A 121,863-nucleotide genomic window follows, 5' to 3' on the forward strand; every position below is an offset into this window, starting at 1 on the left:
ATGATAGTAATGCAGTTCTTGTTGAGCACATATCACATTATGTCCAAAGACTTGGATATTATTACCCTGGGTTTTCGAGGAATAAAGTCCTGCCAGGTACCCATTCATCTTTCTTGGATTGAGTGCTACGCAATGTGGATAACAATTTTTTTTTTTGCTGAAGGAGATTATGCCATGGCTGGGATACGAGCCCACGACCCTCTGTTACAAAGTTGGAAGACTAATCCACTGGGCCACAACGCTCCACATCATCTGTACGATATTCATTACTCTGCAAATGTCATTGGTTTGATCATGAAGTCCTCGATGTTTGGATCTAGAAGTCCTTTGTATGATATCAAAGTCGCTATGGACCTTGCAGCAATCCAACAACTATCAAAAGGGTTGAGCAAGTGCTGTGTAAAGAGGTTTCCATCCAAAATAACTATTTGAAAAGGATAGGAAAGACAATTCTAGATTTGTTGGGGATTCCACCAGAGAGGTTATATCTTATGATATGACAGGTCTGTTCTCAACCAGGGCCCTGTCTTACAAAGAGTTACGATTGATCCAATCAATGGTCCAATTAATCTATATTGAAATCCATCGGTGTCATCAATTTTTTTCTACAGGAAATTTGCATAATGTCATTTGTAAACAAGAGAACTCACTGAAATTTTAAGAAAACAATGAATGCATGAATATACATCATAATTAGAACACTCATGATTCTAGACTCCAGAGATGGTGTGGCAGTTTACAAATTGTTCCAACCTCTGCCTCTTTAAGTCAGATAGCAGATTTATTTCTTTTATTATTTGACGAAGGTTTATCACTTATCAGTCTCTTTTATAAGGGGTTACAGGTCGACCATAGCAGCTATTCATTCAGGCTTCTATAATAGGGAGACTACCTCAATTCAGCTGTCCTTACCAGACTAACAAGATCCTTCTTCTTAACAGATTCCTCCCAGGGGAAGACTCTTCCCCAATTGGAACCTGCCACGAGTCCTTCGGTGCCCTAGCCAAATCCCCCTTTAAACCCATACATAATTGCTCCCTTCTTGATCTTTCCATTAAGACAGCCTTCTTGTTGACTGTAGCTTCAGGTCAAAGACGTAGTTTGCTTCATGCACTCACGGTGAGACCGGGTCATATTAGTTGGGAGGACAGAGTCCGCTTGATCCCTAGACCTGATTTCCTAGCTAAGAATAAGAAACACCTAAATCCTGTGATGTTGTTCTCCCAGCCATTAGGGGGATATCGTGGCTGAATGGATAACGCACTTGACTAGCGTCCTTGGAGTCCCAGGTTCAAGTCCTGGGGTGAACAATGTGATTTTACAATCTCTCGTCAGATTCCAAAGATAGGTTATGTTGTCCCGTACGTGCCTTAAAGTGGTACATTGATTAAAGTGCATTCGCACTTCCCACCAACTGTTCATTAGTTCAGTAGAACTTCACAGCCCTGTTATTCCAATTACAATTTCTCGATGGTTAGTGCAGGGGATCAGGTCGGATGGAGAAAATGCCATTTTATCAGGATCCTTTAGAATAGAGCCCACGATACACGGGGCATAGCAGCATCTTGGGCGCTTTTTCAGGGTACCTCTTTGGAGGAGATCCTCCAGGCATCCTATTGGACCTATTCAATACCTTTGTATCTTATTACTTATTTGATGTAATAGCCAAGACACAGGTTTTGCCTTGGCGGTTCTTGTCTTGTCCTAATTTTTCCTAGGCTATTTCCAGTTGATATATTTCATTAACATGGTTGATGATTCTTATCCCTTTATTCCAAGAGTAGCTTCTCCAGTTGGGAGACTACTCCATTTTATAGTAAATCAGTTTCTTTATCATTGTTATGCTAACTTGTCTGGAAAGGGTCTCGTTTCTGCCCCTCCTCCAGTTTTTTCCTTGCTATTCTAGCAATTTGATGAGATGGTATATAGGTAAGTGTAGCGCAGTGTAGTAAATCAGAATGCTCAGTAGTGAGCATATTATTTACTAACAAGCTATACTTACCTATAGCTCCCCAGCCGTCCTCCCCAGCAGACCTCGCCCCTCCTTGGCAACGAAAGAGGAGGCTTATATGTGGCGACGGGGTTTTATGGGTCTCGTCCTGTGACGAGTTTCCCAGGCTTACTGATTGCAGTTAGCCTCTTTCGGGGAGTTTTTTACCGGTGGCTATTCGAGTCAGGGTAACGAATAGCAATTTGATGAGATGGTATAGGTAAGTATAGCTTGTTAGTAAATAATATGCTCACTACTGAGCATTCTGGTCAGAAAATCCAGGTGTACAGTCAATGCAATATTAAATTACTATAGGAAAACATGTAGCTGCTATGACCCCCCCCCCCTCTTTTATGATTTTAAAAAGCCTTGCAGATAAGTCCCAAGAAAATTATGCCTTTGAAAATCATAGAGCACTGGTAATTGTTACCGACAACAGGGTTCCCACGGTCATGGAAAATCCTGGAAAAATTTGTGGTCCTGGAAAGTCAGGGAAAAGTCAGGGAATTTGGAAAATTTGTGAAAAGTCATGAAAAAGTCATGGAATTGCATTTACCTCATGGCTATGGCAGCTTTACGTTTTGTCGTGTCTCGAAAAGTTCTCTCATACTTATTATATCCACTGGTGATATATGATTTTGTGTCTAAACTGGTTTCAAGGGTCAAATTATATAAGGACAAGTTACAATGACACTCATTGGTCTAGTATGTTAAAAATTCCAAGATGGCTTCCAAAAATGGAGTACAAAATGTCTGATATTTGTTACTATTTTTTTTATAAAAGGACATAGTTCGTTCAATATCTGTTTGGGGAATATGAGTTTGGTGTCTAAACCATGGTTTAAAGGGTCAAGTAATACACAAGGGTTAGTTACAAGACCAGTTGTCTGTATGTTCAAAAATCTAAGATGGCTTAGTGTTAGGGCTAGCAAGGTTGAAATAACAAAGAAGGTTTTTGTGAATACATGTATAACACAGCCACAATCCACATTTCTCACTCAAAATACTCATGGCCATGAATAAATTGATTGCTCCTGACATTAAATTCAGACAACCAGACTACAGAAAATTTCATCTTATTTGCAATGATATAGGATGTTAAAAATAATCAGTCGAAGTATTTTTAATGTCACATTTTGTAACCAGTTTTGCGTTAAATTTCAAGTTTAGTACAATTTTACTCAACATTCATGGCAATTAGTTGACATATCAAGTCAACTGATCAAGCACTACCAGCATGGCTATCAGAACACAATACATTCATAAGGTTCTGAATCTCTTAGTTACACAAGATGTTTTAATTGCTATTTTAGCATCAAGTAATGTGTCCTCTCTGGAAAAGTTACTTGAAAATGAACTTTAATGAAATACCAAAATAGGCATCAAATGTCCAATTTTCAAGATATCCTCATTATTTTTGGAGCATATAGAGAAATACACTTGATAATTTAGCTGGTGTCCTCAAGTTGTATCACAAATGGCCTCATTTTTTGTAATGTATAGTGAAATGCAGCACTATGTTGAGAATTTTAGGATGAGGATGTTTTTGTTAGCCATTTTTTTTCATGTCACCTTAATGTAAAACTCATGTCACTTTTTTGTAATAATTGGCTCATGTGTGGCATATGTAAAGTGTTTCATCTTCATATAATTCAGGGTTACCCCAGAAATTTGAAAACAGAATTCCATGACTTTTATGTGGAAGTTTTGTAGTAAAGGTGAATTCAGGATCCTAATTTCAATATGCCTGGAAAATTTGACATTTACATGTGTTGTATAGTTCACTTTTGTGACAAGATCTGCATGCTATGCTCTGAAAATTTGGAAATAGTTCATGGAAATCTGTAAGTTCAAGAAATTACATGAGATTGTGTTCAAGACAATTTTGAATCTTGATGTTGGTGAAACGAAAATGGTACTGTACCCTGGTCAGAAACAGACCATATACCAATGATAATACATGTAGATGTACATGTCATGAGTAAGGTAGTGGGTGGAATGGATGGCTGTAAGGGGAGGTTATGGAGACCATCATAATGTGTCTGATTTTGGAAACGGTGCTAGAAAGCAAGTCATGGAAAGCAGCAATTTAGTCATGGAAAAGTCATGGAATTCAGTTTTCAAATTTCTGTGGGAACCCTGGACAAGTAATGATAAAAATGTTGAAATCAAAGAAAGGAATTAAGAAAAATAATTTTTTTTTTCATTGTAATGTTCCTTGAAACTCGGTTATACTTCTACATCAAGCTCACTTTCATATGAAGCCCTGCACAGAAGATACAATGCAATGATTCAACACATTTGACTTCCATGTGTTATCTCTGGCAAATTAAGTGTAATGTCAGTTACCAGCACGGTCATCAAAAAATTATCATAGCCCCCAAAAGACAAAAACAAATTGTTTAATATTTTGACACATCTTAACCTAGTAACGGAGGTATATTTACATATATTTAGATTATATTGCTCTATCTACACAGGGACATGAGATATTTCAATTTTACTGAACACCCTGAAATTGCATGTTCTTTGTCGTAATGTCAGTTACCGACACAATTTGCTTGCTGATGCGTAAAAAAATGTGGTTACATAGGAAAATTTAGTATCAGAGTATACAGCAAGGTTCACTTTATTAACTCTATCAATTTAAGCAAACTCCCATCATTTGTTGTTTCAGAGATACACACAATGAAAGGTGTGAAAACATTGACTGTGCCGTGTAATGTCATTTACCTTGAAAATGCCCATAAGAGTGTTTTCCTTCAATATGTATACATGAACTATGGTGGGTGACAATTGGGGTTAGGATCAAGTTTTTTTCCCATTAGAGTAGTTGTAACAGCAGATATGATTTGGTTCTAATCATGTAACATTTACCATATTTTTATATTCAACTGTAGCATCCTCATCAAAATGCCCAGTTCGCTACATCACAGAAGGTCTGATAAAGCAGACTACCGGGAAGGAAAGTCTGTCTGATGTGCTCTCTCTTCGCCTCTCAGTTAGGAAAGATGATGGCAAGAAAGTTAGGGTGAGAATTTTTTTTTCCCTACCGATTCGGATTATTCCACAAAATTTGTCACACATATTAAGATCTCAATCATTTAAATAATGTCTCGTCTGCATAACAGAGCAAGACCGGGGTTCCCAGCCCATCAGGCAAATCGGAAAATTATTTTACTTTTTTCCACTCAAGGGAAAAATAAAGGAATTTGATGAAAAATACTTCAAATCAGGGAAAAATTGCCGGAAATGAGGGAAAAATCAGGGAATTTTGATCGGCCCCAAAGTCGAAAGCACGGTAGTCAGTCAGACTCTGTTATGTATGAAAACAATCATGACAATATCATTGAATGACTGGTTATGGTGTTTTTTGTTAGTGTAGCTTATTTGACTGCAGTACAGTTTTTACTGAAAACAGATTTACATGTAATTCACTGCAACAACTGAGAAAACGTGCGAAACTGGGACTGGGTTTAAATAACTATCAGGGAATTTTTTAACTTCAGGGAAAAATCAGGGAATTTTGTTTCCTTGAAAAGCTGGGAACCCTAGAGACTATACAGTAAGTAGGCGGGTCCTCTAAAAGTAGCTTCTTTCATCCAAGTGATATTAATTATGAGAGACGTTTTGCATATATTTAAAAGAGCTTGATGCAGACCAAAACACCTCTTTTAATTTGGATATTGCTGCTCAAAATATAAATCATATTTGCATTGATGCCTACAGGTGACAATGCTCTGTTGTTGCGTATTTTCTTCTTCTTCTGTCTGAAAGAATGATTTTTCTTCCTTATAAAGATACCGAAATCATGAAATTTGGTCAATATTTATAGCAGCAATGGTCGAATAAGAAGAGGTGTTTTCGTCCGCACCAAGTTCATAAAATATGCAAAATCCTTCTCGACTTGAATATCACTTGAATGAAAAAAAATTTAGGACCTGCCGACTGACTGGATGGGAAAAGTGTGATCTTGACCCAATTAAAAGGTGCCACACATCAAGTATGACACTGAGAAAGTACAATTCATCTTTATGGTGATATAAGTATTATTGAGGCTAAATGTAAAAAGTTTTGCACAATTTACAATAAAAAAACAGAGGATGAAAATTCAATTTTAGACATTTTTTCAGTCCAGAAATTCACTTTTAATATATATATATTTAATACAAAATAATAATAATAATAATATTCCGCATTTATATAGCGCTTAATACATCGGAAAGACATCTAAGCGCTTTACAGACATATTATTACAGACATATAATTGAATGACCAATATGATAGAGAAACATTAATCAGTCCAATGGTGCAATGGTATTCAATTGAAAATAGAAATCTCTTGATTCACAAGATTTTGCAGCTGAGGAGGAGTCAGGATTTGGATGAATCTGGCTCATTAGCATATAGGGACCAGCAGTCTGACTGTATAGACACCACTTTTCTGATGGCGGCTTTGTCAATGTTGAAGTTTGAAATGTCATCATAGCTTAGAAAGCATATTGACCTACATGTAGTTCATGAAACTTGGGACGTAATCAGGTAATCAGGTATTACTGAACATCTTGCATTAGATTGGGATCACTGGACCAAGGTCAAAGGCCATTTTGGTGCACTGACCTTTAATAGACAATGTTATGGGAAGTCAACATCAATATCTTAACCAAGGTTAAGTTTTGAGATGTTATGATAACTTTGAAAGTGCATGTATATGGATCTAGTTCATGAAACATGGGCACAAGGGTAATGGAGTATCACTGAACATCTTGCCTGATTTTCAGGTCACATGATCAAGATCAAAAGTCATCTTAGACAGGGTTGGGCGGTAAGTACCGGTAGCGGTAATTACCGGTGGTAAATACCGGTAAATACTGTCCGGTAAATAAGATGGGCATCCGGTAAATATGTAAAAAACAGGAAATATGATTTATAATTCTTTTTTTTTCTCAATAATTTTAGTTGTTTTTAACCTCAACAAATGAAAATAGTGTTCTGAAATAATTAGAATCACAAAACTCATAGTAGAAACACACAAACAGATAAAATCCATACTGCATACATGTACATACCCAAACACACATAGGATCTACATGTAAGTCCACACATACGTACACAAACTCCAATTATGTTCCTGGAAATTGAATAATTATATTAAAACATAAACAAATATTTCTCCTGGGATTTAACTTTTAACATGCCAATGTATCTCATTACAATATGATTTTTCGGTTTTAAGTGTGAATACAGCTCTGTATTCTACTGTATGTACATGTAAGGAGTTTTAGTGTGTACTAGTGGTTTGCTTTTTTAAATTTTGATATCGCTTACAGAAAAAGATCTTTTTGTAGCCTAAAAAATACACAACTCATATTATGCCATGTTTAATGTTGGAATTCTTTTAATACAACTTTAATGAAGAACATCATATCTAAACTAGAACTGCAATTGTTTCAGAACGATGTGCATGCATCGACGCCTGTGATTTAATAGAGGGCAAGAAACAGAAGGAAATAGAAAACTATTATAATAGATGATATACATTTTCAAAATATTAGAAGGCGCTTTTTGTGAAAGGAATTGTCACTGATGCGTAAAACAAAGGTGGATTATGTGGAATGATACAATTGGCAAACCCTGGAAACATAAGACCAAAATAAATTAAAACAAGGAAGTTAAGACAATTTTACATTTTGAGACTTTTCAATAGAGGGCGCTATTTATTAAGGTAGCGATCACTGATGTGTAAAAACCATTTAAAATATGAGGGATGATACTAGAGGCAAACCGTGAAAATATGAGACCAAAATGATTGAAAACAAAGAAGTTATGGCCATTTTACTATTTTCGACTTTTTAATAGAGGGCGCTATTTCCAGGGGTAATGGTCACTGATGCATAACAAACCTGTGAATCATGAAGAATGTTACCATTAGCAAACCCTGAAAATATTAGACCAAAATGAATGAAAACAAGGAAATAATGACTATTTTGCACTTTTAAATAGAGGACGCTATTTCTTAAAGGTAATGGTCACTGATGCGTAAATAAAAAAATCTGGATTATGTGGAATGATACAATAAGCATACTCTGAAAAAATGAGACCGAAATGAATGAAAACAAGGAACTTATGACCATTTTCATATTTCTTCAGTTTGCAATAGAGGGCGCTATTTCTAAATGTACAGAGTTATCAATAGACAGAGTGGCGACACGCGCACTGAAAACAGGATACGCGCGGTCAAAGGTCAGTCATGGAGGGCTGAATAGTTCCCTCTGCACACATGCAATTATTTGGCAATCATCGCAATCTGTATTATTCCTGATTAATTCCTGATTAAACTAGCCTTGGTTTGGAATAAAAAATAATCGAGTCTAATTTGTACAGCAATTGTTGAGAATATTATATAATTTCTCCTCTTTGGTGTAGAGCTTGATTATGGATCCCCTTTAACATTTTGGTTTCTCTTGCATTATTATTTATCAAAGGTCAATTCCATTTTTTATTGAAAATTAATATAAAGAATTATAAAGGTTTGATTTACTCAATCTATAAATAAAAAATGAAATTATAGAAAAAAATAGGTAACTAAGAAATATGGGAACATAAATGAAAACATAATGAACTGGAAAACTCGGGGAGGGGCAGGGCAGTTTTCTACTTCTAAACACTACATTGAAATTTTGTAATGATGCCGGTATCGTACAAGGATAAGAAGCAAAGTAAAAGTGATCACAAAATAAATAGGAAAAGCATATATTTTGACGTTATATTTATTTTATTTTGATTTAAAGTTGCATGGAGCAGAGTTTGATATAGTCCCCTGAAAGATATTGGCTATATTAGGGGGTCGGGCCCAGGTGACAACTCCAAGCTACACTATTTTCACTTTCAATCAATTGGAAATAGGAGCATTGTACTCAGATCGAATTTCATATCTTAAAGTGATCTAGAATAATTTCAACAGTCTGAATACTAAAATTTAACTAACCTGTCAAAGGCTTTGTAATCGGGTGGGTCGGCAAACTTGCCCCTTTTTATGTCACCTTCAAATTAACCATTTATCTTTGTTTTGTATAACAAAAGGGGAATGATACTCTGTCTGTTAAGTTATTTGTTTCATTGTTGTCGTCATTACTATTACCATTGTTATGACAATCATCAATGTAGCTGTTGATTCTTATTATTGAAATCATTATTTTTATTATGATCATCATTGCCATCGTTATAATCATTATGAGGGCGGCGAACGTCACACTTTCTTTCTCTCTTCTTTTTTTAACTAAAAAAATTTGAGGTGGTTGTTGCCATCCCCCCCTCCTTTGCGATGCCCTTGATCAGCACTGTTATCTTTTCAATAGGGGGCAAAGGATCCAGGTGTTATATCAACTTTTTATCAAACAAAAATAAGGGGTATATTTTTTTAGAGTGACAATATACCCATACAATCGAAAACCGTACTAATTCCCTTCGATTTTCTCTTCTTTGTTCAGAACTATTTCAATGAAAAGTAGGGGGTGATCGCAGAGCTGCCAAGTAGTACGATTTTTCCGTATTTCATACGGAAATCAATTTAAAATACGGCAGTACGCTTTTTCATGATAAAATACGGAAAAAACAAATTAGAGAAGCAAAGGTATTGTTCGCCCTACTATAGCATCTGGGAGCTTTCGGGCGGAGATGAAAAAATGGCAGCCGTGCGTTGCTGCCCTCTACGTTCAATGAGTTATGCTTTCATCAAGGCTTTCCGATTAGAATTTTCGATATCCTGGCGAATCAATGCGGGTGACAAGTTCCGAGCGCACGCACGTAGCTAGTTTACAAGCGCAAAGCAGCGGCTCAAATCGCGATATTTTGCGACTGGTAAATACGTCTGTAAGGATGATGACGTCATCCAAGATGGCAACTTACGTTGACCGACGGAAGGATCGAAGATGACGATGTTTCGATCATAATTTGAAACGAATTAGCAGTAACTGCGGTCTAAGGTACGATATTTCTGAATTTCATACATTTTTCCGTAAATATGGATGCAATTTCTTTTTCATAATGTGACATTTTATGTGCAAAAAAAGATCGGAAAAAAATCAGATTTCCGTCGAATGTTCGATCTAACGTTACTGCTAATACGTTGTCTGTACGTACGGGCCTCCAAATTCTTCAGTCTATGCATTGGTGAGTGAGCCAACGCAGTTCAGCGGAACAACCAAAATCTAGAGTGAAGCTTTCGGTCTCGTGTGCGACGGTGTGGGGCGCAAAATAATGTAAGAAGTGATCGAATTTTGCCATTATGCATGCATATTTATCTCATGGTAAAAATACGGATTTTTTTGTCAAAATACTGATTTTTGGGGATAAGAATACTGAAAATGCAAAATACAACTTGGCAGCTCTGTGATCGCCTTTCAACCCGTGGCGCCCGATCATCGTGTAAATATCTGAAGAAATGTAATTTATAATCGTTTCTATCATAACTTTCATCACCGGCCTCCGTGTTTTTATTCTAAGTGAAACGATGTAGGCTCGTTCTGAAATTATCATCCATTTAAAGATAAATTCCAGTTTTGGTAACGATCTCAAAATGACTTTTTACAGAATCTAATATAATGACCACCCAAGTGTCTGTTTGTATGAATAAAAAATATGTGCCAAAGGATTCTGGGAAAAAATGTGTAATTGCTCAGAAAAAAGCAAAATAAGCGTGGATTCGGTCACTTCCGTCGGGTCTTTATTCTACCAATAATAACACACTGTCCCACGTGTGCCTTTCTGTGTTGGTGATCTTCAGTGTGAACGTTTTTCAGCGTAGATTTCAAGATTTCACAAAGTTCAGTTTATGTAACTGTACCAGATCTATATCCTCGATAACATTCTGACAATTAAGCCTGGTTTTAAAGACTTTCTCATGAAATCAGTGTTTACTGCAACTACTGGCATTTCTCTTTAAAAGCTGATTATTTTCCTCTTATTTTCGGCACTTTCTGATTTTCTTAGTTAAAACAATTTCACTTGATTATAAATTTGCGGTTTGACAGTAATTGTCACATTAAAAAAAATTACCTCCATTTTCTCTGATTGATTTGATCTGACAATTCTGGCAAATGGTGCAAGTTGTCAATCTTTTAGTTGTGAATGTACATGTTTATCAGTACCACCCCTCGATCCCTTTATCACTCTCTTTGCCTCTCTCATCTCCGGGTCTCTCTCCCCCTCTCTGTTTCATTATCCTATGTCTCTCTTTCTTTCCCTCATGTGTAAAAAAAAAAGAAGAAAAACAGAGACTCGAGAATCTTAGGTGCTTGTAATGCATGTTCAACTCTTTAAACGCCATTGGCAGCTATTTGTGACCATAGGCCACTCTTGCCGGTGGCAGCTATTTGTGCCCAAGTAACTTTTTTTTAAACCAATTTTACAGCCAGAAAATCAGCACCATATTCTGTGTATTTTATGTTGTTATACTGGCAAGGAATTCACAATTCATTTTATCATATAAAAAATAGTGGTTTACATAGACATTTTTTGAGTAAAATTGTATTTTTGCATCATTATTTTGAAGAGTTGATTTTGGATATTGCCGCGATCTGAATCAGGATTTCCCCTATAGAAACGTGTGATATAACGGTTGTGTGTAGCAATACACGTACTTCTATGGGCAGAGCAAAGGCGAGTGTGCGAAGGCATTCAGCTCGGAATTGACCAATGACAGAGCGGTACGATGTTCCTCACCCAGCACTACTCGCCCATTCGCTATTGTTACATGAATATTCATGAGCTATCGCTTTGGTCTTTTGCAGGCTGGTATGGTAGTATTCTTGTGTCAAGGCTTTTTTGTGCCTGCAAATGTGCACGGTTTGGGGGAGATTTTTTTTTTTTTTTTTTTGGGGGGGGGAGGTTTTATACTTTGTTTTTTGCATTCTCACAAAATTGTTCTCGTTATGAATATATGAGTAAAGAAGGCTGTCATTTCCCACTCTCGTCGCACTGCAATCACCACACTCATTGTTTATTTATTCATTTATTATTGTTATTATTATTATATAATATAATATAACCTTTGCGATATGAATTTTGTGTACACCTACAAAATATCTACACCTTGGTCGAACCGGATTTATGCAACTGGTCGACATGATCTGATGTCACCTAAAAAAAATATGTTTGTCAATTATGCCAGTGCATATTTATTTCAATGATGACATTTGTTTTATTGCTGGAAGAAGTATAATACTCAAGAAAGAAAGTATACGTTTTGTTTTTAACTGTCAGGTTCAGATCTGCAGAAGGGGAAAGAGTGTGATGGAGAGGCGCTATAGTGCCTACAAAAATGAAGCATGCACACTTGACAGTTTGTATCAACATGGGAGTTACATAATATAATTGCATACATTCTCATATTGAAATCTGAAAGCTTCTACGACAAAAAAAAAGATTATTCATGTTCCTCCTTTGCTCCTTTTCGTCGCATACAGGGTTATAAGCCGGTTTTTCTAAATCCAACAACACCCAATTACGTACAAAGTTCGGTGGAAAAAAAAACATCAAATTTGCAGCAGTTACGGAAAGAAACCTTAATATTATTTTGATCATCAGCAAAATATATGTTATCAATGCGGCAAGGGCGAAATAAAAAGTATGATGTGTGTGATCTTTTATTTACAAAATTCTGTGAATGTCATGCATTTTTCGCAATGCGTTTTTTTTTTTCATGCTTCCTAATTTGTTTATTAGCGAGAAATACTTCATATTAATCAATGTATCATTTCTTCCGATGATCCGTTTTCTTTTGATTCTCCCTTTTTGCCAGCCAAAAGATGATGGGTAAAAACCCCTACACGCTGAGCTCATATGTCAAATCTGATATCATATACTACTAAATGGAAAAAAAATGAATCAAGCAAATGTGATAACAACACCGAATTACGAACCAAGTTTGGTGGAAAAAATAAACATCAAATTTGCATCGGTTACGGAAAGAAACCTAAATATTATTTTGATCATCAACAAAATATATGTTGTCAATGCGGCAAGGGCGAAATAAAAAGTATGATGTGTGTGATCTTTTATTTACAAGATTCTGTGAATTTCATGCATTTTCCGCAATGCGTTTTTTTTTTCATTCTTCCTCATTTGTTTATTAGCGAGAAATAATTCATATTAATCAATGTATCATTTCTTCCGATGATCCGCTTTCTTTTGATTCTCCCTTTTTGCCAGCAAAAAGATGATGGGTAAATACCCCTACACGCTGAGCTCATATGTCAAATCTGATATCATATACTACTAAATGAAAAAAATGAATCAAGCAAATGTGATAACAACACCAAATAACGAGCCAAGTTTGGTGGAAAAAATAAACATCAAATTTGCATCGGTAACGGAAAGAAACCTAAATATTATTTTGATCATCAACAAAATATATGTTGTCAATGTGGCAAGGGCGAAATTAAAAATATGATGGGTGTAAGGAAGATAAAAAAAACAAAAGATAAATGTGAGTGAGCGAATCAAGCGAGTAAACGCACTTTTCATGATCTTTTATTTACAAAATTCTGTGAATGTCATGTATTTTCCGTAATGCGTTTTTTATTCTTCATCATTTGTTTTATTAGCAAGAAATAATTTATATCAATCAATGTATCATTTCTTCCGATAATACGCTTTCTTTTGTTTCTCTTTTTTGCAAGCAAAAAGATAATGGGTATATATCCCTACACGCTGAGCTCATATGGCAAATCTGGTAGCATAAACTGGATTACTACGAAATGAAAAAAATATATATATCAAGCAAATTGGATAATTGAAAATGTTAAATGTGCTAACATATCGAGTATGTTGATTGTGCATAAGTCCTACCGCATGAATAAAATATTGACAATGCACGTTATAAAGAAGTTTAGTGGTGTCACTTATATATAATTTGAACAGCAAATGATGTCCATTTCATTTTTTTTCAGGAAAGGGGAAGTAAAATTAATTTTTACTACATTGATAGTTTCAATGACGGGGTAATTATCGATATCACAAATAAGAGGTGTAGTAAATATAATCTCTGATATTGTCGAAAGCAATATCTTACTTTTCCGATAGATGATCCATTACAAACATCTTATTTGAATAAACAAAGGTTCAACAAATGATAAAGATCTAATTTTCTACAAATTGTTAGTAATTTCTTTTCCCTCTTTTATCTTTCAATTTTCTGTATGTTTGATTTGTCAAGGATTATAGCCTATACATTTCTTCAATCTTAAATTTCATCTTTATCCTTTATTTCTAAATATGCAAAATAGGCTTCAGCTACAAGTTGATTTAATTATTTTAAACTATTTTTCTTTGTGCTTTTGATAAGTGGAAGTAACGATGCCAGTGTTTGTGGTGGTCGTGGTGGTGGAGGTGTGCTGTTTCCCCCTTGATTTCTTGTTATCATTCTCGACATTATCCATGACATCTTTACCATCATCCCTATCATCATCATCATTTAGATTACAGGAAATTTGAAGCATATTGTTGATGCTAAATGTCTTAAAGTCGAAACAAATATTTGAATAAAAATTATGCATTTTAATGGCAATAAGTCAATGGAAGGTGTTGGGGAAAGCGACAGAGGAATTTTAATCTTGATCTCAACGGAGAGAAAAGCTATTGTTCGTATCGGAACCTTTGAAAGTATTCAATTGTCAAATCAAAAGACGCGCGCGTGGCCCAATTTCTATGAACATCCTGTGCTAAATTACTTTCCTCGATAATAGGTCAGGAGGGAGCGCGGATTAGACATTCCTCATAAAAGGGAGTCTGGGCATCTATTGTTCATGACTTGGTGGCATGAACAATAACGTGTAGTCGCTATCAGACAGGTGGCTACTTTGGTCGAACATTATTCTTTTTAATGCCGAAACAGATATAATGAATATTTCACCCCCATCATGAAATGTCCACAGAGTGAATTCTACATGTTATGTTTATCGTTCTTTCACTGTTCAGCTACGATTTTATATCAAATAGTGATCCCATAGGGCTTCAAATACAGAACAAATACAGAACAAATAGGCTTATACCCCTTTCATAAACCCAATTATGCGGCTAATAGCAGCATAATTTGGTCGTAAAATTGGAAGAGGACCAGAGTTATCCGCATTATTTTGATGCTGCTATTATCCGCATAATAGCAGCATCAGGACAAGATTTTGAGTTTGTGAACGCATTTCCAAATAATGCGGATAATCGCCATGGTACGGTCAGAAGGTCACCCTTTTCAAACGCAACCACATCGGAGGGGGTGTGTGCGGTTTCCATGACGATTATCCTCCTTTTTCAGGACGGGCACTCGTAAAAATAATGCGGATTATTTCCGGAGTTTATGAACGCAATTTTTATTGAATTATCCGCATAGGTTTATGAAAGGGGTATTAGTATTGAATCTGTCCGATCCCTCTTTATCTATATTTCAATATATCATCTTTAGTTTTCTATATTTTGTCTCCTTGTGACTGGCAATGCCTTTGTTACAGTATGAAAGCCCGTATGTACGACGAATAGACCCTGACAAAATATGACCAAACTTTACACTGATTCATGCTATAGAACGATAGTTGAGTGGGTCGCAAATGTTTGTTGCCGACACTGGATAAAAATCGCCTACATTATCCAAAACAGTATATAGTTGAGTGCATCGAACACCACAAATCGTATCCAGGTTACGATTTTTATAAAGCATGTTTTGCATTACGACAATATTGGCAAGAATAGAAATGACATAAAATTTACTCTGCACCAATAATTTTGTTGCGGAATACCGCGCATTCTAAATAAACAAGGGTCTTGTTTTGAAGACTACACGAATGTAAGGGTACGGTTGGCTGCACTGTGAAGATACATGGCTCTAATATATTATTGTGTGTGTTTGCGTGGGGATCGCAGCTGTGCTGTGATTGGTCACTTGATCGACGACAATGCCCTTTTTTGGAAAAGGATGGTTTCAATTGTGTGTGTATAAACCCTCTCGTATTTCAGAGGAAATAACTTGAATAGCAAAATAGTATTTCATTCAAAAGAGCATTATTTTTCACATTTTTGTTTGTTCAGTTACATCAATAGATACGTCATTTGAAAGGGTAAACATTGAACTTTCATATCATTTTCTTAATTTCTTGGTATCTCTACAATTCCTTGGGTTATTTACTCTTTGAAATGTTCATGAAATCATAATTTTCTAGGTTTTACTTATTGAAAAAAACGGTGTAAAATATTTCATCTTTTCTCAATTTTTCCAAACGCAAATTTGAAAGGTCATAACATGATCATAAAGTCCATGAACCATGCATCATTTCATGTGTAGAAGGTTTCGTTATACAACGTACGGGTAAAGAGTTATGACCGTTTTAAAATCAGACTTTGCTTACGTTTCGGTCAATTTAGGATTCCTCGAATATCCCTGGCACTAGAGGGGTATTGGACCTGGCACAGTAAGAGTTAATACAGAAAGCTTATGGCTATAGCAGGATTAAGGACCATGACGAATATTGAAAATGAGAGAGAAAATAACTAAACTGCATTACCCGGTCATAGGCGGATCTATTTGCGGAGCAAAAAAAAGAAAAAACAAGGAAAAGAATAAAAATAAATGGAAAAGGGAAATAGAGGGGGGGGGGGGGGGAGAGGAAGAAGACGAGTGAATAAAACAAAGTGAGGGGAAGAGTTGGAAAATACCAAAAAAGTATCTTCCATATCGCAATATATTGCATGTTTGATGTCTGAGATACATATCTTGCTCAATAGGCTGATACGGAGCTTGAATATCAAGTTTTGAAGTCAATATAATACAAATCATATTTGAGTTCGGACATGGAGCTTTCATTATTTTCTTTGATTTATAAATTGATTTCTGGGAAATATTATCTTTCATATTGGAAAAACAGTTTAAAAATTGTAGTCATCTCTTTGATACTTACTCCAAAAATGTATTCAAAGCATCAAGAGCTTAAATCATACTGTATAGTTTAATTGATTTACATAAAATTGCATAATTCGTTAAAAAAAATACAAACGATTTAAAACAATACAAAAAGTTTTATTTGTTTTTCATTATTAAAAAAATAACGTTTTTATTACAACCCTGATGTATTGTTAAGAAAATTTTATCTCATGCATTCTATTCATAATTACAAAAGTGCTAAACTAAAAATGTTAAGTTTTCAAGCCTTGATATCAACAAATTTTGTGCTCTCATTGGGCTTATTCAATAATAAATCTTTCAGGAATTTCTTTTTAGATTGGGCTTATTTTATAATAAAACTTTCATGAATTCTGATAATTTAATTATCCCTTTTTCATAATATCGACAAATTTCATTTGGTGGTTAGGAAGAGGAAAAGGAAGATTTCCATTTTCATATGATGACAAAATATTCTTAGAATGTCCCAGTCCTAGGTTACAATAATTTAAGAAATATCAGCTCGCGCTTCATCAGCTCGCATTATCTATTACATGCAATCCATAATCCACTTCACAATTTTCATTTTCAGTGCTTGTAATAGAGCTTCAATCATCATTTTTTAGATCAGAATATCAACAATTTTAATGTAGGAAGATACCTAATTACCCATCTTCATGGTTTACAAAACATGTATAGAGAGTCCCGTTTCTAGCTAGGTCGAAGTCGTTTTTTTCCCTGCTCGCATTTTTCAATTATATATCTATTCTGTTCATTATTATTATCATTTATTCGGCATAATCAAACATATATACAACATATACAAACAATAGAATAAGGAGAGTCGCATGGATGCCGGGAAAGGAAAAAGATTAACTAAATAACTATAACCCGAAGGTCTTCCTTTCCAATCCTTGTGACTTTACAAAAATAACATGTATGTAACACGAGATAGTAAAATACAACTATACAGTTGTTCAAGGTGACAACAAATTAAATTAGAATCAAGAAGAAGTGTAAACCTGGGTAGAAGTACAGCTCGTAAGAACAATAAAAAATAAATAAATAACAATAATAATTAAATGTGAGCACGTGCCCAGATTGAATGAAGAGGGCGCTGTGCAATAAAATGATCCCAAAAAATGCTTAGAATGAGAATGTCAATTTTTTTAGGTCGGAATGGCAAACAGTCCTTAACAGATTCCTTTTTGATCAGGCCAGAACATATGTTAAAAGTTTTACGCTCGCAGTAATTATTTAGTTATATACGCATCTTGTTCAGGATCACAAACATTACCCAGAATGTTCAATTTTTAGGACAAACTATATGAATTTAAATTTTTTTTTTAGATCACGCTTCATTCTCGCAAGTTTAAATAGGGCCCTTATATATGATTATTTGTATGAATGAAGCTACTGTTAGGTCTACCCCTTCAAAGAAACAAAAAAAAAATTTGAGCAGTCGATCGGGGAAAATCTTGGTGAAAAATTCTGCCCCCCTCCCCCCACTTGGCGAAAGCTGTATCCGCTCCTGAAAACCTGATAGGATTTATTTGAAAGAGAAAACAATAATCAGATATCATAAGTGATTACCATGTACGAAATACATTTCTCTATGCACAATAAGACGGATCCAAACAATACTTTGTTTTTAATCTTGCGTTATGCCACTCAATCCTTCACATCCACTAAAGGTCATAAATAGCTTTGATTTGCGCATGCACATCCCATATATGTCTATTAAGAATGACGATAAGAATGAAATAAATCTCAATCAGAAAATTATATCTTGGTAAAAAGAATAAGGGTGAACATTTGTTTTTATTTTCTCATTTACATTATCACACACATTGGATTAGAACACAAGGCTGTTGAATCAATTTCAAATAAACTAGCTTTTTAATAACAAATTTGAATAACAGACACTAAATGGAACTGTAATTTAATATAAGATAAAAAAAGATGGTTATACATGTACATGGGAATATAACTTTACATCCTAACACATAAGGTGATGATAAGGGAATTCTATTGAAAATGTAATACTATAGTCCCAATGACATGATGCATTTGTAAACAAAAAGAGGAAATACCCTAACAATACATTTATGAAAATAAAAACCAATCATACATAAAAATAACATCAATGTAAGTTGTTCAATCTTTCCAAATAGCAATTATAAGGGGGAATGAAAATATAATTTAATTTCAATATTTCCTGATTGTGTTAACTTTCATTCCATAATAAATTGTTTTAAAACATTATCAGTTGAGATGTTGATTAGATTATGACATACCAGAAACCACTTTTGAAATAAGTAAACTCTGTTCAGCTAGTTGTTTCCAAAGTTGATGCTTAAAACTTGTAGTCACTGAGGTCATTACCTTAATTGCATGATCTTTGAATTAACACATGCAATTATGATAACAAAATTAGTGATCAAGTACATTTACCAGCAAATGATCCATAATGAAGATATGAGGTGCTAAAATGTGGCTACACATTAGACCTGTGCCATTTCCGTTATCAGTCCAAGGAAGCATTGTTGTCACAGACATATTATTAAGGTCAAAGCACATGTTAACACATTTTGAATACTACACTAACATACACAAGGAGTGAATAAAATTACAGTACTGTCAGGAGGCCCTGAACTTGTAGCTAGATGAACGATCCCCATAAACCGAACACAGCTGGGTTACATGCAGCAATAAATATGCAGTAGCTGATAAATAAATTTGTACATGTAGATCTAGCACCGTTACTGCTAATGAGGACATAGACCAAAGCACTTTGTGTCAACATTCCGTTTGTAGATTGATTCACCTGCTGTCTTGAGAGGTAGATCTAAGCTCTTTTATTGGATTTTAGCCTCTAAATATCGATTAGTTAGAATCAATCTTGGCCTAGACTAGGTCTACATCTACTGTAGATATTCACCAACATTAGACCCTATTCCAGAGTAAATAGACTTGAGCACTGTCTGCAGTTCAGTTGTTATATTACAAATTTTAATCTAACAACTGCATTGCATGCAGTGCTTAAGCCTCGGTAACCTTACTACTGAGGCCTAACGTTAGATCTATATAAGTTTCCTACTTAAAAAATCTAAAACTTTTAGCACATTTGCCTTTATAAAATATATTTAAAAAACAGATAGGGATACTTTCCTCTCTGATGGGATATTTAATATATATATTAGTAGATTTAAGATTAAGACTAGTAACTTAGAACTAGGCCAAGCCTAGTCTAAAGTTAAAAAGTGCCTCCACCCATTGGTGGCGCCATCCCTGCAATTAAGCGCCTACAGCCTACAGGGTGGGCTAAGGTTTCCGCCGTCGAAAGCTCCGGCGGCGCAGCTCCCTATCTTTGGCTAGGGTCTTATGAAGGCTAGTCCCATATGCTAAATTTTATGAACTGTTTTTGGTAGAAATTAAATGGATTTCCCCCAAAATAACATGAAACAACTTGTTAAAAGAGCATTCAACCTTGACAGTCATAATAAAACACTATTTTAACACGTCGAGGTAGTTTGTGCTAAACATGATTACACAAAAATTGAAAAAATACCATTTTTCTCTCTTACCAAACACTTTTTTTGACATTATTTTGGAAGCCGATTTATGCAAAATAACACCAGATGTATCTACAAAAAGGCAACTTTATATGTTAAAATACTCACATTGGCATTTAGAAAATATATCCATGAGTTGAAAGTGTCGAGGTATTTAATCACTAAATGTGAGAAAACGTGTAGTTTATGGATATTCCCGGGGGTATGCACCCAGCAGAAGATCACAAGCGCAGGAAATATGCCTGAGGGAACTAATTTGGGCTCCATGAAATATCGGACCAATCACAGCACACTTCCGGTTTCGCCACTCTGTCTAGATTGATAACTCTGTAAATGTAATGGTCACTGTGTAAAAAGAATATAGATGATGAAGGATGATATCATAAGCCAGCCCTGAAAATTATAAGATCGAAATGAATGATAACAACAAAGTTATTGTCCTTTTACTATTTGTTGACTTTGCAATAGAGGGCGCTATTTGTAAATTTTATAGTCACTGATGCGTAAAAATTCATTGAATTGTGAAGGATGATACCATTAGTGAGACGGAAGTGAATAAAAACAAAGTTATGGCCATTTTACGATTTTCCTAATTTGCATTTCAATAAATATTAACATTTTTAACATAGACATCTTGGATTTGAATTTAGGGCAAGAAGACTTTTTATATGAAAGAGCATCTCTTAATCTACTGCAATTTGTTAGAAGTCTGTAGCCTGCAGGATGCAGGACGAGATTAGGAATGGTATGCAAATGGACGGGAAATTTACAAAATGGTGCCTGGATGGTCATGCATGAGTGATTTTGGAAATATCGAAGACGAGAGGCACAACTAGGGATGCTGGACAACATGTCTACCAAGTTTGGATGAATTTGGATGAGGGACAGAGCCAGGGCAGAGCTAACAAAAACCATGTGTTAAACAAATGGGATTTTATGGAAGAAGAAGAAGACGACGGAATACGGAACAACAACAGAGCATTGTTGCCTGTAGGCGTCAATGCAATTAGATGTATATTTGGGATCTTTTATCACTTTATTGTATTTTTTCCAGCATTTCATTATAACAGACATAGATAACACACAAACATAAACACACACACTAACACAAATGGTACACACCAGAGCAACCATACTCACCACCTTTGTTTTTATGTTCAAAATTTGACAATATCTATACGAAAGTGAGTGGAAAATCATATTTCCCGAAGAAAAGTGGTAAATACCGGAAAAAAACGGTAAATACCAGTGAATACCGCTTATTTCCCGGCGTCCGGGAAATATGCCAACCCTGATCTTAGGCCATGTTTGGGATATTTGTTGATTTGTCATCATAACTCTGAAAGTTTATGGATCTAGTTCATGAAAATTTATGGATCTAGTTCATGAAATAAATAGTCTGGTCTGTTAGCGTCAAAAATGCCCTACTTGTGGACACGGTGGACAAAAGCATGATTTTTTCTCCAGACCTTTATTTATGTATAAGAATTAAGAATGGGGTATGCTCCAAAAAATCTGGCTGCAGGAACAGTGAAAAAATGGGTGAAAATGTCAGAATTTATGAGTTCAGATTTGTCTGATATAGACTAGCGCTAGTGCAAAACTCAATAGCAGTGCATTATTTTGCATTGGATTAGTTCTTGAATTCAGACCCATTTTGAATAGATCTTTCAAGTCCTTGCATCTCAATGCACCAAATATTTAAAGCAGATGCTAAACAAGCTGAAGGGTGACGGTGGAGGGGGTTGAATGTTGATGTGTATGTACATATTTTGGTCTTGGGGGAAAGATTTGCAAGACACATTTTTTGCATGTGTTGGAAATTGTGTTGCCATGGTAACAGTGTACCATTGCAAAAATAAGGTAAAAATCTTGCAGTTGGAACTTCTTCCTCTGTTTTCATCCAATTCTCATGAAATTTGGCACACACATTGATCTTGAGGTGAAGATGTCCAAGGCTTATATTTGTGTGTCTTTCAGAAATCTTGTTGCCATGGCAACAACATATCTGGTGAAAATGGGGGGAAAAACCTTACAATTCAAACTGTTTCATCAGTTTTCAATCAATTTTCATGAAATTTGGCACACACATTGGTATTGAAGTAAAGATGTACAAGGCACTTTTTGTGTGTGTTTCCAAAATCGTGTTGCCATGGGAACAACATATATTATATGGCAAAATTTAGGGAAAAAAAAACCTTGCAATTTGAACTACTTTTTTCATCAGTTTTTTTTGTTGTTGTTGTTTTGAACCAATTCTCGTGAAATAATTATGGCTCACACATTGGCCTTGAGGTAAAGATGTGCAAGATCCTTTGTCAGAGAGTGCATTGCCTTGGTAACCACATTTGGCCAGAAATATGGGGAAAACTCATTGTGGATCAGTCTACTTCTCAGTTTTCAGCCTGTGCTCATAGAAGTTGACACAAATGTTCATGTTGGGTAAAGATTCATATTCAGTATTAAAAGGGAATCAAGCCTAATTGGTCATAATGTTGTGTGCATGGAAAAGGAGAAAAATAAGAATGGTGAAAGTTTTAAAGAAATCGGACAAGCAAAATAAAGCTATGGATGCTATAAAATTAAGATCCCTAAGGCTACTTGTATATGTAGAATTCAAATTGGCAACTGGGTTCAAGTAAATTATGACAAGGGGTGAGGCCGCAAGGACAACGTTCCCATAACACTAGTTATCAGGATTTTTGGTTTTCTCCTAAATCCCTATTCCATTGGGGCCGTAATATAAAGCCGGTAGTATGTTTTATGTCCTCATGAAAGAAAGATATAATTTGAAGTAAAACTTTTGAAAATTTTTTTTTTAGCTAATTAATTATTCCAGTACATGGAAGAGTGGTCCTTGCCTTCTTACATCACTATGACATCACATATGCGGTCAATTTGAAGTCTTCATGGGTATAGTGATTACCAATGTTTATAACTTTAATATGTTCACAACTTTGTTATGGTTTGTCCGATATTGTTCAAACTTTGACCTATAAACTTGTCTGATTTTTCATTTTCCTCTAAAAACAAGTGTTTATTTGGGTTTGATTCCCCTTTATAACGTCATATATATATTAATCACCTTCAATAATATTTATAGGCTTTTTTGGGGGGGCGGAGAAGGTCCTTAAAAACTGGCAACATAAAAATATAGAAGGTTAAAGGCCATGACCATGAGGAACTTAAACACTCTTAAAAAAAAAACCTTACATTTTTTTATTGGGGGGGGGGGCTTTAGAAAATTGCCACATAAAGAGTAAAAGGAAATTATAACGACTAGGAACTTATCCCCCCCCCCAAAAAAAAAGGGGGGGGGAATCCTTTACACTTCAGCATATTAATTTAAAGCCTCAAACATTCTGCTTTGAAAAAAAAAATGTTTCCGGTGTCCAATTAATCAATGTTTAATTTGAAGCATGAAGCAGGGGCTGACACAGAAATATACTGAAAAAATTAAATGAAAGAAAATATAAGGCTAAAATCTATTGTGCACATAGGTATATTTTTGATATGGTATGTTACTGAGTCATGGATTGCAAGTGAATTTCTAAAACAAGTAGATTTTTGTATATATTTATATTTCTATAATTAGTTGCATGATTAATGGTACACTTTAAAATATGTCAGAAAAATATACTTAGAGAGAGACAGGAAACAGGAGATGGCATGGTGAAGCTCAAAATCAAGAGTGATGTGAAAGTTAAAAAGAAAGAGTAGGAACGGAATATGAATATGAATAAAAGACTGAGTAGGAGAATATAAATAAACAATGGTTAATTGGGTACTGTAAACAATTTTTTTATCAAATCTGAATGCATTAAACTTCAAATGAATGGTCTGAAGTGCAAAGGACTCTTCTTACCTTTGAGGGGGGGGGGGCATTTTCTGCTAAAAAGTATATCAGCCCCCTATTTTTTCGGGGAGGGGGTTAAGTTCCTAGTCATAATCCTTTAACTGTAATTTTTATGAGGCCATTTTCTAAAGACCCCCCCCCCCAAAAAAAAAGAGTAATGTCTAGCTTTAAAAATGCATTGACCCCTGAGGGACAAAGGTGTAGACTGGTTTGAGCATGGGGAAGTAGAACTAAAAGTGGTATGGGGAGGGGTGCACATCTTGGAGAGGTGGAACTAAGGTTTGGAAAATCAGCTGTTGAAAGTAGAAGGGGTACACATTTTGTTTTGCTTGCCAGTGTTGGAACTCCCCTGCTTCAGCGGAAGGTTTCATATTCACCCAGTGTACCTCCAGTCTATATGCCCTTAAGGGGATGCGTTTTTTAAGAGTGTTTATCATTTTTATGTTTCTAATGGCCACTGCCTTTAACCTTCTTTGATGTCAGATTTAAAGGACTAATCCTGCCCCTTCCCCCAAACCCTGAAATATTAATGAAGGTGATTAATACCCCCACATTTTAATGCAGAGAAGACATTTAGAATTTAATATGAATCTTTACCCCAAGATGAATATTTCTTCCAATTTTTATAAGCACTGACAAAAACAGGGGGAGAAGTTTGATCTACAATAAGTTTTCCTACATTTCTGGCTATCATATGTGGCTACCCTGGTAATGCACTCTCTGACAAATGCAAAAAAAAAGGTTCTTGCAAATCTTTAGCCCAAGGCCAATGTGTGAGCCAAATTTCACGAGAATTGGTTCAAAACTGATGAAGTAGTTCAAATTGCAAGTTTTTTACCTAAATTTTGCCACATGATATTTTGTTACAATGACAACACAGTTTCTGAAGCACCCTAAAAAAGTGCCTAGTACATGATCTTTACTTCAATACCAATGTGTGTGCCAAATTTCATGAAAATTGATTGAAAACTGATGAAGCAGTTTGAATTGTAAGTTTTTTCTCAATTTTGACCATATAATATGTTGTTACCATGGCAACAAGATTTCTGAAAGACACACAAAAGTGTGTCTTAGACATCTTCACCTCAAGAACAATGTGTGTGCCAAATTTCATGAGAATCGTTTAAAAACAGAGGAAGTGGTTCTAACTGCAAGATTTTTACCTTATTTTTGCAATACACTGTTACCATGGCAACACAATTTCCAACACATGCAAAAAATGTGTGTTGCAAATCTTCCAAAGACCAAAATATGTACATACACATCGACATTCAACCCCCTCCACCGTCACCCTTCGGCTTGTTTAGCATCTGCTTTAAATATTTATTGCATTGAGATGCAAGGACAAACAGAAGATCTGTTCAAAATGGGTCTGAATTCAAGAACTAATCCAATGCAAAATAATGCACTGCTATTGAGTTTTGCACTAGCGCTAGTCTATATATCAGACAAATCTGAACTCATAAATTCTGACATTTTCACCCATTTTTTCACTGTTCCTGCAGCCAGATTTTTTGGAGCATACCCCATTCTTAATTCTTATACATAAATAAAGGTCTGGAGAAAAAATCATGCTTTTGTCCACCGTGTCCACATAATTTCGCTAACTGACCAGACTATAATCAATTCACCGATTGTCTTGCACTAGTCTTTGGTCACATGATCAAGGTCAAATGTCATTTAGGCTAAATGAGCATATTTTAATGTATGAATGGTGTTTTTGAGAATAGTTATTCAATAGTTGTTTTTAAAGTCAGCACTGCTGCTATATTGAATCGTGTCATGCAGGCAAAACTGCGCCCAAGGCATTTCAATTGTTAAAAATCTTTGTAGCCTTTTAGTCTGTCTTTATTCAAGCATTTTAAATGTTCAATGTTTATTGAAATTTTATTCTTAGATGCAAATCTATAAAAGTGCGGTGATTGTTTCCATTGACTGTTTTGTGTCATGACCTGGGCCTACCTTAATTTTTATTATGTTTTGTATTGACTTTGTAAATTTCTTTCCTTTATTGTGATTTCAATAAAGTGATATCAAATCAGTAATAAAGAAAATTTAAAGTGTTAAATTAGTCAGGTTCAGTGACATGTGCTGGCAATCTTTGTATCCTAAAGATCAAAGTACTGTATTTTTAATGTTCAATGTTTATTGAAATTTTATTCTTAGATGCAAATCTACAAAAGTGCAGTGTTTGTTTCCGTTGACAGTTATGTGTCATGACCTGGGCCTATCTTGATTTTTATTGTCTCACCTGCATAGCAGAGTGAGACTATAGGCGCCTCTTTTCCGACGGCGGCGGTGACGGCGGCGGCGTCAACATCAAATCTTAACCTGAGGTTAAGTTTTTGAAATGACATCATAACTTAGAAAGTATATGGACCTAGTTCATGAAACTTGGCCATAAGGTTAATCAAGTATTACTAAACATCCTTTTAGAGTTTCATGTCACATGACCAAGGTCAAAGGTCATTTAGGGTCAATGAACTTAGACCATGTTGGGGAATCAACATCAAAATCTTAACCTGAGGTTAAGTTTTTGAAATGTCATCATAACTTAGAAAATATATGGACCTAGTTCATTAAACTTGGACATAAGGTTAATCAAGTATCATCAAATATCCTGCATGAGTTTCACATCACATGTAGGTCTTTTAAGTCATAATAGTTGACCTACTTTATGGTGACCCCCATGAAGAAATCTCCAAAGTCACATGTTTAGAATAAATGAAAGTAGGATCTTTTTCCCTTTCTTCATGATATTTATATCAAAAGAAACTACATGAAATGAGATTAAAACTTTCAGTTTATTGTTCCAATGAAAATCCTTCCAAAATCCATGCTGGTACTCTGGTATTATGCTTGCATCCCTCCAAGTGCCACACCCCTGCATATGAATGAATCAGCCCAGATCAGCCAGTCCAAAGATGTGAACAACTCATTCATGAACTATTCTTTGAGACTGACCCCAGGTGGAGCATTTCTTGAACAATTTCATCCCTTGCCCACACCACGTCCCCGCCCCCACTTGTGGCACTGCCCACGATTCTACACATGTATTTCAAAAAAAATATTTTGCAAAATATTTAATTTGAAATACCTTTTAAAATTACGGTTTTTTATCATTTGAACCTACATGTATAACTGGGTCTATTTTTGGAGACTAGTCGAGAAAGTACTGGTGAAGACGGGCGCATGTTGGAATGTAGTTTTTATTGTGTGAGGCAAGGTTGCATTATTGTTTTGAAACAAACATGAAAGGAATTCTCCAGCTCCCACCCTTATCTTTCTCCCTCTCTCTCCCTCACACACACACACACACCCATGGGGGAGGGGTCAATTTATTTCTGAAGTCGTGACCTCTCCTGATAAGGGAACCACGTGCCTTCTTCTGTGTTTCCCCAAAAGTTTCATTGGCTATCCGAAGGTCCAATCAGCTCAAGTGAGCTGGGTTGTGTGTTTTCTTATTGTTTTGTGCACGCAGACAATGGCCGGCCGGCCAGCTGTGTATAGCTAGCTCATCGTTCGGCGCGGCTTCGGACTAGACTGCATACATGCTCTGGACGTCGCTGGTAAAGCTAAGGTATTGAATACTTTTTGAGATCGGAGAAAAGTTTTTCTAGCTCAGAAAAAAAAGGTGCATACTTTCAAAAGGGGCACATTATATATCAGAAAAAGGGCACATTTATGAGAAAAGGGGCACCACGGCCATATAAAAAGGGGCACATTTTTAGTGGCCGTAACTTTTAGCAAAAAGAAGAAGGGCATGACGGCCAGTAATGGGGGCATCGACGGCCATGGCCGTCGATGGCCGTCGATTATTTCGAGGCCTGGATGATTCCAAAAGTACCGGAATAGTCCATTTTATTGATGGGGGTGCTGCTACCTCTCATCATGGACGGACATTTCTACTCAAATTAAATTCACTCTAGTTTTTGTCTCACCTGCGAAGCAAAGTGAGACTATAGGCGCCGCTTTTCCGACGGCGGCGGCGGCGGCGTCAACATCAAATCTTAACCTGAGGTTAAGTTTTTGAAATGACATCATAACTTAGAAAGTATATGGACCTAGTTCATGAAACCTGGCCATAAGGTTAATCAAGTATTACTGAACATCCTATTAGAGTTTCATGTCACACGACCAAGGTCAAAGGTCATTTAGGGTCAATGAACTTAGACCATGTTGGAGGAATCAACATCAAAATCTTAACCTGTGGTTAAGTTTTTGAAATGTCATCATAACTTAGAAAATATATGGACCTAGTTCATGAAACTTGGACATAAGGTCAATCAAGTATCACTGAACATCCTGCATGAGTTTCACGTCACATGACCAAGGTCAAAGGTCATTTAGGGTCAATGAACTTTGGCCGAATTGGGGATATCTGTTGAATTCCCATCATAACTTTGAAAGTTTATGGATCTGATTCATGAAACTTGGACATAATAGTAATCAAGCATCACTGAAAATTTTGTGCAAGTTTCAGGTCTCATGATTAAGGTCAAAGGTCATTAGGGTCAATGAACTTTGGCCGAATCGGGGGTATCTGTTGAATTACCATCATAACTTTGGAAGTTTATTGGGCTAGTTCATTAAACTTGGACATTAGAGTAATCAAGTATCACTGAGCATCCTGTGCACGTTTCAGGTCACATGACCAAGGTCAAAGGTCAATGAACTTTGGCCGAATTGGGTGTATCTGTTGAATTACCATCATAACTTTGAAAGTTTATGGATCTGATTCATGAAACTTGTACATAAGAGTAATCAAGTATCACTGGATATCCTGTTTGAGTTTCAGGTCACATGATCATGGTCAAAGGTCATGTAAGGTCAATGAACTTTGGCCATGTTGGGGTTTTTTGGTGAATAACCATCATATCTCTGTAAGTTTATTGGTCTAGTTCATAAAAAGTGGACATAAGAGTAACCATGTATCACTGAACATCTTGTGCGAGTTAGAGTAGTATTCAAAGTCAGCACTGCTGCTATATTGAACCGCGTGATGCAGGTGAGACGGCCAGAGGCATTCCACTTGTATTGTTTTTAAAGTTACTCTAATTTGGTTTGGATGTGCTTGCACTCTGAACATTACTCTATTATCAGACATAATATAGTAGAAAAAAAATATTGGGAAGTAATTTTTTTTGGTAGGTGTTAACATTTCCATTTTGAAATATCCGCCCGTGATGGGAAAAAAGATGAAAAGTTTTTTTATTCTTTATCAGAATAGAACTAAAAAATAAAAAGGTGTAGAGGTATCTCTCTTTAACACTGTACATCATTTTATTTGAACATAGCTGAAATCCATACATTTTATCCATATCATAAACTCAATCAAAAATGATCACGGACAGACATTAATTTCATCACGGACGGACAAAATTAATTCACTCAAATTCAATTCACTCTAGTTTTATTGCTTTGAAAGTTACTCCAATTTTTTTTAATGGTCTTGCACTCTGAACATTAATCTATCATCAAACATAAATTAATAGGAAGAAAATATGGGAAGGAAAGTTTCCTTGTAGATTTTAACATTTCTGTCCGTCCAGGATCATTTTTATTAGGATAATGTCTATGGATTCAGCTTTTTATTCTTTATCAGAATAGAAACAGAAATAAAATTGTGTAGAAGTATTTCACTGGACACTGTATATCATTTTATTTGAACAGCTAAAATCCATACATTTTATGCATACAATAAATCAATCAAAAATGATCACAGACGGACATTAATTTCATCACAGACGGACAAGTGAAATACTTGTGGAAAGATTCATATATGCAAATGAGAAACTTTGCTGAGCAGATTATGAATTCAATTTTAGCTTCTAATTGCAGTGAGAAATGGCTCTGAGAATTATTCAGAACTCAAATGGAGTAACTACCTACAACTCGTCACATTTTTTTGTTATATCTTTGTTTGGCCGTTATTGGGGCTATTTTTTTGTCAGGAAAAATTGTTACACATTATTGGAATGCAGATAGGGGTGGAAAGCTGCATGTACATGTATACGCCAAAAAAGCAGGTAATAAAATATGGCAAGAACAAGTCCAAAGCTGTGGATTTCATCAATTGAAGCTTGCAGAAAGTGATGGAGAAGAAAGTAGAATGCAATGCATAATCTGATATTAGCAGAAAAATCAATTTTTCCATGTACAAACCTATGGATTCACAATGCTTCTTACAGAACATGACATCACAGTCTTGAGGCTTGTGAAAATTACATGAATACCTTTTTTTGAAGTCCATTATGGAGCTAATTTTAAGCGAATTGCTTAATATCTGGTAAACTGTGAAAATGCATAAAGCTTGCACTGCAGTGTTTAAAAGTTTTAATAAGCTTTGGATTGGTATATCAATTTCAATTTTGGATTCGGTCAGTGCCTAAATACATGAGGGCTGTTGATATTATGGGGTGTCTCCACTTTGATATGTGCAAAAGATGGATTTAAAGAGAGCCCCGACAAGTGTTGATCCAACAAACAAGCATAAGGATCAGCGACCTGTTGATCTTTTCGATTTAGATTTTTGACCTTAAAAAACCCCTCTTTGCTCTTGGAAAATTAATGCCTAAAAATCATCAAGATCATAAAAATACTTGTATCAACATGATCATTGATCAACTAGCTGTTGATTTGGAACCTAGTATTCTACAATTTAAAAAGACAATATTCTTAATTTGACAAGAACTGTGTTTAGAGCAATCATATGTCTAGATTATACTGTGCGTCTAGCATAGAAACCAAGTTGCTATACATCTTAAATCAAGTTGCAGCAATTTGATTGACGTTGTAGCCACTTGATTGTGCAACTAATAATGTTTGATAATATTAAGATATGTACAAATCATCAATACAATAGCATTTGTTCCCCCAAGAAAGTATTAAGAACTTCTTACAGGGTACTTCCAATGTATTTTGATTGTGTCCGTCCGAGATGTCCGTCCGTGATGGAAAATATTTGCAATTTTCTCAGAACTTTGATATTGGCTAAGAATTCAATATGCTGAACATAGAAGCTAACATACCCGAGTGTTAGTTGCATTAACAATTATTGGTCCATGTTAAGCTGTTTAGATAGAAACAATAAAAATGTACAAAAATTCTAAAAACCACATTTCTATCATGTCCGTCCATGATATGGCACATTTAGTGGATACCTATGTTTGTAGGTAACCATGGCAACAAACTTTTTTCATCATTCAGCATACTTTGTCCTACCCTTCACTACAAAGCACAAAGGAACCTTGTTCATCTTATTCCTAATTTGTTACAAGCCTTCAAAACTTTCAAAATCTATCAAATGTCCGTCCGTGATGAACCGGTCACGCTCTTATTGTGATTTCAATAAAGTGATATCAAATCATTAATAAAGAAAATTTAAAGTGTTTAATTAGTCAGGTTCAGTGTCATGTGCTGGCAATCTTTGTATCCTAAAGATCAAAATACTGTATTTTCTGGTAAATAAACCACTTATTTTCCCCTCTTTAAAACAAGTTGGATGCTGTTTATACGGAGAGATAATAGTTTATCCTCAGAGAGGAGAGTAAGTTCCTGCATTGTTTCAGGAGCACCCAAGAAATATTCAATATTTAATACAACTACTTGCGTTTTGGATATCCAGTTGATATAAAGTATAAACTGAATTTGATTTTCTAGTTTTCTTTAATGTCATTGCCTGGGCTATGGACCTGAGTTTGATTATTTCCAGTGGATTATTCATTTTTTTTTATAAGAGTCAAAAGGGGCCTAAGCTTTCGATCCTAGCAGAATCTTCTTCGGAGGCAAAAGGACAAACATATAAAGTGGAACAACCATAATAGACTGGGATGGTCGCTAAAATTGTGACTTTCCGTGGGGCGGCAAATGCAACCACGGTTCTTGGACATGATGATATGGAAAATATTATGAGTGAATACATGCAACATGTTGCCATCGCTAAATTCTGCTCCTGACCTCAAAATTAAAATAATATGCGAAATCGTACCATTGATTCGACTGGAAATTCCGCCATTCACCCCGTCTGTTAAGGATATCCGCGAACGCACACAAGCGTGTACAATGCATGTAACCTCGTTCGCGTTTATATTTTATTTGTTGTAGAATCTACGATGGCCGATAAGATGTCGTGTTTTGACAGCGAAAATGACGATTTACCAATAGCAAATATATGCTACATGCACGTCTTACCCAAGGAAAGAGGGCCAGCAAATTTCTTTCAAGTAAAGAGCTAGAACAAATTTAAGCCTTTGCTGCATTCGTTGGTGTAGACTACCTGGGACTTCAGAATAAAAATAGCTATTCGTGCAGCAGAGAAGTTTGCGATTGACTTGCATGCAGCCCGGCCAGCATTTCAGCAAGATCCGAATGGATCAAAATATCGCGTTACTTTTAAAAGAGGGGGCACACCTCTGTTTTAATGGCATTTTTACATTACAAATTTTATTATTTTTGCTTCTCAAAGGGGGGGAGCAGGCAATGAGGCAAGATTTTGAGGGGCAAAATTTTTTACATTTTTATTACAAAAATCCAATTTTTGATTTTGACATAATGTTAAAGACGATAACATATTTTTCACCCTTCTCTCTTTCCTTTTCCTATTTTTTTCTTGGTCTGTACGCCACGGTAAACAAGATTTTGTTTGTGATGTGGCATGCTCGAATCAATTTTTTAAAAATAAAAAAATCACTTTTTCATGACAATCTAACTGTTCTTCTTTCTTTCCTTTTCCAGTTTTCACTTTTTATGTTTTTTCTTAGTTCCCTTTCCCCTTTCCTCTTTTTTCCCTTTCTTTCTCCCCCTTTTCTTCTTTTCCCTTTTTTTAATTTCCTGGTGAACTCCACCAGGGGGACAGCTTGCCCCCCCCCCTGTTAAGCCACTGCTCCCTGGCCCGGGCTGCATGCAAGTCAATCGCAAACTTCTCTGCTGCACGAATAGCTATTATCTGACTCCAAAGACACGTGTTTATTCTTTTTATTGGAACAAAATGATTGCATAGCTAGGAAGGCTGCCTTTAATTCTAAATAGTTAATCTCATTATTCTGTGCTCTGATCTCTTCTTGAGCATTCCAACGTCCTCCCACATGGACCGAACCATTAGATGCACCCCAACCTAAACCAGAGGCATCACTTGTGATATGCATAGCCGGGGCTTGCTTAGAGATTCGTGATTTTCAGCATTGAATGTTTGAGATCCACCACCTCAAGTCATCCTTGGCAGCCCTTGACAGGGTCATATCGCGGTCATAGTGACCTTTATTGAGCTTAAGTGCTTTTTGTTTCTCTCTCTCAAGCTCTCAGTAATGTAGCTGACCAAATTGAACACCCGGAAAAGCTGCAACAAGCTTTCCAATCACTGTTGACACAAAACGTATTGTTACTGTGCCGGATGATAGTAGTTGGGAACACAAATGGCTAATTTCTTGAGTCCTCTCTGTCAGCCTGACACACATGCATTGAGAGTTTAGTATACAACCTAAAAATGTTATTTCTTGTACAGGCTTCAGAATTGACTTTTGGGGGTGGATGACAAAGCCTAGGTCAAATAATATTTGGGCTGTGTCTCTTACAGCTTCTTGTGCTGCTTGGCTCGAATTGGCAACTATCAACGTATCATCAATATAGGCTACTACGCTGTACCCTTTGCACCTCATTACTGACAAAGGAGGTTTTAGGAATTTTGTAAATATCCTTGGCCCTGAACTGAGCCCATTTTGGAGTGATTTGAATTGCCATAAATCTTTGTTCCAATAGAACTTAAGATATTTCCTATGATGCACAGCAATAGGCACAGAGTAATATGCATCCTTGAGGTCTATTGAAGCTAAGAAGCAATCTGATCTCAGTAATTGGAGTGCAGTCTCTAGAGTATCCATCTTAAAATGATGATATTCTAAATGATCATTCAATCGTGACAAATCTAAAATTATCCGATGGTTACCATCTTTCTTAGGCCTTGTAAATATATTGGAGATAAATTCTCCTTGCTCATTCACAGATTTTCAATCACACCTTTGCTCTGAAGACGATCAATTTCAAGAGTTACGGCCTGTTTTTCCCTTTCATCTAATTTATATGGATAAGGAATATGATCTTGGACTGGTGGTCCATTTTCATTGAATTCTAGTTCATAGCCAGAGACTGTTTTAAGAATATTACTGTCAGAAGTGATTGCTTTCCAAGTTTCAATATGACTCCTCAAATGTCCACCAATCTGCTCAAAAACTGAACATTCACTTACTTGTGATATGCGTTGTCTTGCTTGCCCTTCAGGCATGTCTTCTACCGTCTCTCTGGATTTGGGTAGGTTGAGGCTGGCTTGCCCCGCTTGGGTTTCATGGGGCGATGACCCCTGGTTGGTGCTTGCTGGAACGGGGCGGCAAACTGCCCCTGCCTTCCGCCTAAAAAAGGCTGGTGTCCCAAGCTTGAACTTGAAGATGACACCCATCCAGCATCCTGGTATCTCTGGCTGGGTTTAGCATACGGCTTTGCAAAAGGCCTGGCAAATCCTCCAGCTGCAACAGGCCCTTGACTGGGATTGGTTCGATATCGATGCTTCCGCATCACTCCCACTGCCTTTTGTTCTTCATCCATTTCCTTTATGGTCCTGGAAAGTTCATCTCCGAACAACCACTGCGTGGTTTTTACAGAGGGTTTGCACAAGTAAGTGTATCTAGGGTGCAATTCCGGTTTGATAAAATTTTTACGGAGCTGGTTCAGTTCGAAATGTGCATTCCCTAACAATGCCACGGCATCTTGTTGGGTTTCATTAAGCTCAGGCACGTCCTTTAAGGAGTTCATAAGAGCAGTAATCCCTTTAACTAAAGGCCTCTGGCCACTCTGAATTTTCATATCAAGTGTACGGGCATGAGGACGCAGATTATCCCAAACCAACGGGTTAACTCGAAGAACTAGCAGGTGAGTGGAGTTAGCAGGTCTCATACTTCTCGCATGTCCCTGCCAAATATTTTTCCTCGAGTGGGTGTGTAAGAAGAAAATCAACACTTCGTGCGTGCTCAGATCCGAGACAGCGAACCTAGAAGAGAACCCAATTTCTTCCTGACCTTCATCAGTTTGCAGGGTATTAGCATCAGTTACATGTTTATTCAGTCTTCGTTTCTTAGCAACTTCAACCTGCTGATCTGGAGCAGTGTCAACCGGCTGCATAGTTTCAGAGGATGCGCAAGTAGGAGAGTCTGGGTACCCCATCTCTATATCTGCGTCCATTTGAGTAGATCTATCATAATCATAATCATGTTCTCCATAGTCTGCATGTTCATAAACATCCCCATAATTTACTACACTGCGCTATACTTACCTATACCATCTCATCAAATTGCTATTCGTTACCCCAACTCGAATAGCCACCGGTAAAAAACTCCCCGAAAAAGGCTAACTGCATTCAGGTAGCCTGGGAAACCCGTCACGGAACGAGACCCATAAAACCCGGTCTCCGCATATAAGCTTCCTCTTTCGTTACCGCGACGTCGCTGAGTAAACGTTTAGCCACCGCGCTTCAGTGCTTTTCTTTTGAATCACGATGTCTGAAGAAATAACTGACATGAACATTAATTCCCAAGCCTCCCCAAATCTCAATCAAGGGGAGAATAACTCGGTCAAGACAAAGCCGAGGGTCAATATTTCGGCCAAGACAAAGCCGAAAAATAATGATAAGGCGGCCAAGACAAAGCCGAAGAACAAGAATCCTAACACTAATAACCCGGCCAAGACAACGCCGGCTAATACCTCTACACAATCAGACACCCAGTCCCATAGGCGGGAGGTAGACAAGGGTATGGATAAATCGGAAGAGACTGTTTACACTCCTTCCGATCGGGGTAGCTCCTCATCAAAGAATAGGGCGGGCAAGAAGAGGCCTCGCGATGACCACTCGTGTTCTCATTACAATCAGACTCAAAGTATTGACCCACTACAACCCCCTGTAATTCAGAAAAAGAGCCGACTGGCCCAGGATTGTGACAGGTCAGTCCATTCATTGCCAGACCCCGCCGAGGCGGGTAGTTGGATCTTGCAAGCCTTGCAGGCGGCCCTCCCCCAGCGGGCGCCGCCATCGACCCTTCCAGACCCCGACCCTCTGGATTTGCTTACCGCCAGCCCGGCAAGTAATAGACAAAGTCGCCCGAGACAACGGGCTAATGAAGACTCGACTCATTCTAGACGTAGAGAGAGGTCTAGATCGCCTCGTAACGGTCGCAGAGTGGGGGCTAATGATAACTCGCCTCGTATTAGCCGTAGAGAAAAAGTATTTTCCATTGTGGGAGAATCTGATTCAGAATTTGATTACCACCGACCTGTTACATCTCGCAGAAGAGATTGGGGCGATTTCTCACCATCTAATTCTAATAGCAGCCCCGCGCATTCCCTCCAAGCTGCCCAGCATATGGGATTCGAACGAGGACAATCACCATTGGGGGTACGAGAGAGTTCTGACATACACGAACGCGATACTCCGGCTAGTGGGAACAGGCATCAGTCAGCCCTGATCTTGACTAAATACTGCCCTCAACTTCGGGCCGAAGACAATACTAGTAGCGAAACTGAGCGAGAGAAGTCAATCTTCCGCCTGAACTCGTCCCTTACTCGTTCGGACGAAGTCAGTCCGGCGATCAAGATGGATGCCCCGTATAAATCCTGCTTTCGGGGCCTAGATAAGCAACACTCTCGGCTTAAACCGATCAGTAAAGAAGTGTCAAGGGATTATCGATTTGCCGCTCAAGACTTTGAGGATTTTTTGTGCACACCTTCGGTCCCGGACGTTGCTTTCCGTGTTGGGGATGCGGGAGCGAGGAAGTCTAGATCGGGCTGTAACCCTCTCCGCGGCTCAAGCTACCGCTCAGCCGACTATCAGCTTGCATCGCTGGACGCGGCCGCCCGGAGCAGTATGAGACTCGCGATGTACCAGGGGTGCCTGTTAACCGCTCTTAGTGAGGCTGAGCGGCTTGGAGTCTCTACCGGTGACAAAAACTTATTGTTAGAATCACTCACAAAGATTGCTGATCTCCAGTATGAGCAAGCAGCAAGATCAACTCTACTATGCTCGAGGGCAAGAAGAGCCAAAGTTTTAGATGCCCTCAAGATTGAAAAGGAGGCAGCAAGACTGCTCAATAAGCTCCCTTGTGAAGGTAAGGACTTGTTTCATGGACATTTTCAAGATGTTTTGGATGAGTCTATTTCAGCCAGCACCACAGCTGACAAGACTTTTTATAGGCTCTCTTCGAGTAGACCTAGCCCGCCAGGCACCGCTAATGCTAGACAGGGCCAGGCCCAGAGACCCCCCTTTGCTAGCTCTAGCTCCAGACCCCAGCCCCAGGCCTACAATGAACATAAGGGGTCATCCCTCTCCTTCCCTCGCTCTGGTGTTGACGCCAGGATTGAAAGGGGCCGCGGGGAAAGTCATAGGAAACCTCGGGGTGGAGGTCGGGGCCGCCAGGCCCACTTTCAGCGCACCGAATTTAGGGCCCCCACTCAAAACCGGGACTTTTGACAATCAAACACTAGTCATTCCCCACCTTCAGCAAGTCCCAGTAGGGGGAAGACTTTTTCTTTGCTTACAGAACTGGGAAAAGATAACCAAAGACAAATTTGTTCTAGAGATACTAAGATCGGGATACAATCCAAATTTCCCAAGAGTAATTCATCCTTCCCATTTTCGACAACAGACCCCCATACCAAGGGATCCTTCACGCCGACAGGCTCTCCAATCAGAAATACAGTCTCTACTCCACAAAGGAGCTATCATAACAGTCCCAGACCACAAGTCCCTCATCCTCTCCCCCGTTTTCCTGGTAAAGAAACGCTCCGGGGGTTTTCGCATGATAATCAACCTAAAGAAGATAAACAAACTCCTCCCAGATCAAACATTCAGAATGGAGTCCCTTACAACCATCCTACCTCTGATAAAACCCAATCAATGGGCAGTCACTATAGACCTCAAAGACGCTTATTATCATGTTCCTATAGCCCCAGACGCCTGCAAGTTTCTGGGCTTCAAAGTAGGAGACGTTTGTTATCAGTTCATAGCCCTTCCGTTCGGCCTAAAGCCTGCCCCAAGGATATTTTCCCGACTGGTGAGAGTCCTCGCCGCAGAGTCCTCGCCGCAGAGTTAAGAAGGCGAGGCATTACTATCTTCTGTTACCTGGACGACTGGCTCCTCCTCGGCCCTTCCAGGACCTCTCTTGCCTACAACGTAAGCGTTGTCCGAAAGCTAGCTTCGGATCTAGGTTTTCTGATCAACAAAGAAAAATCAAGGTTCACACCAACAAGATCACCAGAGTTTCTAGGGGCGATAATATCCATCCCAAACTTAATAGTTCGCCCTTCCCCTCACAGAATAAAGAAGATCCAGTCAGTAGGTGCAGAGCTCTACTCAAACTCATGCTCGCCAGCCAGAACTTGGCAAATTTTCCTCGGTCTATTAGCAAGCCTAGTGGATCTAATCCCGCAGTGCAGACGACATATGAGGCCACTCCAACTGCACTTCCTGAGACACTTCAGGCCCAGAATTCACCCCAGGGACCATCTTGTTCCCATGACAGATGCGATGATGCATGCAATTCATCTGTGGTCAGCATGTCGATTTCTGAACCAAGGGAAGCAAACTCAGAACCCAAAACCAACCCTCACCCTAACGACCGATGCTTCAAAGCTGGGTTGGGGAGCACACATGGGGAAATTCAAAGCCTCCGGCCAATGGCAAGAAAGAGATTCAGCACAGCATATCAATGTTCTAGAAATGAAGGCGGTTCAACTGGCTCTACTTGCCTTCCTCCCCCAAGTTGCCAACCAGTGCATTCTGGTGAAATCAGACAACAGCACAGTGGTCTCCTACATAAACAGGGAAGGAGGGACAAGGTCATCTACTCTTTGCTTCCTAACATTGGAAATTCTAGCATGGTGCCAGAACAATCACATAACCCTAAAGGCTTGCCACATCCCAGGGAAAGAAAATTACATTGCAGACTTCCTCTCTCGGGGAAGTTATCTCCCATCAGAATGGCAACTCAATCTCACCATAGTGGAGAGAATCTTCAGTCAGGGCGACCAGCCTCAGATAGACTTATTTGCATCAGCCCTGAACAAGCAGCTCCCGACTTATTGCACGAAACATCAAGATCCCTTAGCCTTTGCGACAGACTCCCTAACAATCCCTTGGAAGGGGATCCTGGGTTATGCCTTTCCGCCCTTTCCCATAATACCTCAAGTGCTGGAGAAAGTGAGGAAGGAAGCTTACGTTCTCATCGCACCTTGGTGGCCGAGGAGACCATGGTTCACAACACTTACAGATCTCCTAGTGGGGACTCCCAAAAGACTACCCCCACTGGTGGACCTCCTAAAACAACCCGGGACGGACACTTATTACCCGAACCCGGAAAGACTTTGCCTAACACTCTGGCCCATCTCAGGAAATCAGCAACTAAAGCGGGCCTTTCGGAGAGAGCTGCAGACATGGCCTCTAGATTCCTGCGATCCTCCACCAGGAACACTTATGATTCTAGACTCCAGAGATACTTCCGGTGGTGTGACAGTTTACAGATTGATCCAACCTCTGCCTCTTTAGGTAAGATAGCAGATTTCTTACTTCTACTATTTGATGAAGGTTTATCTGTCTCCTCCATAAGGGGTTACAGGTCAGCCATAGCAGCCATTCATTCAGGCTTCTCTAATGGGGAAACTATCTCAAATTCAGTTGTCCTTGCCAGGCTAACAAGATCCTTTTTATTACAGAATCTTCCTTGCCGAAGACTCTTCCTTGCCGAAGACTCTTTCCCAAATGGGACCTTCCGCGGGTCCTTCGGGCCCTGGCGAAACACTCATGACCCCTTTGAACCCATGCATAAATGCTCCCTCCTTGATCTGTCCATTAAAACAGCCTTCTTGTTGGCTATAGCTTCAGGTCAAAGACGTAGTTTGCTTCATGCACTCACGGTAAGGCCGGGTCATATCCGTTGGGAGAAGGGCAGAGTCCGCCTGATCCCTAGACCAGGTTTCCTAGCTAAAAATCAAAAAGAAAGCTCTAAACCTTGTGAAATTGTTCTTCCAGCCATTAACAATCTCTCGTCAGTTTCCGAAGATAGGTTATGGTGTCCTGTACGTGCTTTGAAGTGGTACATTGATAGGACTAAATGTATTCGCACTTCCCACCAACTTTTCATTAGTTCAATAGAACCTCACGGCCCTGTTAGTCCAATTACAATTTCCCGATGGTTAGTACAGGGGATCAAGTCAGGTGGAGGGGACGCCATATTATCAGGGTCCATTAGAGCCCACGATACACGGGGCATAGCAACATCTTGGGCGCTTTTTCAGGGTACCTCTATAGAGGAGATTCTCCAGGCAGCCTATTGGACCAATTCCAATACCTTTGTATCTTATTACTTATCCGATGTTATAAGCCGAGACACAGGTTTTGCCTCGGCGGTTCTGTCCTGTCCTAATCGTTCCTAAACTATTTCCAGTTGATATATTTCATTAATGAGGTTGATGTTATTTTTACCCCTCATTCCTAGGGTAGCTTCTCCAGTTGGGAGACTGCTCCATTTTATAGTCAGTTTCTTTATCGTTATGATATCATGTCTGGAAAGGGTCTCATTTCTGCCCCTCCTCCAGTTTTTTCCGTGCTATTCTAGCAATTTGATGAGATGGTATAGGTAAGTATAGCGCAGTGTAGTAAATCAGAATGCTCAGTAGTGAGCATATTATTTACTAACAAGCTATACTTACCTATAACTCCCCACCCGTCCTCCCCTGCAGACTTCGCCCCTCCTTGGCTACGAAAGAGGAGGCTTATATGCGGAGACCGGGTTTTATGGGTCTCGTTCCGTGACGGGTTTCCCAGGCTACCTGAATGCAGTTAGCCTTTTTCGGGGAGTTTTTTACCGGTGGCTATTCGAGTTGGGGTAACGAATAGCAATTTGATGAGAGGGTATAGGTAAGTATAGCTTGTTAGTAAATAATATGCTCACTACTGAGCATTCTGATCATATTCTTCAGGGTCATAATCACGCGTATGATCCCGCTCAAACCTGTGAGTATGTGCACTGCCTGCACCACCAGGCCTAGATCTAGACTTTTGTTTATCACTCTGAGTCTGAGGTTTTGTTTGTGACTGTGAGCACAAAGTCTCTAACATAGACTTGATCTCTATCCGCTCCTCCTGGGAGCGTTTCAACTCCTCAAGTTTTCCCATCCTGCTTACCAAACTTATATTCTTGGTTTTCTTTATACCCGTACTTGCCGTACCGGGCGAGCTTGAGCTCCCTCCCTTGGCGGCAGCGGTAGCTGTAGTGGCGGCTGTAGCCCCGGGCGCACCCGAAGCTCCGGCGGAGGACCTGCTCACGGCGTGGTCCCGAGAAACAATGCCTGACCCCGCAGGATCGACAGACAATTTCTTCTTTTGGCTTGGGCCCGCAGGCTCGCCAGTTTTCCTCTTTGTGCAGGAGCCTGCAGGCTCCACTTTCTCCGAATCCTTCATGATGTTTTGGTCGAAAAAGGAGAAATTTTCTGAACTTTTGTAGGTCCACAGATCTTCAAGAGTGTTGTGGCAAACGCAAAAACGTAGCGAAAGTGGCAAGGCGCATGCGCGGGGCGGGCTTCTCACATTAGATCGAACGTACACCGTTCGAAATAAAATACAAATACTAGGCCTATATACTGCAAAAGGATAACTGATTAATATTTGTAAGAAACATCCTACATGTCAATCTCTCCTTCTGTCTACTATCCTATCTCAATTTCATTTCCTTTACGGTCTTTTCTCCTCCTCTCTTCTCTTTCTATCTTGGCTTTGACATCTCTTCATTAAAATAGTTATTTTCTCAATTATATGGAAATACCCGCAATAAGCCCTCATGGCTTTTGATGTTTCCACCATATTTCAATTTGTTGTGTAGTTTTTACATGTATGTAATATTGCCTTCTCTCACTTTCTTTTCATTTTTTATGTTTTTTTTCTGTATGTGATATATGTATATGTATATTCTTGCTTGTGATTGATGATAATGTTTGTTTTAATTGAATATGGAAATAAATGAAATTAATGAAACATGCTCTTTTCTTGTAAGTGGAAGAGTTAATATCTTGAACACCTGAGCAGTAAGTCAATGAACTTTCAAATTTCTATCCTTTTTCTTTGTTTAGTACATTGAGAACCTTGATGGCCTGAAGTGGCTCCAAGTACTGAACTTGTCCTTCAACCAGATCCAGAAGATGGAGCACCTGGCCCACCTGACCCGTCTGAGGGAGCTAGACCTGAGTTGTAATTGCATCATTAAAATTGAGGGTATTGAGACCCTGCTACACCTTCAAATCCTCAACCTCTCCCACAACTTAATAGAGACCATACCAGCTTCGCTTGGCAAGAAGCTCAAAGCCATGAGGGAGCTCCACATGGAAGGCAATATGCTCTTTTCGGTAAGTTGAAGAGTTTATATCTTAAACACCTGAGCAGTTACTATATTGATAAATTGATATGAATATCTAACACCATATATTTTTTTCCTGTCACCTGGATTACTGTAATACAATATTTTCCAACCTTATTATACATACCTTGTTCCACTTCAATGGGTTTAAAACTGCGCTGCCACATGTAGACTAGTCTCAGGAAACCTGGCTCCCCATTCACTACCATATCTCTCAAAGTTTTCCTTTGCTACCAAAATCCTCAATGGCCAATCCCCAAAATCTTACAGATCACATTTCTTTGTGCTCTAGTACCTCCTCAAGACATCTCTGTTCATCGTCAACAATGCAGATAACTCCCGGACCTCCTCGAACCTCTACAAAATATGGTGACTGCGCTTTTTTGTCTTGCCCACCTGAGATGAAGGCGGGGCTAAGAGATCGAAATGTCATCCGTCTTACTTCTGTCCGTCACAAACATGACACACAACTCCGCAGCCGTATGTCACTTTTCAACCAAACTTGGATTGTAGATGTACTGAGGGGACCTACATGTTATGCTGCACTCAGAGGTGACATGTTAAAGTCAAAGGTCATTTTCAGGTCAACGTTAAAATTTACATGCAAGATTCTCTTATGACATAACTCCGCAACCATAAGTCACTTTCAACCAAACTTGGTTGGTAGATGTATTTAGGGGACCTGCATATTATGATTCAGACAGAGGTCACATTGAAAGATCAAAGGTCATTTTCAGGTCAACTTTAAAGTTTACGGGCAAGACTCTTTTATGACACATAACTCCGCAGCCGTAAGTCACTTTCCACCCAAACTTAGGTTGTAGATGTACTTGGGAGACCTGCATGTCATGGTGCAATCAGAGGTCACATGGTAAGGTCAAAGGTCATTTTGAGGTTAATGTTATGACACATTTCTGCAAGCATAAGTCACTTTTATACCAAACTTGAGTTGTAGGTGAACTTGGGAGACCTGCATGTTATTGTGTTCAGAGGTCACATGGTAAGGTCAAAGTTAATTTTGAGGTCAACATTATTGCAAGACTCTTTATGACAAATGTTATTCCATCCAAGTTATAATAATGAAGTTTTGGTACAATTCTGTTGCGTGCCCTTGCAAATCACGATATTTCTGGTTCTTTTCATAAATGGGCGAGACACAAAATGGCTTATGCCTTGTCTTCAATCACCCCTTCTCTTTGGAATAAGCTTTCTTAAACCTTCTTATATCTATAATGCCAAGACAGTTTCAGACCCTACTCAAAACCTACCCGTTTAATATAGTTCCAACGAAACCTTTGATACTTGGGGAAAGTTGTGAAGTACAGGGTTTTATGGTCGATTTGTTCAAGGTTGGTTTTGAAGTAAATCTAACTTGGTTGTCACCTTGGCAACACTGGGCAATTTTTTGTAAAATTAGCAAAATTATCATATTCATGTAATTAGTAAATGTCCAAGGCTCCACATTGATATTTTTTTATTGTTCCCAGGTTGTCCGTACTTTGATCTATATACATGTATATCTATATATACATGTTGACACACACTCAATGGTGAGGTTAATAAATTATGCACAATAAACTCAGATACAATACAATTTTTCCTTTCTTCTTCTTTGAATCCCTAAACAACTAAAAAGGATAGACTATGCAGGCCCAAAATCCAGTTTATTGTTGTTTTCTCTGTTGTAGCATTTTAAGGCAGGAGAAAGTCACAAGAAAAAAACATGCTGCCAAATTAGAACAATGCAAAAAGAGGCAAACAAAAATAATTTTTCAAAAAATAAAGTACATGTACAAAAAGAAACAAAATAATTAAAGAAAGAAGTGGAATAAAACAAATGAAGAAAGGAACAAGAAACGACATGACAAAACAAAGAAAAAAAAATTAGGGAAAATAAAAAGAATAAGAATTCAAGAAAAAATAATAAAACCAAATGAAAATACATGTATAAATGGGTAAAGGGGGAAAAGAAAGGGAAAAAGAATTAAGAAGCCATTACAAATATTTATATACACCCGTCCTAGACGGGATGTATTATGGTATCACGCTTGGTGTCCATCCATTCGTTAAGTTTTCCTTGTAATTGCGATAGGTTCAGTTTGACTAAACCTAATTTGGTGTGTATGATACTAGCATGGATCCCAGGAAGCCTATTGAATAAAAGGTCAAAGTGACATATTTTCATCTTACCCTTCTGCAGTCCTTGTAAACGCGATAACTTCAGTTTAACTTAAAGGGGAAGTTCACCCTGACAAAAAGTTTATTGTAAAAATGGCAGAAAAAATAATAAAAAATATTGCCGAAGGTTTGAGAAAAGTTCATCAAATAATTAAAAAGTTATCAGAATTTCTATTACTTGATTTGCGACGTCATATGCGAGCAGCATTCCTACATAGCGAATGGTAAAAAATCAATGAAATGTCATTTTCTCAGAAAATTGAAAATGGTTTTCACTGTAACTTTTGTATATCAATAGACAAATCATTTCACACCCGATCATGAAAAGAAAACAAAATTAAGTCATCAGGAACCATACAAAATTTGAAATTCATACATTTTATATTACATAACACATGGGGCACAAATCCAAAATTTTGAACTCTAATAACTTTCTTACTCTTTAACGAATTTTCCTCAAATCTTCACCAATATTTTTTACTATTTTTTCTGCTATTTTTACAACAAAGTTTTCTTCAGGGTGAACTTCCCCTTTAACTTACATGTAGGCTCATATAATTTGGTGTGTATAATACTAGCATGGATCCCAGGAAGCCTATTCTTTTTTTAGGTCAAAAGGTCAAAGTTCAAGGTCACACTGACATGTTTTCATCTTGCCCTTCTTGGCTCATATAATTTGTATGATACTAGCATAGCGGTAGATCCCTGCAATTCTATTGATTTTGAGGTCAGAAGGTCAAAGGTGAAGTCGCTATCTTCCACTTTTCTTGCTTGACCAATAGCTCAATTTTCTGTGCTCGCCTCAGCGACACTCTTGTTTAGGATTATTTTAAAAGTGTAAACCTTTTTTGATACATGCTGTATTAGTATACTCACCCCCTAGCATGCATGTCATGATATTCATCTTCTGTGGCAAATTCAATATAACTTTTTTTTTTATTGGGTGTCAATGTAATAAAGCATACAATATAGAATTGGTCCTATCATGTATATCATATTCTTTACAGCTCAGCGATGTAGCTAGACTACGACCCCTGAAAGATCTGGTGAGTCTGTCCATTTCAAACAATCCTCTGTGTGACCTTGCCCATTACCGACTGTATACAGTCTTTCATCTTAGAACTGTAGGGCTTCTGGATGGGCAGCCAGTCATTGAGAAAGAGAGAGTGGAGGCAGAGGATAGATTTGCTCAAGGTATGTCTGGGAGGGAATAGTGGAGGTAATGATGATGATAATGGGATTAGTGATGATGATGTTAATGGGATTATTGGAGGTGATGATGATAATGGGATTAGTGGAGGTGATGGTGTTAATGGGATTAGTGGAGGTGATGATGATAATGGGATTAGTGATGATGATGATAATGGGATAAGTGATAATGATGATAATGGGATTATTGGAGGTGATGATGTTAATGGGATTAGTGGAGGTTATGATGATAATGGGATTGGTGATGATGATGATGATAATGGGATTAGTGATAATGATGATAATGGGATTAGTGGAGGTGATGATGATGATAATGGGATTAGTGATGATGATGATAATGGGATTAGTGATAATGATGATAATGGGATTAGTGGAGGTGATGATGATAATGGGATTAGTGATAATGATGATAATGGGATTAGTGGAGGTGATGATGATGATAATGGGATTAGTGATGATGATGATGATAATGGGATTAGTGATAATGATGGTTATGGGATTAGTGGAGGTGATGATGATGATAATGGGATTAGTGATGATGATGATGATAATGGGATTAGTGATAATGATGATAATGGGATTAGTGGAGGTGATGATGATAATGGGATTAGTAGAGGTGATGATGATAATTGGATTGTGGAGGTGATGATGATGATGATAACGGAGATAGTGGAAGTGATGGTGATAATGTTTATCGTAGTCAGGTCCCTTAGGCCCATAATTTGAAGTATTGGGATAGAATCGCTGAGGGGCAAGAGAAATGCCTATCAATTACAAGAAGCTGTATAATCAGACAATTTTTTAGATGGATCTAGAATACGTTGGCTTTGGCATAGTCATTTTCATTTCAAAGCCTTTTCTAGTAGGGCTGATTGAATATTCATACCCCTGAGGATAAGGTTAATGCCACCCAGTTGTTTTTTAAACCTTTTTTTGTACTGGCGGGTAGCATTTGTATCTCCTTATCTTTAAAATCTGTAAATTGTCTCGGAAATTTGCATAATGAAATAGAAATATCAAATGAAGGTTTGAAATTTAATATTTTATTTGGAGGGAGAAACGAGAAGCCTGTGTTTTCCTTCATTTACTCATCATTGTCTCACCTGCATAGCAGAGTGAGACTATAGGTGCGACTTTTCCGACGGTGGCGGCGGTGTCAATACCAAATCTTAACCGAACGTTAAAGTTTTTAAAATGACAGCATAACTTAGAAAGTATATGGACCTAGTTCATGAAACTTGGCCATAAGGTTAATCAAGTATAACTGAACATCCTTCCTGAGTTTCAGGTCACATGATCAAGGTCAAAGGTCATGAAGGGTCAATGAACTTAGACCGTGTTGGGGGAATCAACATCAAAATTTTAACCTAAGGTTAAGTTTTTGAAATGTCATAACTTAGAAAATATGCGGACCTAGTTCATGAAACTTGGACATAAGATTAATCAAGTACAACTTAATATCCTGCCTGAGTTTCAAGTCATATGACCAAGGTCAAAGGTCATTTAAGGTCAATGAACTTTGGCCAAGTTGGACGTGTTTGTTGAATTATATGTACCATCATAACTCTGAAATTGTATTGGTCTAGTTCATAAAACTTGGAAATCAGAGTAAGCAAGTATCACTGAATATTCTATGCGAGTTGCAGGTCACATAACTAAGGTCAAACGTCAATGGACTTTGGTTATGTTGGGGGTACATGTATCTATAACCATCTTAGCTCTGAAAGTGTATGGATCTAGTTCATAAAACTTGGACATACATACTGTAAGAGTATTTATCACTGAATATCTCATGGGAGTTTCAGGTCACATGACCAAAGTCAAAGGTCATTTAAGATCATTGATCTCTGGCTATTTTGGAGGTTTTTGTCTCACCTGCATAGCAGAGTGAGACTATAGGCGCCGCTTTTCCGACGGCGGCGGCAGCGGCGGCGTCAACATCAAATCTTAACCTGAGGTTAAGTTTTTGAAATGACATCATAACTTAGAAAGTATATGGACCTAGTTCATGAAACTTGGCCATAAGGTTAATCAAGTATTACTGAACATCCTATTAGAGTTTCATGTCACATGACCAAGGTCAAAGGTCATTTAGGGTCAATGAACTTAGACCATGTTGGAGGAATCAACATCAAAATCTTAACCTGAGGTTAAGTTTTTGAAATGTCATCATAACTTAGAAAGTATATGGACCTAGTTCATGAAACTTGGACATAAGGTTAACCAAGTATCACTAAACATCCTGCATGAGTTTCACGTCACATGACCAAGGTCAAAGGTCATTTAGGGTCAATGAACTTTGGCCGAATTGGGGATATCTGTTGAATTCCCATCATAACTTTGAAAGTTTATGGATCTGATTCATGAAACTTGGACATAATAGTAACCAAGCACCACTGAACATTTTGTGCAAGTTTCAGGTCTCATGACTAAGGTCAAAGGTCATTTAGGGTCAATGAACTTTGGCCGAATTGTGGGTATCTGTTGAATTACCATCATAACTTTGAAAGTTTATTGATCTAGTTCATTAAACTTGGACATTAAAGTAATCAAGTATCACTGAACATCCTGTGCGCGTTTCAGGTCACATGACCAAGGTCAAAGGTCAATGAACTTTGGCCAAATTGGGTTATCTGTTGAATTACCATCATAACTTTGAAAGTTTATGGATCTGATTCATGAAACTTGTACATAAGAGTAATCAAGTATCACTGAACATCCTGTGCGAGTTTCAGGTCACATGATCAAGGTCAAAGGTCATGTAAGGTCAATGAACTTTGGCCATGTTGGTTTTTTTTTGTTGAATAACCATCATATCTCTGTAAGTTTATTGGTCTAGTTCATAAAAAGTGGACATAAGAGTAACCATGTATCACTAAACATCTTGTGCGAGTTAGAGTAGTTTTCAAAGTCAGCACTGCTGCTATATTGAACTGCGTGATGCAGGTGAGACGGCCAGAGGCATTCCACTTGTTATTAGATTGCTGTCATAACTTTCAAAGTTTGTAGATGTAGTTTAAAAAATATGGATATAGGGGTAATTAAGTATCCCTGACAAGTTTTAGGTTGCATGATCAAGGTTAAATGTCATTTATTGCTGCTATATTGAATTGCGTGATGCAGGTGAGAATACCAGAGGCGCTCCACTTTTTTTTAATTTCAACCCTAACTTGTTCTCATTTAAATTATTAGTCTTTCAGGTTAACTGCAGGATTGTTGCTTTGAATAATGGTTGGCATGCCGGATCTCCTGTAATCTCTCCCTTCCAATTACTCATAAATTACATCTAAATAAACTGGACAGCAAAAGAAAGTACCCACCCCAGTGAAAGGCCGCACACAAAAATTCACGACATAAATATAAATAATTTTTGTACACAGGTATGCTACAATACCCCTTATTAATCACATTCACATAAGCAATTGAATATCTTCATAACAAAAAATAACTTGACATGCATAGCATCTTTGTCTCTGAATCTAAAGTCCTACACAAAAGCACTTTCCACCAAGCAAAATATCCACTGAATGGACAACATTTTTTAACAACCAATATGTCAAAGTGAACACCTGTTTTTTCAAAAATGATGTTCATGAGTGTGCTCTGCATGTAGGGATGCTCCCCTTCCTGATTATGCAAATTCACAGAATGAAATCAGTAAGCTCTAGACTTGAAAGTACTTTACTCTGGTCTAAGCAAGCTTCCATCAGGAAAATCATGCCACGTCTGACACATGAACACCGATTAAGGGCCATCGGGATGCTTGAGGCAGGTGAAGTCATCGAGCGATTGCAAGACGTGTTGGTTGTTCGCACAGAGGTATTTCTCAACTGGCCACACGGTATCAGGAAACTGGAACTATAGGTGACAGACAAAGAAGGGGAAGGCCTCGGGTCACAACCCCTAATCAGGACAGGTGGATTCTCCTTCGACATCTTTGAGATCGTTTTCGTCCAGCTACCCAAACAGCTGCAGAAACAGTGGGCCAAAATGATAACCCTATCAGTGCTGACACTGAGACGTCGCTCGAGGGAGCAGGACCTGGTATCAAGACGGCCTTGCAGAGGTCAGGAGTTGACCACTATCCATAGAAGGAATAGACTGAGGTGGTGCAGAGAGCTAAACTGCTGGACCAGAAGACAATGGAATGCAGTGTTTTCAGATGAATCCAGGTTCTGCGTCAATACAAGTGATGGACGCGAGCGTGTGTGGCACAGAGCTGGAGAGCGATATGCAGAATGTTGCATTCGTGAAGTTGATCGGTGGGGTGGACCTTCTGTGATGGTGTGGGCAGGCATATCAGCCAACCATATGACTCATGGTTATCCTGGCAGGTAATCTGATAGCTCAGCGCTACGTTGATGAAGTATTGAGACCCCATCTGCTCCCCTTCCTGCAGGCACATCCTGGCATCACATTTTTTCAACAGGACTATGCGGGACCCCATACAGCACGGTTCACCACCAACTTCCTTCAGGAGCAGGACATTGACGTCATCCCATGGTGTGCATGCTCTCCTGACCTCAATCCCATTGAGCATCTGTGGGATGAACTTGGCAGACGGGTGAGATCAAGGGAACAGCCTCCTACCAATCTGCAAACATTGATCCAGGTTCTGCAGGAGGAATGGATAGAACTTCCCCAGGACTACGCCAGACAATTTTTCCAAAGCATGTGTCAGAGATTCCTAGAATGTGTCCAGGCACGAGGACATACACATTATTGAACATTGTTGTTTGTGTCTGGTTTATTTCATTCTTTGTCATTGACTTTTGTGTAAAACCTGGACAGCTGATTCTGTTACATTTTGTGACTTTTGATTCGGTGACCAAGATGATGTACATGTCATTTTATTTCTTTGTAATAAAGATAGTCACTTCCTGTTGGGTATGTGATTACTAATGGATATTGAACCATGCCTGTGTGCAAAATTGTTTATTTCTATGGGGTGAATTTTTGTGTGCAGCCTTGGAAAGAAGTGGGTACTTTCTTTTGCTGGCCAGTTTATATTTCAAACCCTGATCTCATTTAAGTAATTTATTAATTTATTTATTGTTATCTATTAATGTATTGTGTAGGCCTGTTTATTTTTACTTCATTTACCGGTATTTCTTTATTTCTGTTTTCTTTAGAAAGCATGTTTGTTAAACTACATTTTTTAGATCATTGTACAGTGTATGGTAATGAACAGTGAAAATGATTAAATAGAATTCAGTCTTAAAAAGTGTTGATTGTGATGTTAAAATTGAAATATATAATCAGTAACCGTTATTGCCATAACCATTATTTATCAGAGGAGATTGAAAACCTTGAGGTTCAGTTAGAAGCCAGAGAGAAGAGCTTCCAGGCTCTGGAAGCAGACCACACTACCACCTTGGATGAGAAGAAGAAAACTGAAGGCAAGGCTCAAGAACTGAAAAAGAAGGCGAAGTTCAACCAGGAGAAGATCAAAGAACTAGAAAATGAACTCAAAGCTAAAGATGAGCTGGTGAGTATGGTGATAAATAATTGTTCCTGTTGTAAACACAGGTTGTTATTTTCTCAACCATCTAACCAGCCTATTTAAGTAGCTCAAACAGCAGAGGGAATGGGTTTTTAATTTGTACGTGAAATCTTGTTTTTGTGCAATTTTGGTCTGAAGTTTGTAAGCTGTGTGCTTGAGCTTCGCAAATTTGGTATCAAAAGTTGAATACGTCATTAAGAAATACTGTGGCAAATTAATTAGGTGATTGGTCTTTATATCTTACGAAGAGCAAAAGCAGTCTGGAAGAGTGGAAGGGCTCCCCCACCCTATTAAACGCTTGCGATAACCCTGGATTAAAGACTGGACCAAAATGTGAAATTTACCAGTCATATAACATGCCTATCAAAAGCTCATATAAGTGAAACACGACAATGGAAGTTGCTTGCATTTCACTGCTAGCCAGCTGATTATTTGGCTTATGAGTAGCTCTAATTATCCGGTTTCAAAAATAAACTTTCCTGTGCTTTTCACCATCAAGATTGTGACATCATGTTGTGTTAGGAACATTGAGATTCCTTTGGTTTGTTGATCTTCACAGGAAAACTGGGTGATTTTACTGCTCTGTCAGATAAAGATATTATAAATATTTTTTTCTGCAAGCTGGAATTGACAAAATCTACAGCTTTGGAATACAATAGTTTTCGCCATATTTTATTTCCGGCAAATATTTTTTGATGGGGGGTGCCTCATGAAACTCTGAAATGGGGTTCTAAGGAACTGACCACAAGGGTAAAATACTTAGTCTTGGAAACTAAATACTGGGCGGTGTGAAAAACAGGGTCTACGGAACTGGATCGCGGTACATTAGGTACGGCACTCGCCAGCACTGTGCTTGCATACACGTATATGGGTGCTAGTGGTGCATAGAGCTGCCAGCGGAGGGAGTAGCCTTGCGTGCAGCTCTCTCATGCAGAGCTCACGCTGGACAATTTTGGCAGGACAAGGAAACTGAGATGTTTTGTAACGGGGGTCTTACTAGCAGGGCGGGGCAGCTTTTGAACAGAACTTTTGTCATATGGAGTATCTAGAGAACTGAAAGTTAGGTCTGAAAAAGGGGTTCACCAAAGCGGCATGTCCCCGTACCACCAATACATTTGAGTGCCCCCTAGGAGACTACAGTCGCTGCTTTACCGATGGCGGCGTTGTCAACATTGGAATCTTAACCAAGGTTAAGTTTTTGAAATGGCATCATAACTTAGAAAGTAAATGGACCTAATTCTTGAAACTTTGACGTACGGTTAATCAAGTATAACAAATATCCTGCCTGAATTTTAGGTCATATGACCAAGGCAAAGGTCAATGAACTTTGTCCATGTTGGGGGTATCTGTTGAATTACTACCACCATAACTTTGAAAGCTTATGGATCTGATTCATGAAACTTGGACATTAGAGTAAACAAGTATCACTGAACATCTCGTGGGAGTTTCAGGTCACATGACCAAAGTCAAAGGTCATTTAAGGTCATTGAACTTTGGCCATTTTGGAGGTAATTATTAGATTGCTGTCATAACTTTCAAAGTTCATAGATATACATGTAGTTTATAAAATGTGGATATAGGCGTAATCAAGTATCACTGACAAGTTTTAGGTCACATGATCAAGGTTAAATATCAATGAACTTAGTATTGTATCATTATATGAATGGTGTTTTTTGTGAATACTCATTTTATAGTCGTTTTCAAAGACAGCACTGCTGCTATATTGAATCACGTGATGCAGGCGAGACTGCCATATGCGCTCCACTTGTTTACATTTAATGCCTTTTAAGATAATTCTTTATAATTATTATCCATGATTCCGTTTCTTGCAACTTTTTTTTACCATCAACACAATTTTTCTTTAGATTAGATATGATCATTATCAAGCATACCAAGAACTAGGCCTGATCGAATGATTTGAATGGCTTGCCGCCAGTTGCTGATCGATTTACGTTGTTCGAATGTTGGGCAGATACTGATAAGACATTTGGGATAACTCGGAATACTCAAGTAATAATAAATGACAAGATAACAGTGATGACAATTGTTTTTAAATACTTGATACAGGCTTAAATATGATAGTACCGATGTAATTTGTCAAAAATGAACAATGATTGTATCACATGTAAACACCAACCTGAACGAGGTCCAAAATTTTAATCAAACCCGGCCTTGCATGCCCTCAATACACAATGTATGTTGTATGCATAAGTGTATATGAATAACTCTTTGGTTGCATGTGTGTGCACTTAAAACAGAAAGTATACACATATACAACTGACTTGAGCTGATATGTGATTGGAAATTGGATGGCCAATGAAACTTTTGGGAGACAACGAAGAAGCCATGTACGTGCGTTGATCCCATTAAGGTTGTGACTTGAGAAACAAATTGACTCCTCCCAATCTTTGTGTGTGAGTGTGTGTGAAAGAGAGAGAGAGAGAGGGGGAAACAAATTAGCGGTAGGAGCAAGAATTCTCTTCATGTTTCAAAACAATGCAATCTCTTTTAGCCCGCCCCCCCCCCCACACAATCAAAACAACATTCCAACACGTGCCTTCTAATTACAAATGTCGCTAGTCTCCCAAAATACTGTAGACCCAGTTATAGGTTCAAATTATGAAAAATTGTAATTTTGAGAGGTACTTCAAACAAAAAATATTTTGCAAATATTTAACATCGTGAGCAGTGCCACAGGAGGGGGTTTGGGCATGGTGTGGGCAATGGATGAAAGTTTTCAATAAGTAAAAGGCACCACTTGCATGTCTATCTCAAAGAATACTTCATGAATGAGTTTACAGAGACGTAAATTGGACCCAAGACTGTAGACTGATTCCTTCACCTGCATCGCATACATTCGGAATAACGAAGCTTCGGATATTCCGAAGGTTCGTTAGTCCGAAAACGAAGTGAGGTTCGTAATTGCGAAGGTTCGTTAATCCGAAAAAGAAATGAGGTTCATAATTCCGAAGGTTCCTTAGTCCGAAAACTAAATGATTAACTAACCTTATTTCGTTTTCGGACAAACGAACCTTCGGAACAACGAACCTTATTTCATTTTCGGATTAACAAACCTTTGGAACATCGAACCATATTTTATTTTTCTGATTATCGAACCTTAGGAATAACGCCACCAATGTTCGGATTAACGAACCCTTTTATGTTTTTGGATTAAAGAACATCGAGGTATAGGCAATTTACATGTTTCGGAATTACGAACCTTCGGAATTACGAAGTGTAACCACACGTATGGGTGTTGCATTCGGAGGGATGCATAATACAAGCATTGATTTAGGAAAAATTTATTGTTGGAAAAATAAAGTTAAAGTTTTAATCTCATTTCAAATAGAAATGAAAGAGAAGGGGCTTACTTTCATTTATGAGGAACAGATAATACTCTACCCTAGATGTAAACCCAAGTTTGGGACGTCTTCTTAAGTAGGTCAACTATTGGCTTGGAAGAATTGATCCCTGATGAACAATTGAATGAGTCGATTGTTTTTTTCAGGAAATAATTGAATGGTAAAATTGACAATCGTCCCAGGCCTACCAAGAACAATCCCAACCCAGATTACTGTTTCATTTTGAAATCTTTTGTGTGGAATACATGTTTTCCCTCTTTCAACTGGCTTGGTGTAAAAATGACAGAGGTAAAAATGCAGAGGTAAAAGTGGCAAAGGTAAAAATGGCAGATGTAAAAATGGCAAAGGTAAAAATGGCAGAGCTAAAAATGGCAGAGGTAAAAATGTCAAAGGTAAAAATGGCAGAGCTAAAAATGGTAAAGGTAAAAAAAGGCAGTTGAAAATGGCAGAGGTAAAAAAAGGCAGTTGAAAATGGCAAAGGTAAAAAAGGCAGAGGTGAAAATGGCAAAGGTAAAAAAACGCAGAGGTGAAAATGGCAAAGGTAAAAATAACAATAATAAAATGGCTCCATAGAATGGTACCTAAGTAACACCCATAAATTTAAATCGCTGATTCGCTACACATTTCAAAATTCATGCGGTAACCATTACCATAGAAACCAGTTTAGGAACCTGACATCCACTTGGACTAGCTGCAATGAGCTATTACTCTGAAAAAATGAACACTAATTGCTATTATAAACCTCTTTTTAAGAATGTCGAATAATCCGTTCCTCTGATTGGTCGAAAATCGAGGTCATGTAATCAACCATGCCTGCGAAACAACAAACTAAAGGTGGTTACCAAGGGCAACGGGCATAGTTAACAAGATTTCTGCCTGTTGCCCCCTGATCCGCCTCTTAACGACGGGCATGCAAAATGTTGTTTCCTGCAGTGATTGCGGATACCATGAATATCCGCACGATTTGATCAAAGTTTTAGACCATTCGCGCATTTACGCACTTATTGCGCAAGTGCGCGCAACAGATATGACATATCGATGGAACGATGCCGATCTTTGAGTTTTGCTTGTTTATTCCTGATTAAAAAATATGGCATTAATGAAAAGAAGACTAATTTATTAAGGACATAACGGATGTATCAGTCATCAAGTCTTGCTGCAGCTGTTCATTCAAAATCAAATGCATGCTTGCAAAAGGTGAGTCGGCTGAAAAGATAAGACGGCCATTGCACATTTGCCAGGTATGACAAACGACAACGTTAAGCTAGGTTGGGCGTAAGGTTAGGCCTACGTTATAGTCCAGTAGATATTTTTCATACCTGGAAAAGTTGTTAAGTACAAGGTTTTTTTGTTGATTTGCATTCTAGATGGGTATTGAAGTAAATTCAGCTTGGTTGCCACCTTGGCAACCTTGAGCATTTTTTTTAATTAGCCTAATTAGCATAATTATCTAATTAGCATATTACGATATGTAATATGCAACTTCTCTTAAACCAGAAAGATTAAAAACATAAATAATGTCATTTTACTAAGAGGTCCTGTGACGAGGAATCGATTAATAGCAATAAGTTAAAAATTTAAGTTATGCAATTATCGTAATCAGCCTAATTAGCATAATGAGCTAATTAGCATAAGTGTAATATATACGTATTTGTGGATGTCTATCCCCCAAATCCCCAATATGTACATAATGCATCCCTTTTAGGGTTTTCTATAGCGAGGAATTCATTTATGACATTATTTTTAAATTTTAGCCAATGTAATTGCTGTAATTAACATAATTAGCATAATGCACTAATTAACACATATACATGTATATTCTGTTTGTGGTAACTTCCGTAGGAACTCGGCAGGACAGCATTTTTTTTGCTGGTAAACGCCAAGCTGGTATATAACCAATTACCTTGGAAACATTTTACGTCTAGATTAATCAGTCATAGTGGCTGACGTAATAGACGACAGATATCACTCTTGGGCCTTTTTATCAAAGTGGAGACAATGGCAGAGTTGGGATTCGAACTCACAACCTTGCGATTATGAGTCCAATGCTCTAACCACTGGACCACACGACCCGTATATGTGTAATACATATAAAAATATATTTTTCTTTGTCATTTCATGTCGAGAATGTCCAAAAACATGATTAATACAGCTACCCTATGCTTGTTTTCTATGGCGAAGAATTCATTTATGACATTATTTTTCTCTTCTTACTAAAATGTAATTGTCGTAATTAGCATAATTAGCATAATGCGCTAATTACCATATATGTGCAATATATACATTCCTTTGTCATTTTATATTGAAAATGCCAAAAACATAAATAAAACAGCTATCCCATGGTTTTCTATGACGAGGAATTAATTTCTGACATTATTTCTTCCCCTTTTTACCAATGTAATTGTCGTAATTAGTATCATTAGCATAATGCGCTAATTAACATGTATGTGCAATACATATATTCCTTTGTCATTTTATATTGAAAATTTCCGAATACATGAATAATACAGCTATCCCATGGTTTTCTATGACGAGGAATTAATTTCTGACATTATTTTTTCCCCCTTTTACCAATGTAATTGTCGTAATTATTATAATTAGCATAATGCGCTAATTAACATATATGTGCAATACATATTCCTTTGTCATTTTATATCGAAAATTCCGAATACATGAATAATACAGCTATCCTATAGTTTGATGAGGAATTCTTTTGTGACATCTTTTTCCTTTAAACAATGTTATTGTTATAATTAGCTTAATTAGCACAATGCGCTAATTAATATATATTTGCAATAAATAGATTTCTGTGTCAAAGTACTGTCTACATCGGCCTGAAAACATATATAATACAGCCAGGGTTGGCGGATTTAAATCACGTTGATTTAAATCGTGATTTAAATCGCGATTTAAATCACCATGATTTTTTTTTAAAAATCATTGATTTAAATCACTTCCATTGAAAAATGTACAAATCATGGACAAAGTATATGTTCAATGCAGTTTTAATTCTTCAAGTCAACTGAAAATTTTGAATTAACTTTATATCAATAAAAGATCAACAAAGTCTTCATATCTACTTAAAACAAATTAAAATCAAATCAATAAAATCAGGTAATTCCTTAAAAACTACAGATGTATGTTGTCAACAGGTACTCATTTTTTGTAAATTATGTCGAGTTTTTCTTCTGAAATTTTACATTCTTTGTCAGTTATTATTAGTCAATTTCTTTCTTAACATAAAGTTTTCACATAATCCAACTTTTCAGAGAGCAGTTTGTAAAAAAAATATATAATATATAAAAATCAATGAGAAAAGGTTTGTTGGTAGTTTTCCAGTTTTGATCCTTCGCCTACACATAACGACTTATGTCATGTAAAATAAAAAAAATGATACCTGCATGTAATCAACATATTTAACGTGCCTCTTATTTCGTATTGTTACATTTATCATACATTTGATGTTTTAAATAACATAATTATAAAAATCACATTAACATAATGTAGTACAGTCATAAGCTTTCTCTTATAAACCTTTTAAGTCACTGCAGCCCATTTTATGTTCAGTGCTACAAATAATGGAAGTTTTGTATCCGCATGTAATAATGGAAAGAGCTCTATAACAACAATTTGCAAAACTCAGAATAAACATTTAACACTGCATTTTAATGTTAAGATGCAGGTACTTCAGTTACAATCATTGGCAGTCGTAAGCTGTGTCTCATTTAAAATAAAATACTTCTTTTTGTAATACATATGTTGTAATTTAAGCAGTTTTGCAGTTTTTATCCTTTAAGTTAAAAGTAAGTATATTCTTTTTCATACTTCATGGATCAAACAGATTTTTTTTGTAGAGAATATGGGAATGAAAATTGTAGATTAATGTAAAAAAATCACAGTAACAAAATGTAGTATAGTCACCCTTTGACTAAGCTAGATGTATCTCCTATATTGTTCTCCAAAACTGAGAGTTTTGCATCTATATCTGTAGCAAGAGAAGAGCTTTTTATCAAAAAGATCCTAAACATATACAGTTGTAGTCTCTCTTTGACTATTGTAAAGCTGTGACTAATTGAAAAAAATCATTGATTTGAATTATTTCTCTTACAATATACATGAATACTAGTAATTGGCAAAGGGTTTGTTGGCAGTTTTGATAAGGGATTTTTTCTCTTGGATTTTTTAAATATTTGAAAAAATCCCAGAGGGGAATTTTCTCTACTCACTGGGAATTCCCTATGGAATATTCCTTCATAGGCCTATGTATGATAGAATTAAGTTCAGATACATGATTCCTCAAATTTATTTTTAATTGTCCACTTTTACTGGATTTTAATTACAAAATATGTGGTTAAGAACAATATTAGGGGTGAAATGTATAACATCAATATTGATGTCATTGTAAGAGTAAGGGGGGGGGATAATTACCCTTTTTTTCGAAGGAACTTTTAACAAATCAAAAAAATAAAAAAAATCTGATTTAAATCAAAAAAATCTGATTTAAATCAAATAAATCCGATTTTTTTGATTTTTTTTAAAAAAATCAAAAAAATCGCCAACCCTGAATACAGCTCTTCTAATGTTTTCTATGTTGATGAATTCATTTACGACAGTAATTTTCCATTTCAACCAATGTCAATGACTTAATTAGAATTACTGGCCCAATGCACTAATTAACATCTACGTGCATTATATCAAATATATATTCCTATGACCGATTTGTTGGCTCAGTTGGTAGAGCGTCCGTCTCACAACCGTGAGTTCGGGGGTTCAAATTCTGGCTGCGTCAGACCAAAAGACGTTAAAAGATGGGAGTTGCTGCTACCCTGTTTGACGTTCAACGATTAAAGGGATAGAGCCTCGTCGATCTTGCCCTGCTCAGCGGCTGCCGGGCCCACGATCAATTGGGCAAAGCAAATTTTCGGAGTATTTCATTTCATGTCTATTTCGAACAATAAATTATGGATTTTCATTTTTTTTTTCATTTTTTCTATGTTAGTTTATATCGAGTGTGCCTGAAAACATGAAAAATACAGCTATCCTATGGTTAGTGGTAATTAAAATACGGGTGCAATACATATATTTCGTTGTCACTGTAGTTATTGTCTCGCCTGCATAGCAGAGGGAAACTATGGGCGCCGCTTTTCCAACGGCGGCGGCGACGGCAGCGTCGTCAACATTGATATCATACAAACCAAGCAATGTCAATGCCATTATAACTTAGAAAGTATATGAACCTAGTTCATAAAACTGGGACATAAAAGTAATCAAGTATTACTGAACATCTTGCCTTAGTTTCAGCTCGCATGACTGAGGTCAATGGCATTTGCGGCCAATGAACTAAGATCTTGTAGGGGGAATACATATCAAAATCTTAACCAAGGATAAGTTTTTGAAATGTCGTCATAACCTAGAAAGTGTATGGACCTAGTTCACGAAACTTAAACATAAGGATAATCAAGTAATACTGAATATTCTGTTTGAGTTTCAGGTCACATGACCTAGGTCAAAGGTACTTAGCGTCAATGAACTTTGGCCATGTTGGGGGTATTTGTGGAATTGTCATAACTTTAAAAGTTTATGGATCCACATGTAGTTAATAAAACTTGGACATAAATGCAACCATGTAGGCCTATCCCTGTATATCCTGTGCGCATGTCAGGTCAAATGACCAAGATCAAAGGTAATGTAAGGTCAATGAACTTTGGCCATGTTAGGGATAGTTTTTAACTCCGCATCATATCTTAGAAAGTTTATGGATCTAGTTCATGAAACATAAACATATGGGTAATCAAGGATGAAGGATTGTTTTGCACAAATGTTAGGTCACTTGATCATGGTCTAAGGCAATTTTGGATCAATTTACATCATATGAATTGTTCTTACATGAATATTTTATGCAATAGCTGTTTTCAAAGTCAAAACTGCTGCTATATCACTTAATGCAGGTGAGACTGCCAGAGGCGTTCCACTTTGATTAGCTATTTATGCCAATTAAGCTAATTACACCATTAAATTGTTTAAAGTGAAATACGATATCATAAATGAATTCCTCTTCATAGAAAACTATGAAATAGCTGTATTATTCATGTTTTCGGGCATTTTTATAATATAAAATGACAAAGGAAAATATATAAGGAAAAAATATATATACAGTGCGTCCAAAAAAAAAACTATACACTTTTGAAATGGCTGCCAAATAAAAAGTATATCACTTTGGGGGAAAAGACTTATATATATGGAAAGCCAATAAAGTCATCTTTCAAATGACACCAAAATGTTGGAAAACTATTCATGTTTGAGTGAGCACTACCCACTTAAACAAAGGGTATGAAAATTAGGGTGGGCAGGAGTTAGCCTGCCAGTTTCTTTCAGTTTTTGAGAGGCGAGTCCCTTGGAACTTGCAAACTTGAGGGTGTTGTGATGAATTAATGGTCATTCATTATCAATTCAAATTGTTAGAGCAAATCTCATGAATTATCAAACTGAAATTCCATGCATGAGTGAGCGTCAATTGCAATCTTTAGTGCAGCATTTTAACTTTACAATGTGGGTCTCAGCAGTGTGTTCATTGGAGTCAGAATAGGGGTAATATTGTACTTCAGTGGGTGAAGTAAGCTGATAGTAAAATGGTCAACAGAACGTTTAGCCTCCCTCCTACAGGTCCGTCCCTCCCCCTCCTGTTGAGATTGAGACTGATTGCTATTATATGTACGAATTAAGTGCAAAGCAGACTGTCAATTTGATAATAAATTCTGAAAATGTACCTATCGATCATTCAATCAACAATCTGATAGTAACTCAACTCAATCAATGTGATCAATTAAATATTCACCTTTTCAATAAATTATCAATAAAACATTCAGCTTTTTCAATAAATTATTTCATAAATCATCATAATTAGTCAAGTTATTAATAATCATTCAATGGAAAAGAAAGATCCATCAACCATAAGTCACTTGGCATTTCAGTATTAAATCCATGAGAAACAAAGGGGTGGAGGGCGGAGGTGAGTACATGACATGTAATTTGTAAAAGAAAAGTCTTACTCTATCTCACCCCTTGCATGTAACAGGTACCATCACATTACTCTGACTCTTACAAGCACACTTGCTAAGATCCACATAATAAACTAAAAATGCTACACTGAAATTACAATTCTTGTTTACTCATGCATTACATTTCAATTTAGTTCCTCTTGAAATTTTGCTTAAGAAACCAAAACTGATCTCAATTCATCAGTAATTTAGCATAACACCCTTAACTTTGCAAGTTCCAAAGGACTCACCTAAAAAAAAAAGCTGGAAGGCTAGCAAAGGCTAGTTTCACAGGAGGGGTGAAAGGGGAAGAGAAAGAGAGGGGGGGGGGTTAAGTGTTCTGGCGACCCATTACCCATCAACGTACTTCCCCCACCTAAGTCCTATCCCTATTCTGACTTCCATGAACACATTGCTGAGATCCATTTGAAAAAGTGAAAAATTGTATTTCATGTTCACTCATGCATTAAATTTCATTTTATTAATTCTTAAAATTTGCTATAAAAACCTAAATTGATGATGATGATCATTGATTTATCAAAACACCCTCAACTTTGCAAGTTCAAAGGGACTCTCCTCTCAAAAACTGAAAGAAACTGGCAGGCCAATTCCTGCCCACCCTAATTTTCATACCCTTTGTTTAAGAGGGCAGTGCTCGCTAAAGCATGAATAGTTTTCCAAAATTTTGGTGTCATTTGAAAGATGACTTTATTGGCTTTCCATATGTGTAAGTATTTTCCCACAAAGTGATATACTTTTTATTTGGCAGCCATTTCAAAAGTGTATAGTTTTTTTTTGGACGCACTATATATATATATATATACATCACAATTGTTAATTATGTTAATTAGCGCAGTATACTGATTGCACTAAATAATTTGTTAAATGGGGAAAATAATGTCACAAAAGAATTCTTCATCATAGAAAACCATTGGATAGCCGTAATTGTTTATGTTTTCAGGCTTTCTCAATATAAAATGACAAAGGAATATATATATTGCACATATAATTATGTTAATTAGCGCATTATGCTAATCACGAAAATTACATTGGTAAAAAGGTAAAAATATTGTAATAAGTGAATTCCTAGTCATAGGAAAGCATCAGATAGTTGTACTATTCATGTTTTCGGGCATTCTTGACATAAAATGACAAAGGAATATATATGTAAAATATTGCTCATAAGATAATTAGCGCATTATGCTATTACGCTAATTAAAACAATAACATTTGTTAAACGGGAAAAATAATTTCACAAAAGAATTCCTCATAGAATAATACAATAGGATAGCTGTATTATTTATGTTTCAGGCGTTTGTAGTACTTTGACTGTCACAGTGGAATTTGAATTCCATTTACTAATTTGTGTATGCCTAAAAGTATATACATATAATAAGACATAGAATAGACCAATCAGATAATTACTTTTTGTGCCATTGGTGGTGAAAAAGATGAATGTGGTGAAAGAGATGAATGAGGTGAAGGAGGTGAATTGAGATTAGTGAGGTTTACTTTTCAAATGTGAAAGGGTCTTGTGTATAGTGTACCCAATGCCAGAGGTCAGTGAAGTTCATATGATTGTTTGTTTTTTGAGAAAGAGTTTATTTTTCCAGTATAAAAAGGTCTTGTCTATAGAGTCTTTCTAGATAGTTGAAATGCCTCATTTTATTGAGCCCAGGATAGGCTTTTGTGTTTGGAATTTTCCAGGTGTTTAAAAATGCTAATTAACTCTTGACCATGCTTCTTCCAGTTAACATGTAATGAAGTAAGCCTTTACTTGGGGCAGACACACCCAGCCATTTGTTGGAGGACATGCCGTAGGCATGGATTATTCTTAAGAAATCCAGATTTATATCTAGTTATATAAGTCATTATATATCATCAAAGTTCTCATGTTTGAGACTAGGAGAGCCTGTCAATGACAGACCATTTCATCTTGTAAGAAGCATTATTTTGAGCACCACCGGTGAGTTAAATTTTGATCTTTTGAAGGTTTTTAAAGTTAAAGATAGAAATCTTATGTAGAAGAATGCAACCATAATTTATGATACATGTAATGAATAATTTTAGTACAAAATGAATGCATGATTCTTTATGAACAAATGATATAATATTTGGTCAAACCAATATTGTCGTTTGAACTTTTGGTGAAAACTTGCTAGTAGTTTGTAGTAACACTTTTCAAGAGACTCGATATCCAAAGAGTATTATTGCACTGTATATGAAAAGAATATAGCATATAGATTCTGAAGTATTTGTGTAATAATTAGTTGTTTTACATATGGGTAATTATTCATGGAACCATATAGTAGAGAATGTTTCTCTGGATGTTATTTAATTATAGATGACACACGTAGTCTGGGGCAGGATGCTCACCCACCCCACTCATTCAATGAACAAGGTTATATTTATAATATAACCTTGTTCTCAGTTATATATCCATGTGTGGCAAAATAAGGGTGGCAATGTTTGGCTTATTTTCTCTTTTTCTTTGGGGCAAATGCTTAATTTATTTACACTGACAGTTTCCATTACACCTATTATTCATATAACTTGGCTCTTATTTAAATTTGATTCTTTAAATCATTTTTTTCTTAATTAAAAATTGAGATAAAAAAACGAAAATTTTCTTGCCATATTACTTTCCACCAATAGAGGGCGTACCCAAAAATATGCCCAAAATTCAAGTTTTTGAGCGCTCTGGTGAATACAAAAATTATTCCCAACTTACTAATGAAAAATAAATTGCAACTGTATGGAAATTAGTAATTTTGGTCACAAAAGTGATATTTTAATGGTTTTTTAAAGTGTGTGCCCTGTACAACATTGGCATGCCATAGTCCTACCTGTAGATTCCCCACAGGCAGGGTGGTAGCAGTGAACAAGTGCCCCACCCCATAACCTCAAGGTAGAAGCCTGAGTGATATTCATGGACATCAACGACGAGGATTGTTCGTCAACCTAGGCTATAGATTTCATCGAAGTATGAACTTTGAAATGACAGAGCATCAATTGGTGATGTATAGAAGTTTAGAACTGGATCCACTGAACAATTGTATGAGAGTTGACTTTAAACAATGATAGAGGGAGTGCCTCCTTTGGTTCATGAGCAGCAGGGAGTACATGTAGTTTGTAGTAGAGGGATTGACATTGAAATCTTAATGATTAAGTTGTCGAGTTTATACCTGATTAAGAGATGTAGAGATTTCACACACAGATCAATACAGGATTTGTTGTGATTGTTTTTGGTATAGTCTGATTGACATTGCGAAGCAGGAATAAGAATTTTGGAAGAATAATATGTAACTTGGAGACCAATGGAGAGTTGTGTTATTCAATTAAAGAAGTTGATTAGAGATCTTATGACATGGCTGATGTTAATATTGTTTTATTTAGATGTTCCCTTGTGACATTGAAAAATAAATCTATATATATGTTAATTAGTGCATTAGGTTGATTATGCTAATTATGCTAATTACAGCGACTGCATTGGTTAAAATGGAAAAATAATGTCATAAATGAATTCCTCGCCATAGAAAACCATAGGATAGCTGTATTATTCATTTTTCGGGCATTCTCGATATGAAATGACAAAGAAATATGTATTTTATATATACTAGCAGCAATTACCCGTGGCAGCACAGGGGGTAGGAGTCATTTTTCTTTATCAAAGTGTGGAGGGGGGAGGGGCTTACAATCTTGTATGTACAGCTAGACTGCCTATTCACACTGAAAGCCAAGTAGTTTATTGATGAAATATATTTAGACAACTGATTCATAGCAGACTTCTCTTTCAATATAGATAGGAGGTTCAATTAAGTTAAGCATCTTGGATTGAACTGGAGGATCAACTTCAATAATCATTACAGAGTGAAATCCAAATCTAACTATAAAATGGAAAAATGTATTAGAACACGGTGTATTCAGTAAGCAGTCAAGAGGCAATTATTGTGATATAGAAATGTTATGATTACATGTATTGGGTCAGAAATAAATATGTAAGTACATTGCACATGTACCTTACAATGTACATTAAACTGCGGTTGTTTGTACTTTTTAAATTAAAGGTTGCTCAATCATATATAAGTATGGTATGATGTCGAAAAGAAGTGAGAGTGAGAGAAAGGGGGGGGGGGCCGGGTGATAAAATGAGTGAGACAGTCTGTAAAATCAATCATTTTACCAATGCTTGTTTATTACGATCACACTACATTAGTGTTTTGTTAATCACACAGAAATAAAGTTTAACATATGAATTGGCGAACATAATACTAAATATAGTTCATTTGTAAATGAATTTTAGAGACATTAATTTTGTTGAATGTGTGTAGCAAAGAAAGAAAATGCCAGTGTTACCAATGTTGCGAAGAAAATCTGATTAAATTTGCCCTTGAATAAAAGGGTTAATAGCAAATCTATTAAGAAATTTTTAATTTTGGGTTTTGGAACTTAGCACTGAGTTGATTATCAGACTCAACCAAACAACTTCATCAGATGTTGGAATTTATATTTACTGCGGCATTAATCATTCAATATAAATATTATGTCTTACGTCAAAATACTAACTATGCACTGAACTGTGTGCAACAGAGCACTGGCACAGTTTCATTTTGGAGCATTGAGTAGCAGGTAGCTGAATCTGTTAAAATACAGGATTAAAAATAAAGGATGTTTTAATGAAACTGGGTAGGTAGGTCATTGGATTGACCTAATTATCAAGAAAAGGTAACCTTCTCAAAGATTCATCATGAAGGTTTTATCTCCCGATTTCACTGATGTTGACATAGATTCTAGGCCTACAAATAATATTCTCACTTCATTCTCACCTGATCAGCAAGCAGGGGACAGTGAAGTGAGAATATTGTTTGTATGTCAAAGAAATCGGGAGAAAACCTTTGTGATGAAGTTTTGCAACATGTACCGTCTGTTAACAACCGTCGCAAGAAATACACATCGCTTGTGAGTTGTGTTACGCGTTTGCGATTACTGCTGCTGCATAGAGTACAAGTGCAAGTGACACGTGTAGCGGTATCCTCAGCGGGGCATGCATGCTTTGTATTTCGCTGACCCGAGAGAGGTAAAAGGGACTGGGAACTTCGAAGCTATACTCAGGGCTGCGAAAAGGAATGCCAAAAAGTTACGAATTGTAAAAAAACTTTAAATAATGCGACCAAAATACCACAAACAACCCCCCTCATGACAATCTATGAACAATTAACCATGTTTAGAAAAAATTCCAGCTCCATTGAGTGGAAAACCACGGAGAAAAGCTGCTTCAAACAAACGGAAGGACACACAAGATTAGCCAAATTATAGTAAGGATTACACACATATATGTTAATTAGTGCATTATGCTAATTATGCTAATTGCAGCGATTAAATTGGTTAAAATGGAAAAATGATGTCATAAATGAATTCCTCGCTATAGAAAACCATAAAAGGGTTGCATTATTTACGTATTGGGAATTTTCTGGATGGACATCCACAAATACATATATATGTGTATTACACTTTTGCTAATTAGCTCATTATGCTAATTAGGCTGATTACGATAATTGCATAACTTAGATATTTAAAATATTGTTATGCATGGATTTAATGTCACAGGACCTCTTAGAAAGATGATATTATTTATGTTTTTAGTATTTCTGGTTTAAGAGAAGTAGTATATTACATATCGTACATATGCTAATTAGATGATTATGCTAATTAGGCTAATTAAAACAATTGCTCAAGGTTGCCAAGGTGGCAACCAAGCTGAATTTACTTCAATACCCATCTAGAACACGAATCAACAAAAAAATCTTGTACTTAACAACTTTTCCAGGTCTTGTACATGGCCTATGAGACCGTCTACTGGACTATTTGTTGGGATGGACTTGAGTTTTAAGCATGATATAATGTATGAGTGAGAGAGAGATAGTAAGTTGGAAAGAGATAGAAACTACAGTCCGACCTCTCTTATCCGGCCTCCCCTTATCCGGATCTCTCTATTATCCGGACGCACACTTGCTGAGATTTTTTTTTAATCTAGTACCGGTACGTGAGGAAATGAGATTTTAATCTAAATTGAATCCTATACCTATACTCACTTTGATTACATATATTTCCCAACATAGTCACCCTACACCAAACATATTTTTCATGAAAATATCTCACCCAAATCACCAAAAGAACTTTAGGAATGATAATTTCCAGTAAATCAGGGTGTAGCGCAAACATTTCATCACGTTTCTCTTTTTGCTTTGCGGGAAAAACAACACATGTCTTGCTAGCTAACTTTAGGCCTCAATACGGACAGCGCCATCTATCATGTTTGAGCCTATAGTCAGTGTAACAATGGCTGACATTGCGAAGCTGCGATACCCGCCGCGATGATCTAATTTAAAAACTTGGTTTCATCAAGTCATTCTCTTTCTTTCGAGGTATGCTCGATGTATACCTCAGTCATTTTAGCAGGTAAATTATCCAAGAGTTTTGGCCATCGATCGATTTAATTTCCATAAAAACAATGCCTATAATTTGCACTGACTCTGCAGTGAATATTGTCTTTACCGTGCGCCCACTACAATAGTGTAGCTACCACCGGTGGCCTGGGGAGGCAGTCGGCAGCGCAGCTGTGTGTATTTAATATTGTGTCTCCCAGATCCGGATAAATCCCTTATCCGGATTGGTGCTGGTCCAAACGTGTCCGGATAAGAGAGGTCGGACTGTATTGTACATATACAATTGGTATGTGGATAAATGAATGAATACATGCAAATACATGACTTGATTATTTATTCACTGATTGCCTTGAATTATTTTTGTATACAGTTAAGGCGGAAGACTGCTGAACTGACAAAAGCCTGTGAGAAACAGTATCGCCTGGAGCAGGAGCTAGCATTCCATAAGATTGATGCCAAATTTGAACCCCTTCCTGATATGGCTTTCATTGACCAGGTGATCTGAATTACTTAATAATAGCCAAGACATTACTTATTCCTATATTGCTTTCAAGTAATGGAGAATTTTAGGAAAAAACGATGGAGAAATCTTAACAGTAAATAATTTTCAATATCTGGTCTTTGTAAGTAAAAATTATTTAAAAACTTGCACTGGCAAGCCAAATTTGTAGTTACATACACAATTTGTTTAACATACCCACTATCATAAATTTCTAATTCAACATCTTACATGTATATTTCAATGATATTGACAGCATTATGTTTGATTTTCTTGATATGGTCAAATCAACTATTTGTTGGGATGGACTTGAATTTGAAGTATATCTGAATTAGAAACTTTGCCATACTCTTCTTTGTCATCAAGTCATTTCTTGAAGCAGGGTCAGCAAAATGATAGTGCTTTCTTTCTGCTAGACAAAGGCATTAGTTTTGTCTCGGCCACCAGAGGTGAAGGCGAGATTAAGGGATCCAAATGTCTGTTTGTCCGTCATAAACATTATGTCACATAACTCCGCAACCATGAATCACATTTCACCCTAACTTGGGTTGTAGATGTACTTAGGAGACCTGCATATCACGGTGCAGTCAGAGGTCACATTGTAAGGTCAAAGGTCATTTTGAGGTCAATGTTATGACACAACTCTGCAACAGTATTTCACTTTTATACCAAATTGGGTCCTACATGTGTAGTTGTAGTTAGGAGACCTGCATGTTTTTGTGTTCGGGGGTCACATGGTAAGGTCAATGTTCATTTTGAGGTTAACAAAGTTTAAGTTCAAGACTCTTATGACAAAATTCCATCCCAGTTATTTCACAATGAAATTTTGATACAATTCTGTTTAGTGGCCTTGCAAATCAATATATTTCTGGTTATTGTCGTAAGTAGGTGAGACACAAAATCCCTTATGCCTTGTTCAGGGTTCTAGTTGTTTTGGTGGTGAACCCAATCAATTGATGGATGATAACAAGCTGTATGTAAGAATACAATCAAACTTGCTTAATGTGCTGATTGAGAATCATGAAAATAGCTTCATAGCTTCACCATTGAAACAAATGACCTACAGAATCAATAAATGGTATGGAAATTAGAAATTGAAATCAGTAGCCTAGCCAAAAAATATGAGGGGGGAGACACGGCATATAGGGAATTTTTGTAAAGTTCAGAGTAAATGAATGTATAATTACAATTTTATGTTGTATTTTGAGATAATATTCAGAGAATGATGTCATTTTACCACTTTTTGCCTCTTTTTTTTGGTTTTGAATATTTTTAGGTCCATGGCCTTCTACGCCAGTGATTGAAATAGAATGCTGTAGAATACCTCTCACTGAAAAAGGTCCAATTATGTATTAAATGAATTTGATGGCCCCTGAAATTTAGAAAATTTAAGTTTCCTTTTTGAAACATCAAGGTTTGAGGTTTCCATGGCATGTGCTACAACTGTCATGGTGGATATTGGTATAAGATCTCTACTTTTTTTCTGATGTTTCTTTTCTCCATCTTTTTCTTTATTCTTTCTTCCTCCCCTTTTTCTTCATATTATTTTCATTTTTCTTTATTCCTTTTTTTTGTCCATCATTCATTATTATTTTCCTTTATCTTTGTAATTTCATCTTTCTTCTTTGTTATTCATTTTTTATCTTCCATCTCTCCTCTGTTTTTTCTCCTCTTCCGTCTTTCCAACCTCAGATGGATGGTGGTACACAGGAGAGTGCATACATTGGTCAAGCCAGTTTCAAGCGTAATGAGTTTGCATCTGATCAGTACTTGACACCCAGAGGCCAGAAGTTGAGATATCACCTCACTCCCGGGAGTGTAGAGGTGGACCCTTCTATGAAGAGACAACTCAATCAGACCCTAGATATTACTCTCGCAGACAAAGAAAAACTGATTCAAATGGGTATGGATATCTCTTTTGTGTTCCATTTGATTTTTTTTATATGAATTAATATTTTATATTAATAGGGGAGGGGGACTTTTTGAATTTGCAATGCCTGGGTAATAGGAAAAAAGGCGGTTTTGAAATTAAGGAACATTAACCCTAAAAAAACTAGGGGGGCTGATCAGCCCCCCCCCTCGACATTTTTTATGATAAATCCTCCGCGCGAAATTTTTTGACCGCGTCGCTCACTGACTTTTTACATTCAAGTCTCGCGCAACTTTTGAGACCAAATTTGCGACCCCCGGGTACGCGCTTCCGAAATTACGCAACATTTCTTAAGAGCATGCAGACCCAAAATTGCACAAAAACATGAATTTGTGTACAAATTCAATGCAAATAAGAGTTTTAGCCAAAATTCAGAAATGTATCATTTTTCCTTTTACTGATTGAAATCAGTTATTTCCATTCTATATACATGTATAGTCAAAATAAAGTCCCCGATAATTTCCATTGAAAAAATAATAAAAAACAGAAAGTCGAAAAACAAAGAAATGCATACGAAATTTTGAAAACAATAAAATACATAAAATAAATGTGATTTTGAATTTTTTTTTAGTACATTTGATCAGATTCATATAAAATGTCTGTGTACTAAAAATATTAGCATTTTAGGGGCATTATTTAGTTAATTAAAGCAAAATTTTGATTTTATGCATAAATTAGCATAATTAATTAGCAATGAGATTTTTCACAGAATTTGATCTTGTATTTTTGTAGATAATGCCATGGGTATCACGCGTGCCAAGTTTCGTTGCGATGGCACAATCGACAGTCAAGATCATAAGGGGGGGGGGCTGATTCAGCCCCCCCCCTCAGTCTCCTTAGACATCGAAATACATCTATTTAGGGTTAAGCATGACTTTCATGTATAAATCAAATGCAAATTTTCTGTATAGCCAAAATTCCTAATATTATTTACATTTTTAACTGATTGAAGTGAATAAATTTTGTTTTATATTGATCGTGACATTTCCATCTGAAAACAACAAAAAACAAGTAAAAAAAGAAATTAAAAAAATCATGAAATACATAAAACAGTTTGATACAGATCAGAATCCCAGAAAGAGTCTTTTGGATGGACATTCAAAAATGTTCTAAGAGATTCATTAATAGAGTTTACAGTCATATCCTAATTTCATGCATAAATTTATATTAAATTTGAATGATTTTGGACAATTATATATATATACTAAATAGGTTCATTATTGCTTATAGCTTACAATATAGAGTTGCAGCGGCACTCAAAAGCTCGTGAACTTGTAAGCTAGTGAACACTTTTTGCGAGAGTGATCACAAATTTCCTAGAAAGCCAGTGAACATTTTTTGCAAGAGTGATCACGAATTTCCTTGTTGACCATAGTAGATTGCGAGACAAGTGAATACCCTCTAGCGATGAATTATATATATAATTTCATAAATTACATCATAGATGGGGTGATATAGGTCATGATCATGTGATCAACAGCCAAGATCTTTGGGGGCAAAAGACAGCGTCCCCCTTCTGTACCAGTTATATATGGGTCAATCCACGTCAAATCAACCAATTTTCAGACAATTTGTCACTCGACCCCCTTCGATTTTCTTTAAACTCGCACCAAATGTTCCCCCAAGTGTCTGACGGAAAAATCTGAAATAATTTGCCTCAAGGTCAAATGGTTGCTAAGATACGGCCTCCCTTAGCAACCAATGCGTGGACAAACAACCAAGTTTTAAAAAATTTTACTATTTTTGATTGACTGCTGCAACCAAGTTTGATAAGGTAGAGTGCTTATTTTCTGGAAATTGGTAGAACTTTTTTGTCTTAACATCCACAGTATATTACGGCACGGATCTGACCAGCCGTTATTGCGCACGAGGTCGCTGAAAATGGTGTTAAGCATCCAAGTCAGTGATTTTGGGTGCACATTTGGAAGCTCATAACTTTCAAAATCAATTAGCTTAGAGCCCAATATTATGCATATTTGAAGACTATCACTTGCTCAACAGACCTACAAAAAATTGGCCCAAACATGCGCGTCGTTTTCTTGTAGGGCGCCCTCAAAGTTGGATTTTTTCTAAAAGTTGCCAAGTTCAAGGTCAGGGATCACCCCTCGTCCCATCGAGGAGCAACACCAATTTCTGTATACTGATAGACAATTACCTATATTTTCATGGGATACTTACACGCACTTGTGTGTCATATCAACACAAATGATTATTTTAAGCTGATAATTGCCAATCTTGTTCCTTTTAGGTTCTATTTCAATATCCAAATAACAAACAAAGCAAAATCTCTACCTTTTGACCTTGACATTGATCTAAAAATAGCTGAAAATGCCTTAAATTAGCATATTCACAACACCCGTGAGCTTTACAACACATTTCAGAATTGATTTTCTCACAGACTAAAAGCCTGATCATGTTGATATTTGCACTATTGGTAGTCCATAATGAGTACTTGGATGATCTATTATTAATTCATTTTTTGTACAACACAATGACCTTGAAGAGATGGCTGAAATTCACCCAAAATCTTTAATCTGCCAATATCCTATCGTTAAAGGTTGTTTACACCGACTTTCATATTATGTGTCATTTCAACACAAATGGTGATTTTAAGCTGATAATTGCAAATCATGTTCTTTTCAGGTTTTTTAATATCCAAATAATACATAAATTCACATCTTTATCTTTTGACCTTGAAATTGATCTAAAAGTAGCTGGAAATACTATTTTAAGGCATTTTCAGCTATTTTTTAGTTAAATTATAAGGTCAAAAGATATTAAGATGTGACTTTATGTATTATTTTCGGTGACCTCGTGCGCAATAACGGCTGGTCAGATCTGTGCCGTAATATACTGTGCATCTTAAGACTAAAAAGTCCTTCCAATTTCCAGAAAATAAGCACTCTACATGTACCTCATCAAACTTGGTTGCAGCAGTCAATCAAAAATAGCAAATTTTTTTAAAACTTGGTTGTTTGGCCACGCATTGGTTGTTAAGGCCGTATCTTAGCAACCATTTGACCTTGGGGCAAAATATTTCAGATTTTTCCATCAGACATTTGGGGGAACATTTGGTGCGAGTTTAAAGAAAATCGAAGGGGGTCGAGTGAGAAGCATTGGTTGATTTGACATGGATTGACCCATATACATGTCAGTGTCTGAGAACAAGGTTAGCTAGCTTCTTTCTCTTGCACCTGTCCCTTCTTCCTGTTTTCAATGTCCATGGCAACAATGCAAGGGAACAAGATTTAGGTGAAGAGATATTGGTTGCATGTTGCATTCCCTTTCTTTTTATTGAATAACACATTTCATCAGAAGATTACAAGTAAAGGGTCCTAATAACAAAATATAGTTGTTTTAAAGAGATTTTTAGGTGTCAGTTGTTGGCTAAAGTCTTTTTATATTTTAAACCATTATTTCATCTTCAAGATCCTGTTGGTAAGTCCACATGATAATGTTATAGAATGACACAGTTTGAAATTCAGATATTGTTGCTTTTCAAAGTAATTGATTTTAATTTCATGTACATGTACTTGATTTTAGACTAATTACCCATTTAAGGTCAAAGCAAGGTCACATCTAAAACAAGACCATTGGAAGGTACATTGACCTTGGTCGATCCTGGGTTTTCTTTGTTTTTAATAAAAAATGGAAGGTACGTTAATTCTGTTTGTTTAATATTACAGTGTAGTTTATGCTTGATCCCTACATGAACATGTATTTCTTTAGTGTATTTAAGGTGATTAGGGTCAATTTTAGGCCTGTCTTAAAAGATAGATAATAGGAAATTAAGTAATATAGAAACATGTTCAAGATGCGTACCGACTGAAAGTGCAATTCATGAAAATTTGTTGTTAATGTTATTCAAGGCAAATGAGAGAAACAAAAATGTCTCCTGATAGTTTGTCAATTATTTGAAAACATGTATTTTGTTTAATTTGGTTCAACAACTCAAAAATTTGAGGTTGAATATTAGACCTATTTTTCTTACGCTAATTACAATTGACGGACACACTAAAAGAAGGGAAACTTCAACATAGGGAAGTGGCAATCTTATGTCAAAAGGTATGTGATGAGACAGAAAACAGTGAAACTGATACAGTTCTCAGTACAAGTTGGGATGTATCTAAGGATACACGGACCTTCTTCAAAGGTTATGGCAAATAGACCTTGACTGGGACTCCCCTATTGACAAAGGCAGTGAATCTATGCCATGATAATCAGAGACCTTGACAAAATGGATAGCATTGAGATTACAAGATGTCTGATACCGGAGCCTTACAGGGGAAAGAGACCTCTGATATTACATTTTCTTTCAAGTCTTGTTGAACACCCGTCCAATGATGGGACATATTATGGTATCGCACTTGGTGTCCATCCATCCGTCTGTCCGTCCCTCTGTTAACATTACCTTGGAAACGCGTTTACTTCAGGTTGACTGTCAGCTACATGTAGGCTCATATAATTTTGTGTGTATGATAGAAGCATGGATCTCAGGAAGCCTGCGGTTTAAAAGGTCAAGGTCACAGTGACATGTTTTAATCTTACCTTTATGCAGTCTTTGTAAACGCGATTATTCAGTTTAAGGCCCTGTCACATCGTTCTGTGCTAGCCTTGTGGGTAACTATTTTGCTACCCGCAGGTCGCCCGCATTGACAGTATATTGCGCGCATGTTGCCCGCAGAGGCACAAGCAAGTCTGCAGCAAAGTTTTGAACATGCTCTATACTTTGTACGGGTGAGTTGCGGGTGACTGCCCGCAACTCACCCGCAGAACACCGTATTCTTTATAAAAGTGTGTTTTGATTTTATACTAAGCCCGATTATAGTTAAAACAATATTTCATGATTTGAATATAATTATGTCTCAAATGGTTGGTGTTCACAATACTGTGACCAATTATGTAAAAGTGTATGCAGATGATTTTGTTTTAAAAAATAAACTTGTCAAAAGAACCAATACTTACTTTAATGGAGAGATGAATGATAATGATAATCAAAGTTTTAAATCCTGCCGATATTTTCTGATTCATCTTTGTCGGGATTTAGAATTTCGTTGGTCTCTGTCACATGGGCCGTTGCTAAAGGGGGGGGGGTGCGACACCCACACCCCCCACACACACTAATTTGGATGTCGTCGATAAATCAGCGCTGCCTTTGGGAAAATGATTTTTGTATCGCCCTCCAGAAGTGAAAGCGAGACTTAGGGATCCAAATGTCGTCCGTCCGTCACAAATCTTATGACACCTAACTCCGCAACCGTAACTCACTTTTTCAACAAAACTTGGGTGGTAGATGTATTAAGCGACCTGCATGTTATTCTGCAGTCGGAGGTCACATGGCAAGGTCAAAGGTCATTTTCAAAGAGAAAAGAAGAAAGGAAAAAGAAAAGAAATGAAGGAAGGAAGGAAGAAAGAAAGAAAGAAAGAAAGGAAGGAAGGAAGAAAGAAAGAAAGGGACAAAGAGGAAGAGGAAATTAAACCAATGGAAGGAGAAAAATCTAATATAGGAGGAATGGGGTAGACAATGTTTTGATTAGGTACATGTAAACCTGTGGAGGAAAAATGACAAACTGTCGGGTCACGCAGGGCTGTTCCAACTGCTCTATGAACCTTGTTCTTTTTTGGTCTTTGAGCTCCATTATCTTTGTCGGTATTGCAAACTATTACCGTTAAGTTACAATTCTTTTTTGCATTGCGATCGCAGAGAGCTCTCTGTAGGCTACCGACAATGATCCCTGTTTAAGGTCTAAATCTCAAAATTTTCAGCTAGCGCTTTGCACTTGCATTACGATATGCAGATTGTTAAATTGAATATGCAAATATGAGTTTGTTCTTTATACAAAAACATGCAAAAATGTTAGGTTTTCAAGTCAAAATATCAAGAGTTACTCGTACTTCTGTACCGACAGTAAACCATTTTCTTTCATGTTGGAAAGTGCTTAAAATGTTCCCTTTCTGATCAGTAAATCAAAATTTCAGCTCACGCTTGTATTGTGTTTATGGAGATACAGAGCTTGTTCATTTACAGATGCATGAACTGAATTTGTTTAATGTAAAAACATGTAAAAAATAAATTTTCAAGGCAAAATATCTAATTTTTTTAGCTCGCTTCGCGCTCGCATTTTGTTTGAGACACACAGTTTGTTTAATTAGATGCAGAAACTGAGTTTGTTTTAATGTAAAGACATAAAAAATGTTTAATTTTCAAGTAAAAATTACCACAATTTTTAGCTCATTCAGTGATACCCTTCCTCTTCATGATTACCAGGAAAAATGTATGGAATGTCCAATTTCAAATTCAAGTTTGATGAGATAACCATCATGTTCATGATTGCAAAGAGTTTTGAAAATGTCAAATTTATAGGTTGTAAAATTACAAAAAATAATCATTTCACGCTTGCAACAGGTGCATAGTTCTATGCAGAAATTCTTCATGGTTACACAAAAGTTCTGCTTATAGTTCTTGTTCTGAAGAAGACGTCAGCTTGCACTTCGCGCTTGCATGATGTTTATTGAAATACACAGCTTGTCCAATTAGGTCTACAGATCGGAATCCGAATACGTGTAGAAAAAGTTTAAGTTTTCAACTCAAAATAATATAAATTTTCAGCTCACACTTCGCGCTCGCATTATTCGTTGATACCCTTTCTTTTGATGATTATAAAAGTGCATCAAATTTCCGATTTCAAGTCTAAATCTAGAAATAAAAATGCCATCTTGTGATTTGCGCTCGCACTACTTCATTTCTTGATTTGATACACATCGTGTTCATTATTGCAAAAGAGTATTTAGAATTTTCAGGTTTTAAAATACGAAAAGTTAGGTCGTGCTTGCAAAAGTTATTTAGTACACCTTCTTCATGGTTCATTCAACTCGCTTATTTACTGTCTTCTTTATTTAAAAAAATACTTAATCATTTCAGTTTTCAGCTCAGATCGATATTTGTGTTTTTTTCCAGCTCGCACTTCGGACTCGCTCTAATTGATCAGTGCGAAATGTATTCTATTAATGAGTCACTGCATTTATTGCATTATTGTTGAATTATTAATGCATATTATTCATAATTAGTGTTTATAATGTCAAAATTTCAGATCGTATATCCTCTTCGTGATCACAATCAAGTATTCAGGTCGAAATAAAAAAAATTCAGCTCGCGCTCGCATGGTCATTTATATTAAGGCCAAATGAAATACACTGTTTTGTTTCTAACAACGAAAGTTTATTTAGGACTAATCGCTAAGATTTGGGCGTCCTTAACGGGGGAAATATGAATGAAATATTTTTCCCCTTATATTGATAACTTGAGCTGAATCTGTCCCTTGGTATGACGAAAGAAAATGTGACTGATAATGAAGAACTGACCATGACTCATGATCGTGGGACATCGGGAATGGGTACTGATATTTATGTCGGTAATCAGCAGAGTGTCCACCCCCTTCCATCACCCCACTGTGGACTCCGAGTCGTTGACCTCATGGTCGCTATATCAATTTGATTGTCAAAGGCGTGTTTACTCATGAGAAATGATGATTACTCAAAGCTTGCACCTTGCACACATTTTATATGCAGGTAACGCGCAGATTGGTGGTAAATACATGTAACACGCAGGTTGGCAGTAGATAACATACAGGGCATGAATGTGGCCCGCAACTTACACGGAAGATCGCACATGCCTCGCCTGTAAATCACACGCAAAGAACGCAAGTCGACAGTAGATTGCACGCGTCGTGCATGCAGAGCTTGTGAAAGTTTTTGTTTGCCTGCAGAAATTTTGTTGCGTGCTGGAAAATAGTTACCAGCAAGTCGCCCGCAAGGCTTGCATGGTACGATGTGACAAGGCCTGTAACATAAAGGCTCATATAATTTGGTGTGTATGATACTAGCATGGATTGATTTTGAGGTCCAAAGGTCAAGGTCACAGTGACATATTTTATCTTACACTTCTGCAGTCCTAGTAAACGTGATAACTTCACTTGTTATTTTACATGTACTTACATTGTATTTAAACTATATAGCTGAAGAACGTCTTGAGAAATTACACAAGCAACTGGCTGATGCTGATGATGAAATCATACTAGCAAACAACAAGTTACGGGAAGCAGAAAGCAGAATGGAGAAAACCCCTGTAAGTTATCCAATTGTAAGCTGGACATTTTCTTAGCATTATGATTGGTATGTGAAGTCAGTGATCAAAATATTGTTATTCAGTCAATCTCTTCTGTCTTAATTAGTGTAAAGACTTATGGCTTGGTCCCACTGCACTTAAGGATGCAGAGAGAATGTAAAATGGAAAAGAATCTTGCCATCCGTTGGAAAACGTTATATCACTGTTGCATACTCTTTGCAAACAGTTTCATACACTCTGTATCCATTAAGGCCCCCATTCAACAGAAGGGAGAACTTTGAAGGACCTTTGAAAGACCAAAAACTGACAAGGTACTTACAGCAGTCTCCAAGATCGCTGAAATTTGTCATCTCTGTGGAATGGCTCAGAAAGACCCCTTAATGAACTGATGGATATTTCTTATCTGTTCTTAGACAAGTCCTATATAGAACTTTCAATGGTCGTTCAGTGATCTTTCAGAATTCTCTCCATGGACTTTGCCTGGTCTTTCAGTGATCTTTCACTGAGACCTTTCAATGATCTATCATCAGTCTTACAGTGATCTCCATAAAAATCTTGAGAGACTGTCAAAAGATCGTGCAAAGAAAGTTCATTGAAAGACTGTTTTGAACCGTTTCAAAAAGTTATGGTGATAATGGAGACCACGTAGACCACTGAAAGAGCCGTCAGGAATTGTGAAACACCTTAGAGATCTTTGAAAGTTTGTTGAAAGATCAAGCAAGGCTCATGGTGTTACAGCAGTCTTTCAGAGGTCTTGTTTTCTGTGGAATGGGGACTTGAGCATCCATTCCTGTGATTTCATTGTTCGCCCATTTTGTCCATTGTCTTGAGCAGATAAAAACGGATTTAGCCACCCCAAACCTTTGCTTGTTCGCTCTATGGCCTATGGTCGGTCAGTGGGACCAGGCCTTTAGGGGGAATGTTTCGATGGTTACAGAAACTGGCATGGATGTTATTACATATACTCAGAAAATTGTCTATGGCTGTGAGGATGATCCCATGATGTTACATATAGGAATTTGCAGCCATGCACATCATAGGTTCTTTCTTGCAATATATAGCTGGGTAGATTTTTGTGAATATACTAATCTTACAATAAGTAGACAGTTGTTCCGTCTTTACATTTTAGTTCTATATTTCCTTACTAGTGACCAGGTACATACATGTACAAGTAGTCCAGGGGCCCGTTGCAGAAAGAGTTGCAATCCATTGCAACTCTAAAAATCATGCGCAACTTGATTCTCAACCAATCAACAGCATGCATTTGGGACATGCGATAGCTTTTTTGGCTTGCGTTTAAACGCAACTCTTTCTGCAACGGGCCCCAGGCTAGGCCCGGGATAGAAATTGGACCGAACATTGCTTTTTAGATACAAGTAATCCAATGTTTTTATTTCTGGTTTCTTGTCAATAAGCCAGTTCGTAGTTCCTTTCTGCGCATGATCAAAAGATTCTAAGCTTGATCAGAGGAAGGTCATTTGTACTTAAGTGACATGGAGGTTTAAGATCTAATGAGATAAGCACCAACTTTGATGTCTTGATCATGCTTACATTCTTTTGAATTGCGGTTTTCATTTACATCAACAACAAAAATGCGTCCACGAACGACTGGTATTCACAGTTTGCCAAGTATACATTGTACAACATGCTATGATATGCATTCCAATAGGAATGCAACAGATACCCTCATAAAGTGTTCATTGGTGTGCTATTCTAGTCACCTGGTCTATTCAATTTCTTCATCCTGCTATGTAAGGCAAGTTTACGAAATATCTTGCTTTAAAATCTGCATATCATAATGAAAGAAATGAAAGGTCATTTGATCAAAATTGTCCCTGAAGTAACTACAAACTGGTCTATTCGAGGGTGCTGATTCTGAATCATGCCTATTGAGTAACCTTGAGCATTTTCCACAAACAAATTACCTTTGGAAATCCTAAAATTGCCAATACAATGACTATAAAGTGACTGTAATTGGGTTGAAAAGTGAAATAAACATGATTTTGATAAAATATTTATTTTCTTGGTATTCAAAATGGCTGCCATAGATCCTCTATACTCTATAATGTACATGTAGAATATAAATTGGGAAAAATAATTTTCAAAACAGGGCATTTTAGTGTTTGTGATCTACATGTATGGTTGAACTGCTGTCTGAAAACATGATTATAATATTAACAAAATATATGTATTTGCTGGTGAAATATGACCAAGTATGTATACTATACATATATTTTGATATTCAAAGTGTCTGCCATTGACCTAATTTTATGTACATTGTAAGAGGAGACAAAAGTTTGCTCAACTATAAAATGCCTAGATACAGTCAGTAGGAAGGTCCTCAAAAAGTAGTTTTTTTTTCATCCAATTGATATTGATGACGAGAGATGTTATACATATTTAATGACCTTGATGCGAACCAAAACACATCTTTATTTCTGCCATTGCTGCTCTGAATACACTGTACACATCAAATTTTATGATTTTGGTATCATTGTATTGTATGAGTGAGTACATCCACCTTTGCTGAGGAAGTGATAGTTTGCCTTGTCACCTAAAATCAAGAGGTGATTACATGCTTTATATTCCGCATTGGGAACCACTGCAAATAAAGAAACTGATATCAATGTCTCTATAAAAACAACTTTGATTAAATAAAAAAAAATCAAGGTTTCTTTTGAAAAGAAAATCCATACTTGTACATGTACATGTATTTAATGCTAGTGTGTATGTAAACTATGCACTGAGATCTTGCTCCAGCAAGGTTTATTGAGACCTCAAAAGGGAATTTTACCATCACAATAAAAGTATTGAGCAGCAATGCACTTATATTTTGCACAAAGTTTTACTGCTTGTGCATATTGCGTGCATGCATCTATATCAATCATCACTGCAGGTGAATGATGTAACAAAAATATTGAGTGATAATGGCCTCTTCATTTTGCACTTACCCAAATAATTCATAACACATTATGACCCTGTAGGATGAAAAGATCAGTGAAAAGATAGTTCCATCGCTGCGAGTGATGAATTATAAACATACCTAAAAAAATCTACTAGTATACACCTTGTAGCTCCAGTTATAATTCATTAAGTACTAAAGAGATGATGTCACAAACAAGTTTTTATTTTGCATATCAGCTTTTATAATGCTATACCTAGACTGATCCATGCATACATGTATATGATGTCATAAAGGCCCCCATGGACAGATTCCCACCAAACATAGGTTGTCGAGGTATTTCATAATGCTCGACCGAAATATGGTATCAGAAATTTTGAAATAACCCCCAGATAGAGAAAATTTATGTTTTCACACTTCGGTGCTCTATTTTCAACACCTTAAAATACAGGATGTTTTCCAGAAACTTTTCTTAAAGGATAAGTCCACCCCAGTTGATTTGAAGAAAAAGAAAAATCCACAAGCATAACACTGAAAATTTAATCAAAATCGGATGTAAAATAAGAAAGTTATGACATTTTCATGTTTTGCTTGATTTCACAAAACAGTTATATGCACATCCTGGTCGGTATGCAAATGAGGGAACTGATGACATCACTCACTGTTTCTTCTGTATTTTATTATATGAAATATAATATACTAATTTTCTCATTTTTCTATGAAACAAATTTTTATTCCTCCCTGAACATGTGGTATTACCATTGTTATAGCATTTTATGGTTCAGTTAAGTTGGTCATTAATGTAAAAAAAAACAAAAGGAATAGTAGTGATGTACATCATCGACTCTATCATTTGCATGTCACCGAGTTGTGAATAGAACTTTTTTTGAAAAATAAGCAAAACTTTCTCATCTTACATCTGATTTTGATGATTTTTTTTGCATTATGCTTGTTCGATTTTTCTGTTTTGATCGAAATCAACATTTTTCTGAGTTGGGCTCGACCTTTAAATCAGTCTTGCCTATATACAAAAAAATGATTAAATCTTTATACAGAAATTGTCATCCCGTATCACTACTGTTGGTCTTCGATAAATTATTTGAAAACTATTATGTACATATGAAAATATATGTCAACACAATATTTAAAAAAATAGAAAATTCTGTTTTATTTTTTGGCATTCTACATTTATCTCCTGAATTGCATTTATTAATTGGATTGATGCAGCTTTGGAAAATAAGTAAATATTGGTCTATTAATTTTTCTGGATATGTCCAAAGCATGTGACTCAATTTTGTTGTGGAAGTTTCAGTTTTATGGATTTAGAGGAATTTCTTTAGCAAGATACAAATTTATGTAGCATCTATAAAAAGGGAATGTATAGATGATATTAAATCTTGATTTTTTTAATGATTTATGCAGGTGTTATACAAGGAAGTACATGTATTTTTCTGAAAACATACCTGTATGAGAGTGTTTTTTTTTATAGACATTGACTTACTGTTCAAACATGTACACTGTAAGTACGCTGTACAAATCTTTTGTGTTACGATTTATATTAACAACATGCAATATGTAAGCCTAAAATTTTGTCCAATCATATATAATTACTTCTGAGAACCGTTGCATAAAACTTTTTACGTGAGAGAACTTAGGTGGTCTTGAGTTTTTGCCCTGTGTTAAAGTCAATGGCGTAAATCAGACTAACCTTAGTTTTCAGTTTGTATCAGAGTTTTCTCAGGTAAAAATATTCATCCAACAGGCCCTTGAACTACCAAAATAAGAGCTACATGGCGTGTGTGACCTAATTATGACAAATATGGACTTTGATTAGTAATAAATCTAATTATTTTATAGAGATTTAGTATTTAAAGGTTATAAACATTAAAATGTTTAGTCCGCTATCATTTTGAAATACTTTTTGTTGTCTCCAATTTGCAAATTCAAGGTCAGAGATCAAACGAAGTGGGTCACATGTGTGACTTCATACAGAAGCATGATTATGAAAGTTTAATTTCATTTTTAAATTCCTGTGAATTTCAAAATGGAATTAAACTTTCAAAATCATCATACATGTAATTAGTTATAACAATAACATGTTAATTCTAAAAAAAAACTTATGATATTCATGCAAGAAAAAGGAAACTTTCTGAATGAATCTGTGATGTTACATTGTATACTGTACATCATGTTTTAAATACCACATTTCTTAGAGTGACAATTGATGAAAATCTTTCTTGGGCTCCTCACATTAATATTATCCTGCAGAAGATGTTGCGCGAAAAAGACACTTTATTCCTTTGAAAATATTGCTTTTAAAAACATCATTATGATATTCTTCCTCATCTGTCATTGTACTAATTGAATTTATTAATTTTGACAAAACTCTTCTACATACAATGACAAATTCTCCATTCGAGAACTTCCTCTAAACCTATTTTTAGTTTACATGTACATAAAACACTATAATTTCAGATACATCTACATAAAGTGCAAGTTTTATAACTTACATGTATTAGTTGACATTTTTATACGCCCTTCCTACAGGACGTATTATGGTATCATGCTCGGTGACCGTCCGTCTGTTAATTTGACCTTGTAAGCGCGATAACTTCAGTTTAACCTACATGTAACGCAAGCTCATGTTATTTTGTGTATATAATACCGGCATGGATCCCAGGAAGCATATTGATTTTGAGGGTAAAAAATCAAAGGTCAAGGTGGCACATACATGTACATGTTTTCATCGTACCCTTCTGCAGTCCTTGTAAACGCGATTACTTCAGCTCAACTTCATCTAGGCTCGTAATTTGGTGTGTATATGTATGATACGAGCATGGACCCCAGGAAGCCTTATCGATTTTGAGGTCAAAAGTCAAGGTCACAGTGAGATTTTTTCATCTTACTCTTCTGCAGTCCTTGTAAACGCAAAACTTCAGTTTAACCTAACCTAGGGTCATATAATTTGGTGTGTATGATACACGTACTTGCATAGATCCTATGAATTGTTTTTATTTTGAGGTCAGAAGGTCAAGGTGAAGTCGCCAACTTTCACTTTTCTTGCTTGACCAATAACTCAATTTTCTGCATTACAGGCGGGCATATTATGTTCTCGCCTAATGATAAGTTCAAAATGACCAAAGATGTCTATCCACATTTAATGCTAATGATTTGAACTTCAGTGATGTAACTTTTCCGGAAATTGCCGGATTTCCGGTATTTTCATGAAATCTCAACTTTTCCGGTTTTCCCTCCCTCGAAAGTTGCCGGAAAACCCGGCCCCTTCGAAATTTCACGATCGGCACGTTCTAAAAAAGACGATCGATCGCCAATGTGTTTTGTACATGTGCTTTGCTTGCCACGTGAATCGCGACATCTCGGCTACTGAGAAATTCGCTCTGATTACGTTACGGTCAGTATACTGACCGTAATTACAGTATTCAATGCACAGAACGCTCGCTGTCTGAAATTCTGATGGTCGAGCTGTCGCGAGTTGGCTTGAATGCGGAAGTGAACCCAGGGGTGGTATTCTGTAACTCTGTCATAACTTTTGTCATAAATTTTGTCATTTCTCTCCGAGATATGACACCGCTATGATTGTCACAAATCGGTATTCTGAACATTGTCTTTTCCCTGTCATATCTCTCAAAGTTCCCACCCATCTTTTCGGAAGCGAGCCAATCAAAATCATCGTTAGTTCCCAGTTGGAGCCCTTCTAGCCAATAGGAAAGCCCCGTGGCAGGTAGGGCGTATCCCCAAAACAGTTGCTTGCATCGCGCAACTACGCGTATATTGATGCGCTTAATTAAAAAGAGAGACAGGGAGCTGTGAAGAATTTTAGAGAAGTATAAAAGTAAGGAAAACAGAGAAAAAAAGGAGGAATAAATATGTAGGGCCTAACTAATTGTAGCATGAAAAAATAATTTTGAAAATTGTCATGGAAGATGAGTGAAACTAATACTACAATCTAATCTAAATAATATAATTGTTTGCTTGACATTCAGTCGGCAGGGTATCGGGATATTTGGTACTAAAAGATATGACAAAATTTATGACTGCTACCCCCTGTCATAACTTTTGTCATATCTTTTGCTTGTATAAAAGGATTAGGCGCATTTAAAGCCGCGTATTTTTGGTGCGCGCTAAAGAGAAGAGACAAAATTTATGACAATTTTTGTGACAAAAGTTATGACATCCACCAGAATACCGATTTTGTCATATCTCTGAGATAAGATAAAATATGGAGAAAAGACAATGTTCAGAATACCGCCCCTGGATCGCAATTTCCACACACAAACACATGCACATGTGCCGTACATATTTTGTTTGCCAACCTCTCGTTCGGACCGTGACTTAACTCGGAATTAACAGCTTAAACATTGCTTGGATAATTTTGTTATTGAAGTGATCGGATCAGCATTACATTTTTTTACGGTGCTTAATATTTTTTGTGCAAGAATTCGCGAATTTGTTTGAATTGTAACTTGCAATTTGACAGTACTTTTAAATTCGTTCTCGCTTGAAAATGGATGGTACCGTACATCGTGTCAAAAGGACATCGTTCGCGACATGTAGACGCGGGTTTAAACGTTGCTTGGAGCCTTGGACTGTTTTATATTGAAGTGATCAGATCAATTTAAACCCTGAAATGGCCTCTCCTGTGGCCCCAAATGTGCAATAATGCTCTGGCTTCGGGGGGCTTCGCCCCCTGACCCCCACCGGGGCGTTGCCCATGGACCCCGGCCGTAAGGCGCGAGAGCTTCGCTCGATCCGCTTCGCATTTTCAGGTTTTTATACAAAACTCCAGTTACATCCCTGGAACTTGTATTTTCCTCTGCTATAATATCAGACTTCATGTAAATTGGTAAAATGTTCTTTGTGATTACTTAAAATGCAAGCCAGTCGATTAAAAAAAATGTGCTCGTCCATTAAATGAAAGCATGTACCAGTAAAGCATCTCATGGAAGAATCATGAGTATAATCTAGTCATTATAAGTTTCACATTCATGTAGTTGGAGTTTGGTAAGAGTTTTGAAGTAAAGACAAAAAAGTACTTTTTCCGAATAGGGCCAGCAAAATTCACACCTGTACTGAAATGAAACTTTATAAACTTGGTCATATTTCACCAGCAAAAATACAGAAGAGAATGAAAACACAAAGTTAACACATTTTCTAAATTCAACTTGTAGTGGGGAGAAAGGTGCATGTGCTGCAATGGTTCATCTAATTTTTTAGTTTGAAAATGTTTCACTTTGAAATTCTACTCATTTTAAAAACATTTTAGTATTTTAACAATTTTTATAATGTATTTTCAGAGCATTTTTCATTGAAAACAAATATTAGTGAAATTTTTGTTATATGATTGATATTTTAAGTTTGAGCTTTCCTCCTCTTTATTTCTGTCTTTCATTTTTAAAATTTCCTTCTTTTCCTCTCTTCTATCCTTTGTTCCTTCATTTTTCTTTACTTCATTTTTTTTCTTCCTTTCTTTTCCTATCATCTGGAGCTTTTTCCTTACGGCCTTTTTTCTTTCTCTCCTTCATTCTCTCTTTCACCCATTCGTTCATCATCCCTTCCTTTCCTTTTCTTCTTTCTCTTATATTGACCCTAATTTTGGTCATGGCATGCATGATGAAATCCCTTTGGAAAAAAATGCAAGTACATGTACACTGTACAAGGTACATCAGTTCATGTTAAAGAGAGAAAGAAAAAAGTCAATGGTAAATAAATCCACAATACTTTCTTAAGAAGTAAAACTTTTTTTTATGATTTTTTTCGGGCAAGTAAAATATATTTTTGGGTCAGTATTTTCTAATTATTGAAAAATTTACTTGCCAGACCCGGCAAGTGCTTAAGAAAAGTCATGTAGTGCCCTGCATATACCCAAACAAGGATTAATATCAATCATACTTGTGTGTCAAATACTCAACGCTATATGTATCCTTCAATGGAAGACCCTTTCTTTTGAAATTAGTTTCCATTCAGTTGACACTGGCTTTTGTATTGCTAATTTATATGTATTTGTATTTCATTTGTTTCCTTGTTCTTCATTTTTCACATTGTACCAAATGAATACATGGATGAATGAATGAATGTTAGTAAACAAAAACATGAATAAACAGTAAAAAAAAATATAATCCCTGTGAAATAAACAAGAAAAATTGAAGGAAACTGTCTATTTTTCAGTTTCTAGATGAAGAAGAGCGGCATCACCTTGAGGGGTTGTTGATGGACCACCTTCAAGCAGTTACAGGGCTCAAAGACCGTGTGACTCAGCTAGAGGAAGGCATGGCAACCACTCTAGATATCATAGAATCTAAGGATAGAGAGATGGCTGATCTGAAGAGGCAGCTTGCACTCGTGGAGAAAGGGGACCCCAGACGTGTATGTACATGTATAAATACATTTTTTCTGTTGATCTTTGTAGGTTTGCATGGTGGAGTTTATAACGTGGAGAAGGTTTACGGTTCACAATGACTCCTGAATATGGACAGTCAACCTGCCCGAAACATCGAGTAACCTCATCACTTCATCCTATTACTACTAAAACCATCGCTACTCAAGCTATATTCAGCTCTTCTCATCTGGTTTACAGTCCCTTTCAGGACTTCACTCACTTTCAAGAAAAAGAATACACCTGTACTTCTAATTTCCTCTTTTCATCCTTTCCTGTCTTTCCATTTTAATCTTTCTGCCTGTATTTCCTTCCCTTGTTCATATTACACATGGTGAACCATAAACCTCCATGTTACATTTCTTCTATAGAAAAATAGCTATATTGGTTGCCAATTCGCAAGCATAGAATGTGCATCAAGATAAAAACACAAGTCAAACAGTCAGAAATTAAACGATATAAATTATACCATAGGAAAGGACATTCAGCCCTGTACATGTAGATAACATTTATAGATTTATCACGATGATGATTTTTTTGTCTCACCTGCGAAGCAGAGTGAGACTATAGGCGCCGCTTTTCCGACGGCGGCGGCGGCGTCAACATCAAATCTTTACCTGAGGTTAAGTTTTTGAAATGACATCATAACTTAGAAAGTATATGGACCTAGTTAATAAAACTTGGCCATAAGGTTAATCAAGTATTACTGAACATCCTATTAGAGTTGAGTTTCATGTAACATGACCAAGGTCAAAGGTCATTTAGGGTCAATGAACTTAGACCATGTTGGAGGGATCAACATCAAAATCTTAACCTGAGGTTAAGTTTTTGAAATGTCATCATAACTTAGAAAATATATGGACCTAGTTCATGAAACTTGGACATAAGGTTAATCAAGTATCACTGAACATCCTGCACGAGTTTCATGTCACATGACCAAGGTCAAAGGTCATTTAGGGTCAATGAACTTTGGCCAAATAGCGGATATCTGTTGAATTCCCATCATAACTTTGAAAGTTTATGGATCTGATTCATGAAACTTGGACATAATAGTAATCAAGCATCACTGAACATTTTGTGCAAGTTTCAGGTCTCATGATTAAGGTCAAAGGTCATTTAGGGTCAATGAACTTTGGCCGAATAGCGGATATCTGTTGAATTCCCATCATAACTTTGAAAGTTTATGGACCTAGGTAATAAAACTTGGCCATAAGGTTAATCAAGTATTACTGAACATCCTATTAGAGTTTCATGTAACATGACCAAGGTCAAAGGTCATTTAGGGTCAATGAACTTAGACCATGTTGGAGGGATCAACAAGTTTTTGAAATGTCATCATAATTTAGAAAATATATGGACCTAGTTCATGAAACTTGGACATAAGATTAATCAAGTATCACTGAACATCCTGCACGAGTTTCATGTCACATGACCAAGGTCAAAGGTCATTTAGGGTCAATGAACTTTGGCCGAATAGCGGATATCTGTTGAATTACCATCATAACTTTGAAAGTTTATTGGTCTAGTTCATTAAACTTGGACATTATAGTAATCAAGTATCTCTGAACATCCTGTGCGCGTTTCAGGTCACATGACCAAGGTCAAAGGTCAATGAACTTTGGCCGAACTGGGTGTATCTGTTGAATTACCATCATAACTTTGAAAGTTTATGGATCTGATTCATGAAACTTGCACATAAGAGTAATCAAGTATCACTGAACATCCTGTGCGAGTTTCAGGTCACATGATCAAGGTCACAGGTCATGTAAGGTCAATGAACTTTGGCCATGTTGGGGTTTTTGTTGAATAACCATCATATCTCTAAGTTTATTGGTCTAGTTCATAAAAAGTGGACATAAGAGTAACCATGTATCACTGAACATCTTGTGCGAGTTAGAGTAGTATTCAAAGTCAGCACTGCTGCTATATTGAACCGCGTGATGCAGGTGAGACGGCCAGAGGCATTCCACTTGTTTATCATTATATTTCAGGCTGAACTTGAAGCTCAGCTGGCTGACAGGGAATTGCAAGCAGCCCAGGTGGCTAAGGACTATGCAAACATTCAGCATGACCTTGACAATACATTGGGTAGACTTACTGCAGAGATGGATAGAGTTAAAGGTCTAGAACAACAACTAGCAGATGGTAAGAGGATCTAGTCCCAGGGGAGGGGGGCACTTCCATTGATGAGTGGATACTATGCGTGACCATTGGGTCTCAAAAAGCACCCTAAACAAGTATTTTCCACATATTGAAAATGCACCCCTTAACAAGTATTGGCATGTGAATCCCTACCCTTAACAAGTATTAGAAACAAAACGACTCTCTTGGCAAGTATCCCCTGAATTGGACCCCTAACCAAGTACAGCGATGCTAATTGTTATGTCACAGACATTGGTCGTTGGTTTTACCTTTACCTACATCATTGGTTAAGTACGGCCTCACCTCCCACACTTCGCACAAATCGTACTCTAAACACGGCTGTTGGGCAAAAAGTACATCCTTCATAAAACATTTTAGTCTTAATTTTTAATACCCTCTCAAATCTGACCGTAAACATTTAGCTTTCTTAGCTATTGTTTTTGACACCCTTATTACGTTACGTATGTAACATGCCCTCTCTTGAAAATGACATCCTTTTTACGTGTTTTTTGGTTGCCTCTGGTATCCACTCGTCAATGTAAGTGGCCCCCGGGGTTCCAGTACAACACCCTTGTCGGGGGATCAACTCTTATGGTAAAGTACGGTAAAGTACACATGTAGTATGGTGATCCACAAAGTGATAACCCTAGAATATAGGCAGCTTTCAGGGATGACAATTGCTGTAAATACTACTCAATTGACTCTTTTAACCTCTGCCATTTTTACCTCTGCCATTTTTACACCGAGCCATTTCAGCATGGACCTACTGCTGTGATGATTTCAGCAATCCATGGGTTGACAAATGTTCATTAGAACAGGTTGATGATTTCAATGAGAACTGAGAAATCCTCAGAACTACTGCAAACAGTTCATTGATGGTGCGCAAATAATTCCACAGAAGTTAATGTATATCACATAGAAATGAACAATGCTCTGACATGAAGACTGGCATGAAAGTCTGATTTCTGATCTGATATGATTCTTGAAGAACCTGCTAGCTTATATGTATAGAAATTCCCACAATTCTGGAAGCTGCTAGTATTGTCTTTAAATAGAACATTCTCTTTTCTAGAGCAGTCCCATTCTAGGTAGGAAGGAAGATTTTTGTAGTCCTTCAGCAAGGAAATAAGACAAAATTATTATTAGACCAAGTGTGCCTAAACCAAAAGGATTGTTCGGTACCTTTGAACTTCCAATATTGATCTAATTGGCATTGTATTCTGACTTGTACAGGGCAAGCGGATCTTAACAATGAGCTTCGTAGTGAGCTTGAGAACATTGTTGGAGGCCTGACTAACTACCTGAACCAGGTCAAAGGTCAAGTGGTGGAACAGCAGAGGGAGAATGCTAGACTGCATCAGGAGAGAGAGGAGCTCCTTGTTAGACTGGCTGAGAGAAAAGATGGGCAGAAGAAGATAAATGCACTTGAAAAGGTATGTAAATATATCAAATTTACACCTTGCAAATTATTTAATTGTATTTTATTTAATTATTTTATTTTATAGTTGTTGTGACTCAGTGGATAAGTCTCCAGACTTTCAACCACAAGATCTAGGGTTCAAATCCCACAGCGACAATCGTATCCTCTAACAAGGCATTTATCTAGATTTCCCACTCTCCATGGGTAACCAGTAGGAAGGAATGTCTTTCAGGGTGTAAAAATAATCATTTTTAAAGTGCTGTATACATACATTATTGCATAATATTAGATAGCCAAGACAGATAGCCAAGCGCGATTGGTTCATAGTGCGTCATGTGATATCAAAATTGATGTATTTTACCAGCCGGTCCACCTTCGATGAATACATTGACCTGCTGGTCCATGAATATATTTTTCTACGTGTATAGCTCCCTCTTGTGCATTAGATGTTTCCAATTACATATGGCATATGTGGGACTAAAGTAGCAATCGTTTGCAATCGATCAACCCTCTACCGGACCGCTGAATTTAAATGGGTCTGACGATGACATAGGACTATGAGCCTACTACGAGTTGGGTTTAATGTTAGACCTAACGTTAGGCCTTCTTCAGTTACTAAAATAGAGCCGAGCTTTGTGTAGACAGGAATAACCGTTGTTTTCAAGGTTCTGGGGGTTTCTTAAACAATTTCTGGATATGTATTGGTGAGTGGAGCCAACGTAAGGGAAGCTTAACTTTAGCTTTACATTATGCTAGTATAATCTAGAGCCTAAAGCTTACATGTAGCTTAGACTCTATGTAGACCTACATGTATGTGAAGGTCTAGACTTAACGTTAGTTTTAAAACTTTTAGTTTTGGATTTTGTTTAACGTCAAAGATTTGTGGTGATGTCTGATGAGCAATGAATGAGGAATAGGATCAGCTTTTGGTTTTTTGATGATGAAATTGGTTAAGTAACTAAAGATCGAGTGTAGGCCTAATGTTAGATCTATAGTAGGGCCTATAGGTCTAGCATCTTGATCTAAGTTAGATCCAACATTTGATCTAGAGTCTAGGTCTAACTTTTTAACATGTTAGATCTACATTTTTCATCTAGATCTAGGACTAGGCCTATGCTAGATTATAAATTTAGATCTAGATCTAGATTAAAGTTGGAGAAGTCTAACGCTAAAGGACAATTAGTGCTAACGAAACATTAGGCCTAATGTTAGATCTAGTTAAATTTGGTTCTGGACATGGTTCGACAACAGAAAGATCAGGTCCACCACCAATAGTACAGCTGCAACCTAACTTAGGCCTAGTCTGATATGGACTAACAGATCTAGATCTAGAGAGGCTCTGGTAACGTTTTGTTTGATCTCATCCTAAAGTTAGATCAAAATCTGCACCTGATCATGGTTCATGATGCATTCTCGCCATCTTGGTCTGCCTTGGGTTCTGGACCTGGACCGGATTCGAACTTAGATCTAGATTAGGCCTAAACAAATTTGATTTTTGTCTTGCCTTCGAGACTATACATGAAGGTGCCGCTTTTCTGACGGCGGTTAACAAAAGGTCAATCAAGTATTACTGAACATTCTGCCTGAGTTTCAAGTCACATGACCAAGGTCAAAGGTTATTTAGGGTCAATGAACTTTGGCCATGTTGGGGGTATCTGTTGAATTTCCATCATAACTTTGAAAGTTTATGGATCCGATTCATGAAACTTGGACAGAAGAGTAATCAAGTACACCGTATCACTAAACATCCTGTGCGAGTTTTAGGTCACAAGACAAAGGTCAATAAACTTTTGCCATGTTGGGGGTATTTGTTGAATCACCATAACTGTGTAAGTGTATTGGTCTAGTTTATAAAACTTGGACATAAGAGTAATCAAGTATCACTGAACATCCTGTGTTAGTTACAGGTCACATGACCAAGGTCAATGGACTTTGGCCATGTTGGGGCTATTTGTTGAATAACCATTATATATTAGGCACGTCATCAAAAATCCCCTATGCGTCGCTACCCGTCGCGACGCAAAAACAGGATGTAAATTCAATGCCCTGTCGCCCCTCGTCGCTTCCCGTCGAAGTCCGTCTGCTTTTTATTCAGCCGAGGCAGTTTATTGATTGGTTTCGGGACGCCCTGCGACGGCCCAATTAACGCCACTAATCCAATACATCGCAACCCGGATGTGAGCCTCGATCTCGCTTCAACTGTACTATTTTTTCTGATCGGGAAGACGGCTTGTCGTGTGTGCGCAATAGTTCCATTCTGATCGCTTCTGCACGAATCTTTTCTTGATTAATGTATTTCCTTCCTTCTCAATTCGTTTTTAGATCAACAAGTGCTTTTCCCTTTCTGACTTTGTTGGAAAGTTAACGATTATTTTGAAAAACGGTGTTCGACAGCTTTAATTCGATCGAACATCGAATTTTGAAGGCGGAGAAAATTGGGTCAATTTTTTTGCTCCGGCGTCGTCGCGTCGATGCGGCTATGCACGCATGAGCTGCATGCATATGCACTGACGGTATGCGCTGGCCGGGTGAGCGTTGCACAAGCAGATGACAGAGCAAAGTTCTTTTGTATTTTCCATGATAACAAAACACAAAAAAAGGCCGGGGACCAATGTAGAATTCTTCTCAAAATATCTCCAACAATTATATTTGCAGATGACAACATATAAGTTTAAAATGAAACAATATTTAAGACATGAATCACGCAGAGTCGATCCGAAAGATTTTACTCACTAACGAAACAACAGGCGTGCTTGTCAGCGCCAGCAAACAAGTGCAAACAGCGGAGAGCGCTGTAACTTGCCTGAGATTGTGTAGTTGGATCCAAAATGTGCTCCAAATAAATTGATGGGAATAAATATGTAATCTTCTGTGGATGGTCATTTGGATTGCTATTCAATGTTGATATAAAGATTGTGAGGAAAGATTGTGGATATGAGTTATGACGATGTTCGAGAATTAATCCTGATAATGACAATCCATTTTTTTTTAAACAAGAGCATGCGATTGAAATAAATATGAATGTCTCGGATCGAGCTCTAAATTCATCAGTTATAATTACGATTTAATAAGATTTTATGGTCATACTAAGAATATTGACGATGTCATGCAGCAAAGTATGTTATGTTCATATGGAAGAATTAATACTGGCATGTTTTTTTTTTATTGACGACGTCAGCAGAGTTTGTTATGTTCATATGGCAGAATTATTTTCATTCCATCTCTGGACGTCTCTTAATTCCGAGCTCCAAGAAAAGAAGCAAAATGCGCATGCGTGTTCGATGACGTATGGCATATTTCCATTCAAGAAATCAGAGCCCAAAGTTGGGCACAAACTAGCTTCAAATCGATGGGGGAAAAATATCAAAAGCAATTTTCTCTGTTTTGTCATGTAAAATGTTATTATTTGGTGATATTACGATTTTGAAAAGAGTTTCTGCATGGAGACAATGTTCGAGAATCAATCATGACGTGATAATCATTTTTATCAGGTGCACTCAAGTCGATCGTCATATGATGTCCTCCATTGAAAATTGAAACGAAATACAAACGTCTCACCAGGGTGACCAGATTTCTCAAAATGAAATATGGGACAATCGACAAACAATGATACATGTAGAAGGCTACACAGTGTTAGACTTGTGAAAAAATATATAGAATTGGAAGGGAAGGTGAACGAAAGAATGAAGGAGAGAAAGAAAAGAAATTAATTGAGAGGAAAGAAAAAATGAAGGGGATTAAATGAAGGAAAAATAAAAGAAAGTTAGTCTAAAAAAAAAAGGTTTCCGTCAAATTATTTTTAAATATTACGATTGAATAATGTTCTATGGTCATGATATTAATATTGTTCTTGAGAGCAAGATTTATTTCACGTTGATCGCGTCAATTTCCCGCCATTTTCTGGTTTGATTAAAGAACAGTACTGCTCATGCACGATCGATGGCGATGACCATTATTCATGAATTCATCTGCATGAATTATCTCGGCACGAGCAGACGAGTAAGACTCTAAATATGATGGAAATAAACTTCAAAGTAATGATGAATAGCTATAGGCAGGCATAATTACACAATCGGTTTCATTTTGGGGGGAAACAAATCAAGTATTGAGTAGTAGTCAAGTTGGACATTACTGATATTTTTATGATAGATTGTTGTGAACCAAACGAATAGGCCGAAGTATTTTTTTTCGATCCACCGATTTTGCAAACTCAGGCTTACAAATAATACTTCTTCCGAGATAGTAAGCGTGTGTTCTGCCAGGTATATGAAAGTAATTTGACATCACAAGCAACTCGAACGAACTTTAATAACGGTAATGTCAAAGCGATCGGGCATTAATTTGGGATGGTGATTGCATCTACTGCATTTTAGTTAAAAAGTTTCCAGACTTTGTTTAAAAGTTACGTAAATCGTATTTTACACAGGATAGTAGAGAATTCATTCTGCCAGGCAAAGCAACCTGAACGATTTTTAATAAATGTCCGAACGATCGGACATTAATTGGGGATGATGATTGAGTCTATTCCATTGTAGTATTGTTCCGACATTGTTGGAAAGCTACGTAAATCATATTTTATACGGGATAGTAGGGAATTCATTTTGCCAGGTATAGCAACTTGAACGATTTTTAATTAATGTCCGAACGACCGGACATTAATTTGGAATGATTGCGTCTATTCCATTGTAGTATAGTGTAAGTGTTCCGACTTTTTGGAAAGCTACGTAAATCATATTTTATACAGGATAGTAGAGAATTCATTCTGCCAGGTCTAGCAATTTGAACTATTTTTAATAAATGACTGAACGATCGGGCATTTATTTGGGGGTGATGATTGCGTCTACTCAAATATAGAATAGCTTTCCGACTTTGTTGGAAAGCTATACGTAAGTCATACATGATAGTATAGAATTAATTCTGCCAGGTCAAGCAATTAGAACCATTTTTAATTAATGACCGAACGATCGGGCATTACTTTGAGATGATCATTGCGTCTACTCCATTATAGTATAGCTTTCCGACTTTCAAAAGCTACGTAAATGATATTTTATACGTACAGGATAGTATAGAATTCATTCTGCCAGGTACATACCTTGAACATTGGCGGCGGAGCAGAAGATTATCTTTTGTGTTGGGGGGGACGGCTATTGTTGCGTCCCCCCAAACACAAAAGATAATCCTCTGCTCCGCCACCTATGACCTTGAACATACCTTGTCAGGTAAATACCTTGTAGTAGTAGGTAATTCATTCTGCCAGGTATAAGTAGTTTCATATCGCTATAGCAACCAGAACGATTTTCAAGAAATGTCCGACGATCGGGTATCGATTTGGGGTGATGATTGCGTCTATACTCCTTTCCGACTTTATTGGAAAGTTACGTAAATCATATCTTATGCGGGATAGTAGAGAATTCATTCTGCCAGGTAGACGAAAGTACTTTCATATCGCTATAGCAACTGGAACGATTTTCAATAAATGTCTAATAAATCGGGCATTATTTGGGATGATAATTGAGTCTTCCATTTAGTATAGCTTTCCGACTTTGTTGGAAAGTTAGGTAAAATGTTATGAAATTATATTAAATATACACAGTGGACAGTATGTTGCCATTCATTTTAGGCACGTCATCAAAAATCCCTTATGCGTCGCTACTCGTCGCGACGGAATATCAAGATCCGGGTCTGATTCCAGACGGGGAGCGACGAGAGCCGACGCAACCCGACGACCCCCCTTTTCCCATTCATTTTGGGTGATATCCCTTCCCGTTACATCCTTTTATCTTGCCGACTCGCTAATTGGAGCGTCTCGCTTCGTCGCAAATAACAATGACGGATCGATAAGACTGCTAACAACATCCGGGTTGCGTGAAGCGAACGTGATTGCATATATCTATTTTTTGCACAGGCATGCCTTTTTATTGCATTAATTGCGATTTTTATATGAAATAAACGATTTCATCATATAATTGCGACATAGATTATATTCCGATGTCTGAGTACTTACCGCCGTCGGCGCTCTTTACTCCCCGACATCGCTTATCACCCACGGAGGGTATTCTGCAGTCACATTATTTTTATCTTGGTCATCATATTTCTTACCTCGACATCCTTTCTGTGGTCATAGATTATATTCCGATGTTTAAGTACTTGCCACCGTCCGCACCATTTATTTCCCGTCATCGCTAACCACCCACGGAGCGCATTCTGTAGTCATTTATATTATTTTTATCTTGATCATCATATTTCTTACCTCGACATCCTTTCCGTGGTCATAGATTAAATTCCGATGTCGAAGTACTTCCCGCCGTCGGCGCTATTTATTTCCCGTCATCGCTAACCACCCACGGAGCTCATTCTGTAGTCATTTATATTATTTTTATCTTGGTCATCACATTTCTTACCTCGACATCCTTTCCGTGGTCATAGATTACTTTCCGATGTCGAAGTACTTCCCGCCGTCGGCGCTATTTATTTCCCGTCATCGCTAACCACCCACGGAGCTCATTCTGTAGTCATTTATATTATTTTTATCTTGGTCATCACATTTCTTACCTCGACATCCTTTCCGTGGTCATAGATTACTTTCCGATGTCGAAGTACTTCCCGCCGTCGGTGCTATTTATTTCCCGTCATCGCTAACCACCCACGGAGCGCATTCTGTAGTCATTTATATTATTTTTATCTTGGTCATCATATTTCTTACCTCGACATCCTTTCCGTGGTCATAGATTACTTTCCGATGTCGAAGTACTTCCCGCCGTCGGCGCTATTTACTTCCCGTCATCGCTAACCTCCCACGGAGCTCATTCTGTAGTCATTTATATTATTTTTATCTTGGTCATCATATTTCTTACCTCGACATCCTTTCCGTGGTCATAGATTATATTCCGATGTCTGCGTACTTACCGTCGTCGACGCTATTTACTCCCCGACGTCGCTAACCACCCACGGAGCGCATTCTGTAGTCATTTAAATTATGTTTATCTTGGTAATCATATTTCTTACCTCGACATCCTTTCCGTGGTCATAGATTACTTTCCGATGTCGAAGTACTTCCCGCCGTCGGCGCTATTTACTTCCCGTCATCGCTAACCTCCCACGGAGCTCATTCTGTAGTCATTTATATTATTTTTATCTTGGTCATCATATTTCTTACCTCGACATCCTTTCCGTGGTCATAGATTATATTCCGATGTCTGCGTACTTACCGTCGTCGACGCTATTTACTCCCCGACGTCGCTAACCACCCACGGAGCGCATTCTGTAGTCATTTAAATTATGTTTATCTTGGTAATCATATTTCTTACCTCGACATCCTTTCCGTGGTCATAGATTACTTTCCGATGTCTGCGTACTTACCGTCGTCGACGCTATTTACTCCCCGACGTCGCTAACCACCCACGGAGCGCATTCTGTAGTCATTTAAATTATGTTTATCTTGGTAATCATATTTCTTACCTCGACATCCTTTCCGTGGTCATAGATTAAATTCCGATGTCGAAGTACTTCCCGCCGTCGGCGCTATTTATTTCCCGTCATCGCTAACCACCCACGGAGCGCATTCTGTAGTCATTTATATTATTTTTATCTTGGTCATCACATTTCTTACCTCGACATCCTTTCCGTGGTCATAGATTACTTTCCGATGTCGAAGTACTTCCCGCCGTCGGCGCTATTTACTTCCCGTCATCTCGAACCTCCCACGGAGCTCATTCTGTAGTCATTTATATTATTTTTATCTTGGTCATCATATTTCTTACCTCGACATCCTTTCCGTGGTCATAGATTATATTCCGATGTCTGCGTACTTACCGTCGTCGACGCTATTTACTCCCCGACGTCGCTAACCACCCACGGAGCGCATTCTGTAGTCATTTAAATTATGTTTATCTTGGTAATCATATTTCTTACCTCGACATCCTTTCCGTGGTCATAGATTATATTCCGATGTCTGCGTACTTACCGTCGTCGACGCTATTTACTCCCCGACGTCGCTAACCACCCACGGAGCGCATTCTGTAGTCATTTAAATTATGTTTATCTTGGTAATCATATTTCTTACCTCGACATCCTTTCCGTGGTCATAGATTAAATTCCGATGTCGAAGTACTTCCCGCCGTCGGCGCTATTTATTTCCCGTCATCGCTAACCACCCACGGAGCGCATTCTGTAGTCATTTATATTATTTTTATCTTGGTCATCACATTTCTTACCTCGACATCCTTTCCGTGGTCATAGATTATATTCCGATGTCTGCGTACTTACCGTCGTCGACGCTATTTACTCCCCGACGTCGCTAACCACCCACGGAGCGCATTCTGTAGTCATTTATATTATTTTTATCTTGGTAATCACATTTTTTACCTCGACATCCTTTCCGTGGTCATAGATTATATTCCGATGTCTAAGTCCTTAGCGCTGTCGGCGCTATGTACTCCCCGACATTGCTTACCTATATATATCTGAATTTGAATAAAAAGTATATGTATTATCTAAAATGGTATAAAAATATATCAGATAATTATAATGTTTGTTATAACTATCGGAATCTACCCTGAATTCGATTTTCTTACATATTTTACTTTGTTTTCTAAGTGACAGTACAATGAAAATATGTATAACATTGTATAATTCAGGTGCATATTCATGTCTAAGGACTGAATTTATTTGAATTAAAAATGAACCTTTCCCCGTTCAGCCTAGTCCATTGTTATTTTTTTCTTTCAAGATTATTTTCATATTGTACTCCTTCGATAATTAAAGTGGATACTAAATAAGAATACTTTCCATAATATAAAGAAGTTGTCTTTATTGTTATACCCATATAATTTATCCTCTTTGAATGAGGCCCTTGGAGAAGAATTAAGCACACTGAAAATAGGGTTCGATTATAAAACAATTATGTTGGGGAATTCGTTATATGGTTAAACTTCCCTTTTCTTACTTGTATAGAGCAGAAATTGATCAATTTGGAAAAGTATCTTAAAGTTTCTATTAAAACCGCATTTAAAGTCAACACAAATTTTGCCCCGCTGACATTTTGTGTAGTAATAGTTTTTTTAAGAGCGGGATCCTTTATCAACGACTCGAAATCAGCTAAATGCGCGTCGACCAGTGTATGAGTATTTCCGTTACAATAAAATGGGAGTTATATTGAGTAAAACACGCATTAATATTAAATACGGAGAAACGGATAAATATTAGTATACATTGAATATTAAAAATGCTTTGGGCCTAAAAATATGGGTCACTTGACCCTGCAAAGAGCAAATCTCAAGCTATTGTTCATCCCCTGCGTTTATCAATTCTCTGGCAGTGTCAATCTTTTCATCTAAACGCACGAAGACGACATTCTTTGATAATCTGTAATCCCCACCCCAACTCGCTTACTCCCGTGAATAGAAACCGGTAAGCTCCGCAAAGCCATGTTTTAATGAACATTATGCACGATCCCTTGGTATTGCCATTCCATTCATCACGTAAAGACGACAGATATTCTTTGATAGTCCGTTATCCCCACCCAGTGGCGGACCGTGATCCGGAGGAGACAAAGCACGGGGGGCACAGCATTGTTCACAGACAATGAAGTGCCCCCCCCCCCAATGCTTTGTCTCCTCCGGGTCACGGTCCGCTACTGTCCCCCACCGCAACTTGATTGATACTCTCGTGAATAGAAGCCGGAAAGATCCGTAAAGGCATGGCTTTATTACGAACATGTTCAAAATCTATATAGAACTAACATGTATTTTATTACCAAACCACCCACCCTCTCCTTAATTAAATCGTCCACTGATAGACTCGAATATGAATATTAATGACGATGTGCATATAACTCTTTTCACAGGATATTTCTAAATTTTAAAATTCAATAACTTCGTTATTTTCGTTATTTGTTATCCAATTTTGATGAAATTTTCAGCATTTTACTTTGTGAATTTTACTCTATTTAAATTGATATATTCTCAGCCCGGTAAAGACTTGAGAACATGCTTATGTAGTACAAAACCAGAATAGGTTCAATTCTCATTCTAATTGGTCTGCGTAATTAAATTAGGGTTGATTTTAGCCGCTGAATAGTCTGTAATAATTTCCATTGTTAATAAAACATTGAAATACAAAGATGAAATAAAATAAATATACATAAAAAATTATAAAATCATATAATTGCATAATAAAAAAAATACCATTTTCTTTGCCAAAGCTATAAATTATATTCCAAAACTGACATAAACATCTTACGTGAAATTGGGTGTTAATATATATTATGCAAGTAATGTTTCCTTTATAATGATTCAACAAAATTATATATATATTGTCAATGGCTGGTAGGGGTAATGTGTGATGCTTGTGCGTGCCAAATTTCGGCGCGATCGACGGCGGTTGAGAACACCCGCCACCCTAAATACATCTCAACACACTTAAAATGAATGGCAACATACTGTCCACTGTGTAATTATGTTTAATATAATTTCATAACATTTTACCTAACTTTCCAACAAAGTCGGAAAGCTATACTAAATGGAAGACTCAATTATCATCCCAAATAATGCCCGATTTATTAGACATTTATTGAAAATCGTTCCAGTTGCTATAGCGATATGAAAGTACTTTCGTATACCTGGCAGAATGAATTCTCTACTATCCCGCATAAGATATGATTTACGTAACTTTCCAATAAAGTCGGAAAGGAGTATAGACGCAATCATCACCCCCAAATCGATACCCGATTGTCGGACATTTCTTGAAAATCGTTCAGGTTGCTATAGCGATATGAAACTACTTATACCTGGCAGAATGAATTATCTACTACTACAAGGTATTTACCTGACAAGGTATGTTCAAGGTCATAGGTGGCGGAGCAGAGGATTATCTTTTGTGTTTGGGGGGACGCAACAATAGCCGTCCCCCCAACACAAATTTAAATATAATCTTCTGCTCCGCCGCCAATGTTCAAGGTATGTACCTGGCAGAATGAATTCTATACTATCCTGTACGTATAAAATATTTACGTAGCTTTTGAAAGTCGGAAAGCTATACTATAATGGAGTAGACGCAATGATCATCCCAAAGTAATGCCCGATCGTTCGGTCATTAATTAAAAATGGTTCTAATTGCTTGACCTGGCAGAATTAATTCTATACTATATCATGTATAAAATATGATTTACGTATAGCTTTCCAACAAAGTCGGAAAACTATTCTATATTTGAGTAGACGCAATCATCACCCCCAAATAAATGCCCGATCGTTCAGTCATTTATTAAAAATAGTTCAAATTGCTAGACCTGGCAGAATGAATTCTCTACTATCCTGTATAAAATATGATTTACGTAGCTTTCCAACAAAGTCGGAACACTTACACTATACTACAATGGAATAGACGCAATCATTCCAAATTAATGTCCGGTCGTTCGGACATTAATTAAAAATCGTTCAAGTTGCTATACCTGGCAAAATGAATTCCCTACTATCCCGTATAAAATATGATTTACGTAGCTTTCCAACAATGTCGGAACAATACTACAATGGAATAGACTCAATCATCATCCCCAATTAATGTCCGATCGTTCGGACATTTATTAAAAATCGTTCAGGTTGCTTTGCCTGGCAGAATGAATTCTCTACTATCCTGTGTAAAATACGATTTACGTAACTTTTAAACAAAGTCTGGAAACTTTTTAACTAAAATGCAGTAGATGCAATCACCATCCCAAATTAATGCCCGATCGCTCTGACATTACCGTTATTAAAGTTCGTTCGAGTTGCTTGTGATGTCAAATTACTTTCATATACCTGGCAGAACACACGCTTACTATCTCGGAAGTATTATTTGTAAGCCTGAGTTTGCAAAATCGGTGGATCGAAAAAAAAATACTTCGGCCGATTCGTTTGGTTCACAACAATCAATCATCAAAATATCAGTAATGTCCAACTTGACTACTACTCAATACTTGATTTGTTTCCCCCCAAAATGAAACCGATTGTGTAATTATGCCTGCCTATAGCTATTCATCATTACTTTGAAGTTTATTTCGATCATATTTAGAGTCTTACTCGTCTGCTCGTGCCGAGATAATTCATGCAGATGAATTCATGAATATTAATGGTCATCGCCATCGATCGTGCATGCGCAGTACTGTTCTTTAATCAAACCAGAAAATGGCGGGAAATTGACGCGATCAACGTGAAATAAATCTTGCTCTCAAGAACAATATTAATATCATGACCATAGAACATTATTTAATCGTAATATTTAACAATAATTTGACGGAAACCTTTTTTTAATACTAACTTTCTTTTATTTTTCCTTCATTTAATCCCCTTCATTTTTTCTTTCCTCTCAATTCATTTCTTTTCTTTCTCTCCTTCATTCTTTCGTTCAACTTTCCTTCCAATTCTTTATATTTTTTCACAAGTCTAACACTGTGTAGCCTTCTACGCGTATCATTGTTTGTCGATTGTCCCGTATTTCATTTTGAGAAATCTGGTCACCCTGGTGAAACGTTTGTATTTCGTTTCAATTTTCAATGGAGGACATCATATGACGATCGACTTGAGTGCACCTGAAAAAAATGATTATCACGTCATGATTGATTCTCGAACATTGTCTCCATGCAGAAACTCTTTTCAAAATCGTAATATCACCAAATAATAACATTTTACATGACAAAACAGAGAAAATTGCTTTTGATATTTTCCCCCATCAATTTGAAGCTAGTTTGTGCCCAACTTTGGGCTCTGATTTCTTGAATGGAAATATGCCATACGTCATCGAACACGCATGCGCATTTTGCTTCTTTTCTCGGAGCTCGGAATTAAGAGACGTCCAGAGATGGAATGAAAATAATTCTGCCATATGAACATAACAAACTCTGCTGACGTCGTCAATAAAAAAAACATGCCAGTATTAATTCTTCCATATGAACATAACATACTTTGCTGCATGACATCGTCAATATTCTTAGTATGACCATAAAATCTTATTAAATCGTAATTATAACTGATGAATTTAGGGCTCGATCCGAGACATTCATATTTATTTCGATCGCATGCTCTTGTTTAAAAAAAAATTGATTGTCATTATCAGGATTAATTCTCGAACATCGTCATAACTCATATCCACAATCTTTCCTCACAATCTTTATATCAACATTGAATAGCAATCCAAATGACCATCCACAGAAGATTACATATTTATTCCCATCAATTTATTTGGAGCACATTTTGGATCCAACTACACAATCTCAGGCAAGTTACAGCGCTCTCCGCTGTTTGCACTTGTTTGCTGGCGCTGACAAGCACGCCTGTTGTTTCGTGAGTGAGTAAAATCTTTCGGATCGACTCTGCGTGATTCATGTCTTAAATATTGTTTCATTTTAAACTTATATGTCATCTGCAAATATAATTGTTGGAGATATTTTGAGAAGAATTCGGGAAGAATTCTACATTGGTCCCCGGCCTTTTTTTGTGTTTTGTTATCATGGAAAATACAAAAGAACTTTGCTCTGTCATCTGCTTGTGCAACGCTCACCCGGCCAGCGCATACCGTCAGTGCATATGCATGCAGCTCATGCGTGCATCGACGCGACGACGCCGGAGCAAAAAAATTGACCCAATTTTCTCCGCCTTCAAAATTCGATGTTCGATCGAATTAAAGCTGTCGAACACCGTTTTTTTTTTTCAAAATAATCGTTAACTTTCCAACAAAGTCAGAAAGGGAAAAGCACTTGTTGATATAAAAACAAATTGAGAAGGAAGGAAATACATAAATCAAGAAAAGATTCGTGCAGAAGCGATCAGAATGGAACTATTGCGCACGCACGACAAGCCGTCTTCCCGATCACAAAAATAGTACAGTTGAAGCGAGATCGAGGCTCACATCCGGGTTGCGATGTATTGGATTAGTGGCGTTAATTGGGCCGTCGCAGGGCGTCCCGAAACCAATCAATAAACTGCCTCGGCTGAATAAAAAGCAGACGGACTTCGACGGGAAGCGACGAGGGGCGACGGGGCATTGAATTTACATCCTGTTTTTGCGTCGCGACGGGTAGCGACGCATAGGGGATTTTTGATGACGTGCCTTAAGTGTGTTGAGATGTATTTAGGGTGGCGGGTGTTCTCAACCGCCGTTGAACGCGCCGAAATTTGGCACGCACAAGCATCACACATTACCTCTACCAGCCATTGAAAATATACAGTGCGTCCCAGAATAAACGAAACCGAGATTTAGCGATCATTTATCATAACTTAATCATAAATAGAATAGACAAATGACCTACCAATTTAAAGCTTAGAATCTCCTCTTTCATCTGATATTACTTAGGTTATTTCTCATTCACGCATGAGCGAGCAAAAACAATTTGAAGAAAGGATACCAAAAACTCATTTGGCGGGGGGTATCTGGGTTTCAAAAAGAAAACCACTTTTCTGAAAAGTTCAATTTCTGCTCTTTAATTTGGTACCTCAATTACAGAAAAGGGTCAAGAAATAAAAAAGTTCTGGTCATTTGAAATAAGGCTTGTATTTCCATAATTTCATGAGACAAACGTGTTTTACCGGTTTCCCCACAGAAGCTTTCGCATGGTGAACAAAAGATTTACCGCATGGCTGATCGTCAACAAAACGGAGTGTCGAGTGAGTTTGAAAGCCAGCCTGGAGAACCTCTTCATTTTATGAAATTATTGAAATTCAAGCCTTATTTCAAATGACCAAAACTTTGTTATTTCTTGACCATTTTCTGTAATTTAGGTATCAAATTAAAGGGGAGATATTGAACTTTTCAAAAATGTGGTTTTCTTTTTGAAACCCAGATACCCCCCGCCAAATGAGTTTTTGATATCCTTTCTTCAAATTGTCTTTGCTCACTCATGCGTGAATGAGAAATAATCTAAGTAATATCAGATGAAAGAAGAGATTCTAAGCTTTAAATTGGTAGGTCATTTGTCTATTTTATTTATGATTAAGTAATGATAAATGATCGCTAAATCTCGGTTTCGTTTTTTCTGGGACGCACTGTATATATAATTTTGTTGAATCATTATAAAGGAAACATTACTTGCATAATATATATTAACACCCAATTTCACGTAAGATGTTTATGTCAGTTTTGGAATATAATTTATAGCTTTGGCAAAGAAAAGGGTATTTTTTTATTATGCAATTATATGATTTTATAATTTTTTATGTATATTTATTTTATTTCATCTTTGTATTTCAATGTTTTATTAACAATGGAAATTATTACAGACTATTCAGCGGCTAAAATCAACCCTAATTTAATTACGCAGACCAATTAGAATGAGAATTTAACCCATTCTGGTTTTGTACTACATAAGCATGTTCTCAAGTCTTTACCGGGCTGAGAATATATCAATTTAAATAGAGTAAAATTCACAAAGTAAAATGCTGAAAATTTCATCAAAATTGGATAACAAATAACGAAAATAACGAAGTTATTGAATTTTAAAATTTAGAAATATCCTGTGAAAAGAGTTATATGCACATCGTCATTAATATTCATATTCGAGTCTATCAGTGGACGATTTAATTAAGGAGAGGGTGGGTGGTTTGGTAATAAAATACATGTTAGTTCTATATAGATTTTGAACATGTTCGTAATAAAGCCATGCCTTTACGGAGCTTTCCGGCTTCTATTCACGAGAGTATCAATCAAGTTGCGGTGGGGGACAGTAGCGGACCGTGACCCGGAGGAGACAAAGCATTGGGGGGGGGGGCACTTCATTGTCTGTGAACAATGCTGTGCCCCCCGTGCTTTGTCTCCTCCGGATCACGGTCCGCCACTGGGTGGGGATAACGGACTATCAGAGAATATCTGTCGTCTTTACGTGATGAATGGAATGGCAATACCAAGGGATCGTGCATAATGTTCATTAAAACATGCCTTTGCGGAGCTTACCGGTTTCTATTCACGGGAGTAAGCGAGTTGGGGTGGGGATTACAGATTATCAAAGAATGTCGTCTTCGTGCGTTTAGATGAAAAGATTGACAATGCCAGGGAATTGATAAACGCAGGGGATGAACAATAGCTTGAGATTTGCTCTTTGCAGGGTCAAGTGACCCATATTTTTAGGCCCAAAGCATTTTTAATAATTTACTACACTGCGCTATACTTACCTATACCATCTCATCAAATTGCTATTCGTTACCCTGACTCGAATAGCCACCGGTAAAAAAACTCCCCGAAAGAGGCTAACTGCAATCAGATAGCCTGGGAAACCCGTCACGGGACGAGACCCATAAAACCCCCTCGCCACATATAAGCCTCCTCTTTCGTTACCGCGACGTCGTTGAGTACACTCGAAACGTTTAGCCACCGCGCAAATTTTTTTTATGAATCACGATGTCTGAAGAAATAACTGAAATAAACATTATTAATTCCCAAGCCTCCCCCAACCCAAAAGATCTCAATAAAAAGGGGAGATCAACTCGGTCAAGATAAAGCCGAGGGCCATTATCTCGGTCAAGACAAAGCCGAGAAATAATAACAGCACGATGATAAGGCGGCCAAGATACAGCCGAAGAATAAGTCTAACACTTATAACCCGGCCAAGACAACGCCGGCTAATGACACTACACAATCAGACACCCAGCCCCTTAGGCGGGAGGTAGACAAGGGTAAGGATAAATCGGAAGAGGCTGTTTACACTCCTTCCGATCGGGGTCGCTCCTCATCAAAGACTAGGGCGGGCAAGAAGAAGCCTCGCGATGACCACTCGTGTTCTAATGACAATCAGGCTCGAGTTAACGACCCACTACAACCCCTATATTTCATATAAGAAGCTTCGACTGGCCCGGGATTGTGACCGGTCAGTCCATCCATTGCCAGACCCCGCCGAGACGGGTCATCATATATCTATAGTACAGTCCACCAGGTTGGTGTATCATCGTACTTGTAGAATTGTGCAGGAGTTCATACAGTGCTGTGGAATTAAGATCTATTCTACGTACATGCGGTTTAAAATAATAATAATAATAATAAAGAGGAATTATTAACAATTGTAGTAGTTGGATCTTGGAAGCCTTGCAGGCGATCCTCCCCCATCGGGTGCTGCAATAGACCCATCCCGAGCCGCCCGAGACAATGGGCTAATGAAAACTCGACTCATTCTAGACCATAATTCAATGCTCTTAGACGTAGAGAGAGAGAGGCCTAGATCGCCTCATACAGATCGCGGAGTTGGGGCTAATGATAACTCGCCTCGTACTAGCCGTAGATAATAGGAGTTTTCTATCGTGGGAGAATCTGATTCGGAATTCGATTACCACCGACCCAATTCATTAGAAGAGATTGGGGGCGATTTCCCCCCATCAAATTCTTATAGCAGCTCCTTGCATTCCCTGAAAGCTGCCCAGAAAATGGGATTCGATCGAAGAGATTCACCATTAGGGGTACGAGAGAGTTCTGGCTTACTCAAACGCGATACTCCGACTAGTGGGAACATGCATTTTAAATACTGCCCTCATCTTCGGGCCGAAAACAGTATACCAGTAGCGTAGCGAAATGCAATGAGCGAGAGAGAAGTCAATCTTCCGCCTGAACTCGTCCGTCTGTGATCAAGATGGACGCTCTGTATATAGATCCTGCTTTCGGGACGTCCGCTCCCAGATAAGCAACACTCTCGGCTTATACCCATCAGTAAAGAAGTCTCGAACTTTTATCGGTTTGCCGCTCAAGACTTGAGGATTTTTTGTGCATCCCTTCGGCCCCGGACGTTGCTTTCCGTGTCGGGGATGCGGGAGCGAGGAAGACTAGATCGGGCCGTAACCCTCGCCGCGGCACTGGTTACCACTCAGCCGACTAGTATCAGCTTACAGTTGCAGCGCTGGACGTGGCCGTGGCCGCCCGGAGCGGTATGGTTTTCGCGATGTACTAGGGGTATCTGATATCCGCTCGTAGTGAGGCTGAGCGGCTTGGACTGAGTCTCTACCAATGACAAGAACTTATTGCTAGAGTCACAAAATCGCTGATCTCCAGTATGAGCAAGCAGCAATCAACACTGCTATGCACAAGGGCAAGGAGGGCTAAAGACTAGATGCTCTCAAGATGATTGAGAAAGGGGCAGCTACTGAGCTGGACTTCTCATTCTCAATAAGTTTCCTTGCAAAGGTAAGGACTTGTTTCATGGACACTTTCAAGAAGTATTGCACAAGTCTTTTTCAGCCAGCACCACAGCTGACAAGACATTTTATAAGCTCTCCTCGAGTAGACCTAGTCCGCCAGGCCCTAGTCCAGGGCCAGACCAGAGACCTCCATACGCTAGCTCTAGCTCCATACCCTAGACCTATAATGAACTTAAAGGGTCATCCCCCTCTTCCCTCGCTCTGGTAGCGACACCAGGAATGAAAGGGGCCGCTGGGAAAGTCATAGGAATCCTCATGGTGGGGGACGGGGCCGCCAGGCGTTCTTTCAATGCACCAAATTCAGGGCCCCCACTCATAACCGGGACTTATGACAATCTAACACTAACCCTTCCCACAAGCAGTAGGGAGAAGACTATTTCTTTGCCTTTACTTTTCATTATTTGAAATCTGTTCCAAGTCCACAGCAATATGTAATATTGAGGTGTTCATGTGCCCAAAAAAAAAGAAAAAAAAAAAGAAAAAAAAAAAAAAAAAAAAAAAAAAAAAAAAAAAACTACCCTTTCATATCAGAAGAACATAGAAAGGAGGAAATAGTGGTGATGGATGAGGTTGTCAAAATCATACCTGGCAAATCATACAGGCATAATGGTAAAACTTGCCAAACTTGGGTTACTTACAAAGTTGCGTTCACTTGTATAGAATGTAGACCTAGTAATATTCTTGATAATTTTGTGGCATCTGAGGTATATATCTACACTATTTTTGGCTTATAAAGCAATGACAGAAGTAACTTGTAGATGTGGTTTATGGAGTGGTCTTTGGATGCTCAGACAGTCTTGAGATCTCAAACCAAGGCCTGAGGGTGGTGAACCCTTAAGAATTGCTGCTATTGTCCATCAGTTTTCTACCACACTTGCCATAATGATATCAGCTTCTCCTTGGAAATATTTATGACATAAATCTACTGTGTGTTCCAATGATAAAGATTCCCATACAATCCCAGAGTTCTCAATCAGGGATTGTGATTAAGATAATATTTTAATGTTCGTAATAGAAATCTGAGTTTAGAAATATTCCAAAATTCTTTTTACCCAATTTATTGTGAGCCTGGCAGCCACTGTGCAGCTCCAGACCGATGAGGCTCTATACTCTAAATGTTGAACGCCGAACAGGGTGGTAGCAAATACCCCCCCCACACCTGTTTGTGAGAAGTACATTCTACCAACTGATCCCACTAACTGGTTCTGAAAGTGTACAAGGGGTGGTCAATTTTTTGCCTACATCAAATTGAAGGCCAATATGGTATCTCATATATTTTGCCTGCAACTTTCATTAGGAATTGGTTAATGATATTAAATCAGTTCTTGTTTAGCACATATCACATTATGTCCAAAGACCTGGATATTATTACCCTGGGTTTTCGAGGAATAAAGTCCTGCCAGGTACCCATTCGTCTCTCTTGGATTGAGTGCTGCGCAATGTGGATAAAAAAAAAAAAAGGTAATTATGCCATGACTGGGATACGAGCCCACGACCCTCTGTTACAAAGTTGGAAGACTAATCCACAGGGCCACAACGCCCCACATCATCTGTACGATATTCATTACTATGCAAATGTCATTGGTTTGATCATGAAGCCCTCGTATGATATCAAAAAGTCGCTATGGACCTTGCAGCAATCCAACAACTATCAAAAGGGTTGAGCAAGTGCTGTGTAAAGAGGTTTCCATCCAAAATAACTATTTGAAAAGGATAGAAAAGACAATTCTAGATTAGTTAGGGATTCCACCAGAAAGGTTATATCTTATGATATGACAGGTTCTCAAACCAGGGCCCTGTCTTACAAAGAGTTACGATTGATCCAATCAATCGTCCAATTAATCGTAACTATATTGAAATCCATCAGTGTCATAAAATTTTTTTCTACAGGAAATTTGCATAATGTCATTTGTAAACAAGAGAAGCTCACTGAAATTTTAAGATAACAATGAATGCATGAATATACATCACAATTAGAACACTCATGATTCTAGACTCCAGAGATACTTCAGATGGTGTGGCAGTTTACAAATTGATCCAATTTCTGCCTCTTTAAGTCAGATAGCAGATTTATTTCCTTTATTATTTGATGAAGGTTTATCAGTCTCTTTTATAAGGGGTTACTGGTCAACCATAGCAGCCATTCATTCAGGCTTCTATAATAGGGAAACTACCTCAATTCAGCTGTCCTTACCAGACTAACAAGATCCTTCTTAACAGATTCCTCCCAGCCGAAGACTCTTCCCCAATTGGAACCTGCCAAGAGTCCTTCGGTGCCCTAGCCAAATCCCCCTTTAAACCCATACATAATTGCTCCCTTCTTGATCTTTCCATTAAGACGGCCTTCTTGTTGACTATAGCTTCAAGTCTAAGACGTAGTTTGCTTCATGCACCACGGTAAGACCGGGTCATATTCATTGGGAGAAGGACAGAGTCCGCTTGATCCCTAGACCTGATTTCCTAGCTAAGAAAAAGAAACCCCTAAATCCTGTGATGTTGTTCTTCCAACCATTAGGGGGATATCATGGCTGAATGGATAACGCACTTGACTAGCGTCCTTGGAGTCCCAGGTTCAAGTCCTGGGGTGAACAATGTGATTTTACAGTCTCTCGTCAGTTTCCGAAGATAGGTTATGTTGTCCCGTACGTGCCTTAAAGTGGTACATTGATTAAAGTACATTCGCACTTCCCACGAACTGTTCATTAGTTCAATAGAACCTCACAGCCCTGTTAATCCAATTACAATTTCTCGAAGGTTAGTGAAGGGGATCAGGTCAGATGGAGAAAATGCCATTTTATCAGGATCCTTTAGAGCCCACGATTCATGGGGCATAGCACCATCTTGGGCGCTTTTCAGGGTACCTCTTTGGAGGAGATCCTCCAGGCATCCTATTGGACCTATTCAATACCTTTGTATCTTATTACTTATTTGATGTAATAGCCAAGACACAGGTTTTGCCTTGGCGGTTCTTGTCTTGTCCTAATTTTTCCTAGGCTATTTCCAGTTGATATATTTCATTAACGTGGTTGATGATTCTTATCCCTTTATTACAAGAGTAGCTTCTCCAGTTGGGAGACTACTCCATTTTATAGTAAATCAGTTTCTTTATCATTGTTATGCCTACTTGTCTGGAAAGGGTCTCGTTTCTGCCCCTCCTCCGGTTTTTCCGTGCTATTCTAGCAATTTGATGAGATGGTATAGGTAAGTATAGCGCAGTGTAGTAAATCAGAATGCTCAGTAGTGAGCATATTATTTACTAACAAGCTATACTTACCTATAGCTCCCCACCCGTCCTCCCCAGCAGACCTCGCCCCTCCTTGGCAACGAAAGAGGAGGCTTATATGTGGCGAGGGGGTTTTATGGATCTCGTCCCGTGACGGGTTTCCCAGGCTATCTGATTGCAGTTAGCCTCTTTCGGGGAGTTTTTTTACCGGTGGCTATTCGAGTCAGGGTAACGAATAGCAATTTGATGAGATGGTATAGGTAAGTATAGCTTGTTAGTAAATAATATGCTCACTACTGAGCATTCTGTTCAATGTATACTAATATTTATCCGTTTCTCCGTATTTAATATTAATGCGTGTTTTACTCAATATAACTCCCATTTTATTGTAACGGAAATACTCATACACTGGTAGACGCGCATTTAGCTGATTTCGAGTCGTTGATAAAGGATCCCGCTCTTAAAAAAACTATTACTACATGCACAAAATGTCAGCGGGGCAAAATTTGTGTTGACTTTAAATGTGGTTTTAATAGAAACTTTAACATACTTTTCCAAATTGATCAATTTCTGCTCTATACAAGTAAGAAAAGGGAAGTTTAACCATATAACGAATTCCCCAACATAATTGTTTTATAATCGAACCCTATTTTCAGCGTGCTTAATTCTTCTCCAAGGGCCTCATTCAAAGAGGATAAATTATATGGGGTATAACAATAAAGACAACTTCTTTATATTATGGAAAGTATTCTTATTTAGTATCCACTTTAATTATCGAAGGAGTACAAAATGAAAATAATCTTGAAAGAAAAAAATAACAATGGACTAGGCTGAACGGGGAAAGGTTCATTTTTAATTCAAATAAATTCAGTCCTTAGACATGAATATGCACCTGAATTATATAATGTTATACATATTTTCATTGTACTGTCACTTAGAAAACAAAGTAAAATATGTAAGAAAATCGAATTCAGGGTAGATTCCGATAGTTATAACAAACATTATAATTATCTGATATATTTTTATACCATTTTAGATAATACATATACTTTTTATTCAAATTCAGATATATATAGATAAGCAATGTCGGGGAGTACATAGCGCCGACAGCGCTAAGGACTTAGACATCGGAATATAATCTATGACCACGGAAAGGATGTCGAGGTAAAAAATGTGATTACCAAGATAAAAATAATATAAATGAAAACAGAATGAGCTCCGTGGGAGGTTAGCGATGACGGGAAGTAAATAGCGGCGACGGCGGGAAGTACTTAGACATCGGAATATAATCTATGACCACGGAAAGGATGTCGAGGTAAGAAATGTGATGACCAAGATAAAAATAATATAAATGACTACAGAATGTGCTCCGTGGGTGGTTAGCGATGACGGGAAATAAATAGCGCCGACGGCGGGAAGTACTTCGACATCGGAATTTAATCTATGACCACGGAAAGGATGTCGAGGTAAGAAATGTGATGACCAAGATAAACATAATTTAAATGACTACAGAATGCGCTCCGTGGGTGGTTAGCGACGTCGGGGAGTTAATAGCGTCGACGGCGGGAAGTACTTCGACATCGGAAAGTAATCTATGACCACGGAAAGGATGTCGAGGTAAGAAATATGATTACCAAGATAAACATAATTTAAATGACTACAGAATGCGCTCCGTGGGTGGTTAGCGACGTCGGGGAGTAAATAGCGTCGACGACGGTAAGTACGCAGACATCGGAATATAATCTATGACCACGGAAAGGATGTCGAGGTAAGAAATATGATGACCAAGATAAAAATAATATAAATGACTACAGAATGCGCTCCGTGGGTGGTTAGCGATGACGGGAAATAAATAGCGCTGACGGCGGGAAGTACTTCGACATCGGGAAGTAATCTATGACCACGGAAAGGATGTCGAGGTAAGAAATGTGATGACCAAGATAAAAATAATGTAAATGACTACAGAATGAGCTCCGTGGGTGGTTAGCGATGACGGGAAATAAATAGCGCCGACGGCGGGAAGTACTTCGACATCGGAATTTAATCTATGACCACGGAAAGGATGTCGAGGTAAGAAATATGATCAAGATAAGAATAATATAAATGACTACATAAATGACTAATATAAATGACTACAGAATGAGCTCCGTGGGTGGTTAGCGATGACGGGAAATAAATAGGGCCGACGGCGGGAAGTACTTCGACATCGGAATTTAATCTATGACCACGGAAAGGATGTCGAGGTAAGAAATATGATGATCAAGATAAAAATAATATAAATGACTACAGAATGCGCTCCATGGGTGGTTAGCGATGACGGGAAATAAATGGTGTGGACGGTGGCAAGTACTTAAACATCGGAATATAATCTATGACCACAGAAAGGATGTCGAGGTAAGAAATATGATGACCAAGATAAAAATAATGTGACTACAGAATACCCTCTGTGGGTGATAAGCGATGTCGGGGAGTAAAGAGCGCCGATGGCGGTAAGTACTCAGACATCGGAATATAATCTATGTCGCATTTATATGATGAAATCGTTTATTTCATATAAAAATCGCAATTAATGCAATAAAAAGGCATGCCTGTGCAAAAAATAGATATATGCAATCACGTTCGCTTCACACAACCCGGATGTTGTTAGCAGTCTTATCGATCCGTCATTGTTATTTGCGACGAAGCGAGACGCTCCAATTAGCGAGTCGGCAAGATAAAAGGATGTAACGGGAAGGGATATCACCCAAAATGAATGGGAAAAGGGGGGTCGTCGGGTTGCGTCGGCTCTCGTTGCTCCCCGTCTGGAATCAGACCCGGATCTTGATATTCCGTCGCGACGAGTAGCGACGCATAAGGGATTTTTGATGACGTGCCTTAGTGAAGAAGGGGCGTGAATGAATTATTGGATCAATGATAACAGAACAAATGAATGAATGGGGATTATGACTGGATGAATGACATAGCAGGGAGTCCTGGACAAAGCCAATATATTGAGTAAATTTATGGGATGTTGACTAAAAGAATGACAAATAAAGAATGTTGATAATATACACAACAAAAAAAGTAAGTCCCCCCTAAATGAAATTACTGTAACTTTATGGAATTATTTTGAGATATGATATTTCGTAGGTGGTTTTCTACGCTCATTAACCCTTTAAACCCTGAATTTTTTGGATGATCATGACCCTCACCCTGCATTATGTGCGAATATTAAGCATATTTTGACCAAGAGGCAATGCGTAATATGTAAAGATACACTGGTTTTATGTGATTTTATGTATTTTTCTACACATATGGAAGCAATATAAGTTGAATAAATATGTTTTTTACCTTATTATTGCCAGTAAGCAACCTTTGTGTGCCAAGATCTCCAGCAGTTGCTGTCTCGTGCTCTGATGCACAGAAATGCCTCACAGTAAGAGCACCAATAAACTGTCTTCTTTCGTTTGGGTAATTCATCTTCCTTTGCTTGTGGGTTGGCAGCTTTAGCTCTTCTATACTTCTCTTGGCATACCACACACCTGTGATTGGTTGTACCCTGAGGGGCTCTTTCAGGGAAGTGACTGCCTGCATCTACAAGTCTGCGCTCTGGGTCACTTGACCGGCGACGTCCTTTGTGACTGGTGTTACGCACATCTCCAACAAGCTGTAGGCACAATCTTTCTAGGAATGCATGGAAAGTGAAGAGTCTATGACCTTACTATCATGAGGCTTTTTTAATCCCATCAAAATGTATGCATTGTAAGCTGCCCACATGAAGAACTTCATGACAAGTCTTCTCGGCCACTTATAGTGTCTTCTGCACCTTTGTAGTCTCGTCATCTGATCGTTTTTGTCCGTTCCTCCCATGAATGCATTGTACGCTTTGACAGGCTTGGGGCATGAAACTGCTACCTTTTTGTGTTCCTTTGCATCATATCTCTGTACGGTAGTTGGTGGGGCATCAACAAGAGTGGTTGTGAGAAAGTAGACTGGTTTCTCGTCTTCCCAAACAATGGCTGCCACTTTCCCATTGAAGAGCATCTGTGAATTCCCTTTTCCAAACTGCCCTGATTTCTTGATTAGTTCTTTGGGGAAATTTCTCCTGTTCGTCATCGCAGTACCACAAGTTAGAATTCCATATGTAAGAAGGACTTGGGCCAGTTCTACAGTGGTATAAAACCTGTATGTGTAAACACAATAGTTCTGATGTTTGAAACCATCCATCATTCTCAAAACCAGATTCCCAGTAATTCCAAGGCCGTCAACTGCCTGGGCATCATCTGTTAAGGCCCTAAACCGTAAATTGCACCTAAACCGCAAATTGCCGCCTAAGCATGTAGAATACTAACAAGGACCGTGCGCGCGTAAGAGGCGTGAACACAGAGGGCGGCAAACATAAATCGCAGAAGGATAGAGGTTGAAGAGTGAGGAATTAGAACTAGGGCGCTGATCTCATTTTTATGAGAAATGTTGTTGTTGATACACGTATTTATTTATTTGTTTATTTATTTATTTATTTAAATATTTTACCAGGGTGCTCATTCAACATAAAGTTGGTCTCCCATGGGGCCCTAAAAGGCTATCATTATTGTTCTTCTTGTTTGTTGGTTTTGGACTTTTGGTTATGGCGGGAGTTGGGCAACTTGGGCTGTACATAGTGCCGTTTTTTTGTGTTTTTTTGGGTGTTTTTTGTGTATCCCTAATTCTCCCCTAGTATAATCTAACGCCTGTAGGTTTAAGCAAAGGAAAAGGAAAAGGGAAGAAATGAAAGGGGGGAAATAAAGAAAGAATCGCTATAAATAATTTTTTAAATATTTATTATAATCTTTTTAAAACTTTAATACAAAATGTTACGAGGGTAATGAAGCCATGTACTCATATTATTATAGTCATAATCAGTACGAAATAGTAGTAGTAGCAGTAGTAGAAGTAGTAGTAGCAGTAAGAGTAGTAGTAGTAGTTTTAGTAGTAGTAGTAGTAGTAGTAGTAGTAGTAGTAGTAGTAGTAGTAGTAGTAGTAGTAGTATAGGAGTAGGAGTAGTAGTAGTGGTAGTAGTAGTGGTAGTAGTAGTAGTAATAGTAGCTTATTTTCAAAAATTTTCAAACTTTAATACTAAATGTTACCAGGGGAGTGAAACCACTCATCCAAGGTCCTTCGTTATCATTGGTATAATCATTATCATTATAGTCACAATAATTATCATTATTGGCAGCAAGAGTAGTAGTAGCAGTAGTAGTATAGTTCTAGTAGTAGTAGTAGTAGTAGTAGAAGTAGTAGTAATTTATAGTTTATTTAGTTACAATTAACCAACAATATAAAGTTAATTTCTTTGATACAAAAACATGGTTTACTATTATATTCATGTGCACTTTTTTAACTTCTGTGCAGCCCTGATTCCAACAGCCAAAAATTATTGCAATTAAATAATTTGAAATCCAAAGTTCCTTTATCACCATTCAAGAAAAACATGTTAAATTTAGCATTCTGTTGAAATGACAGCAATCGGTGGCCTACCTTGAGAGAACAATATTTTCATAATTGAGTGACTGTCCTTTGAAAGCGATAAGGGCATGTCATCCGAAGTGATTGACTGTATAAGTGATTCGACTATAGTCCCAGTTGTCATATTTCACTTCTAATTAGCGGGAGAATACCAAAAAAAAAAAAAAATTCTGTGGTGATATTGTCATTATAATTACGTTTATGTGAACAGTTTGCTGATGGTATTCAAGTTCAGAGAAATAAAAGCAAGTAGCAAAAGAATAGGTATTGATGCGTTCTTGTTCTTTTATATCAATTTCCCTGTCCACCCCTTTCTCTCTATTCTCATCCTATAACACATACATTCAATCACACATACATAAACACAAACACACAAACAGGTACACACCCAGACAGACAGACACACACACACACACACCATCATTTTGACAAAGTATCAGACAACTATAACATGAAAACAAACTTCGGTGACATATTATAATAGGCATTACGTGAATTACATGTTCCACACAACTAAAAAGAAAAGGAAAAACAAAGATAGAAGAACAATGAATTCATGTTAAAAGATTTAATCACGAATGCTTAAAGGACGAACGTGTAGCTTTAAAACTCTTCAAAACCAACTGTAATATAAATATCCAAACATCAATACTGACAAGTGATTTTCTCACCCTGAAATTATTAACAAGAGCCCCAGGGGGCTTAACGTGCTGCTCAGGTGAGCTAAACATGTAAAGAAAGATATGATAAATTGACAAACTTTTAAAGGGATAGTTCAGTAGTGGATCCGAACTCAAAATTTTCTCCAAACCTCATTTTAACAGTAAATTTTATTGAGAAACTGCTTATAAACACCATTTGAAACTATTTGGTAATTTAATTTTTCCTTCTAGAAGCGATGTATCCGCCAAAACTGAATAAATGTTTTTGTAATCGATCATCTGTGATCGATTCAATGACAATCTTTTACAAAGTATAAAAAAGGTATCTGCTGTTGAATGGCATGATTGATAACATGTATTGACACAAAAGTAGTATTGAAATCAATCAAGAATAACGAAATATGCGTAAATAGTGCAGATTTTCTTTAAAACGGCTCATTCGAATTCGAGTAAAAACGACAGCCGCGTCTTTTACTCGATTAATATATTTGTAGATATTTCAGCCATTCCTGAATGGATTTTCCTCAAACAAAGATCAATTTCATTTGTAAGTTATCATTATGCATCAATATTTGTGGCAGTTTCTATTCCAAATGCTGAAGTAATTTTCTTCCTGAAACGCCCTCTCACCCATTACTGAACTTCCCCTTTAACAAAATGGTTAACACGATCTTTGACATGAAAGCACTGGCACTTCATATAATACAAAATGTTTTTCAAAACTTGGTCATTATGTCAAAAATGACCCCTGACCTTTACATAAATGATGTGAGCCAGGGCATTATATCAACTGGACCAGTATAATGAATTAATCATATTGATCGAGACTGAATTTGATCTCAATTGTTATGGACATTTCAAACACTTTTGAAATATTGATTAATGAAAATGATTAGTCTTTACTGAGTTTGTTGTTTTCCACGTTATCAAAGGCTGAGGGTATTCAAAACCTGATTTTCTTTTTATATTAGAATTGTTGGAGATAAAAATGGCTGCTGAAGTGTTAATTTACAAGTGAGTTTACAAAACTGTTGTCGATAACAATAACAAAATGATCTGGTGATGATAAGATTTTACATTATACTACACTTAAAAAATAGCAAATAAAAGTAGGCCTATAAACATAAGAACCACCTGCCAATTTATACATAGGTTCAGATGATTATTTTAGTACATTCTGCAGTTAATAATAAGCAGAGATATATGCAGTATTTGCATACATTTACCAGTGTTATATTCTTTGTACGATTATCAATTGTGTCAGACACAAATACGGTTAAAACACATATGAGCATTTTCCACATGCTACAACACAAAGAGATGTGATATTGCAACCACTTAAAACAGCAGAATCAATTGGCAAGAACATTGTTTATTGCTATTTATAAGTCCCGAGATAAGTTAGTCCGTTTTTATAATAAAATAAGTGACTTCTCCTCACACATTGTGAGACATACCATAAAGAAACTTGTCTATACACAATAGCAATGAAAGTAAAACTACTTGTAGGTATTTATTGTTACATGGCAAATTATCCTATGAAATAAAGTAAATAAATAAAGTTTAAAGATATACAGCATTATTTTACATAACATACATGAACAGAGATACAACATTTCCATTAAACACACACACACACTTGGCCATTAAGTGTCACATTAATGCAGCAATTGAGGTGAGCTAGTTTGATCAAACACTCATGGATAGTAAAGTTAGTTTTCAGATGTAAAAAAGTTCTGAATGATTTTTCAAAAGTTTGGCATGATTATTAAATACAAAGTACAATGTACACACTTCTGAGAGATTGCAACAATATGAAATGGCAAAACTTGAAGGAACCTAGCTTACATGAACATATTGAATGCATTATGTGTGGTCTTAGACGTAAACAAATTATTTCCAGTCAGCCAGTTAAAGCACAAAAGCAATTGTTTCTTTGGTCAAAATGAATGAAATTACTGTAAACCAGCTGTGTGTGCACTCAACAGTATAATAGAAAGTAATGGATGCACCAATACACAAGAACATTGCAGCTGAAAGAAACATTAAGGTAACAAATACATGTAAATTGAATTCCACACAAGAGTAATAGGTACGTTTCATCAAGTATAATTTACAACTATATGCAACTAGCTCTCCTTCATTAGAACGGATTTCTATATTACTGCTTCCAAACTAATTCTTTCACCTTTGACCCTTGCACTGCTATTGGTCTGTTGAAAAATTCCCCTAATGATTTCTGAAGACCTTACTAGATAACATAATTGGAAATTCCTAGCAGAAGTTACATTTATGTAGGTAACTGTAACAATTGATTTTTTTAGAATAAGTTCTTTGCCCTTTGACCCTGACCTTTGACCCCTCCTCTAAGGCAGAACTATTTCCCTTATTTCTAACCTTCCTAGCAAAACTCAGCA

The 121,863-nt window shown here is 37.3% G+C and overlaps 3 protein-coding genes across 3 annotated transcripts; 1 reads left to right on the forward strand and 2 right to left on the reverse strand.

Moving 5' to 3' along the window:
• Positions 1-34,631: 34,631 nt before the first annotated feature.
• LOC121428949 lies at positions 34,632-42,000 on the reverse strand. Its single transcript, XM_041625843.1, has 2 exons — positions 41,349-42,000; positions 34,632-35,644 (listed from the first exon to the last, which is right to left on the reverse strand). The coding sequence occupies exons 1-2, from the start codon at positions 41,839-41,841 to the stop codon at positions 34,632-34,634; spliced, it is 1,506 nt and encodes a 501-aa protein (XP_041481777.1). The 5' UTR covers positions 41,842-42,000.
• Positions 42,001-42,217: 217 nt separating this feature from the next.
• LOC121428950 (centriolin-like) lies at positions 42,218-92,022 on the forward strand. The gene is made up of 10 exons (XM_041625844.1): positions 42,218-42,229; positions 42,507-42,779; positions 45,976-46,162; positions 51,472-51,665; positions 68,896-69,021; positions 70,717-70,927; positions 78,970-79,079; positions 88,168-88,365; positions 90,367-90,520; positions 91,751-92,022. The coding sequence occupies exons 1-10, from the start codon at positions 42,218-42,220 to the stop codon at positions 92,020-92,022; spliced, it is 1,737 nt and encodes a 578-aa protein (XP_041481778.1).
• Positions 92,023-116,634: 24,612 nt separating this feature from the next.
• Positions 116,635-117,395, reverse strand: LOC121428951. The gene is made up of 2 exons (XM_041625845.1): positions 117,002-117,395; positions 116,635-116,963 (listed from the first exon to the last, which is right to left on the reverse strand). The coding sequence occupies exons 1-2, from the start codon at positions 117,393-117,395 to the stop codon at positions 116,635-116,637; spliced, it is 723 nt and encodes a 240-aa protein (XP_041481779.1).
• Positions 117,396-121,863: the final 4,468 nt, after the last annotated feature.

Source organism: Lytechinus variegatus, chromosome 15 (assembly GCF_018143015.1).
Source record: "Lytechinus variegatus isolate NC3 chromosome 15, Lvar_3.0, whole genome shotgun sequence".
NCBI classification, from domain to species: domain Eukaryota; kingdom Metazoa; phylum Echinodermata; class Echinoidea; order Temnopleuroida; family Toxopneustidae; genus Lytechinus; species Lytechinus variegatus.

Coding starts and splice junctions, on each gene's coding strand:
- LOC121428949 (XM_041625843.1), bottom strand. CDS start 41,841: ATGAAGGATTCGGAGAAAGTGGAGCCTGCAGGCTCCTGCACAAAGAGG. Junction 35,645..41,348: donor TTATGACCCTGAAGAATATG/ATCAGAATGCTC, acceptor GCAGTGTAGTAA/ATTATGGGGATGTTTATGAA.
- LOC121428950 (XM_041625844.1), top strand. Junction 46,163..51,471: donor AGAGGATAGATTTGCTCAAG/GTATGTCTGGGA, acceptor ATTATTTATCAG/AGGAGATTGAAAACCTTGAG. Junction 69,022..70,716: donor ATATGGCTTTCATTGACCAG/GTGATCTGAATT, acceptor TTCCAACCTCAG/ATGGATGGTGGTACACAGGA.
- LOC121428951 (XM_041625845.1), bottom strand. CDS start 117,395: ATGACGAACAGGAGAAATTTCCCCAAAGAACTAATCAAGAAATCAGGG. Junction 116,964..117,001: donor ATTAAAAAAGCCTCATGATA/GTAAGGTCATAG, acceptor ATGCATTCCTAG/AAAGATTGTGCCTACAGCTT.